We start from the raw sequence: 139,984 nt of genomic DNA, 5'->3' as shown, positions 1-139,984 counted from the left end.
AGCAATGTCTAACTGAAGCATGGGTAAGAGTGGCTTCCAGTGTAGCTTTTCAACTGTTTTTGAACTCTCTCAGCCACTGATACCTTATTTGTTACACTTCTTTTCCCTCTTTTTGTCAGGATGACATTGTTGATCCCACAATGCCAGGACCAGACTCATCCCTGGTGGCCATTCCTTTTTATTCTATGAATTTCAGTCCTTTAGCCATTTTTCTTTGGTTCTTTGTTTTGAGGGATTCTTGCATGTGCTATGCATGATGTCTGTCAGTGTTTGTATTAGGGTGGGCTGAATTGCTGGGAGATAAGCTAAAAGCATACCTGGACTTGAGCCCTTGTCAGGTCTGTCCTGGCCTGGTTGGCGGAAGTGTGCTGGGTGGGCACAGCCCCCACGCCTTTTCCTGAGGCCACCCAGCCCCACACAGCCCTGTGGGGCCATAGCCACTAGCCATAAGTATCCTCAAGAGAAAGTTCAAAATGTTTCTATGCACAAGCCTGTCTGTCTTTTCTTCTGTGGTGGTTTTATGTCATGCTTAGAAGCCCACTTACTGTAAAAATATTTTTCTTTGCTTCAAATTTTTTTTGTCTTTTTTATAGTTAGATATTTACTCCACCAGGGGGTCCCTGGTATGTGTGATTCAAGGTACAGACCTAACTTACTTTTTCCCAAATGGGGTCTGCAGTGCCAGCCCCTTCTCTGAGGGTCTGGCATGATTCTGAGCTCTTCTGACCTGTCATCCCTCTGTCCCTGTGTTACTGGTCACACATGCAGTTCTTACACCTTTGTGAGACATTTCGATGTCTGGCAGGGCAGGTTTCCTTCCTTTGTCTTTTTCAAAAATGGTTGGCTATTTACCTCTAAGCGTTCACCTTCAGCCTGTGGGCTTGGGTCAGGGGCCAAGCGAAGGCAGGTGGACCGGGGGGCGATGCTGAGATCATCCCCCCAGGGATGGACTTGCTTCCTCCCGTCTTCAGGTTCATCAGCAACGTTGTCAAAGGGAAAAACCTGGACACAATTTGCTTGTTATTCTATTGTAATGTCTCCTCCCACTATTTTTTTAATGCAATTTTGAAATATATTCACACCCCATGTAGTCATCCAAAGTGTACAGTGTTTCACAGTATCATCATATAGCTGTGCATTCATCACCACAATCAATTTTGGAATATTTTCATTACTCCAAAAAATAAAAATAGAAAAAAACACCGAAACATCCCATACCCCTTTTCACCCCCTATTATTTACTTATTTATTTGTCCTTATGTTTTTACTCATCTCTCCATACACTGGATGAAGGAAGTGTCAACCACAAGGTTTTCATAATCACACAGTCATACCTTGAAAGTTATGTAGTTATACACCATCTTCAAGAATCAAGGCTACTTAACAGTTTCAGATATTTCCTTCTAGCTATTCTAATACACTAAAAACTGAAAAGCGATGCCTATATACTGCATAAGATAACCCCTCAACTCTTTGAAATCTCTCAGCCACTGAAACTTAATTTTATCTCATTTCTTTCTTCCCTCTTTTGTTCAAGAAAGCTTTCTCAGTCCCATGATGCTGGGTCCTGGCTCATCCCAGGATTTCTGTCCCACATTGCCAGGGAGATTTACACCCCTGGTAGTCATGTCCATTGTAGGGGGATGAACAGTGAGTTCACCTGATGAGTTGGTTTAGAGAGAGAGGCCATTGCATCTGAGCCACAAAAGAGGTTCTCTGGGGGGTGACTCAATCTTTATTATAAGTAGGCTTAGTTTCTCCTTTGTAGGAATAAATTTCATAGGGGCAAGCCCCAAGATTGAGGGCTTGACTTGTTAAATAGGGAGTCCCCAATGCTTGTGACAATATCAGGAATTCCCTGAGGCAGGGTGGAATAAGGCACCAAGGCTGTGGTCTCTGGTCTTCTATTCAGCATCAGAAGAATTAATGCAGAGCTGTAAACTTCCTGAGACAAAAATTTCCTCTAAAGCCCTGAAAACTCCCTAAACCACTGAAACCTCCCCAAACCAGAAAAGCTCGTAAAATTCTGGGCCCAAAGCAAACTCTTAGCAAACTAGAACAGCTTCCTATATTAACTAGCTGCCAGAATGCAGTATACCAGAAACGGAATGGCTTTTAAAAAGGGGGAATTTAATAAGTTGCTAGTTTATAGTTCTAAGGCCGAGAAAATGTCCCAACTAAAACAAGTCTGTAGAAATGTCCAATCTAAGGCATCCAGGGAAAGAGATAAATGAATGAGAGAACAAAAAGACAATAGATAGAATTAATAAAACAAGAAGTTGGTTCTTTGAGAAAATAAAAAAATTGATGTGCCACTAGCAAGACTGACAAATAAAAAAAGAAAGGATGCAAATAAACAATTAGAAATGACAAGGGATGTGTTACCACATATCCTGAAGAAATAAAAGAAATCATAAGAGGATATTATGAACAACTATACACCAACAAATTAGACAACTTAGATGAAATCGACAAATACCTGGTGACATAATCAAGCTACACTGACTCAGGAAGAATAGAAGATCTCAACAAACCAATCACAAATAAAGAGATTCAATCAAAAATCTCCCTACAAAGAAAAGCCCAGGGCCAGATGGCTTCACTGGGGAATTTTATCAAACATTCCAGAAAGAATTAACACCAATCCTGCTCAAGCTTTTCAAAAAAAATTGAGGGAAAGGGAACTCTACCTAACTCATTTTATGAAGCTAATATCATTTTAATACCAAAACCAGTTAAAGATGCTATAAGAAAGGAAAATTACCAATCTCTGTAATGAACATAGATGCAGAAAGTCTCAATAAAATATTAGCAAATCAAATCCAACAACATATTATAAGAATTATACACCATGACCAAGTGGGGTTTATACCAGGAATGCAAGGATGGTTCAACACACGATTATCAATTAGTGTAATACAGTACACTAACAAATCGAAAGGGAAAAATCACATAATAATCTTGTTTGATGCTGAAAAAGCATTCAACAAAATTCAGCATCCTTTTCTGATAAAAACAGTTCACAAGATAGAAATCAAAAGTAACTACCTCAATATGATAAAGGGAGTATATGAAAAACTGATAGCCAGCATCTCACTCAATGAAGAGAGACTGAAAGCCAAGATCAGGTACAGGACAAGGATGCCCACTGCACCACTATTATTCAACATCATGCTAGAGGTTCTAGGTAGAGCAATCAGGCAGGACAAAGAAATAAAAGGCATCCAAATTGGAAAGGAAGAATTCTCATTATTTGAAGATGATATGATGCTATACTTGGAAGATCCTGGGAAACCTACAGCAAAGTTACTTGAGCTAATAAGCAAATTCAGCAAGGTGTCAGGATATAAAATCAATGTGCCCAAATCAGTAACATTTCTATGCACAAACAATGAGCTAGTTGAGTCAGTTAAGGAAATAAATCCATTCAAAATAGCAACTAAAAGAATCAAATACTTAGGAATGAACTTAACTAGGGATCTAAAGGACTTGTTCACAGAAAACTGCATAACATTGCTAAAAGAAATCAAAGGACATCTAAATAGGTGGAAAGATACTCCCTGCCCATAGGAAAGCTAAATATAGTTAAGATGTCAATTCTCCCCAAATTGATATACAGATTCAACACAGTACCAGTCAAAATTCCAACAACCTAATTTGAAGATTTGGAAAAGATAACTAACAAATTCATTTGGAAAGGAAAGAGACCCTGAATAGCTAAACTCATCCTGAAAAAGAAGAATGAAGTGGGAAGATTAGCACTCTCTGACTTTAAAACCTATTATAAAGCCACAGTGGTCAAAACAGCATGGTACTGGCACAAAGACAGAAGCATTGACCAAGGGAATCAAATTGAGAGTGCAGAAATAGACCACCAAATCTATGGTCAATTGATTTTTGACAAGGCCCCCAAATCCTCTGAACTGGGACAAAATAGTCTTTTCAGTTATTGGGCATGGAATAAGTGGGTATCAATAACCAAGAGAATGAAAGAGGGCCCCTCTCTTACACCCTCCACAAAAATTAACTCAAAGTGGATCAAACACCAAATATAAGAACTAGCACCATAAAGCTTCCAGAAGAAAATGTGGGGAAATATCTTCAAGACCTAGTAATAGGAGGCAGCTTCCTAAACTTTACACCCAAAGCACAAGCAACAAAAGAAAAAAATAGATAAATGGCAACACCTCAAAATCAAATGCCTCTACACCTCAAAAGACTTTGTCAAAAAGGTGAAAATGCAGCCAACTCAATGGGAGAAAATATTTGGAAATCACATACCAGACAAAGGTCTGATTTCCTGTATATACAAAAAAACATACAACTCAAAAACAAAAGAACAAGCCACCCAAAATGGGCTAAAGACATGAGTAGGCATTTTTCTGAAGATCAAATATAGATGGCTCAGAAGCACATGAAGAAATGCTCATTTTCATTGGCTATAAGGGAAATGCAGATCAAGAGTACAATGAGATACTACCTCACACCAGAAGAATGGCTGCTATTAAACAATCAGGAAACTATAAATGTTGGAGAGGATGTGAAGAAACTGGGACACTTATGCATTGCTGGTGGGAATGTACAATGGTGCAGCCACTATGGAAGACTGTTTGGTGGTTCCTTAGGAAACTAAATATTGAGTTGCCCTATGACCCAGCAATAGCACTACTTGATATATATCCAGAAGGGCTGAAAGCAACAATGCAAACAGACATTTGCACACCGATGTTCATAACAGCATTATTCACAATCGCCAAAAGATGGAAACAAACCAGATGCCCATCAACAGATGAGTGGATCAACAAAATATGGTGTGTATATATATGATGAAATATTATGCAGCAGTAAGAAAAAAATTACATCCTGAAGCACATAACAAGATGGATGAACTTTGTAGATATAATGTTGAACAAAATTAGCAAGACACAAAAGGACAGATACTGTATGATTTCACTTTTATGACCAGCATAAAGGTAGAATCAGAGACTTATAATACAGAATACAGGGGACTTAGAGATACATAGAAACTAGAGATGGGTGAACTGTTAGCTAATGAGGTTGAACTCCAATGTAAGGGAATAGATAGGAGAGAAGGTGATTCTCTAGTGGGTCTAAAAGTAATATTACCATATTGAAGATGAACAAGATTGAAAGGGGTTGTAGAGACCTTTGTGTTCCACTGACTCACATTAGAAATATGAAGAAGTTCTTGTAAGAATTACTTCAAAGATATGATTCTTGTATAAAGAGTGTTTTAGTCCAGGCTAACAGAGGAAAACTGCTATTGCATGCTATGAGCTATGTTAAAAAGGAAACCGTCAGCACTACCACAGCAACAGCAGAGGTAAATAATGGGATGAGGGACAAGAGTTAAGAGAAGGTTTAGATTTCCTATTTGATGAGGGTGTGTTTATTGGTCTTCTTTCTCTTGGAAACATCGAAATGATCTAAAATTGAAAATGTTTATGGACTGTGGACTTTGGACCCTCTACATGATGCCTGATGAATGCAGGTGGCTGAAAGATGCACTGATGGAAAACTAGAATGGTGAATCATGGTATATATTTATGGGTGAAAGCTGTGCTGCTACAAAAAGGAACAATGTCATGAGGCATACAACAATGTGAATGAACACGTGGGATGTTTTGTGAGACAAAATAAGCCAGAAATGAAAACAACAACAATGGTATGGTCACCTTTAGAAAATGCTTATAAGAAAACAGGGACCTAGATTGTAAGCTTTTAGAGCAGACACATTAAGTCTCAAGTGGTGATTATTATTTCTGGATTTTGAGAGGCTGTTTCATATATAGAACATGACATTTAGAGATAAGAACGAAGACAAACAGGTTGGGGTTAAAGTAATTAAGAACATAGGGATAAGGAAGACAGTGTTTATATTTTGGAACCACGCATATTCTTTGAGACCAATGGTGGAAAGGTTTATTTGATCTGGAACTGAAATTTTCTGTAGTGCGTAATCTAATTCAACCTATCTGTATAGCTCATTTGAACAATTGAAACACAGAGCACAGATGAGAAAGAGGTCCTTTAATCCTGTATAGATTATTGTAATGCCTGGAAACATCCTAGAGTATATTAACCAGATAATCAAAAAGTATTGGCAAAGTACCCTGAGGGAGGGGAGAAAAATTATGGAACTGTTAAACCTTACCATCAGGGAATCCCCTGATACTGTATCAAACTTTAGGGTCACCCGAATCAAGAGGCCAAGCCCTCGATCATGAGACTTACTCTTGTGAAGCTTATGTAGATAGCATAGAAGCTTAGACTGCCTGTAGGCATGCCTAAGAGTTACTTCTGGAGGACCACTGTTGTTACTCAGATGTGGCCTCAGTCTCTCTAAGCCCAACTCTGCAGGTGAAATTATTGCCCTCCCTCCTACGTGGGACATGACATCTAGGGTTGAAAGTCTCCCTGGTGACATGGGAGAGGTCTCACAGGGATGAATCCAGACCTGGCACCATGGGATCAACAATTATATCCTGACCAAATGGGGGGAAAGAAGTATAATTAATAAAGTATCAGTGACAGAGTTCAAACAGAGTTGAGGGGCTACTCTGGAGGTTGCTCTTATGCAAGCTTCAGGTAGACCTTGCTACCCATCATAACCTGCCAACTCCCAAACAGGACCATTCCAGCCAATCCTAAAGAACATCTAGGGCAATTTATAAGATTCCACAAGAGTTCCAGGCACTAGAATCACTTGTCAAAATCCTACAACCTCCCGATTGGTCCCTGGTCCAGATAAGTCCTGAAACCTAGCCCAGCCTCTCCAGAACATCATATAGTTTCATCTCCCTACCACATATTAGTGACATACCCTTCCAGTATCAAAAATTTAGAATTTCCATAACCCAAACAACTCCAATGAGAAGTATGGAAAGATAAAAGGTTATGGTGGAATTATACATGAAGATAGGACTTGACAAATAAATATAAACACTGAATCATTAAATTAATATCTCTTTTAGTCTCCAGTATATTAGAGGAGCTAGAAGTAAAAAGCTAAAATTGTGAAACTGTAACTAATGTCAAAGTCTGAAATATGTTCTATAACTAATTGTGGTGCTGTGCTTGGAAATTTATAGCTTTTTTGCATATATATATTATTGCTCACAAAAGAAAGAAGGAAAAAAGTCGATTGGATTAATAAAAAGTATTTAAGCCCTCTAGCCTCCTATATTCTGGAGTGTCTGGAAGGGGGAGTATGGGAGAATCATGTGGTAGCCTATGACAGGCTTTGAGATCTGTCCTGTGGCCACTTTTTGAAGAGTGCTTTGAAAACTGTTGCTTTTTTGTTTCTTCGCTTTATATATATGTTATACTATACAATAAAAAGTTCAAAAGAAAAAAAAAGAAACGATTTGGGAAAGTAAAAATAATAATAATATAGAAATAACAGTTACATCTCCAGAATAGATGTGACTGGTATAAGAGCTTACAATTTAGGATCCTTTACAATAAGCCCTCCCCAATGATCCATGCTTTCAGATGCAATTCTCAGAGTTTGTATATTATAGTTAGTTCATATTAGTGAAGTGTTATAATGTTTGTCTTTTCATTTCTGGTATATTTCATTTGACATACTGTCAACCAATTAGTTGGTATTTCCTTGAATCTATAAATCAATTTAGGTAGAATTGACATCTTAACTATATTTAGTCTTCCAATCCATGAATACGGTATGCCCTTCCATTTATTTAGGTCTTCTGTGATTTCTTTTTTTTTTTTCTGTGATTTCTTTTAACAATTTCTTGTAGTTTTCTTTATATTGGTCTTTTGTATCCTTAGTTAAATTTATTCCCAAGTGTTTTATTCTTTTGGTTGCAATTGTAAATGGAATTTTTTTCTTGATTTCCCCCTCAGATTGCTAATTACTAGTGTATTGAGACACTACACATTTTTGAGTATTGACCGTATAACCTGCCACTTTGCTGTGCTCATTTATCAGTTGTAGTAGTTTTGTTGTGTTATTTTTAGGGGTTTTCAACATATAGTATCATATCATCTGCAAACAGTGAGAGTTTTACTTCTTCCTTTCCAATTTTGATGCCTTGTATTTCTTTTTCTTGTCTAATTGCTCTGGCTAGAACTTCCAGCACAATGTTGAATAACAATGGTGATAGTGGAAATCCTTGTGTTGTTCCTGATCTTGGGAAAGATTTTCCCCATTGAAGATGATGTTAGTTGTGGGTTTTTCATATATTCCCTTTATTATGTTGAGGAAGTTCCCTTCTATTCCTATCCTTTGAAGTGTTTTCAACAGGAAAGAATGTTAAATTTTGTTGAATGCCTTTTCTGCATCAATTGAGATAATCATGTGGTTTTCCTGCTTTGATTTGTTGATATGGTGTATTACATTAATTGATTTTCTTATGTTGAGCCATCCTTGTATGCCTGGGATGAATCCTACTGGATCATGATCTATAATACTTTTAATGTGCTGCTGGATCCATTTTGCAAGAATTTTGTTGAGGATTTTTGCATCTATATTCATTAGAAAGCTTGGTCTGTAATTTTCTTTTCTTGTAGTGTCTTTATCTGGCTTTGGAATGAGGGTGATGTTGGTTTCATAAAATGAGTTAGGTAGCCTTCCTTCCTCTTCAATTTTTCTGAAGAGTTTGAGCAGGATTGGTACTAATTCTTTCTGTATTTTTGGTGGAATTCATATGTGAAACCATTTGGTCCTGGAATTTATTTTTTGGGAACTCTTAATGACTAATTCAATTGCTTTACTTGTGATTGGTTTGTTGAGGTCGTCAATTTCTTCTTGAGTCAATGTTGGTTATTCATGCCTGTATTAGTTAGGGTTCTCTAGAGAAACAGAATCAACAGACTATATTCATAAATATAAAATTTATAAGTGTGTCATGTAACCATGGGAATATAGAGTCCAAAATCTGTAGGGCAAGTTGTGAAGCTGATCATTTCGATGGAGGTTCTGGATGAACTCCACAGGAGAGACTCACTGGCCGAAGCAGGAAGAGAACCTGTCTCTTCTGAATCCTCCTTTAAAGGCTTCCATTGATTAGATTAAGCATCACTTATTAAAGAAGACACTCCCCTTGGCTGATTACAAATGGAATCAGTTGTGGAAGTAGCTGACGTGATCATGATTTAATTCTATGAACTGTCCTCATAGCAAAAGACAGGCCAGCACTTGCCCAACCAGACAAACAGGTACCACCACTTGGCCAAGTTGACACATGAACCTGACCATGACAGTCCATCCCTTGTCAACTTGTATACTCGTCACCTTGAACCCTACCTAATTTTGAAATAGAAAACAATAAGACACATATATTTTTTTCACCTAACAGTACTCAACTGTCCTGCATATAACTGGAAACACATTAAATCTGTCCAGAATAGAGTGCAAGCCCTTGGGTAATATTCATTCTTAAACTTGATATCCTACAACTTAAATAGTATAACACGAACAAAACAGCATTACTGTTCTTGTTTCTGTAACTGATCACGTGGTCGTAGTTCACATTTATCACTCCCTTCTTCCACTACCCATTCCGTGTTCCCTTTACCCTCAGCAAACACTTCAGCTGGCCGTGGTTCTCTGCCTGGTGGGGTGACCCAAACATTCATTCCTGAAGTTTCATAGGCATTGGCAGATCTGCCTGGATTGGGTTGTTGCAGTTTTCCATTGATTTTAGTCACAGGGCATGTTAGTACTAAAAGATGCCCTAGGGGATCTCCTATATTCCAGGAAAACTCTTCTTTACCTTCACTGTGTATTTGCAGTCCTATTTCCCCCTGATAGTCATTGTCAATCACCCCAGTCAGTAATGTAATCCCCTTCTTGGCTTGTTGATCCAGGGGCATGAGTAGCCCAAAGTGACCAGGTGGCAGTCTTAGATTCCAGTTCAATGGAGTCATTGTTGTTTCTCCTGGAGGAAGCACACCCCGTTTTGGAACTAAAACCTGTAGACAAGAAGAACTCAGGGTAGCAGGGACAAGAAGCAAAAATTTTCCTAGTGGATCACTAGGGGTAATAGTGAGTGGTGCCACACCCATTTCCACCCCTTGGTTCCTGGACCCATGGATCCTGGCTATGGGAGAGACAGTACCATACAGCGAAAGCTGATTCAGAGCATACACAGCTTCCTGGAGAACATTACCCCAGCCTTTCAAGTTTTTGCCACCTAGTTGGCACTGTAATTGAGTTTTCAAACAGCCATTCCACTGTTCTATCAATCCAGCTGCTTCTGGATGATGAGGCACATGGTAAGACCAGAGAATTCCATGAGCATGTGCCCATTTCCACACTTCACTTGCTGTGAAGTGTGTTCCTTGATCCGAAGCAACACTATGTGGAATACCATGACGATGAATAAGCCATTCTGTACAATCATGGATGGTAGCTTTACAGAAGTACTGTATGCAGGGAAAGTAAACCCATATCCAGAGTATGTGTCTATTCCAGCTAGAACAAATCGCTGCCCCTTCCATGAAGGGAGTGGTCCAATGTAATCAACCTGCCACCATGTAGCTGGCTGGTCACCTTGGAGAATGGTGCTATATCAGGGGCTGAGTGTGGGCCTCTGCTGCTGGCAGATTGGGCACTCAGCAGTGGCTGTAGCCAGGTCAGTCTTGGTGAGTGGAAGTTCATGTTGCTGAACCCATGCATAACCTCCATCCCTACCACCATGACCACTTTGTTCATGAGCCCATTGGGTAATAACAGGAGTTGCTGGGGAAAGAGGCTGACTGGTATCAACAGAACGGGTCATCTTATCCACTTGATTATTAAAATCTTCCTCTGCTGAAGTCACCCTCTGGTGTGCATTCACATGGGACACAAATATCTTCATGTTTTTAGCCCACTCAGAAAGGTCTATCCACAAACCTCTTCCTCAGACCTCTTTGTCATCAATTTTCCAATTATGGTCTTTCCAAGTCCCTGATCATCCAGCCAAACCATTAGCAACAGTCCATGAATCACTATACAAATGCACCTCTGGCCAGTTTTCCTTCCAAGCAAAATGAATAACCAGGTGCACTGCTCGAAGTTCTGCCCACTGGGAGGATTTCCCCTCACCACTGTCCTTTAAGAACACCCCAGAAAGGGGTTGTAATGCTGCAGCTGTCCACTTTCGGGTGGTACCTGCATATCGTGCTGAACCATCTGTAAACCAGGCCCGAGTTTTCTCTTCCTCAGTCAATTCACTGTAAGGAACTCCCCAAGAGGCCATAACTCTAGTCTGGTAAAGAGAAGGTAATGTGGCAGGAGTGGAAACCATAGGCATTTGGGCCACCTCTTCATGTAACTTACTTGTGCCTTCAGGACCTGCTCTGGCTCTATCTCATATATACCATTTCCATTTTATGATGGAGTACTGCTGCGCACGCCCAACTTTATGGCTTGGTGGGTCAGACAACACCCAGCTCATGACAGGCAACTCAGGTCTCATGGTAACTTGGTGGCCCATGGTTAAGCGTTCAGTCTCTACTAAGGCCCAGTAGCAGGCCAAAAGCTGTTTCTCAAAAGGAGAGTAGTTATCTGCAGCAGATGGTAAGGCTTTGCTCCAAAATCCTAAGGGTCTGCATTGTTATTCTCCTATAGGGGTCTGCCAAAGGCTCCAGACAGCATCTCTATTTGCCACTGACACTTTCAGCACCATTGGATCTGTTGGATCATACGGCCCAAGTGGCAGAGCAGCTTGTACAGCAGCCTGGACCTGTCACCGAGCCTCTTCTTGTTCAGGTCCCCACTCAAAATTAACAGCTTTTCTGGTCACCCGATAAATGGGCCGGAGTAGCACACCCAAATGAGGAATATGTTGTCGCCAAAATCCAAAAAGACCAACTAGGTGTTGTGCCTCTTTTTTGGTTGTAGGAGGAGCCAGATACAGCAACTTATCCTTCACCTTAGAAGGGATATCTCAACATGCCCCACGCCACTGGACACTTAGAAATTTTACTGAGATGGAAGGCCCCTGTATTTTTGTTGGATTTATCGCCCATCCTCTGACACACAAATGCCTTACCAGTAAATCTAGAGTAGTTTCTACTTCTTTCTCACTAGGTCCAATCAACATGATATCATCAATATAATGGACCAGCGTGATGTCTTGTGGGAGGCAGAAATGATCAAGTTCTCTGCAAACAAGATTATGTCATAGGGGTGGAGAGTTGATATACCCCTGAGGTAAGACCATGAAAGTATATTGCTGACCTTGCCAGCTGAAAGCAAACTGTTTCTGGTGGTCCTTACTAATGGCTATTGAGAAAAAAGCATTTGCCAGATCAATAGCTTCCTACCAAGTACCAGGAGATGTATTGATTTGCTCAAGCAATGATACCACATCCAGAACAGCAGCTGCAATTGGAGTTAACACCTGGTTGAGTTTATGATAATCCACTGTCATCCTCCAAGACCCATGTGTTTTATGCACAGTCAAATAAGAGAGTTGAATGGGGATATGGTGGGAATCACCACCCCTGCATCTTTCAAGTCGTGGGGACCCACCAAGCCCCTTGCTGCAGAGGGCTTTGGGGCTGCACCTGCCTTTGTCTCCTGGGCTGTCTGCTGAGACCCCGGGTCTGAGTGTGCAGCTGGGGGCTCACGGGGGCTCCTGTGCTGGGAGGCAGGACAGGGATGCCCAGAAGTCCCCTGTGGTCAGGCAGGGAACAGGAAGTCCCTGGAGCTACATGGCCAGTGCAGCGGGACCTTGGGACCAGAAGGTTCCACCGTTTGGGTGGTTGGGGATGTTGGGAGGCTGAGGAGGTCCTACCCCCCCCCGCCCCCACAGGAGATGACAGGGGACCATGGGAGGTGGGGCCCACAGGCCTGAGCATGGGTCTCCCTGGGAGCCGAGGCCCTGACCATGTATGCAGACGTTGCCCCTGATGTCCTGGCCAGACAAAGAATCACCTGTGCCTCAGTTTCCTCACCTATCACAGAAGCTAAGTGCCCACCACGTGAGGAGGACTGAGCCGGTCAGTGTGCAGGGGCCTGAGGGCAGGAGGGGATGGGAAACCAACAGGAAGGGGCAGCCACGTGGGTAGGCCGGTGGGCTGGGCGGTGCAGGCAGGTGGGACGTGTCCAGCACGGTGACCGCGGCCACTCCGCCTGTGGCTGTCTAGGGACGGGGAGGGGCTGGAGCATAGGAAATTGGTCAGGGACTGCGTATAGGGATGGAGTTGTGTTCCTCGGGCGACCCCATTTGTCAACAAGACCTTTGAAGATGGGATTCGTGGAGGTACAGCCAAACTGGGTTGGGGCGAGCCTAGTCCATAGTGGACACAGACAGACAGAGAGAAGGACAGAGGGAAATGGCCAGGTGACAGAGCAGAGGCCGAGGTAGGGGTCTGGCCACCCTGAGCCCCCAGGACCTCAGAGGAGTGCAGCCCTGCCCAGCCTCGGTTTGGGACTTCTGATCTCCCAGCGGAGAGCAAGGAGTTGACACCAACAGTGGGGGAGCGTGGGGGTGGGGGGTATGAGATGTGTGGGGGATGGGGTTGTGGTGGGTGTGGGGTTGGGGGATGTGGTGGTTGGGGATGGTGGAGGGGTGTGGGGTGGGGGATGTGGCAGATGGGGGACGTGGCAGATGGGGGATGTGTGTGGGGGTGGGTTACAAGGTGGGGGTGCTGGGTCCTGGGTGAGTAGGGGAGGCGAGCAGGAAACATGGGCCCTGCTGAGGACAGGGGTCCCATGGGATGTGGGTCCACGGGGCTGGCTGGACAGGGTGGAAGCATGATGACTCGTGTACCTTTGAAGTGTCCAGTTGGAGTTTTATTTTTCTTCCATCTCCCAAGTGGCATCTGGGTGGGGGTGGGGGTATCCGGGGATACAGTTCTGAGGCTTAGTTGTGCCCTCCTGGCCCCAGGCAGCCATAGAGGTGGCTGGCCTTTTCCTTCAGGGAGAGGAGTGACCAGCTCCTTGCTGCAACACGTGTTGGGGCCCTGAGGAGTCACCCTGAAGCCCCTGTAGTAGCACCCGCTGTGACTATGAGTCCCCATGTCAGCATGGCCAGGTGGTCACGCACGGGCCCCACTGCAGCTGGGAGGTGTTCTATAGGTGGGAGTGGTCTCTAGGCAGCTGACCTCAGTGTGTGGGTGCCTCACCCAATGGGCCCAAGGCCTTACCGGCAGAACCCTGGGTTTCCTGGAGAAGAAACTCTGCCTCAAGATGGCACCATCAGCTCCCACCTGTGTCTCCAGCCCCTTGTCTGCCCTGTGGGTCTCAGTCCTGCCAGCCCCACAACCACGTGAGCCCAGTCCTTCACCTCAGCTACCTGTCATCTGCCCTGCCTATCACCATCATCATCTATCACTATCACCTATCACCAGCCATCCATCTACCCACCTGTCCGTCCATCCATCCATCCATCCATCCATCCATCCATCTCATCATTTGTATGTATAGCCCACCTCTCTATCTCTCTATCTGTATCTTTATCTGTCTGTCATCCATCTACCTACTTATATATCTCCCAACCCACCCATCCATCCATCATCCCCACACCCTCCTCCTCCTCCTCCTCCTCCTCCTCATCTGTCTGTTAATCCAGTGGTTCTCCTTCTCTGGAGAACTCTGATACATTCAGCAGCTCCTGGCAGGGCGGAGGTCCCGCTGAAGGGTCCCCATGGCTGTTTGGTCCAGGACACACAGACGCAGAGCTTGGAGCCGGCTGCCTGGAGGAGGACCCTCTGTCGGACCTTGGGGGCTCTTCTGGGCAGGTATGAGTGGTGGTGGGGGGGGTCAGAGTCCACTTCAAAGGCAAGCCCTTGGGGAACCTGCCTCTCCTACATGCATGCAACCCCCAGGGTGGTCCCAGGCCCTGCTCACCGGCTGCCCTTTTGCCTGAAGTGCCACCAGCTGTTGAAGATTCTGGTTTCCTGGCAATGGGGCCTTCCCTTGGTTGGCGGACGTCCACCAGGCTGATGTGAGGCTGTGGGTGTCCCAAGCACACACCCAGAGACTGTGTTCTGTTAGCATCACAGCTTCCTTAGCGTAGTACAGTGTGCAGTAGGAAACAGAGACCCCAACACGTAGAAGTCCTGGGAATTCATCCTAGGGTTGCACACGTGGACAAGAGGGCAGCTCTGTGTTTGCCCAGCCAGCTCTGCTGACCTGGACACAGGAGCTGTGTGGAGGAGGCTGGGGGCAGGGCCAGTTTGTGGGGGGCCCGGGGATTGCTGCGTGCTCAGACTGTGAGCGGATAGAGGGTCCCTGGTAAGTCTTGGCCCAGGAAACTCGCAAGACACACTCACCAAGCCGCAGGGTTAGGGGAGGCGGGCGTGACACCAGGGCTGGCCTGGCAGTGAGTTTTGGGGGCCAGTGCATGGAGGGAAGGCCCCCTGTCTGCCCCCAGGGGCCTTTCCTTCCCATCTCCCGGCATGGCCGGGCCTCTGGCCAGTCTTATTATTATCTTTTTAACTTTTTAAATGTTATATATACAAAGCAAAGAAAAAAGAAAAAAGTTTTCAAAGCATTTTTCAACAAGCAGTTATAGGACAGATCCCAGAGTTTGTCATGGGCTGCCATACCATCCTCTCGGATTTTTCCTTCTAGCTGCTCCAGAATATAGGAGGCTAGAAGGAATATATATACATATTTTTTATCATCACTTATTTTTCTTTTTTTGTGAAAAATGACATATATACAAAAAAAGCAATAAATTTCAAAGCATAGCACAACAATTAGCTGTAGAACAGATTTCAGAGTTTGGATGGGTTACAATCCATAATTTTAGGTTTTTACTCCTAGGTGCTCTAAGATCCTAGAGACTAAAAGAAATATCAGTATAATGATTCAGCACTTATATTCGTTTGTTGAACCCTACCTTCTCTGTATAACTCCATCACCTTCGCTCTTTCTCCCACTCTTTAGCTGTATTTGGGCTACTATGGCCATTCTAACTTTTTTTGTGTTAAAAGGGTTGTCAATAATAGGGAGATAATAGTAGGGAGATGGTACTATGTGATGTTCTGGAAAGACTGGCCCCTCTAAGTTTCAGGATTTATCTAGTCCAAGGATCCATCTGGAGGTTGTAGTTTTCTGGAAAATTACCCTAGTGCATGGAACGTTTGTAGAATCTTATATAATGCCCTAGGTATTCTTTAGGATTGGCTGGAATGGTTTTGGTTGGGGTTTGGCAAGTTATGACAGTAGCAAATGTCTAACTGAAGCTTGCATAAGAGTGACCTCCATTGTAGCCTCTCAACTCTATTTGAACTCTTAGCCACTGATACTTCATTTGTTACACTTCTTTCCCCCCTTTTGGTCAGGATGCAATTGTTGATCCCATGGTGCCAGGGCCAGGCTCATCCCTGAGAGTCATCTCCCATGCCGGCAGGGAGACTTTCACCCCTGGATGTCATGTCCCACATAGGGGGAGGGCAATGATGTCACATGCAGAGCTGGGCTCAGAGAGACTGAGGCCACATCTGAGCAATAAGAGAGGTCCTCCAAAGGTGACTCTTAGGTGTATCTATAGGTAGGCTGAGCTTCTCTGCTACCTACATAAGCGTCACAAGAGCAAGCCTCAGGATCCAGGCCGTGGGAGTCAGTGCAGGTGCAGTGCCCCCAGCTGAGGGCTTCCCCGCGAGGCCCCAGGGCGCATGTGCTGGACACGGCCCAGCCCGGAAGCTGTCCAGGGCCCACTGCGCACGCGAACTCATCCAGATAACCGGTTCCGACGGCCCTTGTTTCAGGGAAAGGCAGAGGATGCTCTGGAGGTTACTTCTGGGTATGGCATGGGCAGGGAGGTTTTCTTGTTGTGCCTGACCTGGTTTTCCTGCCTGTTTCGTGTTTAGAAAGCCAGGTGGGAGCTGAGTCTGCAGGGTCACAGGGGAGGCTGCTCTGTCCTAAGCGCTGGCCACACTGGGGGTGGGAGGTGGGGGGTTGTGGTCATTGGTCTTGATTAGGAAAGAGGCACGTGGCCAAGAAGGACTGGGAAGCCATGGCTGCTTGGGGGGCTCTTGCTTCTGGGGATCTCCCCAGGAGCACAGCTTTCCCTGAAGTGGGGGTGGCAGGTGGTCCACCCTTCCCGGGGCTGCACGGGCCGCAGCCAGGCTCAGGGCTGGGGAAGTCCCAAGTTCAGGCCAGCAGAGTCACCCTCCCAGCTCCCTGTGGGGGGCGGGTACAGCTCCTAGGAGGCTGGCGCAGCTTGCACACACCGTGGCCGAGCTAGACGTCTCGGGCTGCCAGCTGTGGGTTTGTGGAGTCAGACAGCGACTCTTCCCTGGGGACCCCCTCCCTAGGGCTGTCTGGGAAGCGGCTGGTGACCCTCCCCTGCTGCCCAAGGCTCCCAGGCTACCCATGGGCACACAGCTGGTCCCTGAGCCCCTGTATTAGTTTGAAAGGTGTCAGAATGCGATATACCAGAAAGGGAATCGCTTTTTAAAGGGGGAATTTTATAAGTTACAAGTTTACATTTCTAAGCCTATGGAAATGTCCAAACTAAGGTATCCAAGGAACAATAACTTAATTCGAGGAAGGCAATGTGTCAGGAGCACCGCTGTCAGCTGGGAAGTCACATGGCTGGCATCTGTTGGTCCCTTGCCCCTGGACTCTTGTTTTCAGCCTCTGACCATGTGGGGGTCCCTCACTTTGCTTCTCCAGGGCTGGCTTTCATCTCTTGGCTTCCCTTGGCTCTCTCCAGGTTCTGGCTTGCTTAACATCTCATGGAGATGTCTGCTGGGCTCCACGCATCTCCAGACATGTGTGTCTCTGTTCTCCACGTGTCCGCAACTGTGTCAGCTTTCTCCAAAATTTTTCTTTTTTTAAAGGATTCCAGGAATCTAATCAAGCCCCACCTGGAAAGGGTGGAGTCACATCTCCCTCTAATCAAAAGGCCACCTCTACAATTGAGCATGTCACATGGCCATGGAGATAATCTAATCAGAAGTTCCAGCCTACAGTATTGAATCAGGATTAAAAGAAATGCTGCCTCTGCAAGATTGAATCAGCATTAAAGTATGTATTTTCTGGGGTCCATAATACTTCAAACTGTCATAGCCCTGAAGGCCACCTGGGCTCTGCCTGGCCCCGGATGCCGTGGACACAGCTCTGGCCCACATCCACTGACCTGACTGCTCCCCAGTCCCCAGGTACCTCGGAGGGTGCCTAATTCTCAGAACCCATCACACCACATGCATTCTAGCTCGGTGAGCAGTAGGAGCATGGAAGAAAGGGGGTTCCGGATGTTTAGGCTGGAAGTCAAGGCCTGAACCTGCTGGTCTGAGCCCTGAGCATGGGCAGTTGCCTCAGTTTCCCTCACCTGCCGCCTTGGGGTCCTTGGTGGGGAGGGGCACTTGAGGCCATGCTAAGGGCGCAGAGCAGGAGGGCTTCCTGTCCATAAAGGTGGCGGCCGCTTCTTAGGACCGTCCATGTGAGTCCGGGCCTGCTTGACCAGCTGGTACCCCCCCACCTCATGGATGCAGGCTGAGTCTCATGTCGGCTGCACTCTGTGCAGCCTAGAAGCACAGGTGGGTACCCCTGGGATGACAGCCCAGTGGCCGCAGGCTGCCCGTAGGGGGACACTCAGGAACCGCCATCCAGCACCCTGTCCAGCACCCCATGCAGGGGACGAAGCGGGGGACAAGGACAAAGGGAAGGCGGGAGGCTTGTCCCGCACAGTGGCTGCCAGCTCCCCCTGTGCCGAGTCCAGATGCTTGTTCCTGCTGTCCCCCGGCCTGGCAGCTCTTGGGCCTCTGGTCCCGGGGGTCAGATGGGTCTGGAGACCAAGTGCTGCTGTGTATCCCGCTGGCTGCTACCTCCAGGACAGGGCTGAAAGGACAGCTTGAAGCTCCCGGCACGGGTCACAGTCTGGGAAAACTGGGCGCCGAGCAGGGCAGCCGGGTGAGTCCAGCTGGGGCAGCGGCGGGGGCTGGGGGGAGGTTCAGAGGCATAAACCCTCCCACCATGTCCGATTTCAAACTACTCACACAATTCCTGAGAATTTCGCACTCACTCTCCTGAGCTCCCCATTTTGGTAGGAGAATCTGGCCTTACAGGGCTTGGGAGTGGCCACCCCAAACCATCCCTCTTGGGGGCCAGGGATGGAGACCCCACGGGCTGTCCCTCTGGCCCTCGTGCAGCCCTGCCCCAAGTGAGCATTGCGGGGGCAGCCTGCTTGGCGTGGAGTGGCAGGGACTGTGTGCAGCCTTTGAAGTCTGACCTGTACATCTGTCCAGTCTGCTTAGCGGGGCACCCCACTCCTCAGTGCTTCCATCTCCTTCAGGGATTGGATCTTTTGCTCTTTCTGGGGGCCAGTGGGGCTGCAGTGCACACAGGAGCTGGGAATGGGGTGCCTTCTCCTTCCTTGGTGACATGGGATGTGGTGGGCAGCTGGCGGGGTCTCCCCCCTCTGCTGTCCCCACACCCACCTGGCCAGCTGGCATACGGGGGATCCCTGCTAGCTTGGCCGGGGGGCCCTGACTGCCTTGGGGCCTCAGTCTGAGTGGGAGCAGTGGTTAAGTGGATGAAGCCATGGGCGTGCATGAGTCGAGGACATGCACTGTGTCCTCCACCCAGGGCTCTGAGGGGCCCTGCAGACCCTGTCCCAGCCACAGCCCACCATCTTCTCACCGCCTGCTCACTCTGCCCCCAGGGTCCTACCCTCCCTCCCAGTTCACACCATGCACACACAACATGATACAAAACTCAGGCAATGCAACACAGCACACACAGCACACTGCTATGCAGCGTACACACACTAAAACCCTTGTCATATGCACACAGCACATAGCTGCACCCCACACCCACATGCTCATACTCACACCCTCTCCTACTCCCTCAACACCAGGGTTGACCATTTGTGGGGTGTGGGGGTGTGGAGGGGTGCAGGGTTTGTGCAGAGCAGCCCCTCCAGCTGTGGTGGCGTCTCCTTATTGGCCCCGCATCCACCCCCGGCTTTCAGCTCCCTTTGAGGTTTGCCAGGCATTTGTGGATGAAGTGCCCACAGCAGGATCAGTGGGTCTCCCCAAAGGACGATCCTTCTCAGGGCTTCCATGTCTGCTGTGTCTTTTGGGGTGAGGCTGATCTCCACAGGGCTTCCTTGGGTAGAGGTCACCCAGCCATGGGCCGAGAGCAACAGAGGCTCCTGCCCCCTCCCCAGAGGGCCCCCCGGTTTGCCAGTGCCTCACCTGCCCCAAAGGGGCTAGGGTCCTCAGAGCCCCGACAGCTGTGGTGCCCACCACCTGGCCCTGCTCTGTAGACTGTGGCAGGTAGGCTGGTGCCCCACAGAGGCGAGGCCGGGGGGCTCACTGGGAGGGCATCTCCCCAAAAGAGCTAATGCCCCTATGCAGGTCTGTGCAGTTACAAGACCAGAGGCCTCCTAGAGCCTGCTGTGGTGGGTTGGGATTTGGGGGCTCACACAACCAAGACAGTGATGTGGCTGGGGCCAACACACCCCAGGGGCTGGACTGCATGGAGTGGGGCACTGTGCAAGCTGCACCCCAAAGGAAGGGGCTCCAAGGGCAGGGAGGGCCATGGCTACTGGCCCAAGGAGCGCTGGGCTCTGGGCCAGGCCTGGGACCCTCCATCCAGACCTGAAGACATCTTTCCCAGCACACGTCTTTGCAACCAGGTCTGAAAAATGAGCTTCAGGGCACAGGGAAGATGCCTGGGAGAGCCTTGGGCTGGGTCCTCTTAGGCTAACCCTATAACCCTCTAGGCTCAGGGTTCTCTGAGGCAGGGCTGCTGAGGCCATGGCTGGGAGCCTGGAATAGAGGGCACAGTGCAGCCTTTGCCTTTGCCTATGGGGGCCCTGGCTGAGCCCCTCCAACTCCTGGGAAGGTGGGGCTGCCTGTAGGTTCTTACAGCAAGTCCCCCACAGGCCAGGTGCGGTGGATCTCCTAGAGTGGGAGCAGCCCAGACCCAGGCCCTGAACCTCAGTGGGCTGTCCATCCTGCACTACAATCCCTGCCTAGGACCTTGGCAGCCCCTCTGCCCAAGGAGGGCAACCTGGAGGCAGCATGAAAGGAAAATGCTACAGCTCCATGTGCAACATGTGCCACTTCCAAGAATTCTGACTTGAACCCACCAGAAGAAAAAAGGCACCTCTGAGGCCATTAGGTATTGACCAGGGCTAGGGTTAAGATGATGTCAAAGTCAAAGCTTGGATGAGACTAAGACTGGCTATGAAATGAAGCCATGTGGGAGGCAATCAAGACACAGGAAGTGAGGAGGGGGTTGCAGGTGTGAAGCTGTGCAGGGCTGTGGCCAATATGTGGGACTGGTGACAAACATTCTTGTTGATTTTGGGTCTTGCCTATTTTATCCACTCTGAGAGTCTTTGTCTTTTAATTGGTGTATTTAGACCATTTACATTTAAAGTAATTATTGCTATAGTTGGATTATCTTCCATACTTTAAATTTTTAATTGCACTGGTTCTTTGTTTTAGTTTTCCATTTCTCTCCCTTTTCTGGCTTTAATTGAGCATTTTCTGATTCCATTTTCTCTTTTCCTTTTGCATATGAAATATACTGCTTTAAAAAAAATTTTTAGTGGTTGCCCGAGAGTTTTCAATGTGTGTTTATAACAAACCCACATCCACCTTGTGGTGCAGCTCCCCTAGAACCCTGCTGTCTGGTGTCTCTCTGATTATATGCTACCTTCATCCCACATGTTGTTGCTATTACCATTTTGAACAGTTAACTCTCAGATCAACTAAGAATAAGGCAAAAGACTTTTTTGCTAATTTTGTATATTTGAAAAACTCCACTCAAAACATTTTACAAAATTATTCTAGTTCATTCTAAGTTCTGGTACTCATTCTTAAGTTTTTGTTTGGATCTTTCTGGTCTTTACTCAACAGCGCATGTGAGTACCATGACAACATTTTTAGGTCTGCAGGACACAGGCCTGTCCATCTCCACCCTTAGGGCTTCTCTGGCAACACAACTGTACAGGCTGATGTGCAGGACAAATAGAAAGGGTACCTGTGCTGTGGCCAGGTGCTCCCTATGCTGGGAGAGGAAGGAAATGGAGGCCAAGGCCCAATGCGGAAAGTTCCAGATGCTCATGCAGCTTTTATTGGGTGGGTGCTAACATCCACGGTGCAGAGATCGGCTGGTTTTGAGCCCCCAGCTCCAGCCCCAGCCTTGCCCACTGGATTCTCTGTGGGCCAAACAGGGTGCAGGATGCAGGGGTGCCAGGTGCCAGCTGCTCCCAGGAACAGGAAGCCCTCAGGGCCCTGACTGCCCTCACCCTCTCCATGGATGTCCCCGCTGGACCTGAAGCTGCTGTCCCCTGGCCTGCAGTTCACTACCTCAAGGCCCTAGGAGCCACTGCCCCGACAGAGGTCTCAGAGCCTTTCGGGCGCCTTAACCAGCCCAGCCCCTCCTGAGCACCCACGTTGGGGTCTGCCCCGGTAACACTGTGGTGAAGGCTGGTTGGGCATTTCCTCTTGGGCAGAGGGAGCCCAGGCGGGCTGGTGGGGGTGCAGGAAGGGGAGCTGTTCCTTGGGGCACACCCACCCCTGGTCAGGCTCTTCTGGCAGCTGCCACTCGCCCACCAGTGCCTCTGTGCTGGGCACGGCGCAGGCTCTTGCCTGGGGGAGCAGACAAGATCAAGGTCACAGGTGGGCACGACTTCCCCCAGGCCACGCTTCCCTCAGCCGGGGCCCTGTGCTCAGCCTGTGTGGGCAGCTGGGCCAGTGGTGTGTCCCTGGGGCACCCCCATGTGGAGTCCCGTGGGGTTGGGAGAAGGCCGGGAGCCGTGGTGGGCATTCCTCAATCCCCTAGAACTAGGGGGCTGTGGGGGGTGGCGTGCCCTGGTGGTCCCCCAGCGCGGGCAGAGAGCCTCAATGCCAGGCGCGGGTGGCTCGCCGTTCGTCTAAAGTCTACGCATGCCTTGGTTTAAAGGAAGTTTCCAGCGCTGATTGTGTAAAACCAGTGATAAACCAGTAACAAAGAAACAAGGCAGGAGTCCCAGAGCTGTGCTAAGTGGGAAATTCTCCACGCCCAAGGGCAGCCCAGAGGAACGGCGGGCTCCACAGATGGTGTAAAGACACCTGCCCTGCTTTAAGGGTACAGGTCGGAACACAGAGACACCCTCTGCCTGTCCATAACCAAGCAATGCCGCTCGGAAATGCTCGGACAGCCCCGCTTAATCACGGCTCTGCTTTCTCTCCTCCCTCCACAGGCACCGCCATCCCACCCTCTACCAGGCCGCAGAGCCGGGCAGGGAAGATGGGACACTGGGGGTCTCTTCCCCGCCGGCCGCCTCCAGCCTCGGCAGGGACGGGGTCACGAGTTGCGGTGCATCGGTGGAAAGATACGTGGATCGTGTCGATTTGTAAAAACAGGTTAAAAAGTGTTTCCCGGGCAGCTCCGGGCACGGAGGGTCTCCTCCCTCAAGCCAAATCCGGGGGCGGTGGGAGCGGCGTGCGGCCCCACCCTGGCCAGGCCGTCCGGAAGGGCCGGCGGCAGTATCCCTGCGCCCGGTGGGACAGTCCGTGCGGCTCCGTGGCCCGCAGGCCGGGCTCAGAGCTGCGTCTCATCGCGCGTCTCGGGGTCACAGGACGCCAGCTTGCGGCTGCCGCTGCTCTTCTGGCTTTGGGAGCTGCCGGCCACGTGAGCCAGGGGGTCCGAGCGGATCAGGTACCTGCAGGGAGGACAGGGTGCTGCCACCGCCCAGAGGCCTGGCCGGGTGTCCCCAGGTGGGTGCTCCGGGTTGAGCCCGCGCTGGGCAAGGGGGGGAGGGCGGCACTTACACGATGTCATTGGGCTCCAGCCTGGTGTCGGGCGGGGGGTTGATGAGCACATAGGAAAGCGTGTTCTGGTGGTCGCTCATTTCATCTGAGAGGGAGACACAGCCCTGGGGGTCACCACCGGGTCCGGGATGAGCTATACAGCCCCTCGAGCCTTTTCTGGTCATTTGGCATGAGCCCTTCGCTCTGCTGCTGCCCCACTCCCACCCCAGCCAGGCCATCCCCCGCTGCCTTGCGCCACCTCCAGGAAGACGACACCTGTCTGGGTCCTGCCCTGCCCAGGGCAGCAGTCAGCCACGAGGGGCAGCGGGTACTGGCTCCACCCATACCCTTAGCAGCCTGGCCAGGCAGCCAGGATTGGCCCCCCAGGCAGGGGCACGGAGCACACCTGCACACACCTGCACACACCTGGACACGCCCCCATGCTTGTGAACAAGGCACCTCCCACATCTGTCCACACCTAGCCATACTCCCATGCCTGGGCACACCCCCACACACCTGACCCCAGCCCCCTGAGACCACACGGACTTGTCCTCACCACCCTTCAGTTCCTGGAGCCCCAGGCAGGTCACGCAACCCCTTGCTCAACCCCTGTTTTGGACACAGCCCCGCTACTTCCCCAAACCTGCTCCCTATGCACATCGGCCCAGACCAGGTGCTCGTGCCCTCTCAGGGTCGGAGTCCTCCCTGTGCAGGGCTCATGGCTCTCAGGGTGGGGGTGGGGGTCATGGGTGGCAGATGGAGGAGTGACACCCTGTCACTGCGCTCAGCCAGCAGGAGGCCCAGCAGGGAAGACAGCAGCCCCTGGCTCAGTTTACCCAAGTGACATTCCAGGATTCCAAGGACAGGGGGTGCTGGGGACCCCACCCAGGCAGGGTGACCTCAGGAGGCCTCTGCCCCTCAGCTCACCCATCACCTCTCCCCCGCCAAGGGCAGGGCGAGGAGCCTGCACAGGCAGCCCTGCTTCGGGCAGGTAGAGAGAGGGCTGGGGCTGGGGGCTGGCGCAGGGCCCAGCCCTGCCTGGGACATGCCACGCTCTTGGCCCAGCCACCTCTTGCCAGCCTCCGAGCCCACGCTTGTGGCACTGTCTTTGCTCTCCCCGAGTCCTCATGCCCTGTGGTCGAGGCTGCACCCCATCCAGGCTCGAGCTGGCCATGCAGGGAACCCCGAGGGCCCAGCAGGCGTTTCCCAGTGAGGGCGGCACAGGCAGGGCGGCAGCAGAGCACGGCAGCACTGGGCCTGCAGGGAGAGGTGGGGAGCAGGGACTCCATACCCTGACACAGCTGCCAACAGGGGACTGCCCCGTGTGACATGTGCCATCAGGGAACTGACCAGGAGCAGCTGGCCGCTCAGAACCACCCAGAGGACAGAGGTGGGGGGCTGGGACCCCCACATTCGCTCATGCCTGCCTCGCTCTGTCCTCCAAAGCTCCATCCCTGTTTCCCAGCCTGGAGCCTAGGGTCGGGCGTCCACTCCTGGGGCTCAGGGCATTCCTTTTCTGAGTCAGGCAGAGCCCACAGCGACCCAAGCCCAGCCGGGCTGGGCGCTTCTCGGGGCGTGGGGCTGCCTGGTGCCGCTGGGGCCCCAGGGGTGGATGGGTGTCGCTGTGAGACCCTGGCCCCAGGGACAGGCAGAGCAGGCTGCTGCCCCTGGCTAGCTCAGGAGGAGGCAGGGGTCTGTGGCTCGTCCACACTGTCACCTATGACCTCTGTGGCCCCAGCCCACAGGACCCTCCCTCCCAGCCCTGGGGCCCAGATGCTTCTGCCCCCCTCAAGGGGGAGGGAAAGAGAGAGGCTGTCACCGAGTGAGGGGTCCCGTTCCCACTGGCTGCCTACCCCGGCCCCGCCTGCCAAAGGGCTCGGTAAGTGCGTTGCCCAGCTGAGGGGCAGGGTCCTGAGACATGGCCCAGTTCCTCCTGCCACATGCCTCTCCTTGTGCTGGGCACACCACGCTGCTCGGAAATGCCCGCCGGGGGTCGTGGTGGTCCTGAGTGGGGGTGGGGGCATGGCTGGACTGGCGGGCACAGTGGGGGACACAGTGGAAGGTGCAGTGGGGGACACCGTGGGGGCTGCAGTAGGGGGCGCGGCCAGAGGCCAGTGCATGTGGACAAGGGCGACCTGCAGCCTCACTGGGAGTCTGGACCCCGCGTGCCTCAAGGCCGCCCCTGGCCGCATGCGGGGCCACGCTGTCCTGGCATTCCCTGGGGCTTGGCAGCACCCAGCAGAGGGCGAGGCTCCATGCACGTCAGTGCAGGGACTGCGAAGCAGAGAAGCACAGGAAGTAGTAGACGTTTCACCTCCTCAAGCCACCTCAGTCCCCAGACCTGTGGCCACTCAGCCCCGAAGCGGGGCTCTGCACCCCCAGACGCTCGCGGCCATCCTTGCGCTGGTCCCCCCTGCGCTGACACCCACCTGGGCCCAGAAGATTCCATCAGGGCCAGGGTCACCCTGAGGCCACCAGGAGCCTTGCAGAAAGGGGGTGGGTCCCGGCACCAAGTGGGAGTCAGGACCAGGGGCCTCATCCCAGCTGAGGACAGAGCACCCCGCTTTCAAGGGCCCTGAGCAGAGAAAATACCAAATCTCCACGCTCAGTGTGGGGCAGCATCACTGTCCATTTGGGTCTTTGCCTCGGCTGGGGGCACTCGGGGCCCCTCAAACAAGGGGGTCAGGCCGTGGGCCAGGCCTCCCCTTGCCTGGAGGGCATTTCCTTCAGCCACAGGCAGAAGGCAGTGGGGGGCGAGCCCCGGCCTCGGGGCCCTGTCTGGGGGCCAGACCCAGCTCTGAGCGGCACAAACCATGGGCCCTCTAGGGTCAGGGACGACAAAGCGCGGAGCTGGATGTCCCGAGCTGGATGGTTGTTGGCACAGGGTGGCCGCCGTGGCCTTGGCCCTTCCACCTGGGGGGGGCCTTGGCTGGAGCCTGGCCGGCTCTCACCCCCTGTCCCCTGCCTGGGTGGGCTTTGCTGACGCGGGAGATGCTGGGTGTGCCCCTGTCCAGTGGGCACCTGGCGACCCTGACTCCCCCGGGAGCAGAATTACCTTGTAAGTATCCAAGGTTTACTCGGTTCATGACATCACTGGCTGTTAAGTTTGCTACGTCCTCTACAGAACACACAGAAAGAGGCACAGACAGACAGACAGAGAGAGAGAGATCAGCAAGCGGTGGGGCGGGCAGGGGTGGGGGGCCAGCGGGGGGCCTGTGCTCTGGGTGTAGCAGGCTTGGGGTGCAGCATGGCAGCCAGCCTCAGCGGGGTCCAGGCCCTCGAAGCAAGTCAATCACAGAAAGAAGATGGCTTCCTTCTCTGCTAACCTTGGAGGGGGGCGTGTTGCAGAGCCAAGGGGGGCTGGGGGTGGGAGTGTGGCAGCCGGGCTGGAGTCCCGTCTGCCAGTTCCCTCCATGAGAGAGTAAGATACAAGTGGCGACTTTCCTCTCTGAGTGTTGGGGTCAGCTCCCCACCTTATTAAGAGGCCACCGGAAAATCGCAAGTCTGGCTATGGTGGGGACACACCACAGTGTCCACAGGGCTGGGGGCTGGGGATGCTCTTGTGGGCCACCCTGTCCCTAAATCCTGGCTACTGAGTCCCCTTCAGGCCCCTCCCTCAGCACCCCCAAGTCACACCCAGGCTGGCCCCAGTGCACACGGCCGGCCCCCAGCGGCCAGACCCCATGTAAGGGGTCCCAAGGATGGTCAACCCAGTGTCAGGTGGTGGGGATGCAGGGTGGGGACACAGGGCACCCGCGGAGAGCAGATGCAGGCCAAGACGGACAATCCCAGGTGGACCAGGCCAGAGACTGCTACAAGGACAAGGTGGGAACCTGGGCCCCCCTCAGGCCATGTCGTTCGAGGCAGAGCCTCCAGGGGCTGGGGTGGGGGGGGAGGCAGCCAGGCTGAGTCCTCCCTTCCGACCAAGCTCACAAGTACTTCTTCCCAGACAAACTACAAGGAGAATGGGGCAGCACAAGTCTGATAAAGAGGACAACTGGCAGAGGGCAACCCCCAAGCTGCGGAGATGGGGTGACTGTGCCCCCAAAGTGGCTGCCAGAGAAGTATCCTGGAACTGGACATGTGCCCAGGAACGCCCGAAAGACTCTCCCCTCGCTGGCTGCTGAGGGTCAGCAGGGCTGGGCCAAGGCTCTGGGGGTCCCACTGACCCACTCCTAGGCCCTGCAGGGTTGGGGTCCTCTCCACGAGAACGCAGTCACCCGGCTTTCCAGGACTGCGCCCTCGCCACCCTGAGCAGCACCTCTGGAGCCAGGAGGAGATGATCTTGTCTCCTGACCCAGCCACCTCACCCCAGGCCTCTCTCAGCCAGCCGCGTCCCTAGCTTTCCAGGCGGCGACCCCGAGGCCCCATGTCGCGTCGGGGCTGAGCCCTCATTCCGGGGCGCAGGGCGGGCGCACCGCTTACCGTAGCCTGTGGTAGGCAGCCCCAGGTGCTTCATGCGGTTCTTGACCAGCTCGGACAGCTCCTGCCGCTCTGAGCGCCGGAACAGGCTGAGCCGCTGCTGGCTGATCCACTCGGCCGCCGCCTTGCTGGAGGGCTTGGCGCCCCTGCGGCTCAACCTCCGCGCCCACTGCAGGCTCTTGCGCCTCAGCAGCGGGGGCTCCCCGGGTTCCACGGTCGTTGGTCGGCCCTGCACTCCGCCGGCCCCCGCGCGCGCGCCCCAGGACCCTCGGGCCTCCCGCGTGTCCTCGAGATCCTCCACGGTCACGGAAACCTGGGACTGTCGGGAGGCGGGGCGAGAAGGCGACATGGGCGGGGCCTGGGCGGAGTCTGGGTACGGAGCCGGGGCGTGAGGACGGCTGTGGACGGGGCCTGAACAACCCGGCAGGGCCCCCCCCCCCCCGCGTGGGCGGACTTTACAGGAAGGCCGAGGTCTTTTGGGGCAGGGCCCGGGGCACAGAGTCGGTTCCCCGTGAGAAGGTGGGGGTGATCCCCAGGCCCCGGATGGGCCACCCCAGAGCCCCCAGGGATGCCTGTACCTTCCTTCCCTGGCTAGGTGGTGGCAGCCCTGAGTTTTTCTCCTGGGCTCCTAGCTGCTTAGCCACCTGGCCCTGACCCGAGTGTGACCAAGGGTCGCAGTCCCAGCCCTGACCCGCAGGCAGCTAACCTCCCTGACCTCGGTAGACCCTCGTTTCTGCCTGCCGGCTGAGGTCCCATCTGGTCTGGGAAGAGCCACTCCCTCTCTGTACCTGTTTCCCCACGTGCATCACCCATACATTTTGGAGCTTTGGTAGGGGGAACCAGGATAGGCTGGGGAGCACCCGGTGGGTGGGTGTGGCATTCAGGGTTGTGTGGGCCTCCCCACCTGAGCAGTAACTTCTGGAATGTGCAGGGCCCTGACCTGGAGGCCTGAGGTGCTGGGGGCAGTAGCACCAGCAGGGAGAGGCAAGCAAGTCCCCCCTACCCGCCCCCCGGTGCTGGGCAGCAGCTGACATGCCGCATGGCTGGGGTGCCCAGGAGAGAGGTGGGTGGTAGCAGACGTACACTGAGTGTCTGGAATGTTCAAATATGTGGGTGACCCCTGCCCCTCTGGGACTCTCTTTTCCCATCTGCACAGAAAGGGAAGTGACTGTCCCTCCAACTTGCTCCCCGATCTTGCATGCACCCAAGCCTGAGACCCTGCTCTCCCTGCCTCCAAGCACCTGGCTGGGGTGGAGCTGGGGGCCTGCGGACCCTGGGCCGAGTGTGGGTGCTGGGGGAGGAGGGGCACTGGCTGGCCTTTCTATACCCATGTTCAGAGCCTATTGCAATTGGTCTCAAAAGGGCCTGAAGTTGCACTCACCTGGGCTCTGAGGCCGTGGGGCTGTAAAGGAGACCAGGGGCATTTGGGGTCCATGTGGTGCATTTCTACCCCTCCCACCAAAACACCCGCTGCCCCCTGAGCTGCTGTGGGCTCCAAGCCCATCTAGGCTGGCACAGAAAGGCCTTGGAACCAGCGGGTCTGCGTTCTTGCTGTAGAGTCCCCAGGGGACTCAGGGCCTCCCTCTCCCCCACAGGGCACGGCCTACAGCCACCCCTGAGCAGAAGCAGCCCTGGGGACACGTGGAAGCAGCCCAGCCACGTTGCCGCAGGAGCCATCACCCCCAGCCCAGACATGGGCATGCGAGTCCCACCGCGAGGAGGGAAGCTGGGCCTGAGCCCAGCCCTCCGCAGCCTCCTGCTACGGTCCCCTAACCCGCCCACCTCCGAGGTGGAGAAGACATGGCACTCTGTCCGGTAGATGCCAATGGGGATCTCGGCACTGGAGGAGCAGAGCTTCTGGAAGAGGCGGCCGTAGGTGCGGATCCACAGGTCATCCTCGGTGATCTTCATCTGGAACAGGGATGGGGGGTTGAGCTGGGCCTGGGGCAGTGGGCGGCACCCAGAGCCTCCGTGTCACCCCGCGTGGGCGGCAGCCACTGTCACTTACGGCGCAGAGGTAGCCAGAGCCGGGGGTGGTGTCGAGGCCCAGAAGCAGCCTGGTGATGGTGATCATGTAGTCCTTTACGAAGGACTGGCCGGACGGACAGATGGATGGACGGTGGCAGGGGTCACGGTGGGGAGTAGGGGCAAGCACCCCCCAGGATGGCCTTGGCCCCATTGTGCCTGCCCAGCACCCACAGCCCCGCCCCCAACACAAAGCCTCCTGCCTGCAGGGCCCCGGACCAGCAACCCCGGGGGGCTGGGAAAGCTCTTGTCATTTTGGTGGCCCACCTGCCAGAAGGGCTTGGACCTGTGCAGCTGGACCCGCGCTCTCAGGGGCACATGCAAGCCAGGACAGGGCCCTGACATTGGCTGGGGGACTCCCTGGGGGCCCCTCCCACCTCCAGTGCCCCGGCTGACCTGGTAGAGCAGCGTGTCCAACATGCTGATGCTGAACACGCGGCCGGCAGCAAAGGGCAGTCGGAACATGAAGGCCAGGTTGGAGCCGTTCTCTCGCTCCCTCTAAGGGAAAGAGGGACTCAGAATGGCCAGCACTGCAGCCCAGGCAGCAGTGGCCGGAGGCAGTGTGTCCACATGCTGGGCACGGCAAGTGTGCACACAGGAAATGTGCACACATGTACAAGGTAAAAGTCTGCACATGTATGCAAGGTGTGTACTTATGGTTAGAGTGCATGTGTGCATGCAGATGTGTGCCCACGCTGTGTACAATTTGTGCCTGCCTGTGTTGTGCGTGTGAGCCCCAGCTTTGACCATGGCACAGTGATTCTGGAGGAAAGCAGGTGCAGAGCCGGCTCCAAGGAGCAGGAGTCTGCAGAGTCTTGGTCACAGCCATCTTGTCTGGGAAGGTGTCCAGAGGGATGGTGGAGGCTGCTGTGGCAGAGGCCCCATGTGCACACCGTGCGTGGCCCTGCTCCACGCCGCCCGGGGAATATCTGGTGGCAGCTCCGACGAGGTGCGCAGCTCGGCAGCTCCCAGCCCCACACCTGCCCTTGCGGTGCCGGAGGTCTGTGCTCAGGCTCGTGGGAAGCCAGGGTATCTGGAGGCCCCAGAGGGAGGGTGTGTCCCGTCCTTGTCCGGCTCCTAGTGGCTCCTGGCTGAGCAGGCCACGGAGCATCTCTCTTTCCTGTCCTCAGGGCTTCCTTCTCTGGCTCTGATCCTCTGGTTCCCTTTTCCTGGGACCGCTGGTGGCACTGGGCCCACCCCGGGTGTCCGGGAGAAACCCTCCAGCTTCTGGTCCAGAACTTCCTCTACCTGCAGAGTCCCTTTGGGCATGTGACGTCACACGTTCGCAGGCTCCAGGGTTGAGGATGTGGACAATTTGGGGGTGTGTGGGGCGACTGCTGTCCCTGCAACACCCACGTGGGAGTCGGGGAGGCAATGCAGGAGAAAGTAAGCCTGAGACGTCTACACTGGCCCACACGGTGCCGCCAGCCCGAGCAGCCTTCCCAGGGAACCAAAGCCTGCTTCCCATGCCCAGGGACCACAGCGGAGTCCCCAGACACGCCAACAGCCGGGCAGGTCAGGCATGTCCTTCCCTGAGCAGCCAACTCCCCTTGCCAGGAGTGATGGTGGAGGGGAACAGAGACTGCCCGGGCCTTCCCCTTGGGGCCTCAGCCACCACCAGGCTGGGCAGCAGGGATGGGAAGTAAAGAGCTGAGCTAGCGCCGGGAGTGTTTCCTCCCGTGCCGCGAGCAACACCCATCTGTGTGCCCGGGCCCTGGGGGTTGGCTGTGCGGTTCCGGAGACTCCATGTGCAGATTCAAGCTCTTCCGTTGCATTTAAAATTGACATGGATCCCAGAGTATGTGGAGCAGATAATTAAAAAGTACTGGCAAGTCCCCTGAGGGACAAGAGAAAAAATATGGAACTACTAAGCTTTACCACTGAGGAAACCCCTGATACTGTTGCAAACACTAGGGACTCCCAACTTATAGGCCAAGCCCTCGATCTTGAAGCTTGTGGTTGTGGAGCATATTTCTGTAGTGGAGAAGCTTAGCCTACCTATAGGTGTGTCTGAGAGTCACCTCCTGAGGACTCTTCTGTTGCTCAGATGCGGCTTCTCTCTGAGTCTAACTCTGCAAGTGAAATTATTGCCCCCACCCTCTGTGTGGAATGACATCCAGGGGTGAAAATCTCCCTAGCAGCGTGGGAGATGACTCCCAGGGATGAGCTCAGTCCTGGCACCATGGGATCAATGCTTTCCTAACTGAAAGGGGGAAAAGAAATGGAACAAATAAGGTATCAGTGGCTGAGAGAGATCAAATAGAGTCGAGAGGCTACTCTGGAGGCTGCTCTTACACAAGCTTCAGCTAGATATTGCTATTTGCCATGGTTTTCCAAACCCCAACTGCGATAGTTAGATTCAGGTGTCAACTTGGCCAGGTGAAGGCACCTAGTTCTGTTGCTGTGGACATGAGCCAATGGTACGTGAACATCATCTGTTGCTCATGACATCTGCGGTTGGCTAGGAGGCGTGCCTGCTGCAATGAATGATGTTTGACTTAATTGGCTGGTGCGTAAATGAAAGAGCTCAACATAGCACAGCCTAAGCAGCTCGGCATTCCTCATTTCAGCACTCCCAGCTCAGCCCAGACCTTTGGAGATGCAGAAAGGAATCACCCTGGGGAAAGTTGCTGGAACCGAGGGGCCTGGAGAGAAGGCCAGCAGAGATTACCCTGTGCCTTCCCACGTAAGAAGGAATCTCAGGGGAAAGTTAGCTGCCTTTCCTCTGAAGAACTAACAAAATAAATCCTCTTTTATTAAAAGCCAATCCTTCTCTGGTGTATTGCATTCCGCCAGCTAACAAACTAGAACACCAATCAAACACCATTTCTGTTAACCCCAAAGAGCACCTAGGATTCTGAGACTCAATAAAAGTTTCATGCACTGACATCACTCTCTAGAAACTTACAACCTCCAAATGGGCTCCCAGGCCAGAGAAGTCCTGAAACCCAGAGGGCTCAGCCTCTCTGGAACATCAACTAGTTCCATTCTCATATCCCATATTATTGATAGTTCTTTCCAACATGAAAAAGTTAGAATAGGGCATAGCCCAAATACTCCTAAAGATCAGGAGAAGGTTCAAAGGAGACGGGAAGAGTTGTAACAGAGAAGACAGGATTTAACAATTGAGTATGGCTGCTGAATCATACTGATATTTCTGTTGGTCTCCAGTGTCTTGGAGCAGCTAGAAGGGAACACCTAAAGTTGTGAAACAGTAACTGATACCAAACTCTGAAATCTGTTCTATAACCACTTGTTACAATGTACTTGAAAGGCATTTTTTTTTTGCATATATATTTCACAATAAAAACTGTTTCTAAAAAAAACTGGCATTGAATGTCAGCAAGGGGAATGCTAAAATTCCAGTGGATAATATAAATTCTAGTTCCCTTTCTTTAGAACAGCTCTCAACAGAAAAGAAACAGCACTCTGCCAAGCACAGGGAGGAGTTTCACATCTTAGTACTGGTATCAGCACTTGTCTGCACGCTCTTAAACAAGACCCTGCAATGTGGCCTTGCTGGGGGGCCCTGAAGCCTCGGGTCCCAGCCAGGTGGTTCTGCTTAAAAGCAACAGAGGGGACTCAGGGCGCCCAACTGTGGGCTGGAGAGGAGGGACCTCACTCACAGGAGCTGGAGGAGAACCTGAGGACTGGGCCTGCGGGGTGGGGGGTGGAAGGAAGCCAGGTGGACAGGCATTCCCTGACCCCTGACCCCTAAGCCCAGAAGTTCCTGGGGACTTCCAGAGCAGGGCAGGGTCTCGAGAGGAGAAGCCACCTGGCCGCTCTTAGGCATCTTTTTAAACCGCTGGCACGTTCTTTGTCTGATTATTTTTTAAATGTTGGCATGTTCTTTTATGGTTCTTTTATGGTGTCTCTTGGCAAGACATGCTTATCCGAATTCCAGCAGCATCTTTAATTTGACTCCAATTTCCACTTATATTAAATTTAATTACAATAAATGACTTGTGTTTGATCTAGGATTGCCTGTATAGCACAATCCTGCCGTCTGTCCTGTGCCCTCCTGCATCCCCCTCCCAGATGCAGGCTGTCTATAAAACTTTCTTCTTTATCCTTTTCCGCATTCCTTAAGAGTGGAATAAACATGTATGCTTTTGTAAAAACAGGCCATCCTTAATTCTTTAAAAACCATGTGAAGTTGTGCCAGGCACCTCAATTTACAGTTCATGCTGTCGGCTGGTCCCCAGGCTGAGGCAGTGGGGACCCTGGCAGAGACCCGGGGAGACCCTAGGTTCCCGGCATACCTTCCACCAGGGCCTTGGGGAAACGAGGACTCAGATTGCCTCACTTGGGCCTGGTCCCCCCTCCAGGGAGTGGCTCGGGCCAGCTCTGGGGAGTGGGCAGCTTGGCTGGGGGCGCTCCCTCCTCAGCCCCAGGCCCCACCTGGGCACATGCCAGCCTGCTGGGCCCAGAGTTACTGCTACGGATTTCCTCGCCCCAAGGTGGGGAGGGACATTTGGGGGTGGTGGTGAGGCTGCATGTGGGGAAGGCAGCCTTGCTGGGTGGTGGTGGCTGCAGCGGATGCCAGGGGAGGGGCGCGTTTGCCAACCTGGTCTCCTCCGAGTCCACCTCCAAAGGAGGTGCCACAGTGGCGGCTTTGATGCTCAGACTCCATCTTCCACATTCCAGGATTCCTGGTGCTGGAGGCTGCTGAGGCTGCCATCTACCCCCATCCCAGGCTTCTGGGGAGAGGGGCTGTGCTGAGGGGGGCCCAGGCTGGTGGGCCGGGTGGGAGCCGGCCATGCAGATCAGGGTTCTCTCCTGGGGTGCGGGACAGAGCCCCTGTTTGCTGCTGAACACAAGGTCCCAAAGCCGCCGTATCCCAAGCAGAAGCTGCTCCCTGTCTGCTTGGAGGCTGGCCTTAGGGGGCTGCCTGCCGCGGGCTTCCATCCCCTCTCTGCCCAAGGCTGTGCTCTGAGGTCCCCTGGGGCTGCTGGCCGGTGCTGTTGGGATCCACTTTTCCTGTGAGTCCATCGCAGTGGCTATTGCTGGCCAGCACTCGTCCCTTTTGCCTGGCGTTGATGGCTGGACGGAGAGGCAGGTCCGAGAGCTTCCCCAGGGTTCCTCAGGGTCAGCTGCACGGGTCACCAGCTTACTAGTAAGGACTTTTGCCTGGGCTGGCGAGCTTGAGGCTGGCATGGAACAGCAAGCCTAGGCCTGTTCCTGGCCAAGGCAGGCACTGGCCACTGAGGGCTACGCTTGTCCTAACACGTGGGTACAGATGAGGCAGTGCTGCCATTTAGTACAGGCAGAGGACATGGGGGGAGGTGGAGTCACCGCTCACCAGGCTCTGAACCTGCATCAGCCAGTGTCCAAGTCCCTGGGGTCACACTCAACCGGGCTGAGCCCTCGCCCTAGGGTCAGGGAGCAGCAAAGCGTGTGATCCCTGCTCTGCCAGAGCTGTGCTTTGTACCCCAGGAGAAGCTCCCTGCCCTCTCTAATGCCAACTGTGTAAAAGGGGGTGATCAATAATGCAGAAGAAAAGCCCCAAACGACCAGCTGGGACCTACTGGAAAACCGGAATCTGGAGTGAACACTTTATAAAATGTTGCAGTTCATGAACGTGCTAACTGCACTGAGGGTGGTTTCATGGTGAACGTCCGTGTTCACAGGAAAGAAGCGCGGCCACGTCAGGTGTGTACACAACCCTTCCTGGAAGGCTTAGAAAGGAGATAGATAGTTGGGCAGGTGGGTGGACAGACAGATCGCTAGAGAGAAAAATATGGCAAATGTGACAAAATAGTAAAAGTTGGTAGCCCTGGGCATCTGGGGGAGTGGGGTATGCTGGGGCTCTCTGCATGGGATTCAAGTGATTTTTGCAACTGTCCTATAAGTCAAAATATTTTAAAGTAAAAAGTTACAAAAAAGGGGAAAGCCATTAGTAATGATTATGTAGTAATTGAAAGGCACTGGCAGAGAGGTCTCTGAGGAAACATCAGTGAGGGGTGGAGAAAGTAAATGCTGGGCAGGAGCCTCAGGTCTGAGAAGAGAAAGAATCAGGCTGAGCATGTGACTGTGCTGACAGTTTGGCCCTTCTGAAGGGTTTGTCTTCACATTTTAATTATTTTAACTACATCCAAATATATAACTCGGTGCTGTTAATTACATGCACAGTGTGGTACCACCATTGCAATTTGAATGTGGTTAAACGGAGAAATTTAGAAACAAAAACACTAAAACAAAAAAGAAACTAAAAAAACCAAAAACCTAAGACTGTACAACACACACACAGGGATCCCTCATGCCAACCACAGTTAACAGTACAATTATAATAATACTCTTTCATCAGTTGTAACAAATGCACCACAGTGATGCAAGGTGTTAATAATAGGGAGAGTATGTGAGAACTCTGTGTTTTCAGCATGATTTTTCTGTAAACTCACAACTTCTCCAATTAAAAAAAAAATCATCTGGGGGCTTTGAAAAATATCTCTGGCCAGCCTCCTTCCCAAGTTAGATCCCATTCTTTGGGGTGGGACCAGGATAGTTTCTCTAAGTTCTTAGGTGATTCTGCTGAGCCGCAGCCTTGGGGTAGCGGTAGTTTTTTTTCCAGGTGTGACTAATTAATGGGGACCTCTTTCAGCTGTGGGGACTAGGAAGGGTTCAGCCCTGCAGAGAAGTTTCCCCAGCAGGCTGGTGGAGGAGGTAAGGCTGCCACCCTTCCTGAAGCCGGTGGAAGCTTGAAGGAGCCTGCTTCCATGTAACTGAGGAATTCTGCTGGTTGCAACAAGCATGGCATTAACCTGTCCCCGCAGCTTCTATTCCCACCCTACTAACACACGCGTGCCTTACGTAAACGTGGTAAAAGTGTATCTCATTGTTACCCCATTTTTAATGATTAGAATATGATTGCATATTGAAAAAAATAGAGCTTATATTTTTGTTGTTGAAAATAAAACAGCCCCCTCACCCCCTCAGGCCCCGTTAAAGGGGGTGGGTTTAAGTTGGGGATGGGGTCTCACGTAGGAGCCATTATCATTACTGGCCGCATAGGGTCAGTGCCCCGTCCCAGCAGACAGAGCTTGGGGGAGGTCCCTGCAGGCCCCGAGTGCGGTGACCATCCATAGCAGCCTGCCTGGCTCTGCCTTCAGGGGAAATGCCAGGGAGGCAGCGCCCCCCGGCTGCCGGGTTTCCGAGTCACAGCCTTAAGGCGGGCTGAACCCCGTGTGCCTCTGAGGGACTCCCCCTGTGCCCGGGCCAAGAAGAGGCAGGAGCTGAGGCTGCGCCCCGCTGCCCCGGGCCGCTCTCCCTGCGGGTCCCTCGGCCCTTCCTCGGACCCCTCCTTGCTGCAGGGGCGGGGGTGGCAGACAGGGGTGCAGGGGCCACTCACCTTCTCCAGCTTGGAGAGGGCCAGAGAGTAGCTGTCCTTGGCGCGGAACTGCATGAAGCGCATGTTGGAGGGGTGGGTGAGCTCCGTGGTGATGCTGAGGCTGGGGAAGAGCCTGGGGGCGGCAGGGGCTCGCGGTGGGCTCCGCGGTCACGGCCGTGGGGGGGGGGAGGGCTCTGAGGTCACGGCCGTGGGGGGAGGGTCAGACCTCCGAGGTCACCGTGGGGGGCGGGGGAGGGCCAAGGCTCCGCGGTCACAGCCGTGGAGGGGGTTCGGGGCTCCGTGGTCACAGGCATGTGGGAGGGGGACGGAATGGGTTCCACGGTTACAGCCATGGGGAGTGTCAGGCAGACGGCCCCACGCGTGACAGAAGGGACCTGAACGCTGGGCACCCAGGGGCGGGCGGAAGTCCTGGAGCCTCGGCGACCCCTCACGCCTAGCACGCCGCCCCGCCCACCCGGGCCCTTGCCCCGCCCCGCCCCACCCGGCTCCGCCCCCCACACCGCCCGGGCCGCTCATGCCCGCCCCGCCCCCCTCACCGGAACATGGTCTGCACGTTGACTATGGTCTTAGCGTCGGCCATGTAGTCCTCCTTGGCGCTCATGGTGCTTTCCTTGTCGACCACCACGAGGTTGTCGGCATAGATGATGCCGCACTGCAGCAGGCTGTCCAGGCTGGCGGGCAGCGGGCGTGTGGGTGGGGGAGGCCAGCCCGTGCCCATTGCCAGCTGCCCGGGGTACGCGGGCATCATTCAGCAACGCCCTCCCTCCCTCCCACCCTACACCCGGCTGCCTGGGGTGGGGGGAGGGCGGGGTGTGGGAGCCCCCTCCTTCTGCTGAGAACGGGTGAGGGCTGGGATGCTCCCCCCTCCCCAGCCGGGCGAGGCCCCCCGGCGCGCTCACTTATCCACGGAGCCCTCCATGTAGTAGACCATGGGGAAGCAGCAGATGGCCTCCAGAAAGTGGTGGTCCGGCCTGTGCAGACAGCGGCTCCTGGGGGACCACCCTGGCATGCGGAGCCCATGGCCTAGGCTGCCAGGGAGCACCAGCCAGAGAGCCTAGGGATCCTCCCACCCGTCCTGGGGGGCACAGGCGGCCAGGGACCACAGGGTGGGGAGGCTGCAGGGGCTGGGTGAGAGGGACACCCACTGGTGAGCAGGGGGACCGAGCCCTCTGGGAACCCCTCCTTGGCTGGCAGACTCTGGGCCTCTGGAAATAGCCTGAGGGAGGCCCTGAGGGGTGATGACAAGAATGGGCCCTGGGCAGCCCCCAGCTGGGCAGCAGCCCCCGCGAGCCTCACTTGTTGTCCAGCAGCAGCACGATGGGGTTCAGCTCCTTCCGGGCACGGTAGTAGGCGCGCAGCGGCACGATGAAGTTGTACAGCCCGTTGCCAGCCGTCTCCGCCGACACGATGATGAGCTTGTTCTTGAACCCGTAGGCCTTGGCGTCCTCGTAGCTGTTGTGCTTGCAGCCCTGCGGGAAGACCCGGGGTCGGCGCTGTCCACGCGGCCCTCTCGGCAGACGGGGTTATGGAGAGACACGGGGCCCGCAGCTCTCCTGGGACGCTCCTGGAACACGACCTCACACCACACTCGGTCCACGACCCCGTCCCAGCACTGAAGGCAGAAACTTCCTGGGAGCCACACTGGCCGACAGGCCCCACGCTGCACCCACAGACTCCACGCTGCACCCATAGGCCCCACGCTGCACCCACAGACTCCATGCTTCACCCAGAGTCCCCATGCTGCACCCACAGACCCCATGCTGCACCCACAGACCCCATGCTGCACCCACAGACCCCATGCTTCACCCAGAGTCCCCATGCTGCACCCACAGACTCCATGCTGCACCCACAGACCCCATGCTGCACCCATAGGCCCCACGTTGCGTCCACAGGCCCCATGCTGCACCCACAGACTCCATGCTGCACCCACAGACCCCATGCTTCACCCAGAGTCCCCATGCTGCACCCACAGACTCCATGCTGAGCCCACCAGCCCCACACTGCACCCATAGGTCCCATGATTGTACCCAGAGTTTGCACGTTGCACCCATAGGCCCCATGCTGTGCCCACTGGCCCCACACTGTCCTCACAGGATGCACGCTGCACCCACAGGCCCCATGCTGTGCCCAACGGCCCCACGCAGCACCCAGAGACCCCACGCTGGCTGGCATATCCTTGTGCAGCTGTTTTGCAGGTCAGCCTGCCACATGGGGCAAGCTGTGAGCTTGGCCCAGGGCAGGGGAGTGACATCAGCACGGGAGCGGCGGTGTCTGCGTAAACCCGGGGTTTTAGCCTGTGTAGAATCCCACAGATGCGTGTGCACTCCAAGTGCCCAGGTCTGGGGCTCTAAGCACCATTCCCCACTAAGTGGGACAGGCATCCCTGGAGAAATGGCCAGGGCAGACCCCATGCTGTTTGCACAAGGTGAGGCCAGAACATCTTGGGGTAGAGTCCAGAAAGCCTCAAAGAAGAACGGGGACGTGTGGGCAGGACTCAGGGACCAGCCCAAGTTGGTTCATCAGCACAGCTGAGAAGATCTGAGCATCAGAATAAATAACATGAAGTTGCAACAAATAATGGAAGAAACGTGTGCTGTGGGAAGGATGGGGCAGAAGGCAGGCGTGGATGCTGGAATGAGCGAGTGGACGCTGAATGAAAGACTGTTCTGAGCCTCCATGCCCTCCTCCTTGCTGGGGGGTTAGCTGCAAGGGCGAGGCAGTGATTCTGCCGGGAGGACCTTGCCACGGGGCCAGCGTCACCGAGTGACCAAGGTGGGCGTCTCCTGAGAATGTACTTCATTCCCAGGGGTTCCAGCCCAAAGCGCAGAAGCTGAACCAAATCCCAGGACACGTTGGACAAACCCGAGGGAGGGGCCCCGCTGCCTGCACCTTTCAAAGCCGTCGCGGTCAAGAGACACAAGGAAAGGCTGAAGAATGTTCCAGATTAAAGGCCACAAAATATGGCGAGCAGCCCCGGCGGGGGATCTGGCCCGGGAGGAGTTCGCCCACGAGAGGGCCAGGTGCAGTCTGACCTGGGGGCCCCCTGTGCGTCCGGCCGTGGGGTCCTGTGTAGTCCCACAGCTTCCCTGCAAGTCTGAGGTGGGGTCACAAGCACAGGCCAGCAGGGGCGGGCGGGCCGAGGCCTGAGGGCTGCTCACCTTGTCCAACCGCAGGCAGCAGAAGGGTGCCTTCACGGGCAGCAGGTGGCACAGTGTGGGGGAGCTGCCGATGTAGGGCGAGTTGGGGGGGTAGCCCTTCACATACCTGCATGGGGGGCAGGAGCGGCTCAGCTCCACCCGCCCGCTGCCACCCGCTCCTGGGGCCCTGCCCTGCCCCAGACCACCCAGCCCGTGGGAGGGTCCCTGGGCTGGGCCTGCAGCTGTGGCCTCCCCCTCCAGCAGGGCCGGGGCGGGGGCAGGTGGGCTGCACCCTGGGACCCCCACTTGTCCTTGGGAGCCTGGGGTGAGAATCCACACAACACACACAACACATGCATGACACACACACAACACACACATACACACAAATACATGTACAAACACACATGGAAACAGACACATGGCTACACAAACAACACACAAGCATGGATATACATACACAGAACACACACAGAGACACACAGATACACACATGGACACAGACACAACAGACACAGATACACATAGATGCACACACAGGATGAACACACAACACACAGACACAGACACAAACATGGACACACAGAACACACACGTACAACAGACATGCATGTACACACATGGATACACACAGGCTCACACAGACACACAACACAGGCATGGGAACCACCCACCACAGATACACGAAGACACACACACAACCTCTCCCACTCATACACACAAGCCCCATTACCCCATATTTTCCTCCCCTCTTCCTCTGTCTGTCTGTCTCTCTCTCTCTCTCTCACACACACATAAGAGCTCATCCCCCAAGATCTCCAGGGAGGAGCTGAGGATGTGATCCAAGGGCCCTGATACCCTGTGGCCCCAGCACCCAGGCCCCTGCTCACTCCCCTGCCAGGCTGGCCCCCAGCGTGTAGCCCCACTCGCCACATCTCCCATCGGAGCCCCTCAATCCCAGAGCTGCTCTCAGGGTGCCACCGACCCTCAGCCCAGAGACAGATTGTGGCAGGTACAGAGGGGCCACCTGTCTGTCCTGACTGGCTCAGTGGCCATGCAGTGCCCTTGCAGGGCTGTCCCTCCTGTCTCTAACTCGCAGCAGAAATGCCCGGGCAGTGCCAGCAGGCCTGGTCCCACTGGCTTGGTGACCTGAGACTTAGCTGTCACCTTGTCCGAGGCTCGACCCACAGCCTTGCAGCGACCCTCCTGGACCCAGCTCAGAGCTTCCCAGGCGGAGGAGGTATGGCCCCTTCTGGTACAGAGTGACCCCTTGGTCCCCCTGACCCCCAACTTGCTCGCCAAGTGGCTGAGCCACAGCTTTGGGGGTTGTGAAAAGGCAGGGCCTGCACCCTCTCCTAGGCCTGCCGCCCTGGTATCCAGGCTCTGCAGTGCACCCTCGGGGCAGGGGTGGGCCGGGCAGGGGCAGCCCAGCTCCCATCGGCCCACATGTTGGGTCTTCCTCCAGAAAGGCCTCCCATGACGCTCTGGAAGCCGCAAACTCAGCCTGCTCTAGGACTCCAGCCCCAGGAGTGGCAGCACCAAGCCCAGCTCCCTGCCTCTTTTGGGTCTCCTGCACTCAGAGGTGCTTGACAGGAGCCTGTCCCCACCCCTGCCCCTGTAACCGAGTTCTGTGGACCCCCAGGGTGGGCAGACACTCACTCCACCGCAGAGAGCCCCTCATCATCCGATGGCGTCATCTCGTCCTCCAACTGGTCGGTCAGGAGGTCGCAGGGCAGCAGGGCCGAGCTGTCAGCCAGTTCCAGCACGGGCGCAATGCTGGGCCGCCGGCTGCCCGAGCCGTTCTCTGTGGGCAGTGCCAGCTTGCTGCCACCCGTCCCACTCTGCGAGGGCCGGCACTCAGTGCTCTGCAGGTCCATGGCCACCGTCCCTGCAATGGAGCGGGTGAGTCTGGGCTCTCCAGGGGCAGTGGAGGCCTAGCACAGAGATGCATACAGTGGGCTTTGGAGACCCGCAGTCATATCCTTCCTGCCATGGGGTCCTGGGCACTTCTCCAAGCCTTGGCTTCCCCTTGGCATAATGGGCACAGTGGCCTCCCTTGGCTGTGTGGATGCAGGCCCCTGGCACATGGTCACCATCCAATCACAGAGGCTCCAGTAGGTGGCCCCAGAAGCCAGGAGCCTGGGACTACCGCAGGGAGGAGCTGGGAGCTGCAGGAAAGGGCCTGCCCTGTGGAACCACGGAGGGTCCCGGGAAGCCAAGTTGGAGGGGATGAGCCTGTCACCAAGGCACAGCCGGGGAACAGTGGCCTCAGGAGACATGAGCTTGGCAAGCCAGCCAGGGCACAGGGAGGGGTCAGGGCAAAAGACTGCTCAGCAACTTATAGGGTCTACCCAGCCCCTCATCACCCCCAAACCCAACATACCCCCACCTTTTGGTGCCCCAACTATGGACCACATGTTACCAATGTCCCCACCCCAGGCTAGGCTTGTGGTCAGGTATGCAGTAGATGCTCAATAGTGGCCGTCTTGCACACGGTCAGAGCCCACGCCTGGCACTGGGGGGTACGTGGCTGGGCCTGGCCCAGTCCGTGGCCTGCAGTCCGGAGAACCGTCTGGCCCATCTCTGTTCCTAAATGCCCCCCAGTGGGGGCCCAGTGGGGAGGGTGCAACCCTGCCACAGGGTGGGGCAGGAGCAGGGCCACCAGGCTGCCCTTGGAGCCAAAGGCCCATCCCTGCTCAAGGGGGCAGCGAGACCTCACCGGGGCCCCCTCGAGCAGCTGGCAGAGCCCACCGGCCTGGGGCCCTAGAGGAGCAGCGGGGGATTCCCGTGGACGGCAAGGCCTTGGTTTATTCAGCCAGAGGCTCATGGGGCCTCGACCCAGGGGCAGGATGGGGAGCTGGGGCCCTCCCCCAGGCCGTTGCTTGGACATGTGGGGAGGTTCGGGAAAAAACTGAGCTATGCCTCCTAGGTGACAGAGGTGGAAACTGAGGCCCGCGGTGTTCCTGGCCAAGGCTGGGTCTCCCGGCAGTGTCCCCTGCCCCACCCGGCGAGAGGATTAGTCAGAAGCCCCCTCATCCCCCCCATTCCCAACCCCCCCCACCCGGCGTCCGCACCCATGGAGGCGATGACGCTGTGCACCGGCAGCCGAGAGGGCCCCCCGTAGAGCCCGCGTCCCGCCAGGCCCTCCCGCTTCTGCCTCTCCTCCTGCTTGAAGATGAAGGCCGAGTTCTCCTCCTTGGTGATGTTGATGTAGAAGCAGGTGTCGGAGGCCGCCAGGATGTGCCGGGGTCCGGGATTCAGCAGGATGCTCTTGCTGTCCTCGCGCTTCATCCCCATGAGGCACACGCCGTACCTGGAAACCGCGCGGTCACGGGCTGCGGGGCCGGCCCATCCCCACTGGCCCCCGGCCGCCCGGCCGCCCGCCGCCGCGTACTTTTTGTGGGCGTGGAAGGCGGCGTAGGTGAAGCTCTTGCCCTCGTACTCGCGAAAGAACTTGCTCTCGCCCATGCGGATGTGGTAGACCTCGTTGCCTGAGCAGCGACCGTACATGCGCTGCCACTGCTCGGGGGACTCCTGGCCTTCCCTGCGGCCGGGGTGGGCGGGGTCACCGCGGAGGCCCCGCCCCCTTTCCCCGCCCACCCGTCTCGGTAGGTCCCGCCCATCTCCCCTGCCCCTGGAGGCCCCGCCCCTTGCCCCGCCCCACCCCTGTCCCTGGTGGCCCCGCCCCTGAATTGATGTCCTTAACCTCTAACCCTTAGTGCCCCTGACCTGACTCCTCATTCCTCATGGCCCCACCTTGCACCCCAGGGCTGGCAGCCCCCAGGCCATCCCTCCCTCCTCTGGAATGCCACCATGGGGGCAGCCCGGGAACGAGGCTGGAGACCCTGCACTTCTTCCCCAAGTCCCCGCAGCCCTGTCCCTGTGTCTAATTCCCTACGTTCCTTGCTGGCTCTGCCCCTGCCCCTCGCTGCCCCCACTAGCGCAGGGATCCAGAGTGTCTACGACACCCTCCGCTGCAGGATGAGCCGGAGGTCCTCAGCCTGCGGACAAGAGCCCCCCAACCTGACCACTGCGGGCTCCCTCGTCAGCCTCGGTTTCCCCTGGGCGCACTCCTTCCCAGAGAGGGACCTTGCCTGCGGCACACTCCCCTCCCCATCTTTTCGCACTGACCTCTCCCCAGTGTCACCTCCTCCAGGAAGCCCCACCCCCACTGCCCTGAAGGGAGTGAGGCTCCTCCTCGGAGTCTCCCGGGGAGGGCTGCATTATGGGTAGGGGGCACTGTGGGCGGGCCCTGGACTCCCTGTGACTGGGATCAGGGCGGGGTCCTCGAGAGTGGGGCAGGGAGCTTGCGGATGCTCCCTGTGGTGGGGCGGGGCACCCACTGGCCGCGGGAGGTGTGCACCAGCAGCGTGATGAGGGTGGAGGTGGCGGGGCAGATGCAGTTGAGGGCCAGCAGGGCATACTTGCATTCCTCCTCGCACACCACGTGGTCTGCAAGGACAGAGCGTCAGGCAGGTCTGCCCCTCCTCAGCCCACTCTTCTCCCTCCCCCACCACTCCTCTCCCCACCACCACCTGCACGCCCTCCTGCAGCGACTGCACAGGCTCGCAGGGGCAGGGCGGCTATGCCCCCTTCCCAGTTGCCTGGAACCTGCCCTGCCCCTCCTGGTCAGTGTCTCCACCCCCAGAAACCCCTCAACTGGGGGACATCAGCTGCCAGTGTCTCCAGGGCCGGGAGGGCCCTGCTCACCTGTCCCCCAGGTGCCCAATGCTGGGTCCTGCTCACCTCTCCCCCACCCCGACCTCACTGATCCCAGGGCCCCCAGGTACGGGACTGTCCATCTCAGAAGGCTGGACTCCACACGGGCTTCCCCTGGGTGCAGTGAGGATGAGCCACTGTCCCCCAAGCACACCACAGGGACCTCGAGATGCTGAGTGGGCCCCGCCCCCTCCACCCCCCAGGTGCGTGCTCACCTGTGCGCGCACGCTCCCCCGCCCACACGCACCGGCAAACTTGACGTGGAACTTGTTCTCGGGCTTGAGGATCTGCACGTACAGGGGGCAGTTGGGGGCGAAGTCCTTCACAGCCCAGGCACGCAGGATGGTCTGGTGGTCCTGGCGGGAGGGGGCCGTGCTCCAGGCTGGTGCCGTGGGCCGCCCCCTCCGGTGCGCCTGGTTGGGGGCTCCACCCAGGGGCACTCACCTAGCAGGCCTCCAACTGGGGACCCCCCGTGGGCACGCCCCCCACAGGCCCCCCCCCCCCCGGGTCCCCCCCCCCGAGGCACTCACTGCCGCTGTGCGGTCCACCTCGTTCCGGCTACTGAGGATGAAGCAAGCCTCCCCATTGTCCATCCTGCAAAGCACCAGGCCCAGAGCTGCCCTCCTGGGGGTTCCCCAGAGGCCTGGCATCGGGGAGGCTGGCTGGGGAGGGGAGAGGCCGACAGGGAAGGTTTCTCGGAGGAAGGGCTCTGAGCCACAGCTCGGCCTTGAAGGGGGCATGGAGCAGGGGGAACCCTGGGAGCCAAGGCGAGGAGTGGCGAGGGTCCGGGGTGAGGACAGCTGCAGGGCAGTATGTGGGGGGCTCTCCCATCTGGCCATGCCCCCAATGCTCCCCCTCCTTGCCCTAGCTTGGCCTTCCCAAGCAGAGCTGTCTCTGTCCCTAAAGCGACCCCATGCCTCCACCCGCTCAGCTTTTTCTCTACTTCTAGGAGGTCGTGGAGGGCAGGGGGGGGGCTCCCAGCTGGTTCTGCTGGAGGAGGGTTGTCAGACTCATCCATGCTCCTTGCTGGTCTCGTGAGTAAAGACTAGATGGGGGTGGGCTGATTGAGACCCCCCGTCCCCAACTCTGTGCTAATGTCAGGGGGATCTGGGGAGCTGGCCAAATGAGGGTGTCAGCCCCAGCCAGGGGGCCCCCAAGCTCTGTGCCCCATTAATGCGGCACAGAGACCTGGGGTGCACACCCTGCCTCTCCCTCCCGGGCCTCCCAGCCCTGCTGCAGGCCGTCTGCAAATTGGGGTGGCCTGGCCTGGCTCTGCTCCCTGAACCCCAAGAGCCCAATGGCTGCTGCTGGGAGAGGCTGAGGTCCAGCCACCCCTCACTCCACACCTCAGGGCACGCGGCCAACACCCAGTACTCCCGTCACCCACCCCCAAGGCCGTGCTCCGAATCCCTTCCTCCCCTGCATAGCCTGCATACCCCCCACTCCTTTCCCCACAGCTGTCCTCATGGCCTGTGCGCCCCCTGCCCCCGCCCATCCCCCTCATGGCCTGTGCTACCCCCACACCCCCACCTTGCAACAAGAAACAGCCCACGACGTTGCCACTCACCCTGCACCATCATGAGCCTCTCCCAGCACTTGACCTGGTCAAGCTCCCCCACGTCGGCCGGGGAGGGTGGTGGACCCGAAGGGCAAGTCCTGGATTCACCACTGGCCGATGGGAGATGGAGGCTCCCCTGTGTGGGCTGCCCTGGGGGCCCCTTTGCCCAGGCATGGAGCTGGGGTCTCCGGCCTCGCCGCAGCTGGTCCATCCCAGGGCCAACCCCGGGGGGTGGGGTCGGGCACTCACTTGGCCCGCAGCAGGTCCTGGTCCTTGAGTGCCGAGCCCTGGAGGTAGATGACCCGCTGCGCCCACAGCGGGATCTGCAGCACGCGGCGCACCTGGACGTCCATCTCCGAGGGGCAGAGGATCACCACGTAGTAGTCCTGCAAGGACGCAGCGTCCGCCCTCCCTGCTGCTGCCCCGGGCCCTCCCCTCCCCCCTATCCCCGGGGCCCAGCCACCTTGGAGAGGGCAGCCTCCCACCGCACAGGGGGGAAACCGAGGCCTGGAGCCCGGAGGGGCTTGTCCTGGGGCAGGGCAGGGGCGGCCGACCTGCAGCCGGGGGTGGGCGTAGAACTCATTCAGGAAGTCCATGAGGAGGTCGAGCTTGAGGGAGCTGACGCACAGGATCACGTGCTTCTCTGTCTTGGCCCGGTGGCGGCTGTAGTTGCCCCCCGACTTCTGCCGCTCCATCCACAGGAAGACCAACTCCTCGAACTGCGGGGTGGGGAGAGCGGGCGCGGGCTGGTGGCCTGGAGTGGGGACCGCGGGGGCCACCATGGGGGGTCTTTCGCACGTGGAGCAAGGACAGAGCAGAGACAGGGGCCCGAGACAGCAGGGATGCGGCGCGAGCTGGTGGACAGCACCAGGGACAAAGGGAGGGGCCGCGGCTGCCAGGCGCCCTGGAGGGTCACCCCAGGGGCAGAGTGGGTGCCTGGCAGGCGGGGGTATGTTGAGCAGGGCAGATGAGCCCCTCGCACCTTCCTGCTTTCCCTACCCAGCTGCAGGTTGTGCTGTGCATGTACTGGGGACAGGCAGCCCCAGGCCCAGGACCCCCCCATTATCCCCGGCCCCACTGTCCCAGCTCCTCTCCCCACCTTCAAGACAGCACCACATGGCTCCTTCCCCCTGCCTTATTCTCAGGAGGGGGGCCCCGCAAAGCCCCCTGATACATCCCACCTTTCAGTCACCCCCGTGGGGAGGGCGGGGACATGGGTAAGCCAAAGCCACACGTGGCAGTTTTTAAGCCCATTTGGTTGGGACAGGTCGCCAGGCGTGAGGCATCTCTAAGGGGCCTGTCCCCGAGAGGACAGAGGTCATTTCCAAAACCTGGGGCCAGGCAGGGCGGGTGGCTGAAGGTCCCCGACCCCCAGGACCCCCCACTCCGCTGAGGGATCCCGTGGATGCAGCGGCTCGGTGTGTCCTGGAAGGGGGATGGGGTCTGCGTCCCTGACCCCAAGGTCACCGGCTGAGACGGCCTTGCCTGCAGGTGGAGCCTGTCCCTGGCGAAGGAGCTGGGCGACCGGGCGGCACAGGGCAGGGCCTGCGGCAACCTGGGCAACGCCCCCCACCTTCAAGCCTGGTGAGGCCACAAGATGGCCCACCTTCAAGCCTGGTGAGGCCACAAGTTCAGAAACTCGGGAGATCTGAACAGAGAGGCCGAGCCATGCAGGGTGGGTGCTCTGAGGCCAGACCCTGTGTTCGAATCCCACCTCTCAGGAGCCAACTCAGAGAGCCTCTTTGAACCTCAGTTTCCTCACCTGGAAAGTGGGAAGATGTTGCCTGACTGCCAGACTGGAGACGCAGCCCTGGCCTATCGCTATCTCGTCCTGGACACTTAGGAGACAGAGTTCCAGCCATCTCTCTCCCCTAAGGACACCCACCGATGACTTTGCCAGAAGGCAGGAACAAAGGAACATAATTAGAGCCATTCCTTCCTCATGGTGGAGGGTCCATCTTTCCAAGTTCAGTGGGAAGAGGCAGGAAGATGCTCAAATGAGAGCTTACCCTTGGCCCCGCCCAAGGCTACCTCAACCCTGCGAGAGGCGCTGGATGTGAGGCCGAGGGGACATGAGCAGAAGGGACAGCGCCCCTGCCCCTGCCAGCCGGCAGGTCCCGACCTGGGCCCACGACTCCCACCCAGATCATGTAAGGGGACCCAGGAGCAGGCCCAGGTGGCCTGCTGACTCACTCACGGGGGGTCTGGGTGACAACCACACAGTGGTGAGGCTGCCACGGGGCCGGTGCTCACTTGTCGCCACGTGAAGCTGACGGGGACAGCAGGGCCTTGTGGGGACAGCGCATTTGCTCGGGGAACCTCCCCTGCAGAGCCTGGGCGCGATGATGAAGGGGGCGGGGGGCCTCTAACACGCCAGGGAGCGGAATGGGGGAGCCCCGGGTCAGAGGCTGAGGTGCAGAACAGAAAGACCCTGGCTGGGCTTTTAATGACATGGGGACAAAGACATGCTGGAGGTTTAGGTTCTCCCACGCCACGGTTTGGGGGTGCACCTGGACTATGGCCCTTATGGGGTCTGGTGATGCAGACTGGTGTCCTCGGAGGCTGGCCAGAGCGGGAGGGGTCACCCAGCACTGCCACCTGGGGTGCCCAGGAATACTGGGCTTCCAGCCTTGGCCCTCTCCAAGAAAGCTTTTCGTTCCCACTTTCTAAAAGCGAGTCTGGGGGTTGCTGAGGGGCTTCACCTTCACTCCGGACTGTGCACTGGGGTGGGGGAGGGGGAGGGAACCCCCAGCTGTGAGGGTGCCGAGGACCGTGTCTCCGGAAGAGGGGTGCGCCCTGGAGCCTTTGGCCGTGTGCTTGGCCCTCTGCTGGGTGGGGGTCTCCCCAGATCCAGTGGGGGCGCTGGAGGTGAGGGTCAGGAGATCCCCTCCGTGGAGGGGCCCGAGATGCAGCAGCTAAGCCGGAGAAGGGACGCTGCATGGTGGGAGGGGCCGAGGGGAGCCTGGGGTAGGAGGTGGGGGTGCCCAAGACCTGCAGGATCCCTTAGACATGGAGCTGGGAGCAGGCCAGGGTGCAGAGGCCAGAGCTGGAGGGGGGCAGAGGAGCCCAGGTGCCTCATGCGCGGGGCGGGGGTGGGGAGGGGTCTGAGGGTTCAGTTGGCAGACTCTGGACCCTATTTAGTTGGGTTCTGAGGGGCATAGCCTCAGAAGAGAGAGTCCCACGGCCCAGGGCAATGCTGACGGTGGCACTGCCCCACTCCCACCCCCAGTGGTCAGCGCTTGGGGACCCCAAATGTATGGAGACCCCCTCTTGCCTTCCTGCACCTGCACCCAGGGCCCTAACATGGGTGGGGCTGCCCCTCCCCTCCCCTGCCCCCCATAACCTTTGACCCCCAAGACACCTCCTTCGGCAGGTGGAGCTCAGCCATGCCAGGCCAGCTCGCGAGGCCCCAACACCCCACGGTCCCTTCTTGTCCTCGGGCCTCTGCTCTCGTGGCCTCTCCTCAAAGGGCCGCCTTGCTCTCATGCCTGGTCCTTACCAAGAATCTCATGGTCTGTGCCCCCACTGGAACCCTGCCTGGGCCGTGAGAGCCAGTAGACGTTTCCTAAGTAGAAGAATTAGTGAATGGGACCTGAGCGATGCTCAAGGAAGAGCCGACGCTGACGTTGTACAAATATTTCTAAAAAGTCGGGGGAGGGAGGCACCCCAGCTCGGTGTATAAGGCCACTGCAAGCAGCATGCTGGAGCCAGGGAAGGACAGGGGAAAGGGAAGTCGTGGCCCATGCCCACTTACCAAGAGAAAAGCAAAAGCCCCGCATAAGAGATGAGCAAACCAAATGCAGCAGCTTATTAAAAAATAATAACCGGGACGATGCACCTTTGCCTCAGTGGCAGAACTCTCGGCTGCCATGCCGGAGACCTGGGTTCGATTCCCGGAGCCTGCCCATGCCCCCCCTCTCAATAATGAAAGAGATAACAATAATAATAATAACCATGAGCTGGGTTTACCCTGGGAAGGTCGGGATGGCTTCCCCTAGAGAAGCCTCATCAATACTGCCCTAAGGAGCATGTGATTTTAAATAAATGGCAAATTAGGGTGAGACGCACATGTCCGAAGCTGACGAAGGGTGTCTACCCCTAACTTAGGGCACAGTCGTGGGCCACTGCGGGACTTGAGAAAATGTCTCCGGAGTCTGGAAGGGCCTGGGCTGTCCCGGGACACTGCTACTGTCCTCGTGGTCCCGGAGGTCCTGGCCAGCTCGGGATGACCAGTGACAAAGAACTGAGATGTGGGAGGACTGGGAAGGAAGACCCAGCAGCTGTCGGGACTCACAGTCACCCGTGCGGTCACCTAGAGGCTGGAGGAGGACAAAGCAGCGGCAGGTAGACCAGTAGGCCAGCTGGCGACGTGCGCCCGTCAGGAGGTGAAAGGAAGAAGGTGTCGCTCGTCGGGAGGTGAGAAAGGTGAGCAGTGAGGGCACCACATTCCCGGGGAAGAGGGAGCAAAACTGGGGCAGACTCACGGAGAAATGTCAGTTTTTGCATGAGGCATTAGAGAAGAGTTGGGAAGCCCCAAAGTGGTAGGTGCAGCTCTCCCCTCTTCATCCAGGCAGACTGAGCACAATCCTGACAAGTACCCCAGTGTGGGGAGGACCTGAGGAGGGAGTTCACAGTCCCACTCGGGAGAGTGAAGAGTGGAGGGACTGAGGCTTGGAGGAGAGCAGGTGGAAGGCCCGCCTCTACAACACCGGGGGATTTTCTAGGACCATTGCAGCTGAGATGAGAGGAGTCAGGGGGGACAAGAGAAGCAGGGAGAGAGCCGGATCCAGAAACAAAGCCAGGGCTCCTGGAGACCAGCTGTGAGGCCAGAGGGGCTCTGTGAACAGGGGAGAGGGTGAGGTGCCCGGGTGTGACACAGAGGTGTTGGACTGGATGCCCCCTTCGATGCCACGTGCTGGATGCCTCGCCTGCCTCACCCTAGCCGACCCTGATTAGGAAGCCGGCAGGGGAAGGAGGGTCCTGGGCAGGGGGGACCACGTGGCAAGGAGACTGACCTTGCCCTCCCACCATATGTTCAAATCAGTACCAGGCGACTAGATGCCTGTAGTGAAAAGCAAAACTGGAAACGTTTAGGGAGAATAGGAGGCCCGGGTTAAGGCGGAGGCCGGGGGCAAGTTTACAGGTGAGAGAGAAGAGCAGAAGCCAGGAAGAAAAGGGTCTACCCTACGGTCCTCAAAGCAAGGCTGTCCATGTAACGGGAGGATCCACCCGAGATCTGAGACGTACCACAGACCCGACGGGCAACACGTGTGAGAAAGGGCCGGGCCTGGGACAGATAGAACACGAGCCCATCAGCAGGGGGATGGCGGCCTCGCAGGGGCAGCGTGCACGGCTGCTCACCGGGGAGAACCACATTCTCGCCACAGACCCCAGACCTGGGACCCGCTCAGGGAGCTGCCAACGCCGGCTGCAGAGGGCAGGGACTGGGAGCCCTTCCCTGAGCAGGACGGGGGACCCTGCCACAAACCTCCCCAGACCACCAGGTGTGGCAACGCCAGCATACTCTGGAGACCAGACACCTAGGACGGACGGACACACGGCTCCAGGCGCTGCGACCCACCCTCTGCACACACCGAGCGTGTTTCCCTGCAGGGACACGCGGGACTGGCAGATCCCAGCCCGGGCAGTATGTACAGGGACTGGCTGCCAGGACCCCTGGGAGAGGGCCAGGCCTTCTGGCCTGCTTGAAAGATGAGAAACAATAACTTTGAAGAGCCACAGGCGAGGATGGGAAACCAGGAATGCCTATGTGAAGGCGGGGTGGGGGTGGGGCGCTCGGGAGGGGCCTGGTTGCTGTGTGGGCAGGGGCTTTGCCCAGGGCACGGGGGTGGGGGCAGAAGGAGTAAATCCGCTGGAGAGCGGTAGTCCACTGGCGTGGGCGGGAAGGGCCCCTCAGGGCAGGCTGGGGGGCAGGTGGCTCCCGGCACAGGCCAAAGGGTGGCCCTTCAGTGAAACAGCCTGCGGGTAGAGAGGAGGGGACCGGGTAGAGGGAGGACGAAGGGAAGGGGGAAAGAGGCCAGAAGGAGGGAGGGGGAGGGAAGAGAAGTGGGGAGGGGGATAGAAGGAGGGAGAGGAGGGTAGGGAGGAGGACAGAGGGAAGGGGAGGGGAGGAAGAGGAGGACAGGGGCAAGGGGGAGGAGGCAAGCCCAGAGAGGGTGGGGTGGAGGCCCCTGAAGGGGACCTCAGAGGCCCCCCAGAACAGCTTGCTTGGGCCCTTGGGGTGGGGGCTTCTCTTTCCCACAGGTGACAGGCGTCCACGGGGAAGCAGAGGGGGGTGGGAGGTGGGGGGCGACCCTGTGAGCCCTGCGAGGTTGACAACAGATCCTTTACCCTGCAAGTGCTCAGCACTGCGCGGGTCCCACGCCCGGGTGGGAATGGTGCCAGGCTGCCATGCAGGGCTCCGACCCCCGACCGAGTCCCCAGCCCTGCTCCCGACACCCATGGCTCGCTGCCCTGACACATGAGACCCCACCCAAGGCCCACTGGCAACTGCAAAGGCCCCACCATCATGCCCCAGGCCCCCGCCCCGCCCCAGGGTCTGCGGCTGTCTGGGCCCCTGTGCACAGCCACCTGGCAGCTGGTGGGGAGATAGCCACGGACCTAGACCCTCACGTTGGCCCTGCGCTCCCGGGGTGGGGGTGGGGGTGGCTCTGCTGTGGGAGGGACCAGGGCTGGGCCAGAACCTGGGGGCGGGGCCAGAACCTGAGGGTGGGGCCGGGGCGGGGCTGGGACCTCGGGGCAGGGCCCGGACCTGGGGGTTCGCCTCCGCCTGGTGGCCGCCGCGCACCTGCAGCGGGAGCACCACGAGGGCCACGCAGATCATGACGACCACCAGCAACTGGGATGGCCAGATCTTGGGCGTGACGTCGCCATAGCCCACCGTGGAGAAGGTGACGATGCAGAAGTAGAAGGAGGTGAGGAGGGACAGGTTCTCCCCAGCGCGCTCCAGGTGCTGGATGCCGCAGGTCCTGGGGGCCCCAGGGCAGGTGAGGGGCTGCGCGGGCCCAGGAGGCGCTGGGCCTCAGCCACGTCTGAGAAGCTGACCCTGGCTGCCCTCAGTGCCCAGGTCGCGCAGGCTTAAGGGCAGGGTGTGGGGGGCCAGGGGCACGGGGCATGGTGCAGGGGCCTGGCGCGGACTGGGTGTGGGGGGAAGGGGGCACGGGGCTCTGGCCACCCATAGGTGCCCTCCCACCCTCCTGTGACTGAGTGGGAGCCCAGGGGTGGGTGGGTGGTTGCTGGGCAGGGCTCTCAGCAGTCCCGCTCCACCCCCCCAATCTGTCCCAGGCCTGCAGACTGCGTCCCGGGCCACAGCTCCTTGGCTTATACTGGTGGGGACCCCTTGGGGGCTCCCTGGAGCCCGGGCCCAGCCCATCTCTCAGGCCTCCACCACTTGATTTCCCCGTGAGCCTGTTGTCTCACCCAGCTAGGTGGGCTGAGGGTGGCCTTGGGGTTAGTCGGGCAGGGTTCACGCCCCCCTCACAGGCACTAAGCTGCCCATAAGGGTCACCCCACTTCTCAGGGCTTCAGCCCTGCCCAGGGAAGGAGGGTGTCCCCAGTGCCAGGAGCAGCGGGAAGTGAGGGGACAGGCTAGGATGGAGGACCCTGCAATGCTGGGCACTTCCTGTCCCCTCCTGTGACTCCATGTCCCCTTCTCCCAGCTGGAGGGAGCAAGGGGCAGGGCCTGAGGGCCATCACCCGGTCACAGCTGGTGCCCCGCAGCATGGGGGAGGTGGGCAGACAGGTGCTGGAGGGAGTGGGGCTGAGCTACCCGGTGGGTTGGCACCCCCAGAAGGATGCCTTGTTCTGCCTCTGCTGGGGCTGGTGGGAGCAGTGGGGAAGGGGACGGGGGAGCGGGAGTGTCCCCCACAACCTTAGTGGCCCATTCCCTGCATCATTGGCTGGGGGACAGGAAGGGCCAGCGGCTCAGAGAACACGGGGTGCGGGGGGGCAGGTGTTCGCTGCCCCCCGACTCTGCTCTCAGCCAGACCACGAGCCAGGGCCCTCACCCAGGCCAGGGGCCAACCCCCAGCCCACCTCGGAGCCCACCCCAGACCCGGTCTCCCTGGGCTGCCCGGGGACGTGAGCTCAGGGCCACCTCCGGGTCCTCAGGTCGCGCGAGACCCCGGGCACCCCGCGGCGCCCCTCACCCAGTGAAGACGAGGCAGAGTAAGGTACAGAAGAGGATGAGAACCTGGTTGAACATGGCTGACTGGCTCCGCAGGATGGCGCGGTGGAAGTCGTTCTGTGGGCGGACGCGGCCCCGTGGGCACAGGGCCCGGGCCCCCTGCACCTCCCCTTCCCTCCCTGGCCAGCGCGGCCTCTCCACCCACTGCCAAAACCCCAAAGCAGGCGTGTGCACTCGGGGCTGCGTGCGAGAAGGACTGGGGAGCCCGTGGCTGGCCCCCCATGCTCCCACGTGAGTCCTCGGGGTACCCCCATCAGCTCTCCTGCCCCGGGACGAATTCTGCCCTGGGGGGCTGTGAGCCGGGATGGGAAGGTACAGGAAGGAGGGCCGGGGGTCAGTCAGTGCCGGGCCGGGCGTCAGTGAGGGGATCTGCATCTGCAACTAGGACAGGGGAAGGGTCCGAGCCCAAGGGGCTGGGCTGGGAGGGGGAGGGGCAGGCCCTCATGCTTGCGGGGCCCTGCCTTGTGTGTGAGCCCTCGTTTGCGTGGCCTCTGGTTTGAGTGTCCCAGGTTTGTGTGTGGCTGTGGCTTGTGTATGACTCCAGTTTGTTTGGCTCATGTTGTGTGGCTCGGGTTTGTGTGGCCCCAGTTTGTGGCCACAGTTTGCATGGCACTGGTTTGTGTGACCTCTGGGTTTTTGTGTGGCCCCAATTTGTGTGACCCGGGTTTGTGTGGCTCAGGTTTATGTGAACCCCCAGGATTGTATGGCCATGGTTTGCATGGCACTGGTTTGTCTGGCCCCGGGCTTGTGTGACCTAGGTTTGTGTGGTTCCGGTTTGTGGCACCACCAGTTTGTGTGACCCCCAGGTTTGTGTGGCCCGGGTTTGTGTGGCCAAGGTTTGTGTGACCCGTGGGCTTTGCGTGGCCCCAGTTTTGCATGGCCCGAGTTTGCATGGCTCGGGTTTGTGTTACCCCTGGGTTTGTGTGACTCGTGGGTTTGTGTGAGCCGTGGGTTTGTGTGGCCCCAGTTTTGCATGGCCCGGGTTTGCACAGCTTGGGGTTGTGTTACCCCTGGGTTTGTGTGACTCGTGGGTTTGTGTGAGCCGTGGGTTTGTGTGGCCCCAGTTTTGCATGGCCCGGGTTTGCACAGCTTGGGGTTGTGTTACCCCTGGGTTTGTGTGACTCGTGGGTTTGTGTTAGCCATGGGTTTGTGTGGCCCTGGTTTGTGTGAACCCCCAGGATTGTGAGGCCCTGGTTTGCATTTGCGGGGCCCTTGCACAGGCCCCTCCTGCCTCCCCCTAGCCATTTATTCCAGGCTGGTGACGAGCTGTGGGCTCAGGGATCTGTCCTGTCCTGGCTCTAGAGCCGAGGACCCCCGCTGGTGTGAGAGAAAGTGGACTTGGGCCTGTCACCGTGATGCAGAGGGCACGCGCGTGGGGGCCGGTCGCCCTGGCCTCGGGGCAGCAGGGAAGGGGCTCGGCCGCGCTCCCCCCACCCTGCCCCCCGGCGCCGCGCCCGCTTACGATCATGTTCTCCAGGGCATGCTTGGCCAGCCAGCAGTTCAGGAACACGGGGATGAAGAGGTTCCGCAGCGGCGGCCAGAATATCTGCGGGGGGGGCGGGGTCAGGGGCGGCGGGGGCGGCGCGCGGGGCGGGGGGGGGGCTCACCCACCGTGATGATGAAGGGCACCGTGGTGACCATCTCCAGGAGGAAGGACACGCGGAAGACCTGCTCGCAGATGTTGCCCTGGGCACCGAGCGGGGTGTCAGCGCAGGTGGGGGCGGGGGCGGGGTCCCCAGGGCGGGGGCAGGGAGGGAGACCCACCCCCGGCCAGGAGATGGGACCGGAGGGGGAGGGGAAGGGAGGGTGGGGGGAGGTGCGGCGGGCCGTGGAGTTGGGGGTGCGGAGGGGCTCACCTTGTAGCTGAGGTAAATGAGCAGCATCGTCTCCAGGAAGCTTATTATGGCCACGATGACCTGGGGCCGGGGAGGGGGGAGCCTGGAGCCAGATGGGGGGGCGCTCCACAGGTGGCCGGAGCCCAGGGTCTTAGGACATGTCATGGTGGGGGGGGTGTGTGTGTGCCTGGGCCCAACTTTGAGACGCGGCCTCAGCTGGCAAAGCCCTGTGGGCCAACGTGTCCCAGGGTCCCAGACCTGATGCGGACCCCAAAGGCCCCTGTTCTACATGCTCTAGGGGCAGGGAGCCCACAGTGGGCAGATGACAAGGAGCATAGACGGGGAGGGGACAGTGAGACCGAGAGAGAGACAGAGAGGGGGAAGTGGGACAGAGATGGGACAGTGAAACCAGGGACAGAGAGACAGGGACCAACAAGAGACATAGAAAGACAGAGAGACAGAGAGAGAGGGAGCAACAAGACAGAGATGGGACATTGAGATCAGAGACAGAGAGACAAGAGGGGACAGCAAAAGACACAGAAAGACAGAGAACCAGAAAAGGGATAGTGAGACAGAGACAGTAACAGAGAGACAGAAGGGACAGCAAGATAGGAGATAAAAGGGACAGCGAGACAGAGAAGAGATAGCAAGATGAGATAGAGACAGAGAGAACAGTGAGAGACAGAGACAGAGAGGGACAGAAGGGACAGCGAGCTCTTGTGGCCCCTGGAGATTGCAGGAAGAGCCCTGAGCCTTGTCCCGTACAGCCGTTCTGATGCTCCCTGCCCATGGGAAGGGCTGCACCCCAACGGGGATGGGGGCACGTGGCACGGCCAGGTCACCCACCTGGACTGCCCACAGAGCCATCTTCCTCTCCACCCACAGGATGGGGGCCCTGGGAAGAGAAGGAAGGTGAGCCTCCAGCTGGAGGGCAGGGCGGGCGACACGTCATCACCGGACTGCAACTGCCAGCCCCCCACCACCCTCTAGTCCCCCACCACCCTCCAGTCCGCCCCCGCTCCAGTCGCCCCCCTACCCTCCAGTCCACCCCCCACCCTCCCGTCCACCCCACCCTCCAGTCCCCCCCCACCCTCTAGTTCCCCACCACCCTCCAGTCCGCCCCCGCTCCAGTCGCCCCCCTACCCTCCAGTCCACCCCCCACCCTCCGGTCCACCCCCCACCCTCCAGTCCCCCCCCACCCTCTAGTCCCCCACCACCCTCCAGTCCGCCCCCGCTCCAGTCGCCCCCCTACCCTCCAGTCCACCCCCCACCCTCCAGTCCCCCCCACCCTCTAGTCCCCCCCACCCTCCAGTTCGCCCCCTACCCTCCAGTCCACCCCCCACCCTCCCGTCCACCCCCCACCCTCCCGTCCACCCCCCACCCTCCAGTCCCCCCACCACCCTCCAGTCGCCCCCCTACCCTCCAGTCCCCCCCCACCCTCCAGTCCCCCCACCACCCTCCAGTCGGCCCCCTACCCTCCAGTCCCCCCACCACCATCTAGTCCCCCACCACCCTCCAGTTCGCCCCCCACCCTCCAGTCCCCCCCCACCCTCCAGTCCCCCCCCACCCTCTAGTCCCCCACCACCCTCCAGTCCGCCCCCACTCCAGTCGCCCCCCTACCCTCCAGTCCACCCCCCACCCTCCCATCCACCCCCACCCTCCAGTCCCCCCACCACCCTCCAGTCGCCCCCCTACCCTCCAGTCCCCCCCACCCTCCAGTCCCCCCACCACCCTCTAGTCCCCCCTCCACCCTCCAGTCTGCCCCCCCTCCGGTCCCCCCACTGCCCTCCAGTTCCCCCACCACCCTCCACTGAGTTGGAGCAGGGCTAACGGGTGGTCCTCTCAGATGCCCAGAGTCTCCACTTCCTCACCCACAATGGGGTACAGGGAGATGAAACTGGGGGCAGGAGCATTCTTGGCTAGGGGGAGCCTCTATACAAATGCTAGCATGTGGTTTTTCAGTGTTTGCCACATAATTGAAACTTGAATCAACACATGTAAATAGAGCTTTTGGTCTGTAATGCTTTTATATATAAGTATTTATTTTATTAATAATAAAATGTTTTGGTCTTAAAAAAATGCTGGTGTGTGGAAGAATAGAAAAGGATGGGGTGCGGAGCAGGTGGTCAAACTCAGCTCTGACCCCTCCTCTCCTCTCAGGTGGTTGAAACCCTGGTCCCCTGCAGGCCCCCTATGTTGTAGGATGAATCTCAGCTACAGTGAGAATGGCCAGTGATTTCCCAGGGTATGGGAGGCCTCCGAGCCCAGCCCCAGGGAATCAAGTCAGAAATCCCCAGACCTTGCAGGGATTGCAGGGCAGGAAGTAGACCTGGGCTCAGAAGCTACATGAGCCCTGGTCCAAGCAGCAGACCCAGAAAGAAGGGGATGCTGGCGCTGGTGGTGTGAAGAGAGGGGTTAGCATGTCCCTTTTGCCTCTGTGCCTCCTGGGGACAGGAGCAATGGGTGACAGGAGTGAGGGCAGCTGAAGAGCTGTGAACCATGCTCAAGGCTCTGGCAAATGCAGACCTGCTGCTGCAAAGCTGGGTGGCTGAGGGGCAGGGGTGCAGAGAGCAGGCGAAAGAGAAGCGGTCCTGGCCCACTTTTCTGATGCAAACTGGAGCAAGAATGTGGGGAGGAAACGACATGAGGAAAGTGGTGTCTACACAGGGGAGGTGGCTAAGCTCTGGGGTACATGGCCAATACTCTACACCAAGACTCTACCCCAACTAGTCATCCCATTGCTTGATTTTGAGGCACATTCCTTCCTTTGTTAGAAGTATTATAAATTGGAAAAGAAATGACTGACTTCACCGGATGGATACTGGTATGGATGGAAGGATGAGCAGGGAGATGGGCGGATGGTGGCTGGTTGGATGGATGGGTGGGGGTGGGTGGACAGGAGATGGATGAGTGGGTGGGAGGATAGATGGGAGGGTGGGGATGGGTGGAGGATGAGGTAGATGGACAGGAGATGGATGGATGGATGGATGGGTGCATGGAAGGATGGGTAGATGGATGGGTGGGGGTGGGGTGGGGGTGGTTGGCTGTATGGATCTCATTCATGACCCACCCTGTGCAAGAGCCCTGAGCCCAGTGAGGCTCAGGAAGAACAAGCCAGAAGCAGGAGCTGGGTCAAACCAGCTTAGGACAGAGAGTTGGCATTTGCTATAATTCCCAAATTGCTCCCTCTGAGCCCGCAGAGGATGTACTCTGAAGCGGACATTTCAGTTCTGACCACCACATAGCCATGGTCCTGGGCTACAGCTGAACAGGTCCGCAGGAAAAGTGGGGGTGCAGGCATGACACCTTCAGCTGAGATTTCTTTAGGGAACTCTTCACAGGCTGAGGCTGAGCGTCCACCCCGGAGAGTCTGGGGCATGTGAACCATTGTCCTCCCCATCCTACTCTGGCCCTGGGTCTCCAAGCAGGAATCAGGCCAGGGGCACATTTGGCAAATGCAAACAGGACAGGAAACTCACCAATTGATCTCAGAGGACGACTCGTTGAAGGTGTAATTCTGCTTGGGGCAGCCCCAGCTGTGGAGAGAAATGAAGACTGGCCCAGCTGCAGGTCCTCCACCAACACCCATACCCCACCACCCAAGGGTCCTTCCTAGTGCTGGGCTCCATGGCCTCAGAGGCAGCCCACTCCCCACTCTGCACAGACTCCCCAAAGGGTGGGTCTCTGACAGAGCAGTGGGGATAGGGGCGCTTCCCTACTTGGCAGGGAGTAGAAAGAGAAGACATTCTATGCCTGAGGGATCAGGAACCCAACAGTGGGAGACAGTGCTCAGGCAAGAGCTGGGGAACCCTACTTCTGCTGGCATCCAGACTTCTGAGGAGAGGCCATAACAGCAAGAGGCAGAGTGTAGAGACACACAAGGCTGGAGGCCACCAAGAACAAGCTGGATGGGAGTGCTGGGCAAGGAGAGAAAGCTGAGCTCCTGCTCCCATGGGGCTGACTTGTAGAGCACATCCCAATATCCCTACATCATTCCTAAGGACAAGCCTCTCCAAGCAGGGGCACAAAAATGACAAAAATGCCGGTTCTGACTCAGACCATAACTGAGGCCAGGCCACTGGCCAAAGAGACAGTACTCACTGCTCAAAGAGCTTCATGTGAGAGGCAGCTTCCTCCTTCCTCTTCTCTCAGCTGACCTAGTTTCCCCAAGCTTAATGGGAAACCTGGTTCCCTCAAGGCATGGCTGACCATCCTCCTGTCCATCCTACCATCCACCCATGTATCCATCTTCATAGTCATCCATCCATTCATCCCTCTACCCAACCATCCATCCATCCGTCCATCGGTCTGTCCGTTCATCCTCCCCTCCACCCATCCATCCATCCATTCATCCATCCTTCTAGCCATTCATCCACTAATCCCCATCCATTCATTCATCTATCCATCTGTCCATCCTTCCATCTATCCACCCATCCATCCATCCATTCATCCATCCTTCCAGCCATTCATCCACTAATCCCATCCATTCATTCATTCATCTATCCATCTGTCCATCCTTCCATTTGTCCATCCTTCCATCTATCCAACATCCACCCATCCTACCACCCATCCATCTTTCCATCTTCGTAGTCATCCATCCACTCATCCATCTACCCAACCACCCACCCATCCATTATTACATCCATCCTTCCATCCATCTGTCCATCCATCCATCCTCCCTTCCACCCATCCATCCATCCATTCATCCATCCTTCCACCCATTCACCCACTAATCCCCATCCATTCATTCATCCATCTATCCAACCATCCACCCATCCATTATTACATCCATCCATCCATCTGTCCGTCCATCCATCCATCCTCCCCTCCACCCATCCATCCACCCATTCATCCACTAATCCCCATCCATTCATTCATCTATCCATCTGTCCGTCCTTCCATCTATCCAACCATCCATCCATCCATCCATCCAACCATCCATCCATCCGTCCATCCATCCATCCATCCATCCATCCATCCATCTATCCATCCTCACGCCCACCCATCTAATCAAGCAAGCTCTTAGCACCTTCTCTCTGTCAGGAGCCAGGCTAGGAGCTGGGTAACAAGCAAAACAGATTTGATTCCTGTGGGGATATGTGGTATGCTAGTTTGAAAGGATGCATGTCCCCTAGAAAAGCCATGTTTTAATCAAGATTCCATTTCATAAAGGCAGAATAATCCCTATTCAATACTGTATGTCATTAGATCATCTCCCTGGAGATGGAACCCAATTAAGAGTGGTTGTTAAACTGGATTAGCTGGAGGTGTGTCTCCACCCATTTGGGTGGGTCGTGATTAGTTTCTGAAGTCCTATAAAAGGGGAAACATTTTGGAGAAAAAGCAATTCAAAGAGAGCAGAGGGAAACAACATAGCCACGAGAAGCAGAGAGCCCACCAGCCAGCGACCTTTGGAGATGAAGAAGGAACATGCCTCCCAGGGAGCTTCCTGAAACAGGAAGCCAGGAGAAGAAGCTAGCAGAGGATGCCGTGCTCACCATGTGCCCTTCCAGATGAGAGAGGCACCCTGACCATGTTCACCATGTGCCTTTGCAGATGAGAGAGAAATTTTGTGTTTGCCATGTGCCCTTCCACTTGAGAGAGAAACCCTGAACTTCATCAGCCTTCTTGAACCAAGGTATCTCTTTCCTGGATGCCTTAGACTGGACATTTCTATAGACTCATTTTAATTGGGACATTTTCTTGGCCTTAGAACTGTAAACGAGCAACTTACTAAATTCCCCCTTTTAAAAGCCATTCCGTGTCTGGTGCATTGCATTCCTGCAGCTAGCAAACCAGAACATGTGGACAACAGTAACAGAAAGAATCGAGTAAATAGACAATTATGAAGTGAGAGGAAAGCTATGAAAGAGATGAACCGGAAGTTGAGGTGGGTGGTGCCAGGAGATGGCTTTCAGCTCGGCTGCTGGAGGTCAGCCCCCAGAGAAGGTGGAATGTAGACCGTGCAAAGCTTGAAGGGGAAAGTGGGGGGAGGGGGGCAGGAAAGGTCCAGGCAGAGGGAACAGTGTGTGTAAAGACACCGAGGCAGGAAACGTGCAGAGACCTGAGGAACTGAGTAGAGGCCGGGACATTGGAGAGAGGTGGGGAGGAGAGGGGCCTGAGAGTGGTGGGGGAGGAGCAGGTTGGGGCCACCGGGGTCTCAGGAACCCCTACACGGTCCTGAGCAGGAGCCCACCTTTGGGTGATGTGTGGAACGGCCCCTGGGCCTCTGTGCAGAGGTGCATGATGGTGCCTGAAACACGCATTTAATTCTGCTCCTTCCAGAAATCCACGTAAAATAACAGTACAGGGAGGTTTTGCTTGTTTTGAAACAACACAGAGAAAGAGAACAGCAAAAATTTGAAAGCTGGACTGACCAGCGGGAATTGGCTTTTTCAACCTTCAAATATCAAACCGAAGCTGGCAGTGGGGAACGCCAAGCGGCTTCCAGAGCCTCTGGGACGGGGAGGGGGGATGCACCCAGAACTCCGTGTGAGTCGGTCAGGTCTGGTCCCCCTACTGCAGCCACGGGTTCCATCCTCGACTGCCTGGACAAAGGCGGGGAGGGGTGATGTCACCTGCAGAGGGTGAAGGACTGTCCGGCTGCGCCAGGCCCAGCAGCACATGGGCTGACAGACGAAACCAGGGCAGTGAAGTGAAAGTTAGCCCACTCAGGCTCAGGCCCAGCCGCCTCTGCACAGTCCCCAGGCCTGGCCCCCTGGAGAAAGCCTGGGAAGTCCCCCTCGGGAAGCCAGGCCAGGGGAGAGTCCGGGGGTGCAGACAGCTGCTCCACTCAGCCTGGCTGTAGGGCTCCACCAGCATCCAGGTGCCCACTCAAAACGTAAATGGCAGCCAAACGTCACCAGACATTGGAGAAAATTTACTCGTACAACAAACAGGGACCAAGGTGAACTCACTGGAAGAAAACAGTGGCTCAGCAGGCAGTAGAAAACTTTAAATAAAGAAAATCTATCACAGACATCTCAGACAGCTGCTGGAAAATGGTGACTATCTGTAGCAAAAATGATGGCATTCAGAGGTGAGAATGCTTGAGAATTAGAGAATGGGATCACAGGAATGAAAACCTCAACCAAAAAGCTGAAAACGAAGCCAGGGAAACGTTCCAGGAAGAGCAAAGCAGGGAAAGAGGAGAGGAGAGGAATTCCAGAATTTGGCATCCAAAGAACAGGAATTCCAGAGAGTTCTGTGAAAACGAGGGAGACAATCTTCACAGACATAACTGAAGAAAATCCTGGCACAAAAGGATGCTGGGCCCTGAGCTGGGGTCCCCTAGCCCCAGCTGAGGCATGTTCTTCATTACAGTCTGTGCTCCTTTGGCGCGAACACTGTGAGAAGGGCCTTTAGGAGATGTAGTGAAGGTGTGGCCGACAGTGGCTGGTGGGTTTTGTCCCAAGTTCCTAGAGGCCTCATGGAGAAACGCCAGCCGGGAGGAGTGGGAGGGAAGGAGACAGCATTGCCATGTGACGGGAAAGCAGAGCCTTTTGGGAAAAAGCAGCGCCTTCCTGACACCTTGATTTTGGCATATCTTCTAACCCCAAAACGATGAACCCATAAATTCCTATGGTTTAAACCAACTGTTCTAGTTTGCTAGCTGCCGGAATGCAATATACCAGAAACGGAATGGCTTTTAAAAAGGGGAATTTAATAAGTTGCTAGTTTACAGTTCTAAGGCTGAGAAAATGTCCCAATTAAAACAAGTCTATAGAAATGTCCAATCTAAGGCATCCAGGGAAAGATACCTTGGATCAAGGAGGCCGATGAAGTTCGGGGTTTCTCTCTGAAGTGAGAAAGCACATGACAAACACAGTCAGGGTTTCTTGCTCATCTGGAAGCGCACATGGCAAACACGGCATCATCTGCTAGCTTCTTCTCCTGGCTTCCTGTTTCATGAAGCTCCCCAGGAGGCGTTTTCCTTCTTCATCCCCAAATGTCGCTGGCTCGTGGATTCTCTGCTTCATGGTGCTGCAGCATTCTCTGCTCTCTCTGAATCTCCTATTCTCCAAAACGTTTCTTCTTTTATAGGACTCCAATAAACCAATCAAGACCCGCCCAAATGGGTAGAGACATGTCGTCGTCACGTAATCCAGTTTAACAACCACTCTTGACTAAATCACATCATCCAGGGAGACGATCCAATCACAGTTTTAAACATACAGAATTGAATAGGGATTATTCTACTTTTATGAAACAGGATTTTGATTAAAACATGGCTTTTCTAGGGTCCATGCATCCTTTCAAACCAGCACCCTGACCCACTGCGCGGGACCTGTGAGAGCAGCCGGGCAGACCAGGATGCACCACAGCTGTGTGTCAGATGCTGGGCCCAGCGTCACACAGTGACCGAGACTCAGAGATGGCACGGAGGCATCGAAGGCAACGCCAGAGGCAAAAAGACCACAGAACAGATCTGGCCTCAGCGGCGGGGTCCTGGGAAGACGTCCTGTGCACCTTTCCCTGCAGTTGCACCCATGCACAAAACCCTGCAGTTGCACCCATGCTCCTTTCCCTGCAGATTGCTGCAGGGTGTGCTCTGCACAAGTGAAGGGGCAAACCCAGAAAGAGGCATGCCAGACCCAGGAGGGGTCCAGGGAAATGAGCGTTCTGGGCGCCTGCGGCCCCAAAGGGAACCAGAGCATGTGGTGCCAGTCAGTTCTCGCCGTCCGGGAACGTCCACCTGAACCCTGGGCATAGGGCTGTCCCCCCCACGCCCCCCACTGACCCCACCGGCCACTGTTATAACGCGCGGTCCGGCCTTCACGCCACGCACCATCCGATCCCCAGGGCGGGGTCCTCGAGCAGGACGCGCACGATGTACAGGAGGCAGGTGAGCAGCTTCAGGGAAAAGTTGAACAGTCGGATCCGCAGGCCTGAGGGGCGGGGCGGGGGTGTCAGGGTCCCCCTCCCACCAGGCTGGGAAGGCGGTGCCCACAGGTGCCTGCTGTGCAGCCCCTCTGGGGAGGCACCACCCTGACCCCACCCGACAGACGTGGGGCTCAGAGGGGCTGCCCTGCTTGTCCTCCCGCCCCCACGCTGATCCCAGGAGGGGTCCGCGCTGCCCAGGCTCACAGCTGGGGAGCCCAAGGGCAGGCAGGTGGGGGCTGCTGGGGGGCGGGGAGGGCTGGGGGGCAGCTGGAGACGTCTGCGCCGAGCCCTGTTGCCTGCCCAACCCCAGCATTAGACCCCGCTGGGACCAAAGTGTGAGGCCGCCAGGAGGGGCCCAACCCCCGCACCCCTCACTCACCAACTCAAGACCCCCATCCTCTGCCCGGTCCCCCAAGTTCCTCTGAGTCCACTTGGGGCTCCCTTCTCCCTCAGGAAGTCTTCTCTGGGCCTGCCCTTCCCCCTTCCTGGGGGTAGCTCATTCCTGCTCCACCCCCGCCTCTGAGCCCCACCCCTGCACCTGAGCCCCCCACCCCCGCAGGGTCTCTGCTCACTGGATCTTTGATTTTTGATGAAGAATAGTTTGAGCCGCTCCTTGAAGGTGTTCTCGTTGACGTAGAACTCCACCTGGACCCTGGAGGGGCAGGAGATGGGGCATGGGGGCTCCAGCCAGGGAGAGGCCAAAGACCGAGCCAGGGTGCTTCCCCCAAAATGCAGCACCCTGCGCAGAGTGGAGCCCTGGCAGGCCAACCCCCCCCAGGTGCCCCCACTGGACCCTCAGAACCGGGAGCCCCTGTGCCATGTGCCTGGCACACGGCGCTGGCCTGGCAAGGCGGTAGGGGGTGGGGGGGGCGCCATGAGGGGCCCCCTCACTCCACACCTGCACGTGGGACGGCTGCACACACCCAGGCCTCGGGGCCCAGCGCCTCCAGGCCCCATGGAGACTTAGGGCTGCCCCCCCCAGCCCTTGCCTCTGCATTCTCGCCCTGAGCAGGCCCAACAGTGCCAGCCTGGCAGGGTGCAGACAGGATGCAGACAGGCCCCATGTGGCCGTGCCTGAGGCCTCGTCATATCTCTGGAACGTTCCAGGAGCAGACACTGGTCCTTTATCTGGCGGCTATCAGGGCAGATGGGCCCTCTCCACCAGCCGCTCCCCTACCCTCGGGCCTCTGGCGGCTCCTGACAACACACTCCAATGGACCAGGCAGAAATCGCAGGAAGCACACTGGATGGGCAGGCAGAGGGGGGCGAGCATGTGCAACCCCCCACGGGCCACCTTCATTGTGGCAACCCCCGAGAAGGGCCACCTGGCCGCCACGCCACTATCCCTACCACCCTGTCCCCTGCCCAGCTGTGCCCATGAGTGCTGCCCACGTGGGGGCTCCAGGAGTCGCCAAAATGAAGCCAGCCCTGACTCAAAGGACACACGGAGGTGATGCATGCCGGGGCTCCCGCAGCAGGCACAGCTGCTCGTGTGTTTCCCTCTGAGAAGTCTCCATGATAGGGACAGGTGGCTGTGCCAGGCAGAGGCCTCATGGTCCCCCCAGCCATCCCCTGGGGCCATTAAGAGCCGGTACACTGGCCCAAGGGGCGCTCTGGGTCTGCACCGGTCACCCTGTGCCTCTGAGCCCCCGCCCCCCTGTTGCAGGCTGCCTCGATGAGGCCCAGGTGCAGGCATGGGGGAGATGGCACCCCGTCCTCACAGAGGGATGGGGCTTGGACAAGGTATCCCACGTGAACCCCGATATGGGGCAAGATGTGGCCCCCCAAAACACATGCTCTAGGCCTCAGCCCAGCCTTGTCAACGTGATCTCTAAAGACGTGATTAGTTAGGCTGAGGCCACACTGGACTGGGGGGGTGGGGGGTGCTGAATCCAATCCGACTGGAGTCCAAACAAGAGCAGACAGACAGACAGGAGGGCAGATGGCTGGGGAACAATAGGGCAGAGGCGAGCAAGGAGGCCAAAACCAAGGCGTGCCAAGGATGGCTGGCACCACCAGAAGCCAGAAGAGGCAGGAGGGGCCTCCAGCACCTTGTGTCAGACTTCTGGCTTGCAGGTCCAGGGGGCAGTGTCTGTGGTTTGAATCCCCTGGGTGGCAGGACTCAGTTACAGAGCCCCAGACTCTTAGCAGGGCACCTGCCCTCACGCGACTCCTAGCAGTGCATCACGACCCATGAGGTCAGGAGGGCAAAGCACCTTTAGGGAGACTGGGGCAATCCTGGAGGGCTGCACAGAAGAGGTGGCGTTCCAGCAGCTCAGTTAGTCTTGGTCTTGGGCCAAGGCTAAACTTAACACTAACCCCCTTTCCCACTACCCTCCCTCCCCGTAGCTGCCCATGGGGTGGGGTCCATGCAAGCCTCTCCCTTGGAGCTGGCCCTGGGTGTCCAAAGACACGAGAATTCAGAACACCGTCACCTTGAGAGTTTGGTGGCTTTGCCTGGCCTGGGCTCACTGCTGCCTCAGCTTCCTCTGCAAAACCTGAACACAAGTTCTGTGCAGACTGAGGGACAGGGTGGGGCTCACGGCCGCAGCAGGGGCCACACCTTAGGGCAGGGGACCGTGTCTTGGGGCTAGAGGGGGTCCTCGGTGGCGCCCCTGCCCCAGGCTGGGAGCCCCCTGGCCTGGGAAGGGGGAGGCTGTGGCTCTGGGGACGTGTCCCCTGCTGCCGGCTCGGCTGAAGCCATGCCCTGTCTGAGGGGCCGTCTCAGGCACACCCCAAAATCAGAGCACCAAGCTGTCGCAATGTGACAAGGACCATCGAGGACCATGCTCCCTGCCCAGGAGGCTGTGGAACCTTCTGGGTGGCCCCTGCGGTGCCTGGTGGGCAGCACCCACCCAGAGGGGCACAACTGGAGGAAGCCTTTGTCGGAGGCGGGAGTCCTGCATGACCGGAAATTAATGACACCCGCTCGCCTTTAATCTTTAATGAACTGTGGCCACCCACTTCTTCCAGCACTGCCACAGAAAGTAGATAGAGAAGGCTGCACTTTACCCTAAAGTGTATTTAATGCATCCTGAGTGGTTTAGCCCAGAGGGTGCTGGGCGCAGAAGTCTGGGCGTTGGGGAGCCTCTGGGGCAGGAGAGCAGTGTGGAGCCAGCTTGGGCAGAGAATCCCCCAAGCCCCGGGGCTGGGCTGCCGCTGGGAGGCCCCCAGGTTCAAGACGCACAGGGCAAATGGCGCCGAGGGGAGGCTGCTGCTCAAGGGGATGAACGAGTGGGCCCTGGGGGCACTGCAGCTGGGAAGCCGGCCTCACCCACCTGGGCCTTGGCGAGCCCCTTGGTGTCCTTGTCTGAGAAGTAGGGACAGTCCTGGACCCCTACCCCCACCCCGGGGGGGCATGCAGGCCAGAGCCGCCAAGGGCTCAGGGTATGCCTGGCAGCTAGGGTGCTGTCTACATCGCCAAACAAACACCGTCCTCTCTGCGCCTCCCCTGGGAAGCTGGGCTGAGGGCTGCCAGGTGCCCCACGCAGGGTCTCCACCCGGCACCCGCCACGCCTGTGACTGCCTGCTCTTGTCTGCTGATCTGACCTAGCTATGGTTGTGCACAGCTCTGCGTGGCGGATGCCCCCAACTGCGGCCCGAGGTGGGGAGAGGAGGGTCGGCAGGGGTCCGTGGGTGGGAGATTCAGGTGCCTGAGAACTCGCCCAGGCTGGGGGACCCAGAGCTGGGCGTCAAGGTGCTGCCCCGTGGGCTCGCGCTGACCCAGGCCCCTCAGCCCCCACGCCTGTCCCTGTCAGCAGAGTCCTGAAAGCAACAGCCGAGTGCAGACGTGGGGGTCTGGGCACACCCTAGGGGCCGCTGCTGCCCCTGCCCAGGGCCCCGGACCAAGCTTGGGGCATGAGTCCTAGGGGGTGAGGATGGCAGGAGTGAGCCCCAATCACACTAGGGGCAGGCCTGACATGAGCCCGGGGGCTGGGGGAGGGAGCCTCAGACCCAGGGAGTCCCAAGGACATGGGGACTGCCTGTCCCTGTCCCTGGGGTGGTCCTAGAAGAGCGAGGCGTGGGCCTGGCACTATGAGCACGCCCTCACCCGGCCTCCTTCTCAGGGGGCGCCTCCCAGGCAGGGCCCCGACAGGGCTTGAGGCCAGGGGGCAGGAGAGCGCCCTCCCTCCCCGAAAGGGCCCCTTAGAGTGCACTGGCCAGCCTGTCCAATGTGGATGGACAGACAGAGGTACCGGGCCTTCAAGGGATGGGAGCAGAGGTGGCCACCTCTCGGCCATGGCTTTGCCCCTTATCCGGCTTGGCCGGCAGCCAGTCCACAGCCTGTGCCCACTGCCCACCTGAGCCCAGGGCTCACCTGCACCAAGACAGACCCACGGAGGCACCCTTGCAGGGAAGGGGCATGGGGAGGCAAGGGGCTGGTCGCCCAGGTGGCGTGGGAAGGCAGGAGGGCCGAGTGGTCTCCTGGGGGTTCCTGGCGGGTGGCCAAGGGGGGCAGGTGGGCATACAGCAGCAAGTGCCCTCCCCCTGGCCCACACAGCCAGGAGCTCGCCTGGGGCCGAGCTCCGGGTGCTGCCCCCTGGTCTGTCGGGAGGGGGCCTTGGGAGCTCCACGCAGGCTCATCTCAGTCCGTGCAGGTGTGTGTGGGGGGGGCCAGGAGGAAGGGCTTGTCGTCAGCGGATTCTGTGAGTGGCCCGAGGGCAGGGTGGGGGTGCGGGTGGGGGCTGGGCAGCCTGCAGGCTTGCCCAGGCTGGGAGGCTGCACCTCACCCACACAACCCAAGGATTGGTGACCTACTGGGAGGCTGGGGTCCCAGGGAGGGTGGGGCAGGGGGAACGAGGCCATCCCCCATACAATCCCAAGCCCACTGCCCCAGGAGAGCCCGCTGCCCCCATCAACCAGGTCCCCCCACCCCCCACCAGCTCGGGCCTGCCCCGAGAGCAGCAGGCGGGCAGAGACCTTCCTGCTGCGCCAACGCCCCCCTCCTTTGCACCTTGGAGCTAGGCAGAGCAGGCCCCGGCCCCTTCCACCACTGGGGAAACTGAGGAATAGGGTGGGATCAAGGAGACAACATGACCAGGGAGGGTGGACGCCAACTTGTCACACAGAAGGAGGACACTGGCTGGGCGTCCCCGACTAGGCAGCCCGGGCTGGGCCCCACGGCACTCATGCCCCAGGGGGGCCAGGGACCCCAGAGGCCGGGCCAGCTGCACACCCTCCGTGGCCCCCACGGCTGGGACGGAGATGCAATGGGCAGCAGCAGCCTCGACCCCTCTGGCTGACCGTCAGGGAAAATGGGGGGCCGGGGGGAGCCTGCGGGTCGTGGGTGCCGCCTCCACTTCACTTCCATCCCCTAGCCGTCGCCCGAGACCAAACGCTCCAATGGCAGTGGCCATGGCCCTGGGGCCATTGCAGAAGGCACAACAGAGCGAGCACCAGTGAGTAGGACCAGGCTGCCCCCGCTGACCACTGGGATGGCGACGTGCCCCATGGTGGGGTCCGGAGAGCTCTCCCAGGAATGTCCTGGGGATCCGGCTGCTCTGAGAGGCCTCTGGCCAACCCCGCACCCTACCTGGCTGTGTTGGGGCCTGGCGTCAGCCTTGCTGCCTCCTGAGGTCCCCTGGACACTGTCGCCACACAGGCAGCTCTGAAGAGGGCTGAGCCCTGGGGACCCACTTTCTGCCGTCGGGTCACTGCGGCAGGCCAGGCCCCTCGGCCCCACTTTCCATTCCCACGCCCCCGTCGGCCACCCATGTGCCCTCACCCCCGAGCAGCACGCGGGGACCTGGGCAGAGGCTCCCCTGCCGTCTCCCTCGGCAGCCCCCTCGTCTGCACAGCACTTACTGAGACAGGGAGGAGTCCAGGCTGAAATCTTCCACACGGAGCCTGGGGACAGAGCGGGCACATCAACATGGAAGGTGGACAGGCAGATGGATGCACAGGCAGGCGGACGGACAAAGGAGCAGGCAGAGGGACAGATGGACAGTGGACACAGACAGGCAAGGAGGCTCCAGCAGGGCCTGAGGGAGGCGGGGGCAGCCAGGTGCCCACCCATGATCCGTGGCACCCCAGGCATGCTTGGTGGAGTGGGGGTGGGAGCACAGACGGGGCCCCCCGAGCCCTGGAAAGCTGGGGAGCCTGGTGGGGTGTCCTCACACGCCCAGTGATGACTCCCACAAGGAGGGTACAGCCTGGAGGGAACCCGGACCCCTTGGCCTTCAGTGGCCTTTGCCACGTGTTTGCTCGGTCCCTACTGGGCCCGGACACCTGGGCATGAGCACGTGTGACATCCAGGGTCCGGGCCACAGACAGGCTCAGCCCACGACCTGAAGGGACGCAGCTCTGCCTCTCAGCCACCCATGGCCAGCCCATGCACCCCCCACTCCCCTGCCTGACATGCCCACGATGTACCCCACTCCTGGGCCAGCAGCTACAGCCCATGGCCCCTGCAGGCCAGCACCCAAGGCAGCAAGAATTCAGGCCCCCCCAGGCTGGTTGGCAGGCTGTAGGTCACCCAGGGGAGTCAGCATATCCGTGCGGGGGGAGGGGTGCGGAAAGGGGAGGCTGGCCGGCTTGGGGACTGGGGTAGGGGCAGAGCTGCTAAGGGGTGGGGTGTGTCTGCAACTCCACCACTCACACCCCCAATCATGCTCCTGTCCTGGGCCACTCTTTCAGATGTCTCCTTCTCAATCCTCAAAGCAACCATTTTCCAGAGGAGGAACCAGAGGTTCAGAGACGCTTCCTGCCTTTGAAAGCCACAAAGGACATGAGTCGGCACTACAGTACTGTAGAGTTTCAGACACAAGCTCACATGCCAGAGCAGGCCCTGGTGGGTCTTTAGGAGCCCCCCTACCCTTCTGGGGGTGGGTGAGGACGGAGCCTGGCTCTGGGCTGGGCTGTGACTACCGGGCTGGCGGCTCCCGGCAGAGCAGGGAGGAACTACAGGGTTCCCATGAGCCCCTGGCTGGTCCTGTGAGTGAGTCTGGCTTAGGGTCCCCCTTGCTGGAGTAGGAGCAGCAGTGGGGTCAGGAATAGATGCCCCCAACCCACGAGCCGTGACTGCGGGAAAGGGGGTGCCAGGCAAAGCAGCGAAGAGCTGGGGGCCCAGGGATCCCCGAAACGAGACTCCCAGGAAGGACAGATAGGTGGGCTACAGCACGAGAAGTGGGAGAGGGGGAGCTGGCTCTGCACAGGCCATCCACCCCCAACTCTAGGCAGCTCGAGGTGCCACTGTCCTGTCCCTGACCTTGCGGCCTGGTCCTCCAATGCTGTCCCTGCCAGCTGCCCCGGGACCATGCCCCAACCTGGAGGCCTTACTTCTCCACATCACGTCTGCTGTCCACACCTGAGTGTAACCGTGAGACGGACTCCAGGGAAGGGGGCTTCATGGCCCATCGGGGCGACTGGGAGCCTGGGCATTGAGGATGCGCCTCGCGGGCTGGAGTGGCTCCTGCCGGGCCACTCTGGGGTGGGTGGAGAGGCGCCATGGGCAGGAGGGCTGGGCGCTTGGCTGCAGAGCCCCCTGAGGCAGCCCCTGCTGGGCGGTGTCTGCTGGGGGTCCCTGCTCCTTTCTCTGCACCCAGCAAAACTGAAATCCCACAAGAAGAACAGTGGGGAGAGGGGACACTCAAGGGAAGGGACATTCCAGCTGAGCTACAAAGGAGGCAGGGAGCTGCCAGGGAGATGCAAACACAAGCTGGCAAGGGGGATGCTGGGGAGGGGGGCGCAGGGGAGGGACTGTGTGGGCAGGGAGGGTTCCCGAGGTGGGTGGAAGGCCCGAGAAGGCCTGGATCTGTAGGGCCTTACCCTGAACCCAGGAAGGCGAGGGGAACAGGCCGGGCAGGGGGCTCTGTCGGCCTCAATTTAATGTCAACAGGCCTGGGGGTCCCTAAAACCACCCACTTAAACAGCTGAGGCCTGGGATGGAACACCATGGGGAGGGAGCAGAGCTGCTGTGAGGGCTGGGAGCTGGGCAAGGGGGACCCGGAGTGCGGGGGAGAGGCACTGTGGGTCCCAGGATTGGAGGAAGGGGGGACCCTAGTTGGGGGGCCATGGATGCCAGATATCCCGCTGGGTGGCTGCAGACAGCAGGACAGGCCTGTGGGCTGGGATGCTGGGGTGGGGGTTGGGCGGGAGGTGAGTGGGCTCGTGCTTGGCAGTGGGGAGTGGGGGGGTGTATCTTGGTGGTTTTTTTTTTTTTTTATCTTGGTGGTTTTGAGGAAAGCGGTGGCTTAGGCCCAGCGGGCAGGAGTGCCCGATGGGGACACAGGAAGCGGCCAGTGAGCAGCCTCCCAAGCTGTGTGGGGAACGTGGGGTCAGAGAGGGTTCTCTGGGATGGAGGCCTGGAGCGGCAGGGCCAATGGGGAGTGGGGCCCTGGCGTCCTCAGGGCGGGCAGGGTGCGGGCCGGCTCCGCATGGGCAGCAGGGACGGTTCCCCCCGGGTGGCCGAGGTGTGGCGGTGCATGGGGACCCGCCCCAGGTCACGGCCAGTGGGACCACCATGCCTGCCCACCCCTCCACCTTCTGCTAGGGCTGATCCCAGCTGCAACCCTGGGGGAGCCCCAGCCCCACCCCTCCCGTTTAGGCCCCGCCCCTTGCCCAGGGCCTTTGTGCCAGGACCCCTCAGCTGGGGTTCCCTTCTTGCTCCCCTCCAAACTGCCTCTGTCGACCCAGTCCTGAGGGAGCCCCCATCCCCTGAATGCTCCCCACCTCCCACAAGGGTCCTGGGTTGCACGAGCCCCACCCCTGAAGCTACCCCTAGGAGGCAGCGCTGACAATCCCACAGGAAACGCTGCCAGCCTCAGCTTCCCCGTTCGGGGGTCTCTGCAGCACCTGTCTGCCACCCGCCCCCTCCCCCATGAACATCCCTCACTGCCTTGGACGGCCATGGCCTCCCACTGTGCCCCCAGCAGCCCATCCAGCTGAGTGCCTACTAAACGGGCTTCCCTCCCTCCCTACTGAGCCTCATGGAGGGAGACACAGGGGAGGAGGGCACAGAGCCCAGGGCCCTGACCCAGGGCTGGGGCAGGGAGGAGGGCCCAACGGCCGACCAACGTGCCCACAAGGTGAGCTGCAGGGAGCCAGCGGTGGTTTGGGGAGGGGACTCTCACTCTGGACTCGCGCCAGGAACTGGGGCCTCCTTCCTGCCTGGTACTCGGCCTCTGGGAGGCAGTGCAGATGCCCCCGTGTGCCAGCAGTGGCGGGCATCCAGGAGAGCCAGCCCAGGCACTCCTGGGAGGGGCGGGGCCGGCTCGCTCTGACAGAGCACTCCCCGGTCCTGCTCTTTTCCCACCAGACCCTTGTTCCTAAAAGCAACTCCTCCAAGTCCTCCCCTGCTCAAGAACCTTCCTGGGCTCCCTACTGCTTATCACTCTCCACCACACTCAGGGTTCACATCTAATGCCTGGGGAGAGGAGTGTGCCTCTGGTGGGGCTGCAGGGCTTCAGGCCCCGGTGTGGCCCGTGCCCTGCTGTACAGCTGCACACAGCACCTTTATTTCTGCTCTGCCTCAGTTTCTCCATCTGCAAGATGCGTCTGAGCACAACCCTGTCCTTGGGGGCTGCAAGGGAGTTGAGAGAGGCTGGTGAATGTAGGGGGAGGACGGGGGAGGACTTCCTGGAGGAGGTGGTCTGGTCGCCCAGCTCCCATGCTGCACTGCGGGCCTGGGGTGCAGCTGGGGCAGGGCCTGCCATCTCTGCCATCCCTTCATGACTGGGGACACAGCCAATCCCATTGCAGGGGCCAGACTGGCTGTAACTGGAGCCTCAGGGATCAGGATCACTACCCCCCACAGCATCCAGGAAGAGGGTGGAGAGGAGAAGAATTCGGTCCCCAGGGGCTCAGGCGGGCAATCGCCCTCGACCGCTGCAGGCTGCCTATAAGCACCAGCCTGGACCCGGCACTTAACCTCTGAGTCTCAGGAGTCCCCACTGGCAAATGGGAGTGACACTAGCAGCAATCTCCCTCCAGTTGGGTCTGGAGAAGGAGCGGGTGCTGGGCCTGCAGGCAGGAGCAGGAAATGGGGTGTGTGGAGGGGGAAGGGTAGGGCTAGCTGGTGGCCAGGAGGGAGGGGCCGGGGAGAGGCTCCCCTAGGTGTGCCATCTGCCAGGCCACGTCCGCCAACCTCCGCCCCCAACCTTGACACCCCTACCCCAGGCTTTGGCCCTTACTGTTCCCTCTGCCTGGAAGGCCCTTTCCCTAGGCCCCCACTCCACCTGCTGCCCTTTGTACCCAGCCTGCACTGCCCCCCACCCCAGGCCCACAGAATTCCTGCCGGCACACCAGGCCAGGGTCTGATTCATCCTGCTTTCTCCAGCAGCAGTGAAGACGCTGGCTAAGGATCTACTGCAGCATCTGGTGCCTCAGTGTCCTCAACCGTGAAATGGGGGTACTGCTGTCTGTTCTGCACTCCCGGGCGGCCAGGACCAAGCACAGCTGGAGGTGCCATGCCAACCCACCCGCCTGCTCGGTTCCCTTCCAGGAGCCACCTCCCTGTTGCAGGGCTCTGCCCTCTGTACCACAAGTGCCACTCGGGCCAGGCACTGGTTTGGAGGCATGCCCCCCCCCCCCCCGCCCCACACACACTGGTTGTGCTAGGCTGGGGCACAGGGAGCTAGCTGCCCACAGGAGCCTGAGCCCTGTCAGTGTCCTGGCCCATGCACCTGGCCCCAATCTGCTGTGCAGCCTTGGGTTTGTCCCCTGACCTCTCTGGGCCTCGCCTGTGAAGTGGGGACACAAATGCCTGCCCTGACTCCAGGAAGTACCCATGGATCCAGCACAAGTGGTGCCGTGGTGGGACGGCAGTTATGGCCAGGCCCCCCACCCCCCCCACCCCGCCCACCTGGCACAGCACATAGCTTACGCCCCCAGCCTTACCTGTGGGCCTGCTCTAAGCACAGGTCTCTAAGAACAGCGGGGGCTGTGCACACCCCAGGCTCCCTCAGTGCTGGCTGGAAACACGGTGGGTGCTTGGAGAGTTTGGTGGGGTTCAGAGGGAGACCCCAGCCATTCCTCAACTGCCCTCCCCTCCAAACACACACACCTGGCTGCCGGAAGCTCAGCAGGTGCAGGGAGCAGAGCCATGCAGATGCGAAGCGGGGAAGATGCAAAACCTCTTCTGGGGGCACGGCAGCTGTCGCTTTGCATGCCCCCAAGGCGCCGGGGTCCCGGCCCGGCCCGCCCGCCGCGCCCCTACCTCTGGCCAACGTCACTGCCCATGGAGCCCCCGCCGCGGGCAGGCAGCAGCGGGCTGAGCCCGTGCGGCTCCTCGGGGGCCGAGGCTTCGGCCGGGGTGCCCCCCGGGCCCGCCTTGCCCTCGGACGGCGAGCGCGGCAGCTTGGCCCGCGCCATCCTGCGGGAGCGCTCGGCGCGGCTTGGCGCGGCGGCGGGGGCGGCGCCGGGCGGAACCATCTGGGTCGCGCCGTCGCCCGCGCCCTCCCGCGCCGCAACGCAGTGGAACGGCCCGGTGGGGTGGGGGGGCCGGGCGGCGGGAGGGGGCCTAAGGGCGAGGTGTACGCGGCCCTGGCTGGCTGGGAGCAGCCTCGCTGACGCTGACGGAATTAGCGATAATAATAACAACAACAATAACAACAGCCAGGTGCTCGCCAGGGGTAGGAGGGGCACTGGGCCGCAGCCTGGAGCGTGGCCTCATCGCCTCCACCAGGTAGGGAGGCCCCCTGGGGACCGGCGCGAGTGCTCACTTGGCCTGCCCAGGTTGCCCCACCTGCCAGCCCCTTCCCCAGGCCCCTGGCCAGGTGGGAACTTGCTGTTTGTGTCTGTCACCTTCCCCAGGTACACAGGGTCCCCCCCACATGCCCTGCCCTGGCTTAGGACCCCGCCCCCACCAAAGTGCTCAGGGTGCAGCCCAGGGTGGGGGGGCTTGTGTATGGGGCCTGTAGCAGGTCTAGCCCACAGGGAGGAAGTGGCTTCCCCAGGAGACTGGGGCAGGGAGCGGGAGAGTGAGATTCGGACCCAGGACATGCGGACTCAGCTCAGCTCTTAACTGCTGCTGCAGGAGCTCTTCCTGCCGGGCTGCCCTGCTTGACAGGCCGGAGGTGCAGGAACTGCTGGCCCAGTATCCCCCAGGCCGTGCTGCCCTGCGCCAGCTCTGCCCCCGCAGGCTCTAAGAATCCCCCAACCCCAGGCCACCCCTCACCCCCGCAGTGGCCGCTGAGGGCCATGGGCCCTCCTGATCTCCAAACACTCCAGCCAGGCTGGCCCACATCTGTTGCTTGCTATGGGCCCGCTATGTCCCCAGCTCAGGGGAGGGGGGAACGCCAAACTTACACAAGAGGGCCCTTGGGGAGCCAGGCTGAAGCTCCTGAGTCCCAGGGGCCTCCTGTCCTTGGCTGACCATCCCTGATCCCACGGGGCCTCCATGGACTCTCTGCAAAATGGGACAAGGCCCCAGGCCCCAGGTCACGGGGTACAAGGGGTCCTAAGGGGTCCAGGACACAGTAGAGCTTTGGTATTGGTATTCTAAGCCGCCCCTCCATTTCCTTCACAGGGGCTGCGGGTCTGGGTGGGTGGGCCTTCGAGGGAAACTGAGGCATGTGGCCTCTGCGGATACTGTTAAATTGTACCTGAGCCCTGCCATCCTGGGAACCAGCCAAGGCTAAGAAACCCCCACCCTTTGTGTTCCAGAAGATGTGGTTCTGCAAAGACCCTGTCCCATGTGACTAAGGCTCAGGGGGGCCCCTTTCCACCTTGGGCCAGGCACGGCCCCTCCAGTTTCCATCGGGGCTCATCAACCATCAGTGAACTTGGGGGACAAAAGGTTCCCCAGCAAGCCCGGTGGCGCCTCTCTCCTTCCCCCAGGCCCCCGAGCCCTGACGCCTCCCGGAGAAACGGGGATACGTGCTCTGACCTTTACCCCATGCGTACACCGTCTTCTCTGGGGGCCTCGTGTCAGGGTGTGCTCCCCAGTGTGCCGCCCCTCCCTCTGCTGCACCCCCACCCCACAATCCCTTCCCCTAGAACCTCTTCCCCAAGTCCGGGTTTGTTTTTAGTCTGACAGTACCCTGGGTTGATAAATGCCCGGCTCCCTGGTGCTCCCCATTCGTGCCCCAAGCTCCTCCCCAGACAAGTGGGGAGAATTCCCTCGAGGTCTGAGCAAACAGGAGGGCATGCCTTCTGGCCCCACTGCCCTCTTGGTGCCTGCCCAGAGGAAAGCAGGGAGCCCCTGGGCATGAATATTGCCCAGGAGGCGGACAGTTCAGCCCTGGCTCGCCTGGAACGCACACCACAAGTTAAACAACGATAACCTGCATGGCTTCTCTGCACAACGCCAGGGGGAGCTGCCACATCTCTGTTGGGTCTGGAGAAGGGGCGAGTGCTGGGCTTGCAGGCAGGGCCCACACAGGTGCCAGCACAGGAGCCCACAGCTGCCCCTTCCCGAAGGGCGAAGCGGGTGCAGCCCACCGTGAGCACCCGGGCGGCTGTGGGAAGGGCCCGAGGGCCTGCCCAGGCAGGTCAGCTCGGACAGCCTCGACATCCCTGTGCTGGGCGAGGAGACCAGACCGAAGCGCAAGGCATCCGAGCCCACTTGCATGATGTAGTCGGGATGAGCCTGTTCCCAGGGGACTCAGAGCAGGGTGGTGGGTGCCAGGGACTGGGGGAAGGGGTGGGAGCTGTTGCTTTAGGGGCATAGGGTTTCTGTTCCGAGAAATGGAGAGGTTTTGGTGGGGACAGTGGTGATGGCAGCAGAACACTGCAATGTGATTACTGCCCAGCACAGCCCCGTTAAAAGCAGCTGAAACAGGATGCTTTGGGTAAATACATGACACCACGATAAAATAAATATCACACAGAGCCGGCCCTTGGGGTGCAGTCAGAGTGACAGTGTTACTCTCGGGAGGGGTGGGGTGTACCGGGAAGGGGGTGACGGCATGGTCAAGGTAATCCGAAGCCCGTAGGGGCAGTGGGTGGACATTCAGGGGGCCTCCCTGACTGCCTGGGGCTTTTCCCGCCCCTAGTCACTGGGTGTGCTCTGTCTCCACTCCCAGGTGGCCAGTGGAGGCCAGGATGGGCAATGGCCGAGAGGGCAGGGGCCGAGTGTTTCCAAGAAGCCCCGGCAGACCTACACATCAGGACGCGTGGCCAGCTACCACGTGGTCGGGTCTGGGGGCCGGGATGGGGATGCGGGGAGCTGTTCCCTTCTGGTGTGCCTTTTCTGTAAGGTGTGATTTATTTTAAAAATGGTCGCCCACTTTAGGCACAGAAGGCAAAGCAGCTCTGCTTCCCATGTGGGAGAGGGCAGATGCGCCCCTGGGGCCCTGGTCCCCACCCCGTGGGCAGTGTCGGGCGGTCAGGCCTGCAGCCATCAGGAGAGGGCCGCCTCCCCAGGCACCCACAGATCTGGGTAAACCCCTCGGGTACAAGGGGGCAGACCCAGCTCTGTGAAGTCCTGGGCACCCAGGAAAACAAACAGTTGTGGCTTTTTTACTGAGCATCAGGAGTGTCCTGCAGCGGCTGTCACAGAGCCCCACAAACCGGGTGCTCAAAAAAAACAGAACTTTTCTCCCTCCAATTTCTGGAGGCTAGAGCAGGGCACCGCGGTGTGGGCACAGCCACTCCCTGCAGAGGTTCTAGGGGAGGCTTTTTCCTGCCTCTTCCAGCTTCCCCAGGCACCCCTTGGCTTGTGGCCACCTCCCTCCATTCCCTGCCTCTGACCACACTAGCCTCCTTATCTCCTCCCCTTGGGTAGGGCCCTGAGAAGGCCACCCTAATCCAGAGTGACCCCATCTTAAGATCATTCATGACACCTGCAAAGGTCCTATTTCCAAAGATGGTCACAAGCCCAGGTTCCAGGTACACAGGATTTGGGGGGACACTGCCTCACCCACCCTGGACACTGCAGAACACGGTGGGTGGACAGATGACAGCAAGCAGAATGATGGGGGATCCCCATTGTGGCACCGGGGGGCGCTGGCCAGGACACTTCCCAGGTGGGAGGGTGGGGTGCCCCAGCCCCACTGCGTCCCCACACTGCGGAGGGCCGGGGACCATCCGGCTCCAGCCACATCGCTGCTCTTGGGCCTGGCCGAGCACTCTGAGCTCAGGCCCCCTAAGGAAGGGCCGGCCAGGCCCCGGCACGCCTCGTCCTCTGCCTGCCCAGCTCCCAGACACGTTCCCCCTTCCCAATCTCAGCCATGGGGTCTCATGCTCAGGGGACCTGCTGAGGTGGCCGTTTGCCTTCTTCCCGTCCCTGCAGCAGTGGTCATTCTTTGCCCTTTCTTCCTTCCTGCATTCACACATTTTGACAGGGATTCGACCATGTGTCAGGCTCCATGACAGCTGCTGGTGGGTCAGCTTTATTATTATTACTATGCAATATAACATATATATGAAAAAGTGATAAATTTCAAAGTACATTGAAACAAGCAGTTATAGAACAGATTTCAAAGTTTGGTATGGTTTACTGTTCCACAATTTTAGGTTTTTCCTTCTGGCTGCTCCAAGATGCTGGAGACTGAAAGAAATATCAATATAATGATTCAGCAGTCATACCAGTTTGTTAAATCCTATCTTCTCTGTTATAACGCCTCCTTCTTCTTTAATCTTTCTCCCAATCTGCAGGGGTATTTGGGCTCTGGCTATTCTAACCTTTTCTTGTTGGAAGGGGCTGTTGATAATATGGGGTAGAGGGATGGAACTATCTGATGTTCTGTAGAGGCTGGACCCTCTGCGTTTCAGGACGTATCTGGCCTAGGAACCCATCTGGAGGTTGTAGGTTTCTGGAAAGTAAACTGAGTGCCCGGAACCTTTGTAGAATCTCAGATAGAGCCCGAGGTGTTCTTTAGGGTTGGCAGGAATGGTTTTGTTTGGGGTTTGGCAAACCATGATAAGTAGCAGTATCTAGCTGAAGCTTGTGTAAGAGTAGCCTTGAATCTATTTGAACTCTCTGTCACCAATACCCTCTTTGTGACACTTCTTTTCCCCATTTTGGTCAGGAAGGCATTGTCGGTCCCATGGTACCACGGTCAGGCTCATCCCTGGGAGTCACGCCCCACAATGCCAGGGAGACGTTCGCCCCTGGATGTCACATCCCACGTAGAAGGAGAGTAAGGATTTCACTTGCAGAGTTGGGTTTGGAGCAACCCTGGGTCTTAGGTGTCACTCAGGTAGCCCAAGTTCCAGGGAGATACTAGACGTATCTGTATATCTACTTCTAGAGCACAGCATCTAAACATCTAGAGTTACAATCACAGCTCCAGACTAAATGTGACTACTCTAAGAGCTTACAATCTAGGCACCTATCTTCTTATAAGTTTTCCCTAAAAGAGACCATACACGATGTGGCCTCTTGTTTCTGGTTTATTTTGTATCACATAATGTCCACAAGGTTCATTCACCTTATCGCCTGCCTTGTGATTTCATTTCTTTCTGGAGCCACACAATAGTCCATCATATGAATACACTACCACTCACCCTCCTTCTTCTCAGTCGTTCTACCCTTTCAGCCACCTCCATCCATTGGGCATCATGTATAATGTCCCAAATAAACCGTCCCTGTCTTATGGGATCCTCACTTAGTTGTACAATCATCACTCTCAATTTTAGACAATGGTCATCGCTCCAAAGAGAGAAATAACAGATAAACATACCCTCACCAAAGAGAAAATCCAAAACTCCCCTTACGTCTTGTCCCTGCCCCCCAGTGATTTACCCCTGGTGTTGGTGTGGTACTGGTGATGTCTTCCTGTTAAACAGAGCCTGTAGCATGCAATTGTAGCTTCCCCCTAGATCCCTCTATTATAGTCTTTTTGTACAAGAGTCATACGTTTGAAGTAGTTCATGCAAAAACTTATTTATATTTTCAGTGGGACACATAGCTCCATACAACCCCTTTCAGTCACATTCACCTGCATGGTGCATCTGCTTTTGTTTCCCTAGGCTTGAAAGGTTGGTGGGGAGGAGAGATGGAGGAATAAATAGGCAAACAGACAAGTAAACATGCATCTGTTACGTGAAAGGGGAAGAAGCAGGGGGCCGTGGGAGAGGAACGTGGGGCTGTGACGAGGGGCCCCTGGGATCTTCAGAGCTGGGCAGACCCCGGCGGGCGCAGGCAGGGGCTGCAGCAAGCGCTCAAAGGGAAGTAGGAAGGGGCAAGAAGTAAAGGAAGGGAGGGAGGAGGGGAGGAGGGGAGGAAGACAAGGAGAATAGCTGAGGCAAACAGCACCCAGGCGGAAGGGAACTGGCCAGAGGGGCGCCCAGGGATGAGAAAGCCCATCTGCCCCCAGGCTGAGGCAGGGGGGCCCCACAGGCCCCGGGCAGCTGACAGCAGCTCATTACACTAAACAGATCCAAAAAATCAAGTTACAGACCCAGAGGGACAGCACTGAGGTGAGGGGCGCTGAGGAGCTGTCAAGGGGAGACGCTGCCCCGTGCAGGAGGAAGATTCAAAGGGAAGAAAGGAATGAGGTCCTGAGCTCCAGGGAAGCCAGCCGCTCACTGCAGCACCCCAGATCCCAGCCCCGCCTGATGCAATGGGCTTAAAGGGTGAAGAAAGAGTCCGCCAGGCAGGCGCGACAGGGCACACTCGCTGAGAACCCTGTGCGGCTTGAGGGGTGAGGGTGGCACCCCCACGCAGGAAGAACTGGGGCATGCGGCCCGAATCCCGACAACCTTGTCGGGAGGCGTCTTAACAGGTGGAGCTCAGGGACCCCCGGGAAGTTCAGGGAGAAGGGCTGGGGTCAGCAGGAAAGCCCCTTAAGCGTGGGCGATCTTTAGACCACGATGCAAAGTTAGCCACGTGCGGTGGGGGGTGGCCCTCTCCCGGGGGAGGGGACGGGGGGAGTCAGCAGTGCCGCCCCCAACCGAGATCCCCACCCGAGGGACACTGGGGCCTGTGGAAAACAGCTGGTCCTGGGCGGGGAGGGAGGCTGAGCGTGAGAAATCAGGCTTTGCCAGAGAGCAGGGACGTGGCCAGAGGAGGGGGCTGGGGCTGGGGCGCATGCATCGGTGTGTCCTCGGCTGTTGCTTGGGGCTGAGCATCCCCCAAGCTGCATCTCGGGCAGCTCCGGAGGCCAGGTCTCCTCGTGGAGGGAGGTCAGGAGGGAGGAGGGGAGAAGGGAAGACGAGGAGAACAGCCCAGGCAGACAGCACTCAGACGGAAGGGAACTGGCCAGAGGGGCTCAAGTGTAGGGTGCCTGGGGATGAGAAAGCCCATCTGCCCCCAGAAGTCGGCCCCTTTCTGTCCCCGCCCCCAGAGGCCACCCACCTTCCTCGCTCACTCCAGCTCTGCTTCCCTGGGCCCTGGGCCCTGAGCCCTCTGATAAGGAGCCTGTGATAACCTGGGCCAGCCGGACAAGCAGGAGAAGCCCCTGCCTCGAGATTCCTGGCAGCCGACTCCTGTCCACCACGGAAGTTCCACAGCCGCAGGGTCAGGGGCTTAGGGTGCAGGCCCCCGGGGCTGGGGGTGTGCGTGATTCTGTGCGCACACCGGGAGCCTGTGACACTCCAGGAGGCCACGTGTGATGCTCAGAAAGCGGGGAAACCTAACTTGTCGCCGCTTGAGGCTGCTATTAAATGATGCCTTATTTGGGAAACTGGTAATTAAAGAGAAAGGATGGGGCACGTTTTCCTGCCTTTTCGGCAGGAATTACATGGTGGGGTAGACAATGAGCTCCATTGACGAGGGAAAGCCTGCCTTACTGGGGAGGGCAGCGAGGATGGGAGGGGGCGAGAGAATGAGGCAGCTGGCAGACTGCAGCCCCAGGAATGGGACCAGGATGGTAGATGGGGGGTGGGGAGCTGGGTGTCCCTCAAGGGGTCAGATGAGCTGTCACCAACCAGAACACCCATCCTGTCAGCTCTAATGAACCAACGTGGGAGGTGACACCAAGGCTGCAGTGAAGCCCAGAATGTTCTCTCACCAAAACCACTCAACTCAACTTTAGGCCTTCAGACCCACAAGAAAAAGCAGATTCAAGGTGCGAGCTGTACAAACCACCAAGGTGCACCCGTTGCAGATGGGGGGATGCTCTGCAGGACGAGATGCAGTGCATGAGCTAGTTACGCTGTGTAACAAAACTGCCAGTCCAGCAGTTTAAAGCCACGCACAGCTATGATGGCCGGTCCTGGGGGTCAGAAGTTTATTCACGCTTTGCAGATTTCAGTTCTTTGAGGCGGGAGGACTGAGCTCGTGTTTCCTTGCTGGCTGCCAGCTAGGCACGCTCAGCCCGGGCACGGCACTCAGCATGAAGGACTGCACTCTTGCAAAGCGCCCCAGACCCCATCTTCAAAGCTGACTGTGGGACACAGATTTCCTCTCGTGCCTCCACTCTCTCTGACGTCCCCTTCAACTGCCAGCCAAGGAAAAGGGCTTGTGAGATTAGGCTGGGCTTGCTCAGATAATCTCCCTTCTGTCAAAGTAAACTGACCAGTCACCTTAATTCTATTTGCAAAATGCCTTTTGGCGCCCGTGTAACATGGGTGTGATAATTCATCATGTCCATGGTCAAGGCATGAGGGGGTGCATTTTAGGGCCCTGCTTTCCACACCTGGTAGGAGCTGTTCCGGACTCAAAGGGACTTAAGAGTCACGATCACCACACTTAACACTTGTTCCTGGATTGGATGAACGGCTGCGAAGGAGTCTGTTTAGGCTACTCCCCGGTTCCCTCCCCCCAACCCCTGGCGCAGACCCCAAGGCCCCAGAAACCCTCAGAATCCCCTTCCCTGCAGCCCCCCACTCACCTCCGTGCTCCCTAACCGTTTCATGGGCATGACCTTGGCCTCCCCGAGGGTCAGGATGGAGTCCCCACTGAAGGCACCTCGGGGCACTGGTCCTGGGGGTTAAGGACCTTTGAGGTTAGGGTATGTGCAAGCCGCAGGACGGCGGCCCTAACCCATTATGGTTGAAATTCCTGTGAAATTAGACACAGAGGAGGCCCTGGAGAGACAGGAGAAGGTGCCTCCATGTGACGGGAAAGCCAAGACTCCCCGAAGCCTGCTGGTCAGCCAGAAGAGGCCAACTAGGGGCACAGGTCACGTCTCCAAGACCAAGAGCCAGTAAATTCCTGGCCATTGTGCATTTTTGTTTTAGTAGCTGGGGAAGGAGCACCCCGAGAGTGGGGAGGGGGTGGCTCCTCTCTTCTTCCCCCCAGGGCTTGCCTGCAGAGGCGGTGACACCCATAGAGGCTGCAGAGCCCCTTCTCGGGTGGAGGCCATTCAGGCTGGGGTGGTGAGTGGGGCAGCTGTCCCCTAAGGCAGTTAGGGGCCTGCTGGTGTACTTGGAACAGATTCCTACAGCTGGGAGCTTAAAACACCTGCATTTACTCTCCTAAAGCCCTGAAATCCAGGGAGGCAGGGCTATGTCCCCTCCTCCCCTGGGGACCCCAAGGAGGATCCTCCCACCCCTTACAGCTCCAGGTGACTCCTGGTGTCCCCGGGCTGGTGGCTGCACCCCTGCTGTGGGGCTCCGTGTTCATCTCACCTTTTTCCCCACTCTCTGTCGCCCACAGAGGCCCAGCCCAGCCAGCCCGGGTGTCCCCCCTTTCCAAGGCCCTTAGCTCCACCACTTCGCAAAGACCCTGTCTTCAAATGAGGTCACAGGGCCAGGCTGGGCTGGCTGCCTCCTGGGGGAGCACTGCACCCAGCAAGGCGGGGGTAGCCGGGCTGGTCTCCCCTCCCGGGGCCCGCCGTGGGGACGGGTCCATTCCTATGGATGGGCCACTGGAGGGCAGCAGGCAGCTCTGCTGGGAGGAGCACAAGGGGAGAGGATTAGTTAACTAATTAGGAATTAATTAGCTTTGCGGGGTGGGGGAGCTGGGAGGGGTCTCCGTGCAGCTGCACGAGGGAGGGCCAGGGGTCTCGTCCCCCTGGGTTAGGGCCCTTCACTCTCCCAGCAGCACTAGGTGGGCAGGTGGGCTGAAACCTCATCGGCCTGGGGTGCAGGGGGGTGCGGGGAGAGCCGGCCTCTAGCCCAGGTTCTGTCCCTGGAGCCTAGGAGATGGGAAGGGCTGAGGACATCCGAGAGATGCAGGGTCCCTCCCCACAGGCTGGGCGCCCCCACCTGCTCCCGCCCTAGGTGGCCCTAGCATCCGAGGAGGGGGTCACTGTCCCTGCCGGGGAAGGAGGCCCCCTCTGCACAACCTCTCCTCCGCCAAGAGGATGGGACCCCCGCGGGCGGGAGGGGTGGGCGACTTTCCCCGCATTTCTGCCTCCGAGGGTATTTTAATGCCTTAGGACCGGCCCAGGTGCGTGGTCCTGCAAGAAGCTAAGGCTGGCCTAACTGACTCGTCTACCAGAGCCTGGCCCCAGGCGCCAAACCCCACAGACCCAGATGGAAGGCTGACCTTGTGTGCGGGGCCTCACAGCCCCGGGCCAGAGCCTTTGTTAGTGCCCAGCAAAGGGGAGCAGGTAGCCGGCCCCAGCTGCTGCCTGGGGGTCTGGGGTGCTTTCCTAGAGACCCCTCCCTGAGAAGTGGGCCTGCAAGGGTCCCTTTCTCTCGGTGCACCTCAGTCTCCCTGTCTGCACAGGAAGGGGGCTAGGCCGTCGGGGAGCTCGGTGGCTCCTGGAAGGGGTGCAAAGGCAGAGAGTGCAGGGCCAAGTGAGGTGGCAACCTCGTGCGCAAGGCGGCAGGTGGGACAAACCGCCAGACGGGTCCGCAGCCAGCAGGGTTACGGCGGAAGAGGCCGCCTTGTGAGCCTCCCCCTGACCCACTGTACTCCCGCCTCCACCGGCAGCCCCTGGTCAAGTGCATCTGGACGCTTCTCCCTGCTCTGCGGTAGCCCCTGGCTCCCTCCATCCCTGCTAGGACAGTCCGTTCTCCACGGGGCTGTCTGAGCGAGCATCTCCCAGGCCACCAGGGGTCTCCCGTAAATGCCCCATTTACAGGCATCACAGGAAGATCCCCTATCTTAAGGAAGTGGCCCCCAATGGGTGACCGCCACAGGGCAGGGGGCTCAGGCCCTGGCCATCCTGAGGCAGAACTTCTGTTCACAGGAAACCTCGGGTTTTGCCCCAAGCCGTCCAGATGGCTGGGTGAGGGTGCCCACATGGCTGGGTCCCCTCCCTAACCTCAGGCGGGCAGGGAGAGAGGCTGGTCCCTCCTGCATCATGCCCCCACCGCAGAGCAGGCCAGGGCTGAGCCATCGAACAGCCATCACAGCTTCTCTCCTGCCTCCCCCAGGACTTGACTCGAGCTTCTGGAACATGCTCTGCCCCCCCACCTCGGGGATCTCTCTCCAGAACCTCCTGGTTCACCTGCCTGCCCATGAGGGCCGCCTTCCCTGCTCCCCAAGCCCCTTAGCACCCAGCCCCCCCCCGTCCAGGCAGCCTGAAATTCCATCTTTCTTTGTGTTGCAGCCCCAGGTGCCTGCCCAGCACCCCAAAACCTGGGAGGGGAGGGAAGCTGCAAGGTGGAGGACTCCCTTTGGGGCCCCTGCGGGCACCCCTGAAGCTTGAGGGTTTGGAGTCAAAGCACACATAGCTTTCTTGTTCTCTCTGCAGCGGTGCCTCCCGCCCCTTGAAGCCCTAATGTTTTCTCCTTGAGATTCTATCTGACAGATGAGGCACGAATCAGCAAATGGTCCCCTCCAGGAAGCACGAGGGCGCGAGTGGGACTCAGGATTTGGAAGAAGAAGCTGAACTTGGCATTGTGACAACAGTGGGTCGGAGACCTCCTCTCCTTGGGTAATTCAAGAGGAATTTCATTTTGAGAAATGAACACAGGGCCCCGGTGTGCAGGCTTCAAGGGAGGGGGCCGGAACGTAGGCCCCCAGGAGTCCAGGTTTGCAGCAACACCTCTCCCAGCCACCAGCTAGTCCTATTTTGCATGGACACATGGGTAGTAGGACTCCAGGTCTTGCCTGGGCCCAGGCTTGTGTCAGTTCCCTGGCCGGGTGTCCCCCTGGTCCTGGGGCTCAGACCTCATAGCCAGCCTGCAACCCTGCAGGGCGAGGAGAAGGGCCTGAGGGCTGGGCTGGGGGAAAGGCACCCAGAGTGGAACGGAACGCCTCAGGGTGGGGTGGGGGAGTTTTAATTATAAATCCCCGGTGGCTCAGCAGCCTTGGCGGGACGTGGCCAGGGACTAGAGTGGCAGGACTGGGCTGCCCCTGCAGCCCCCTGTTCCCCTGGGACCCACCCAGGCCACGTAAGGCTAAGGCAGCCCTAGCCGCTCCCCCCGCCTACCCAGGGGATGCCCCCAGAAATCCCGCTTCTCTCCCCGCCAGCACAGCCTCATGGCCCCTGCTGCCCCTCGCCTCCCTGCCCCCACTTCCTCTGTTCTTCAAGCCCCCTCCTGCCTGCTCCTCCCAGAGCACCCTGCTCTGTCCCCGGGACCTGGTGGGCTCACGGCAGAGGGTCTGGGACACGCAGATGGCACCACCCACGCCCCAGCAGCGGCCCCGAGCTCACAACCTTGGGAGTGTTGTTCGGCCGGGACCCTCGGCAAGCAGCTGTGCCATCAGAACTGCTGCTGAGCCAACCCATCCGGGCGCTGTGATCCAGGCGGAGAGGAGCGGCGGGGTCACACTGAGGCCCGGCTGCTGGGGGCCGCACTGCAGGCTGGCCTCCCCCGGGGGGGTTCAGGCGGCACCGCTGCTCAGCAGAGGGTGGCGGCCGGGGCAGGCGGGCTGGGGACGCGTGTGGAGGCCAGGAGGGGGTGGGGCTGGGGCTCTGGATTCCAGCTATTCCTCGCCCTCGTGACCTCTTGGTTCCAACAGGAAGGCGGCCCCCCTGTCACGGGAAGGGGACCCTGGAAGCTGTGTCCAGGCCAGGCAGGAGTCAGAGGGCAGCTGCTGCGGCCGCGGGCTTGTCCCGCTCAGGGCTGGCCATGTGGGAGGGGCAAAAGGCGGAAGCCTGGCCGGGCCTTGGGGTGGGGGTGGGCGGGGTCCCCAGTGCTCTGGAGGGATGGACGGGAGGGTGAGGGTCCCCCGTGGAGGAGACACACAGGCTGTGCCTGGGGTGGGAGGAAGGGGATGCTCTTGACAGAGAGAAGCCTGTGCGGGTGGAGGGGGGACCCACCTGGGGGCGGGGGCCGCACTGTCACTCCATTTTCATTTCCACTACCCCACCTGCCCTTCCTGCCCGCCACCTGCCTTTGAGTGGGCATCCCCCAAACAGGGAGAGGCCTACTCAGGAGGGCTGTGGGGGTCCCCCAGGCCCAGGCCTCCCAGGAACCCCCAGAGTGCCCTCGTGGGACCTGTGTCCCAGCAAGTATGCAGGGGGGGCCCACAGCCTCTGGTAGACTCGTGCCGAAGCCATGGCCAAGCCTGGCACCTGCACCTTTTGCCCAGGAAGTGAAGCCCACCAGCGACCTACCCAGGGCCCCCCAAGGGAGGAACAGCCTGAGAAGCATTCCGTGCCCTCAGCCTGGCCTACCCCAGCCCTCCCAGCACCCCCCCCAAGAAGAGATGGTGACCCCCAGGAGGTGCCCCCACACCCCCAATGCAGAATCTCAGCCCAGGCACCCATTGGGTGTCCTGGGCTAACTGCCCCAGAGGCGAGAGCCCCACAGGAGTAGGGGTGAGGGGGGCAGGGTAATGGAAGATGGGGGATCAGGCTAACGGAGGGGCCAGGTGGACGGCAGAGAGGAAGAAGCCATTGTGGGGTGGTGGTGCCTCGGACAGGATCAGGATGGGTCCTCAGAGTGCCTGCTGGCCCACCCGCGCCCAGGGGGGCTCTAACCTCAAACCTCTAACAGCACCCTTGTGCCTGCCCTGGGCAGTGCTTTGCAGCCCTGCAGGGAGGCCACGAGTCCTGAGAGGGGCTGTTGGCAGAGACCCCGTGCTCGGCTCCGGGACCCCGCCCCCCCCTCCCCAGGGCAGCCTGATCACAGGCCGGGTGGCAAAGGAGGGGCCAGGCAGGAACCCAGCCTGACAGGGGAATGGAGGCCCCTCCCCCTCCCCTGTGACCCCTCCCCTTCCCTGTGGCCCCGCCCCTGCCCCTCCTCCACCCGGCCAGGGGAGCCAGCCCACCCCAGGAGGGGACGAGTCCCGGCGCCAGACCCATGCTTGGCAGTTCCTCCTCAGGGCATCCTGGCTGCGGCCCCTGGCCCCTGCTTCCCACCTCTCGGCTTGTTTGTGGAAAAACATTTGGCATTGCTCAAGTCCCAGACCTGAGTCAAGCTACTCTCTGTTGTCAGAGGAACCTTGGGGGGAGGCCCCCTGCCAGGGCCTTTGGGCATGTCCTGACCTCGGAGGCGTCCTGTGGCGTCCCGGTCCCTCCTGCAGCCCCGGACGCTGGGGAGAGGGCAGTGGGCCAGCCTCGGCTCAAGGCCTGGAACCGGGGCCGCGGGCACAAAGTCCTGGCTTCACCCCCACTCTGGGGGCCACAGCCACCTGCCCATGGGGGTGCCTCGGGGGTCCTTCCTGAGCCGGGCGCCGGGGACAGTGCAGCTCCTGACCTGTGGGGCTGGGTGTGCCCTGCCGGGCGGGAGGAAGCTCTCAGACCCTCCGTCCTGCACCCTCAGGACCGTGAGGCCCCTTAGGATTCCAGGGGACGTGGAGGGCCAGCAATGGGAGGGGAGAGCCGGGGGCCCCTGGGGCCTCCTCAAGCAGTCCCTGGGGCTCCCCCAGGGCATGAAGGCAGAGGGAAGGGGCCCAGGTGGGCGCTGCCTAGATTCCGGCTCCCAAGGCCTCCTCTGCCCATAGGGAGCCACCGACACGGCTGAGCCACCCCGTCTGCCTGGCCACGCGCTGGCACAGGTCTCCCCCGCAGATGCCAGCCCCGGCAGGCAGTGCCGCCCCCTCACCCGCTCAGGCGGCTGAGCCCCTCCTCCCCCCAGGCCACAGGCCGAGTGAGGCGATGACTCATGGCAAGTGGCTTGATTTCCCTGGAGGAAAAACCCACAGCTCTGCCTGCCCGCTCACAGCCTGCCAGGAGGCCTATCCTGCAAACCCATGGCAGGGCGTGTGAGCAAAGGCCCGGCCGGGGAGATGGAGGAAAACAGGAACAGGACTCCAGGCAGGGAATATGGCATGGGGCGGAGGGCAGGGGGCAGGAGCCAGCCCTCCGCTGAGTCCCCACTCTACCCACTCTGTGGTGGGGGTCGGAGGCACTGGAGTCCCCTTAGCCTGATGCCTTGGGCCGTCCTGGCCATTTCAGGCAGCTTCCCTGCTGGCATCACTGATGGGGCCTCGCGCTGTGCATGGAGAGGGTCCCAAGAGGCCAGGTGATATGGCTACCCCATCCCCTCTGCCTGCTTAGGGAACAAGTGTTTGGGCAGGGGGTACTGGCTGTGGGGATGGGAAGGGGTGTGGCTGGGTGGGGTTGCCAGGCCTACATCACAAGCCTCCAGGAGGGGCCTCTAAGCAGCTGCTCCCCATCTCCCCATCTCCAGGTCCTGCCCATGGCCCCAGGTTCCTGTACTGCCTGCTCTCAGCAACACCTGGGAGGACATCTTGAGAACCAGAGGGGAACCTCATTGAACCTGGGGGTGCAGAAGAAGGGCAAGACAGACTCCCCTGCCCCACTAGAATGGACTGGCAGCCCTCTTTGGGCAAAGAAGATTGGAAAAGGAGAGAAAGCATCTGGAAGTGAGTGGACCCCATCCCTCAGGCTGTTCATCCCCACAAAAGCCTGGTTCCCCTTTCCTACTCCAAGGCTAGAAGCCATTTCCCAGGAAGGTCTATGAAGTCCTCACGAGCAAGGGACCTGGATGCATGGCTGGAGGGAGAAGGGGGCTGAGCTGGAGTCACCAGGTACCCTGGAACCGGTGCCCACGGGTCCTTCCCTGCCCTGCCACACACCCAGGACCCTGAGCAGTCAGTACGGCACCTTGAAAGCCCAAGGCAGTTCTTCATGCCAGGTCTCTAGTGCCCTACACTGAGCAGGGGAACCCCCCAGGGCCTGGCTGCAGCCACCCAGACCAGCAGCCCTCCCTACCTGTGAGCTGGCTGGATGTGCCTATGGCCAGGGGCCTCCACCAGGCCCCAGGCCTGCTGGCTGGGGGGAGCAGTGGGGGCCCTGCCCAGATAGCCTGGCGACGACCATGGTACCCTTGTTTCCATGCCCCACAAGCATATCTGAGGCAGGGGTCTCGTCTTGAGACTGAGCCATGCCACAGGGCTGGGGACCACCCAGTCCCGAAGCGCTGTCTCTTCCCTGCCATCTAAGGAATGTCTCTGCATATGTCACTTCCAACGTGAGAAGGGCATTTGTGGAGGGCAGCCTCGTGCCCCAGCCCCACAAATGCCCTTGAGCCACGGGGGATCTGTCTTCTAGAGGAGTCACAGCCTCTTACACACACAGGTGCTCATACGCTCCTGCACTGCACACATAGATGCGTGTATGCAATGCTCATGGAATGCACACACACGCCTGCAGCACACCCTGAGTACTACCAGCCCCTAATCCATGAGCCCATAACAAAATGGAGCAGAATGCATGTTGGTGGCCGCCTGGGGCTAGGGGTGGGGGCACAGAGGTGCTGCTTAAGGCACTGGGGGTTTTCCTCTTGGGCTGATGGAAATCCCTGGAGCTAATGGTGGTGAGGGTTGCACAGCACTGTGCAATGTACCAAATGTCACCAACGGTCAATTTCATGTTTTACAACAAAAGAAATCAACACCAACCAAGGTCTGGGACCTGGCAGAGGACTCTGTCCCAGTTGCCCTCATCCAGGAGGCAGGGGTCATTCTTTCCAGGGCAGACATACACCACTCACCACCGATAGCAAAAACCTCTCCCACCCACTCCCTGCAAACTGGCAGATGCATCACTGTAATGACAGGGACCTCCAGCACTGACATCACTCAGGGGAGACGGACGCCGTTTCCTGCCCAGCATCCAAAGAATCTGCCGTCGCTGCTGTTTTGAGAATCACAACCCAGCAGAGCACTCACCAAGGGGCTGACTGGGGCTCACTAAGAACGACACCACATCTCCCAGTTCGGGTCAGGGAAGCCCCCAGCCCTGCCCCATTGGGTGAGCCTGGAAGCTGTGTAGGCCTGGCCAGCCACAAGCCCCCTCCTCCTTTGCTCAAGCAGGGGCAAAGCCAAACTCTTGACCTGGGACATTTGTTCATGGATGAGGACAACAACAAAAGTCAAGTTTTAAAAGCCTCTTTACAAGTCTCCAATTCTTTGATTCTAAGTGGATGAAGATTTGGGGTTCACTCTTTCCTCCTGCCTCTACTTAGTTAATGCAACTGAATGCATTAACTGGTAGAACATTTCATTTCCAGCAAGCAGAGAGATCTTTAAAATCATTTTTCATGCACTTTTAGCAGCTCCTTATATACACATGCCAAAAGTACTGACCCTATTCACAAGCATATTTTTCTAGCTGCAGTTTCAGCAAGGGATTATTCTGAAAGCTCAATTTGTGTCCTGACAATTTTCAACCTCCTGCACTTTATGTGCTAACTTGAATAATTGCGCTGTTGGAAAAAAATGCAAATTCAGTCATCCAGCCCAGGGATGGGTGGGGAGCAGGACCTGCTGACAGTGCCATCAGCGGCTCTCTCCAGCTCACTGGAAGGACGGCACCTCTCATCCCCGAGGCCCCCAGAGGCTTCAGCATGTGTCCTGGGAATGCTCGCCTTCACAGGCCAGTGAAAGCACCTCCCCACGGGGCTGACAGAGCTAAAGTGATGCATATTTACCCAAGACAGCTATTTGGGGAAAAGGCAAAGAAAAAGCAACATTTCTTCCAGCTTCCTGCCAACTCGGCATGATAATTATCCCCCGGGCTCATTCTCCAGTCCTTTACAGAGGGACTCAAATTCATTTTGCTTTTTTACACCCAAGAGAATTTGAGGTGAGGGAAGATCTTCACTTGAGTAAGTGACCACAGCGTGAGCTCAAAGGACACCATTAATTACACCATTAGAATTAATAGGTAGCCACAGTCTGAGCTCTCAGCGACCGCAAGACGCCGGCTGGCCCCCCAAATAGGCAGCAGTGCGGGGTTAGGGAGCTGGGAGCAGAGAATGGGGAGGCCAGAGCCTGGGTAGACGCCGCAGCACAGAGCATCCTCTTCCCCGGCTCCAGGACCCCTTCCTGGGAGATTGATTATCCTTAAACCCCACGTCCCGTCCCAACTTCAGCTGTCCCTCGCCCCTCCCCGCCCCCCAGCCCGGAAAAGTTGAAGGGCGCAGGGCGTCTGCGGGAGCGCGCGCTGCCGGGCCGGCGCGGGACTGCCTTCAGCACCAAGGACAGCTCCCGGCGCGCGCGGGGGCCGAGTTGGGGGGCGAGCACCCGGCCCCTCGCGCCCGCGGCCCCTACCTGTCGTCGTTCTGGAAGGCCTGATCGCCCAACAGCAGGTCCCGGAAGCGATAGCGCGGCGGCAGCGGCAGCACCTCCGAGTCCAGGTCGTTCATGACGAGGCTGGCGGTGGCGGGGAGCGAGCCGACGGCGTCGCGGGGCAGCCTGTGGGTACACGCCAGCGCCCCCTCAGCCAGCGCCGGCTCCCCTGCCGGACGCGCTCGGCACCCCCCGGGACCCCGCGTAGCTTTACAACAGCGCCCCGTGAGCGCGGCGGGGGCGGACGGGGCCCGAGCGCGTCTGGCCGCACCTGGAGGCGGGGGCTGCGCGGGGCGGGGGTGGGGGACACCGCGCAGGGGCGGGGACTGACGGGCGAGAGCCGCGCGGGGGCTGCGCGGGCATGGAGGCTGTGGGGTACGGGGCCCTCCCCTTTCCCTCCACCTCTCCGGGGTCAACGCAAGTCCTCCTGCCCCCCCCCCCCCCACACACACACAGCCTGTGCCAAGACACTGCTCAGCCTTCCTGACAGGGTCCAGGATCCCCACCTGGGCTACAGACCCTCCTCTTCTCACAGCCCCGGTTGCTGGGGGGGAGGGGGGCGGGGGGTGTTAAGTGACCAGCAGGCCTGAGAATAGGCATTTCTGGCTGCCTCCCCAGCCCATCAGCTCAGTTCAAATCAGCACCTGGGGGTGGGGGGTCCCATCACTTGAGTCATCAAGCTCTTGCAGTGAGGGGCTGGGCTAGGGGGTGGGGGTGGGGCCATCAGGCACCTGAGCCCCTGCTGGCTCGTGGCCACATGCCAGGTCCTGGCAGGGAGGTCCCAAAGGTGGGGCCAGCAGAGCCAGCCTCCAGGCCAGCAGCCCCCCAAAACCCTGTAAGCAAGAGCCTCACAGTGGAGGCCCTGGGCCGTCTAGCTCCTCCCACCAAGATGGCACTTCACACCCCACTAAAACAGCACAGAGCGGCCCCCACAGAACCCATGGGCACACTGGGGTGTCGGGGGTGGATGACTCAGGTAAGAGCCCAGTCCTCTGACTCCAACCAGCACTCAGGTCTCCTGCACATGCCATCACCTGGCCTTCCGGAGTGTCTCAGCCGCAGGTCCCCTCTGGGTGCCGCCCCTCACACAGACTGTGGGGGAAGGTGGGAGGTATGGAAGAATAGGGAGTTTTCCCTGGTGGCTCAGCAGCCTGGACTGAGCACCTGGCTGCTGTCTTAGAGCAAATGCACCCGGGACCTGGCAGACTGCTGGGAGGCTGCGAATCTTTAGTAGGCACTCACAAATGGGCTCCGGGGCTCCTTCTGAGCTGTTCCAGGGAGGGTAGAAGGAGTGGAGGGGGGCAAGGGTGCTCTCCTTCCTGTTTAGGCCTGTCTGAAGGACAGGAGTGATTCTGGGACAGGTGCAGGAGCTGCTGACCACCCTCAGCTCCCTGTCCTGAGAGAGTGAGGGCAGCTGTCCGAGAGGGAGCCACTCACCTGGGGCATGAGGTCCCAGGCAGGAGAGAGGGTGCTACGAAACCCTCCTCTCCTCCTTGAGTCAGGCAGGGAACTTGGGTTTCTTGAGTCCGTCCCCACCCCCCAGAGCTCCTCCTGCATGCCACACCCCCTGTATGAGCAGCAGGCAGGCAGAAGCCACACCCCCATCCTGCAGCGTCCGGGAGAAGCTGGTGACCTGGCCAGGTCATAGCCGCAAGTGGCAGGACGGCCCACAGGCTTGTTGTTTTCCCGGGGTCACGGGTTCACCTCGAGAATCAAGCAGCATTTGAACAATAACATTTTCCTAATTGCATCAGCGTGGCTGCATGTTTGCTTCTTGGTCACAAGGTGTCTCGGGCACGGGGTGGGGGTGGGGGGGCGCCCCCAGGGGAGCCTGAGGCCATGGTTGGGGGCTGGATTTCCTTGGCTTTCCCTGTTCTCACGAAGAAGTCCCTCACGGCCACGCTATTCCCTTCCACAAATGGGACAGCTTTGGCATCTTTCCCAAATTTGAGGCCCGGACTCCACAGCTCCCACAGGAGAGCCTGGAGGGGGTGACTGCTGTTTGGTTCAGGGGTGTGGGGGTGGGGGAGAGCACCAGGAGTCAGGGGACCTGGCACCCCCACCCCCTCCCCAGCCTCCACTGCCCCTCCCCTTTACGGAGCTCCTTGGACAGTCCAGTGAGCTCAGAGTCACAGAGAGACACCCCATAGGCCTCCTGGCCCTCTGCCTCTTCCCCTAGCTCAGCTGCAAGTCCACATGTCCTGGGCTGATGTGCTGGCCAGGAGCCAGAGGCCGCAGTCCCCTGGAAATGTGCCCATGGTGGGAGCACCGCAGTAGATACTGCTCCAGTGTCCTCAGGAGTGAGAGCTTTCAGATGTGCATATTTGGGGCTAGTGCAGACCGTGTCCCCCAGGGAGCTGAACTGGTGCAGGCAGGTGCAGACTGTGCCCCTGGCTTGGCTACCCAGACCCCAGCGGTCTGCCTCGCAGCCTGTGCCTCCTGGCCTCCTCTTCCCTCCCCCACCACCCGCGCGGGACCCAGGGGCCCCCCAACATGATATCCTGTGCACACAGCCTGAAGCCTCGCCCTTCCTTTGGTGATGGCCTCAACAACGCGTCCCCATTCATAAAAGATGGTGGTTTAAGGGAAGCCCCTTCCTCCCTGGCCCTCACCCATCCTTCCAGGGAGAATTTCAGCAGACCAGGTATCAGCTCTCTTACGGAGTAAGAGTTAACAGGGAGTAAATCCAGGCCTGGGCGGGGCCAGACAGCCCAGTGGCTCAGCAATGGAGATCCCTGCTCCAACTGTGGACTCTCCAGGGCCTTGCAGTCTGACAGCGAGAGTTGGTCAGGGCCCAGCAGGACGGCCCTGGGCAGGCCACTTCACCTCTCTGGGCTTTGGTTTCCTTGTCTGTGAATGAACGTGGTGATGCTATCTGTCCTTACGGGGTAAGATTGCCAAGAGGTAAGGAGATCATGAGCGGGAGGTGATTGGTACAGCACTTGGCACAGAATTGCCAGTTTTCAAGGCTTTTGCCCTGAAGGCTCAGATTCCAGGGGATGGCTGACTCTCTCCTGTGCCCTGTGCAGGTCAGATTCCAGGGGATGGCTGACTCTCTACTGTGCCCTGGGCAAGTCAGCTGCACACTCAGTTTTGGAATGCTGATCCATGGCATTCAGCTGGAGAAGGCACAGATGAGAAAGGGGGTCCACATCCCGGCATGTGCCGTGGGAAGCCCGGTCAGCAGGTTGTGACCGTAACTACATCCCCTGACCCTCCAACCCCACGGGAAGGAAACTCAGGGCACTGTCATCCACTGCCATTTGCCAGGTGCCAGCTGTGTGCCCAGCACAGCAATGCACCAGGGGTCCCTCTGAGTCCTCACAGAACAGAGACCGTCATTGACATCCCCAGTGAAGATGGAGAGAAGTGGGCTCAGGGCACCTTCACGGGGTCCCTTCGTGAGTGCCCACCATTGAGGTCTCACAGGGGCAATGGGGAGGAACAGCGGGTCAGTCCAACTATGAGGCTCCTGCCTTGGCAGCCAGGGTGGACTCTTTGAGGGCCAGAGTGGTCAAGCAATCAGTCAGAAGAACCAAGCGAAGGGTAAGGTGGTCAAAGATATGCTTCTCCTGCCAATGGCATTAGGCCCTGATGGTTTTATAGGCAAGTTCTGCCACCCCAGACAAGTCTTCCAAAGCACAGAAAAAACATGGAAGCTACCCTGCCCATTTTGCCAGGCTGGCCCAATCCTGTCACCAAAATCAGACAGGGATGGCACAAAAGCAGGTATCGGGCAATCTCCTGTAGGACCATAAATGCAAAAATCCAAAATCAGCTCTTAGCAAATGGGCTCCAGTCGCACATTAGAACACCACCAATGTGCTTTGAGAAGATGTGAGGAGACAGCAGAGCAGGAAGCTCCAGGAACCGGTCCTTCCACCAGAACACCTACAGAACCTGCAGGGACTCTCTGAATCCAGTCTTTCGGAACCTGGGGTCCGGTGGAACACTGTAGCATCCAGGGATGCAGGGAAAAGAGGCTGGTAATTGCAGTAAACATGGGTGAATTCTTCCCTCCATGCAGCGGCTGCCACCCCCATCCTCCAACTATAAGGCAGGCAGCAGGGGGGGTTGCAGCCCAGGCTCCTGGTGAGCTCACCAGGGCCAGGGTGGGCTGGAAGGACCTAGGCCTCCAGATCGGGGGTGCTGAAGTCTGGCTACTGACCACTGCCTCTGACCCGCTGTGTCAGTTTCCTGGGGGGACCAGCGCTGAGGGCAGCAAAAGCAGCACAGGAGGCTTAAAGAGGCAGTACATGTCTTAAAGAGGGCTTAAAGAGGCAGTACCTCGCAGAGCCAGAACTCGAAAGAACAGCTACAGCAACATGATACTCAGGATGTCCAACAAAAAATTATAAAACACATGAAGATAAAGGAAAATGTGGCCTATTCACAGGAAAGAAAGAATTTGCCAGAAAACATCCCTGAGGAAGTGCCTACCTTAGAAGTATCAGTAAAAAGGTTAAATCAGATGCCCCTACCTTCATTCCTGTTTTTATTGATTTGTATTCGCTTTCTCTTTTCCTTGACAGTCTGGCTGAAAGGTTTGTCTATTTTATTTACCTTTTTTTTTATTTAAAAAAAAAAAACAGCTTTTGGTTTTGTGGATGCTCTCTACTGCTTCCCTACTCTCTATTTCATTTTTCTCTGCTCTGATCTTTATTCTTTCCTTCCTTCTACTATTTTTGGGTTTAGTTTGCTCCTCTTCTTCTAGTTTCTTCAGGTGTGAAGAACAAAGAGGACTTCCACTTCCTGATCTCAAAGCTTAGTACAAAGCTGCAGGAATTAAAAAGGTGTGGTGCTGGCATATGGAGAGACATACATACTGATGGCAAAGAACTGAGAGTTGGGGCGCAAACCCACACAACTGCGAGTAGTCTGTTGTCAACAAGGGTGTCATGCCCATTCAATGGGAGAAAAAGAGTCTCAACAAACGGGGCTGGGACAACTACAAACCCATGTTCAGAAAAAATGAATGTGGACCTCCCACCCCTCACTATACACAAAAATTAACCCCACATGGATGAAATACCTACATTGAAGAGCTAATACCAAAAATCTCTTCCAAGAAAACATAGGGAAGTATCTTCATGGCCATGTCATATACAAAGAGCAGGAACAAAAAAGAAAACATGTGCCTTCATCAAAATTTAAAACTTTTGTGCATCAAAGGGTTTTATAAAGAAAGTGAAAAGAGAACCCACAGAAAGGGAAAAGTATTTGGAAACCATATTATCTGAAGTGGGTTTTATGTCCGGAATATATAAAGAACTCCCAACAACTCAATAACAAAAATGGCAAACAACTCAGTTTAAAAATAGGCCAAAGATTTGTTTAGACATTTCTCCAGAGATGATATTTAAATAACCAATAAGTTTATGAATAGATACTCAACAACATCAGCCATTAGAGAAATGCAAATTAAAACCACAATGAGACACCAATCCACGCCCACCAGGATGGCTGCTATGAAAAAACACCTGAAAATAAGTGTTGATGAGGATGCAGAGATATAGGAACCTTCGTACCCTTGTTGGTGGGAATGTAAGATGGTGCAGCTGCCGTGAAGAACAGGGTGGCAGCACCTCAGAAAGTTAAACATAGAATTACCCTATGACTCAGAGATCCCACACCCAGGTATGCACCCCAAAGCACTGAATGCAGGACTCAGACAGATATCTACAAGCCAGTGTTCACTGCAACATCATGCGCAATAAGCAAAAGGTGGATACAGCCCAAGTGTCCATCTACAGATGTTGGAGAAACAAGCGCAGTCCATCAATTCAATGGAATACTACTCCTCAGCCGTAAAAAGAACTGATATTGTAGAACATACAACAACGCGGATAAACCTTGAAGACATCATGTTGAGTGAAATAAGCCAAAGAAGGGAAAATATTATATGACTTCTCTTATATGAAGTACTTAGAATAAGCAAATCCATGGAGAAAGAAGCAGAACAGTGGTGGCCAGGGGTGTGCTGGTCGGAAACAGTTATGTAGCCCAGAAAAGCCATGTTCTTATCATCCAGTCATGTGGGCAGAACTATTTATTGTACAGTGTGGGAACATTTGATTAGGTGTTTCCATGAAGACATGACCCTGCCCATTCGAGATGGGTTTTGATCCTTTCCTGGCGCACACAGAGCAGAAAGATGAAACCAGGACACGTATATTTCGAGATGCAGACAGAAATACCCCAGGTGTTATCAAGGACTCACAGAAATAGCCAGACCCTGGAGAGAGCCAAAGGAAACTAAGAGATGGAATCCAGAGTTTGCCCCAGAGAAGCTAAGGGAGGGGCCCAGAGATGCTTGGAGAGAAAGCCACTGGAATCGGAAGCTGGAAGCAACGAACCGGGAGCAGGGACCTCAGAGGCTAGCCACATGCCTTCCCAGCCATGGAGGTGTCCCAGATGCCGACTTCCTTTCCTCCTCTTGGTACCGTAATTTGGACATTTTATGGCCTTAGAATTGTAATTTAATAAATCACCTCTGTAAAAGTCAATCCATTTCTGATACATTGCATTCCAGTAGCTTTAGCAAACAGAAACAGGTGGGCAGAGGGTAAATGGAGAGTTATTGCTAAATGAGCATGAGTTTTGGCTGAGGATGATGGAAATATTCTGGAAATCCATAATGGTAAAAGTTACACAGTATTTCAACATACTTAATGTCAAATAATTGTCTACTTCAAAGGATTAAAATTATTTTTGTTATGCATATTTTACTACGATTAAAAAAATAAATGAATTCTACAAGGGTTCCATGCACTAGGGTAAGTCTCCAGAAACCTACAACCTCCAGATGGGTCCCTGGACCAGATAAGTCCTGAAATGCAGAGGGGCCAGCCTTTCCAGATCATCAGATAGTTCCATCTCCCTACCCCATATTATCGACAGCCCCTTCTAACATGAAAAAGTTAGAATGGGTGTAGCCCAAATACCCCTAAAGAGTGAGAGAAAGATCAAAGGTAATGGTGGAGTTATGCAGAGAAGGTCATGTTTAACAAATGAGTGTGAGTGCTGAATTATATTGATATTTCTTTTAGTCTCCAGTACCTTAGAGCAGTTAGAAGTAAAAACCTAAATTGTAGAAGTGCAATCCATACCAAACTTTGAAATCAGTTCTACAACTAATTGTTGTGATGTATTTTGAAGTTTGCTTTTTAGTATATGTGTTATTTTTCACAACAAAAAGAAAAAAAAGAGAAGGAAGAGTATAATAGAGAAGATAGGATTTAGCAAGTGAATATCACTGCTGAATCAATATACTGATATTTCTTTTGGTGTCCAGTATCTTGTAGCAGTTAGAAGAGAAAATGAAAAATCATGGAACTGTAAACCATACCAAACTTTAAAATCTGTTGTATAACTACCTGTAAACGTGTACTTGGAAATGTATTGCTTTTTTGTACATATGTTATTTTTCACAATAACAAAAATGTTTTTAAAAAATGAGATGTGCTACATAGATTAAAGGATAAAACAGCACGATCATGTCAGTAGATCGAAAGGCTTTTTTAAGATTAAAAAGCCACTAACAAATTAGGTAGAGGGGGCGACATCCTTAATTCTATTGACACCAACAAGGAAGGCAGGTCCCCGGAGCCTGAGCCGATGTTGGGGGCTGGGGGCTGGGGAAAGCTGTGCCACTCACCCAGGGGGTCCCGGCCGTGATAATGGAAGTGCTGGCCTAGGCAGTGAGACAAAAACACAGAGAAGAGGAATAAACACTTCTCAGTGTTCCTTCTCAGGAAGAAATGCGGCTCTAAGTACTAGCACTTGGCATAATAATCCCTTACCCAGAAAACCCAAGAGAGGCAACTGAGAAGCAATTAGACCAAATAAGCGCATCTAATGAAGTGGCTCGACCAAGAGCATTACACAGACCAAAAGCAAACAGGAGCCAGGAAACATCAGAGGGAGAAAGGATCCTGCTCACAACAGCTGCAAAAACGGAAGAACTGAGGGCTAGAACTTGGCGAAAATGCATCAGGCCTGCAGCCAGCACCATACGGCTTTCCGGAAAGACAAACGTGGCACCCCGGTTTGCGCGCAAGAGGCCGGTTTGGGGGACAGGGGCCGGTTCACAGGCACCTCTCCAAATAAATGGCCGACGCCAATCAACTCCAATCAAGAGCACATTGTTGGTGTCTTAGAATTTGACACACTGTTTCAGAAAAGTCCACACTGAAGAATAAGAGGGAAGAGCCCTGGGGAGCCAAGAAGCCTGCCAGCTGCCAGGACTAATTTGGAATCACCCTGATTGAAACTCTGGGGCTTGGCTCAGGAAAAGACAAACCACTGAACAGGGTGCTGTTGACGGGCCCGTCTATGTTAGAATTTAGGAGGTGCTGAGGGCCTACCTGTAGACACTGTGAGGGGATGGCAGCTACAGAGTTTTGGCCACGTGCCCAGGGGACATCACCTTGTTACCCCACCCCCTAACCCCCACGACTGGTGCTGGAACTCAGGGCTCCAGGGCCCGTACTGTTAGCTGTTGCACTCCAAGACTGGGTAAATGAACAAAATAAAATTAGACCCTATCTCAACAGCCCCAGACCAAGCAAAATATTGAAAGAAAGTGCAAGGGAAATATATTTTGAATAGTGAAGGCCCCTTACTTAGCACACAAAAATCGGAAGGCATAGAGAAATAGATTACAAATGTTTAAATATCGAATGGCACCATCAACGAGAGAGAAGGACAGGTGATACATGGGGAGAACAGCTTTGCAGCCAGCAAGTACCCATGACAAAGCAAAACTACCCAGGGAAAAGGACCGAGGACCGCTGGGCAGGTGGTTCAAAGGTGGCATTGCACCAGTGGGACAAGCACGCATGATCTGAGATGGCGGAGGTGGAAACCCACTGTCTGTCCATCGAGTGGGGACAGCCGTCCAGCTGGCTGGGGGGGCGGGGGTGCCTGGGGAGCACACCACGGACGACGATGCAGGAGTGGACCCCTCGGCCCCCAGCATCTCCCTGGGGTTGACCCTCCATCACAGCCATGTGGGCAGGGTGAGCAGCTGCTGGTCGATCCCTGGATGGGTCTTGGGGTGAAGGGGAGTGGTCCCCAGGCTCAGAAGCAGAAGTTTTGGAAGAATGCTCCTTTCCCCTCAGAGGCTCCTTTTCCGAGTCAAACTTGCACGTAAAGGCTCCCATAGGCCTCCGTGGAATTCAACGTGGCAACTTTGGTGGGGGCTTGATGCCTCTCCCAAGGTAAATTCTACAGTTGTTCAAACTCAGTAATTTTCAAGGAATGCTCAGAGAGTTTTGTCAGAGTGATTGGAGAGAGGGGTGTGTGCGTGGACTTGTGTGTGTATACATATATAAGTGGTTGTGTGCACACAGAGATGCATGCATGTGCACGTGCGTGCAAGAGGGCATATTTGTTACCTGTGTGAGCACGTGTGGGGAGAGCATGGATGTGGGTATGCACATGTGTGCAGGTGTGTGCATATGTGGACGAGTGGGTGTGCGCATGTGTACAGATGTATATGTGTCTGTGATATGTGCATGTGTATATGTGAGCATGGGTGTGCGTGCACAAGTGGTTGTGTTCATGTGTATGGGTGCATGCGTGTGAGTAAGGGTGTACAGTAGTTGGGTTCCAGTGTCAGCTTGGCCAGATGATGGTGCCCAGTTGTTCTGTTGCTGTGGATTTAAATCATCAGCATGTGACTGTCATTTATGGCTGATGCCATCTGCACTGGCTAGGGGAGTGCCTTCTGCAATGAGTGAGGCTTAAAGGGAGGAGTCAGAAGAAAGAGAAATAGCTCAGCCCAGCTCTGAGGAGATCAGGAGCCCAGCACACCTCAGCTTAGTTTAGAGCTCAGAGGGAGCTCAGACCTAGATGTTTGGAGATGCAGAGAGAAGACTCCCCAGGGAAAGCCGTTTGAACCCAGAAGCTGGGAGAGAGGGCCAGCAGATATCTCTGTGTCCCTTCCCATGTGACAGAGAAGCCCACATGAAAGCAAGCTGCCTTTCCTCTGAGGAACGGTAAATTTGTAACTAAATACATCCTCTTTATAAATGCTATCCATCTCTGGGGCAATGCTTTCCCACAGCAGTAGCAAACTAAAACAGGGTGTGTGTGTGCATGTGCAGGACGTGCAGGACTGTGTGTATGTGTATGCATATGGGTGTGTGCACGCATGTGTGAATGCATGTGGGTGTGTCCGTGCATGTGTGTGTGCATGTGTGCGCATATGGGTATGTGCACACATGTGTGAATGCATGTGGGTGTGTCAGTGCATGTGTGTGTGCAGTGTGTGCCTGCATGTGTGCAAGATATGTATGTGTGCGCATTTGGGTATGTGCATGCATGTGTGAGGGCATAAGATGTGTCAGTGTGTATGTATGTGTGCCCATGTGGTGTGTGCATGCACATGTGTGTGTGTGCTTTTGAGTGTAAGCCTGGATGTGTGAGTTCTTGTGCCATAGAGGCTGCAAGGATAACTGGGGTGGGGGTAGCTGTGTGCAGGGCCTAGTGCCTTCCTGATCGGAGAGCCACTGAACAGCCTGCAACCACAATAAAAAGTTAAAAGCTTTCTTTGCACAATAATAAAAAAGCCAAAGCTGCTGAAGCTGCCAGGCAGCTGGGCAGGCGGGCATCCTTGGATGATGACCATCTCTCTCCTCCATCAAGGTCTTTGCATCAGCCACTTAGCACCATCTCCTGAGATGGGTCAGGCTCCAAAGCGGAAGCTCAAAACTCATGGTTGAGCTGCACTCAAACTGGGCTTCCTCCAAGCTGACACGTGGCAGAAGCTTTCTCTAATCAGCAGCGCTGGCTGGGAGCCCTGTTACAGATCAGAAGAGCAGCTGCGGGTCACAGCACTGATGCCCCCAGGTGACAGTGCTGCATAGGGAGGGACAGCAGCAGCCTGTCCACCATGGAGTCCAGCCTTGGGCTACCACCTCACTCTGGGCAGGCCCCTCTCTGCTGCCACCCCAGTTCCACAGCCTCTTCCTCTCCAGGTGTTGGGGACCCGGCTCCCGGCCGGTTCTCCAAGACTCCTAGCCTGGACTTCGGCCCCAGCTGGTCTGGTCAGCCCTGCCCCAGGGCCTTGGGCCTGTGCCAATGACCGGTGGGCACCTGGTGCTTGGGACGCCCCCTCCCTGCACGGGGCCTCTGCCTTGCCCCCTCCCCAGGTGACTCCTGGCTTTGGGGACCCTCTCCCTCATCCCTGCCTGGACCTCTTGGCCCTATGGCTACAGGAGAAGCCAGTTCAGCTGGTGGCCCTCACTTGTGGCCTGGCTTTAACCAGGACGTGGACCACGGGCTGATGCGACATACTGTCCCCAGGCAGCAGGGGGCTCGCGCCACTTCAGCTAGAGTTCTGGCTCAGAAACTCATGCCATGCAGGGGAAACTAAGGCCACTCCTCCACAAGCCCATACAGTTCTCATGGGCCCCAGACGAGCACCGAGCTCCCATGCCATGCCTCAATATGTCCATCCTTTCCTGACCAGACCCCTCCTCTCTGTCCCTGCTGCCTCCCACCCATCCCCAGCCTTGCAGCCTTCCTGGATGACACCCCCACAGCCTCTCCCTCCCGTGATGACCTGCGCATGCACAGATGTGGTGTGACCTTCCAGACTCAGCAGCTGGCAGGCCCCTTGACAGCGAGAACCTCCATGGCCTCCAGTATTGGGTGGACCGTGCCATCCCCCTGACCAGCTTCCCGTCCCTCCTTCACTGGCACCTGCCAACACCTCCAGGCTCACGTCCACCTTCTCCCTGTCATTTGGTGCGTGGCACACCCTGGACACTCCAACACTGCAAGGCGGGTGGAGTTCTGTTGTCGCCCAGCACCAAGGCCCCTGCCATGTGCTGCAGCCCTAAGCTGCTGGCTGCACCTCTGTCCCAAGACCAGATACTTGTGAAGTGGTGTCCAGCCATGGCCTCTCGCCTCCTCCAGCATCTAGCTCTACTTACGGATCTCAGAAAGCTCAAACAGGGTTGCTGTCCTGGGGGCAAGTGGTGCCCCTGATGAAGGAGGGGAGCTCAGCTGCTTCTAGAAAATTGTGAGGGCCCCCATCTCATGGTGTGGCATCCCTACAGCTGCCGCCTCTGGCAGTGGGAAGTCTTCTTCCCTCCAGGCCCACAGGCTGCTCCCTGGGCTCATGGCCCTGAAGGCCTAGCCAACAAAGGTGGACATGGCACCGTATCCCTGGCATCCAGGCCATGGCCATAGTGCCCTGATGGCCTCTGTGCATTCCTGGAGCTGCCATGTGGCAGACCACCCCCAGATGCCACCTTGAATGTGGGCAGGGTCTCACAAGGGCAGTCAGGAGGCTAGGCCATCACCTGGCAGGGAGACTGTGCTGGTTTGAAAGGAAGTATGCCCTCTAGAAAAGCCATGTTTTAATCAAAATCCCATTTCATAAAGGTATAATAATCCCTACTCAATACTGTATGTTTGAAACTCTAATCACATCATCTCCCTGGATGATGTGATTTAGTCAAGAGTGGTTGTTAAGCTGGATTAGGTGATGACATGTCTCCACCCATTTGGGTGGGTCTCGATTAGTTTATTGGAGTCCTATAAAAGAGGAAACGTTTTGGAGAATGGGAGATTCAGAGAGCAGAGAATGCTACAGCACCACAAAGCAGAGAGTCCACGAGCCAGTGATGTTTGGAGATGAAGAAGGAAAATGCCTCCCTGGGAGCTTCATGAAACCAGAAGCCAGGAGAGAAAGCTAGCAGATGACACTGTGTTCACCATGTGCCCTTCCAGCTGAGAGAGAAACCCTGACTGTGTTCGCCATGTGCCCTTCCACTTGAGAAAGAAACCCTGAACTTCATTGGCCTTCTTGAACAAAGGTATCTTTCCCTGGATTCCTTTGATTGGACATTTCTATAGACTTGTTTTAATTGGGACATTTTCCTAGCCTTAGAACTGTGAACTAGCAACTTATTAAATTCTCCTTTTTAAAAACCATTCTGTTTCTGATCTATTGCATTCCGGCAGCTAGCAAACTAGAACAGATTTTGGTACTGGAGAGTGGGGTGCTGCTGCTGCGGTTTGCAAATACCAAACATGTTGGAATGGCTTTTTAAATGGATAAGGGGAAGATTTTGGAAGAGTTGTGAGAAGCTTGATAGAGAAGGCCTAGAAGGCTTTGAAGAGACTGTTGGTAGAAATGTGGACTCTAAAGACACTTCTGATAAAGCCTTAGACAGAAATGAGGCATGTGTTATTATAGACTGGAAGGAAGATGAGCCTTGTTTTGAAATGGCAGATAATCTGGCATAATTGACTAGAGGCTTTGGCTGGAAGGCAGATTTTAAGAGCCATTCCATTTCTGGTATATTGCACTCCAGCAGCTAGCAAACTAGAACAGAGACCAAGGAAGTTGTCTGTTGTCTGAGCCTTGCTACTTCAGCCACCGATATACCAATATACATAGTCAGGGTGGGGAGGGGCACCTGGGCCAGCCCAGGGCTGTCTGGGCCCCTGCTGCAGTCCCCTGAGGTCACCTGGCTCCCTTTGGGTCCTCAGGAGCAGACACAGGACAGACCCCTCTGGGAGCCTGAAGACTGTGGCAGCAAAATCAGGAAGAAACAATCAAACTGCAATGGCCTGAGGCAAAGGATTACAGGCCTTACGACATACACTAGAGCACCTGAGGTGGGATGAAAACTATTTCCTAGGGTGAGGAGGTGCACTGGTATCCCTGTCGATGGGGATGTGCTAAGGCCATGCACACACGGTCAGGACAAGGTGCATGCTCAGAAAAGACTGGAGAAGACCCTGTGCTTTCACCACAGGCTGATCGTCAGGTTCATCGTTAGGAGGGCTAACCTTAAGGAAAGCCCTAGCCAAACACAGAGCCAAACTGCAAAGACTAAGGAAAGTGCTGTGTGTTTCTTTTTTGTTGTTAGCTCTTGGCATTCAAGGAAATCTCTGCTATATCTGAATACATATTTAATAAACAAACACCTAGGGGACTAAATTCTAAAATTAACACGTTAAATTATCGAAATATGCAGTGTACAAGGAAAGATGACAAGCCATACAAAGAAAGAAGTCGATGGCCCATCCACAGGGGTAAGATAAGACATCAGAGATGATTGTTCTAGTTTGCTAGCTGTTGGAATGCAATATACCAGAATCAGAATGGCTTTTAAAAAGAGGAATTTAATGAGTTTCTAGTTTGCAGTTCTAAGGCCATGAAAATGATCCAATTAAAGCAAGTCTATAGAAATGTCCAATCTAAGGCATCCAGGGAAAGTTACCTTGGTTCAAGAAGGCCAACGAAGTTCAGGGTTTCTCTCTCAAGTGGAAGGGCACATGGCGAACACAGTCAGAGTTTCTCTCTCATCTGGAAAGGCACATGGTGAACACGGTCAGGGTTCCTCTCTCATCTGGAAGGGCACATGGCAACACGGCATCATCTGGCAGCTTCTTCTCCTAGCTTCCTGTTTCATGAAGCTACCCGGGAGGCATTTTCCTTCTTCATCTCCAAAGGTGGCTGGCTGGTGGACTCTGCTTCGTGGTGCTACAGCATTCTCTGCTCTCTACAAATCTCCATTCTCCAAAATGTTTTCTCTTTTATAGGACTCCAGAAACTTATCAAGACCCACCTAAATGGGTGGAGACATGTCATCACCTAATCCAGTTTAACAACCACTCTTGACTAAATCACATCATCCAGGGAGATGATCTGATTACAGTTTCAAATATACAGTATTGAATAGGGATTGTTCTACCTTTATGAAATGGGATTTTGATTAAAACATGGCTTTTCTAGGGTCCATACATCCTTTCAAACCAGCACAATGATCAATAAAGAAGAATAGACTTTGGACATGCCAGGCCAAGACTTTTACAAAATGGTCTTATATATGCTCAAAGAACTAAAGGAAAACACAAAGACCTGAAGGATATCAGGAAAGTGATCCATCAACAAAATGAAAATTTCAACAAAGATATAAAAATCATAATAATGAACCAAGCAGAAATATTGCAGCTGAAGACCACGATAAGAGAAATAAAAGTTCCTTATAGGATTTCAACAGCAGATTGGATGTGGTAGAAGAGAAAATTAGTGAACTTGAAGTAAAGAATTGAAATTATTCAGAAGGAACAGAAAGAAGACAGAATGAAGAAAAGTGGATGGAGCCCAAGAGACCTGTGGATACCATCAGGTGTACCGTGATGGTTTGAAAGGATTTTTGTACTCTAGAAGAGTCATGTTCTAATCCTAATCAATCTCGTAGAGGAATGGTTACTTCTAATCCTTGTTCAGTACTATAGGCTGGAAATTGATTAAGTTATCCCCATGGAGACATGACTCAATCAGTTGTGGGTATTAAACTTGATTAGATGGAGACGTGTCTCCACCCATTCTACTTGAGTCTTGATTAATTTATTGGAATCCTATAAAAGAGGAAACATTTTTTGGAGAGAATGCCCTTTGAGAATGATGAGAAAGCCACAGCAGAGCCGAGCAGAGCCACGAGGCTGAGAGAACCACACAGTCCACCACCCAGTGACCTCTGGAGATTCTGAGAGAGCAGAGAAGGATGACAGAATGATGAGAGTCATGAATCAGAGTCCACCAGCCAGTGACCTTTGGAGATGAAGGAGAATGCCCCTGGGGGAGGTTCAGGAAGCAAGTGCCTGGGAGAGGAAACTAGTAGATGACGCCGTGTTCGCCATGTGCCCTTCCACTTGAGAGAGAAACCCTGAACTTCATCAGCCTTCTTGAACCAAGGTATCTTTCCCTGGATACCGTTGATTGGACATTTCTATAGACTTGCTTTAATTAGGACATTTTCATGGCCTTGGAACTGTAAACTTGTAACTTATTAAATTCCCCCTTTTAAAAAGCCATTCCATTTCTGGTGTGTTGCATTCTGGCAGCTAGCAAACTAGGACATATACCAAGATACACGTTATGGGAGTCCTAGAAGGAGAATAAAGAGAGAGAGGGGAAGAAAGAATATATGAAGAGACAATAGGTGAAAACTTCCCAAATTTAATGAGACTTGAATCTACATGTTCAATATGCTCAACAAAGTCCAAACAGGATGAACTCGAATAGATCCACAACCAGACACTTTATATTCAAACTGTAGAATGCCAAAGCCAAAGAGAAAATCATGAAATCTGCAAGAGAAAACCAGTGTGTCACATACAAAGGAGCCTCAATTAGATTAAGTACCAATTTATCATCAGAAACTGGGAAGGCAAGAAGGCAATGGCTCTACATATTTAAACTGTGAAAAGAAAATAATTGCCAACAAAGAATTTTCTATCTGGTGAAACTGTGTTGGTTTGCGAGCTGCTGGAATGTGACATACCAGAACTGGGATGGCTTTTGAAAAAAAGGGGAATTTAATAAATTATAAATTTACAGTTCTAAGGAAGTGGAAGTGTCCAAATTAAGGCACCAATAAGAGGTTACCTCCACTCAAGAAAGGCTGATGGGTCTGGAATACCTCTGAGCTGGGTAGTCACATGGCTGGCATCTGCTGGTCCCTTGCTCCTGAGCTCTGCTGCTCTCAGCCTCTGTCCCTGTAGGGGTTCCTCACTTTGCTTCTCCAGGGCTGGCTTTCATCTCTTGGCTTCCCTTGGCTCTCTCCAGGTTCTGGCTTACTTAACATCTCATGGCGATGTCTGCTGGGCTCCACGCATCTCCAAACATCCATATCTCTGCCCTCTCTGTTGGCTCTGTTGTTTCAGAGGTTTCTCCAAAATGCTTCCTCTTTTAAAGGATTCCACTAAACGAATCAAGACCCACCTGGGATGGGTGGAGTCACATCTTCCTCTAATCAAGGGCCACACCCATAATTGGGCAAGTCTCATCTCCATTTTGATACAATCTAATCAAAAGCTTCTACATATAATATTGAATCAGGATTAAAAGAAATGGTTGTGCCCACAAAACTGGATCAAGATTAAAACATGGCTTTTCTGGGGTACATAATACTCTCAATCCAGCACACTGTCCTTCACAAACAGGGAGAGATTAAGACATTGCCAGACAAACAAAACCTGAAGGAATTCTTCATCCCAGACCTGCTTTCCAAGCAATGCTGAAGGGAGTTCCTCAGATGACCAGAAAGGACGCCAGACAACAGATCAAAGCAGCATGAAGAAATAAAGACTTCTGATAAAGGTAACAATATGGGTCGTTATAAATGCCAGCACCATTGTATTGCATTTTTGGTTTATAACTCCAAGTCTTGCCTCTTATAGGGTATAAAATGCAAATGTGCAAAAAAGAAGTGATAAATCTATGGTTTTGGACACACAATGTATAAACATGTAATGTGTGACAAGAACAACATAAAGTTGGAGACCAGAGTGTTTACAAACATGATTCGTGTATACTACTGACGTTCAGTTGGGACAAATCAAATGAGATTGTTATAAATTCAAGATGTTACATTTAAGCCCCAAGGTAACCACAAAGAAAATATCTGAGAAATAAAAATAGAGTAAATGAGAAGGGATTCTAAATGGTTCACTACAAAAGATGAACTAAACACAAAAGTTAGACAGTAATGGAAGAATTGAGGGACTAAAAAAGTAAAAGACTTCTAAACACCAAAAAGAGAAATGGCAGAAGTCCTGCATTAACAGTAGTTACTTTAAATGTAAATGGATTATACTCTCCTGTCAAACACAGACATGGACAGAATGGAAAAAAAAGCACGACTCAACTGTAAGCGGTTTACAAGAGACCCACTTTAAGTTCAAAGACACAAGTTGGTTGAAAGTGAAAAAAATGAAAAAATATATACCAGGCAAATAGTAAACCAAAAGAGTAGGTAATAACAGATAAAACAGACTGAGCAAAAATGGTTTCAAGGGACAAAGAAAGATACTACATATTGATAAAGGGGTTGATTCATCAAAAAGATGAAACAATTATATACGCATCAAACAGCAGAGCCCCCCAATCTGTGAAGCAAATGCTGGCAGATTTGAAGGGAAAAATTGACCAATAAGGAAATAGGAGATTTGAACAATACCATAAACAAACAGATCTAACAGACATACAGGTCCCTTCATGCAACAGCAGCAGAAACATTCTTCTCTACTCAACACAGATCACTCTCTGGGACAGACCACGTTAGGGCACAAGAGAAGTCTTAGTACATTTTAAAATGCTGCATACAAAGTAACTTCTCTGATCACAATGGATGAAGCTAGAGAGAAGTAACAGAGGGAGAACTGGAAAATTCACAAATATGTGGGAATTAGACAATTCACTGCATGGGTCTGTGGTGATTTGGAGTTACGTGCCCCAGGAAAACAAGCTCTTCATCTTAACCCCTCCTTGTGGGGGTGAGTCCATTGTGAGTTGGGCCTCAGGGAGAGGCTGCTTTAGTTAAGGTGTGGCCCGCCTACATCAGGACGGGTCTTAAGTCTATTACCGGAGCCCTCCGGGGGAAGGTGAGAGAAGGAGAGAAAGCCAGAGGGTGCAGCCAGAAGCCGAAGAGAAAGGAGAAGCTGCCACCAAGTGCATTGCCAGATGAAAGAAAAGCCAAGGAATCCCCCCAAGACTGCCCACCAGCCAGAAGACCCTGGCTCTGGAATGAAGAAACCTCTAGTTTCTGAAACACGAGAAATACTTTCTCAATACTTAAGCCAATCTATGGTGTGGTATTTGTTTTAGCAGCTGGGAAACTAAAACAGCTTTTGGCACCAGAAAGTGGGGCGACGCTACAACAAATATCTAGACGTAGAAATGGCTTTGGTCTTGGGTCATGGACAGAGGATGGGAGAGTTGTGAGATGCTCTGAAGAGACTGCTGATAGGAATATGGACACTGAAGGTATTTCCAATGAGGCCTTAGAGGGAAATGATGCATGCGCCCCTGGAAATGGAAAGAAAGGTGGTCCTTGTTATCAAGTGGCACAGAACCTGGCCATACTGTTTTCTGCTGTCGGATTGAGAGTGGAACTTGAGAGGGATGAACTCGGACATTTAGCCGAGGAGATTTCCAAGGTGTGTGTGGATGGTTCAGTCTGGCTTCTTGGAGTTCACAGTAAATTGTGAGAGGAGAGGGGTAGGAGACTTGTAGTGAGATGGTGGAGCAGGAGAGGCTGAGGAAGCCCCAGCTCAGTGCAACGAGAAATGGAGCATAAAAATGACCAGGACAGCAGTTCCAGGGTGCGAGGGAGACCCTGGACGAAAAAACAAAACAAAGCAAAACCCAGAGAAACTGGGACCTGAGAACAGGGTGGATGTGCTCGGTCCCGACTCCACCTACCGCCACAGCTGCCCTGGGAAGATTTTCCCTTTGGCTGTGGAGCTGGGAGCGCCCGCGGAGAACCTGGAAGATAACAGACGAGCTTTTCCCATGCACAGACTCCACTTGGTCAGTGTCAAGTGCCTGCTCCCCCAGTGTGACGCGCTGCCGTGGACGCCTGGTTTACTTCAGCGAGGGCTGGGGGTCCCTTCCCTGGGAAGGAGGGGAAGACGTGCAGTGCGCCGGGGCAACGCCCACCAGCCGTGGGGGGTGCTGTTTGGGTCCTGGGGTTGCTCCCCACCCCCTCCCCACCTCACCCCCACGGAGGCCTGGAGACAGCAGTGTGTGCGGAGAGGTGAAGCCAAGGGCACCGAGGAGCTGAGCCTGCGACTCGCCTCCAGACATTTTCGGACTGGCTGTGGGCGGGTCAAGCTGAAATGCCCCGTCCTGTGTCATCCCTGGGGGTGGGGGTCAGGGGTCTGAGGGCCACTAAATCCATCAGCCGCACAAGGGAAGTTTCCATGGGGTGCCTGCCGCTCGGCCTCCAGCCCAGGATTGGAGGAGTCCATCCATTGGGTTTTCACTTGATTCACAGACAGCTGTGGTCAGGGTGGAGGGGTAGAGGGAGGAGAGGGCTCACGGGCGCCATCTGCGGCGGAAAGAGGAAACTCCAGTCCGACCAGCTGCCTGTCTGCCTGGCTCTCAAAGCCCCAGTGAGAATCCCAGCTCCCCTGGGGATTAGGGTCTTGGTCTCCCGGGAAAGATGGACACACCAATCCAAAAGGGAACCTTCGAAGCTGATACAAGCAGATACAAAATCTTAGACATGGGAGGGAAATAAATTTGCAGAATAACCATATTAAGGCGTTAAAATGCCCGGTCCACAACAGATCATAAAAAGCTTGTGAAGAACCAGGCAGGTACAGCTCAGCCAAATGACCAGATTAAATCACACCGAGGGGACTCGGAATGTGGAACAACTAATTAAATGTGTCCATAACGATATAAAGGATATCAAGAAGCTAATAGAGGAGCATAAAGAAGAATTTGAAAAAATAAATAAAAATACATAAGACACACAGAGGTGAAAGATACTGTAGACCAAATTAAAAACATATTAGACACAACAGCAGACCTCAAGAGACAGAGGAAAGAAGAAGAAAATTAGAAGACACAACAAGTGAACTTGAATGCTCAAAAGAACAAACAGCAAGAAAGATGGGAAAAAATGCATCTTGATTTCAGGGAAATGATAGACAACATGAAGCATACAAATGTAAGAATGATTGGTGTCCCAGAGTGCAGAGAGTAAAGGGATAGGAAGGCCAGTTGAAGATGTAATGGGGGAAACCTTCCAGCCCTTAGAGAAGACATAAACATCGAAACTAAACAAGCCCAACGAATCCCAAATAGAATAGATCCAACTAGGCTTACTCCACGACATATACGTATCGGAAAGTCAGGAAAGCAGCAAGAGAAAAGAGATTTACGGCATTCAAGGGGAATGGTAGAGGACTGAGCTCAGACTACTCAACAGGCAGCACGGAGGTGAGACGGCAGTGGTAGGACACATGTAAGACTCTGAATGAGAAAGGCTTCAGCCACCAATTCTTTGTCCTGCCAAGTTGTCCTGCAAAATTGAGGGAGAGATGAAAATCTTCAGAGTTACAACGATGGTGAGAATTTGCAACAAGTGAACTGCCCTACAAGAAATATTAAAAGGAGCTCTGTGGATTGAAGAAAGACTAGAGAGGGGGGTCTGGAGGAGGGCGCAGAATTGAAGAGTATTAGCAAGGGTGACTTAAAGGGTGAAAGGTGAGAGAGGGAGAAGAAAGCATAGCTCTGCCAAATAAAACTACTAGAGATGATGATGTATTTAAAATTTAAGGAATAAATTCTTAAATATTTAGAAGTTAAGAAACTCTGTAGCTGTATTTATAGATATAGGATAAGATGCTAGATCCAAGATGCTTTCACAGTAATAATTTTAAATGTTAATGGACTAGACTCACTAATTAAAACACACAGATTGACTGAACGGATTAAATAATATGGTCTATTTATATACAGCTCACAAGAGACTTTCTTAGACCCAAGGCTACAAACAGATCGAAAGTGAAAGGACAGAAGTAGAGGTTCCATGTAAGCTATAACCAAAAGAAAGCACCAAGGAGCTATAACAGATTTTAAATATTGTGACATCATAAGAGAGATTTTTATATGGTAATTGTAAAACATTTGTATCTGTACATCTTCTTGAAATAAAAATCTTGAAAAAGTTCAGTAACATAGGTCATTCCTCTAGCAAGGCTGATGTTTCTAAAAACTTTCTTCTCGGTATTTTTAGAATGTACACAGTTTTGACAGCTAACGAAATGGTATTTAAGTTGGGTTTAACATTTAGAATTCAAGAAATTCTGATATCTGTGTGCTGGTTTCAATCTCTTATGTACCCCAGAAAAGCCATGTCCTTTAATCCTCATTCAATATTACTGGGTGGGAGCTTTTTCATTGTTTCCATGGCGATGTGACTCATCCAATTGTGGGTGGTAACTTTTGATTAGATGGTTTCCATGGAGATGTGTCTCCACCCATTCAAGGTGGGGTTGCTTATTGAAGCCCACACCACTCCAGAGACCTTTGGAGGTGAAGAAGAAAAACATCACCAGGGGAGCTTCATGAAACAAGAAGCCCAAAAGCTAGGAGACATTGCCACGTGTCTTTCCAGTTGAGAGAGAAACCACGAACATCACTGGCCTTCTTGAACCAAGGTATCTTTCCCTGGATGCCTTAGATTGGATACTTTCACAGCCTTACTTTAATTTGGACATTTTCATGGCCTTAGAACTGTATACTTACAACTTAATGAATTCCCCTTTTTCAAAGCCATTCTGTTTCTAGTATATTACATTCCGGCAGCTTGCAAACTAGAACAATCTGTATTTGCAGATTTTTACCTTGTTTGCCCTAAATTTAAATCAGTTTATGAAATTTCCAGTACAAACACAGGCTTTAAAATGATTATATTTTATTTAAAAAGCCAAAATGAAAAAAAAAAACAAATAAGAGGAAAAGGATACGCTGAGAACTGAACTCATAAGCGTAAAGAAACCAGAAATTGATGGTTTGGAAAACTCCGAGCCTACCCAGGGGCGTGCTCTGAGACTAGGGCCAGAAGTGGCTCTATCAGGGACCTCCAGCATTTGGAGAGGGTACCCTACTGTTTAGGGATTGAGCTTGGAGAGGCTGGGACCTGCACCCCAGGGTCCGAGGAGATCATGACTGCTGTGTAACTGCTCAGAAGGGGTAGGGGGGTAGTTCCATCAGACCCAAAGGAGAAAGAGTCAAGAAACAAATGGCTCTCAGACCTTGAGATCTAACAGAGTTTGTCCTGCTGGGTTATGGAATGACTGGGACCTGTGTCTCCTGTTTGCACCAGTCTCTCCCTTCTGGAATGGGAATGCCGAGCCTATGCCTGTCCCACCATTGTATATTGAAAGAGATCATTTGTTTTCTGGGTTCAAGGGTCCATCACTCAGAGAGGGCTTTTACCCCAGGATGGACCACACCCAGAAATGATTTTGATGAGATTTTGGATTTACCATTGTTCTAAGATGACTTAAGGCTTTTGGGATGTTGGGATGGAATGAATGCATTTTGCATATGGAAAGAACATGTTTTTGGGGGGACCGGAAAGTGGAGCATGGTGGCTTAGAAAAACGTTTCCTTAATCTTAACCCCTGCCTGGGGGTGTGAACCCATTGCAAACAGGGACCCTTTGATGAGATTACTTCAATTAAGTAAATCAGGGTGGGTCTTAATCCCATTATTGGAAGCCCTACAGAGAAGGCGATGGATAGAGAAGCCTGGGGAGCAGTTAGAGGTGAAGGTCAGTGGAACCCATAAAGGAAAGAAGACACTGCCAAGTGCATTCCCCAGGGATGGAAAAGCCAAGGAATCACAAAGACAGATGGCCAGCCAGAAGAAAGACCTTGGGGCTTGCACCATCCCCTCTGAAACTGTGAGCCATGCTGTTAAGCCAACCCATTGTAAGGCATTACAATGCCTATTTCTAGCAAATAGGAGACTAAAACACGTCAAAGGAGAAGCCGAGAGGGAAATGAGGAAATAAATCCAGGTTAATCAAAGTGAAAACATAGATCAAAATTTATGGGATACAACACATACAGTGCTCAGAGGGATTTTAGTTTGCTTTTGTTGTTTTTTACATTATGTGTAAAAAACATATTATTTCTAACATTATTATCTCTAACATTATTAGAGATGTAGGCTTACAGGAAAAAATGATGTATAAAATGCAAAGTTCTCACATACCACCCTATAATTAACACCTTGCAATTAGGGTGGTATATTGTTATAGTTTGTATTAGCTAGGGTTCTCTAGAGAAACAGAATCAGCAGGAGATATCTGTAAATATAAGATTTATAAAAGTGTCTCATGTAACTGTGGGGGTGCAAGAGTCCACGGTCTGTAGGGCAGGCTGCGAGCTGGCAGCTCCAGTGAAGGTCCTCAATGAACTCTCAGGAGAGGCTGGCTGGTTGAAGCAGGAAGAGTGATTGTCTCTTCTGAATCCTCCTTAAAAGCCTTTCAGTGATTAGATTAAGCTCACTCATTGCAGAAGACACTCCCCTTAGCTGATTGCAAATGCAGCCAACATAATCATGATTTAATTCTATGAAACGTCCTCATTGCAACAGACAGGCCAGCGCTTGCCCAACCCAGACAACCAGGCACCACCACCTGGCCAAGTTGTCACATGAACCTGACCATGACACAGTTCATGAAAGAAATGTCTATAATTGTACTATTAACTCTATCCCATTTTTTTTACAATAGGGTCCACCATTTGTGCTGTACAGGCCTTTGTTTTTTTTTTTAAATATTTTCATTCTAGTAACATATATACAACCTAACATGTCCCCCTTTTGACCAGATTCAAACATGTAATTCAATGCTAAGTAAATTCTTACATTAAAAAAAAAGAGCTCAAATTAGTAGCCCAGCCTTACACCTGGAAAACCAGAAAAAAGATGCACAAACTGAACTCAAGGGGGGCAGCTGGAAGGTACAGGAGATGGACTCGGGTGCCCTGATTTAGACATCATCTTCTTGCGCATTCCTGTGGCTATGCACCCACTGTAAAGAGGATCCCCTGCAGACATTTTTAGTTAAACTGTGGCACAACTGAAGGCAGTTAGGCCTTAATCCAGATCCCTGGAGACCTCATAAAGGGAAAAACCCGGCACCAGAGAGGGAGAAGGCCAAAGGAGAAGCTGGAAGTCAACGAAACCTAGAGAGGATTTTGGGTTTGGATCTCCACGTGACGTTAGGCAAGGCCTCAAAATGCCAGTGAGCGTCAAGGGTAGCCGGTGCCAGGCGTGGAATGTTCCAGACTCTGGGAAAGCATTGCCTTGATGATGCTGGGAGTTTGGACTCCTCCTAGCCTTAAAACGGCGAGCCAATAAATTCTCACCGTTGAAATGTGCCCATTGTTGGAAATTCATCATAGAAGCCTGACAAACTAAAACAGGGGCAATAATAAATACCGAAATGGAGAAGGACACAATAGCAGGCAGAGAAACAACAGGGAGAATTGATGAAACCAAAAGTTGATTCTTTGAAAAGGTCAAAAACCTTGACAGATCCTCAGTGAGACTGACAAAAAAAAAAGAGAGAGAATGCAAATAACTACAGTCGGAAATGAAAGGGGACCTCAGAGAGATAAACCGAGTTGTAAGAGGCGCTGGCATGCCAACAAACCAGATAACCAAGGTATAATGGATAAAGCACTAGGTACATACAAGCCACCTGAACTGACCCTAGGAGAGAGAGATCTCAACAGGCCAATAACAAGCAAAGAATCAGCAACCCAAACCTCCCAACAAAGAAAAGTCCAGCACCAGGGGCTGCACTGGTGAGTTTTACCAAACTTTCAAAGAATTCATACCAATCCTGCTCAAACTTACCCAAAAAAGGTAAGGGGACAAGGCTCAGATATGCTTTCCTGTTCCTGGGGAACCCCAAATGGCCTGGGGGCATGCCCAGCAGGGCTGTCCCCCTAAGAGTGGTGGAGCCTGGGCCAAGCTTGACTGTTACTGGAAACTGAAACTGAAGGAAAACCCTCCGAGGAGGCTGAGCTCTGACAATCAAACACAGCTCCTGCCACGCCTGCACCATCCTGACGGATTATTTTGATTGAGATGGAGGCAGCTGCAGAGAACAGGTGGCACATGCAGGCAGGCACACGGACAGACATATGGACAGAAGCGGAGGCCAGAGCAGGCATTGCCACTCCAGGTCCCCCTCTCACTCACCTCTATCCCCCAGAGCTGGTGCTGCAGCCACCCCTGGGCTCACAAAGACCCCTGAGTCCTCTCCAGCCAGCCGGGCAGGGAAGCCGTCTGCCTTCCCTTCCACTGGCTGGGCCGGACTGCACTGGACATGACCTTGCAAACCTTTCCCATGGGGCCTGGTTGCCTCCCACTGCCAGGAGGCACTGCTTCCTAATATGGGTGGCCCGGGAGGAGTCCGGCGGAAGGCCAGCTGAGACCTCTGACCCGGCACGGATCCTGACGCAACGTGCCCTCTGCACACAGGGTCCAGGGGGTCCCACGCCCTGGGGCGTGAGGCTGCTGGGAACCTGTAGTTCCAGGAAAGGCTGGGCTGGGGGCTCTGGCAGGGAGTCCCCCAGCAGGAGATGGCACTGCTTGGCTCAGAGCTGCCCCCCCCGCCCTCCCCTTCCCACGGCAACTGCCACCTGCTGGGCATCAGAACCCGGAGAGTAGTGTTGCGGGATGGTGAGCAGGTGGCTGGGGCTGGGCGGGACAAGGGGGGCTTTAAGGAGAGCCAGGTCCCCAGGAGAGAATGCCTCCAGCTGGGCACAAAGGCTCACTCCCAGAGTGGCTGGCCCTGCTGTGGGGACAGGACTTGGGGAGGGGATACCCCAGCCCCTCTGCCCCCAAACGGCACCGCAGCCAACATCGGCCAGCACCTGTACCGGACAGAGGCCTGGCTGCAGCCAGGCAGTGACCTGTTCCCCCAGCAGAAAGCCTGGATGTAAGAATCTGCTCCCCACCCTCGGCTCTGCCAGAGAAGAGTCTTCCTCCCCTGAGCTGCCAGCGTGGATCCTTGCACAGGGCTCAGCTCCCCACTCCCAGCCGAGCCATGTCCTCCGTCCCCATGCAGCCCATACTGCCTCTTTAGGGGAAAGCTCCTGGGACAGGGCTGGTTACACCCAGCTGAGCTCGACAGGAACATGGGGCGGGGAGCAGTACCATGTGCTATGCTGAGGAAGTGGCTCATATCCAGCCACGGTGCCCAGCCCTGGGGCCCCAAGCAGGGGAGGTGCGCAGGGACCCTCATGGCCAGCCTGGGAGCTGGACGTCCAGGCCCAGGGGCATTTGGACAGTGCACGACTGAGGCCAAGCTGGACCAGGTAGGGGCAGGGGTACGGCCTGCAGCCTCCACTGGGTGACTAGCCCTTCTGGGAACCTAGGAGCGCCATGCCCCTTCCCCAGGGGCACAGCCACCCACCACCACCCCAGAGGCAACACAGAAACCCGGAGTTCGCCCCTACCCCCTCCCCTCCAGGCAGACACTGCCCTTTCCTCTCCTGACCTCTGGGAGTCCAGACTCTGCCCCCCATCTCAGCAAGGGGGGGCCTCACCCTCATGACCTCGTTGGAGGGTTCTCAACATTTCTGACCTTGATGGGGTATCCTTATTCAGCATGCACTTCCTGGGGGGGTCCTCACCCTGCTTAACCTTGTCAGGGGTCCTCATCTAGCCTGACCTTCCCTGGGGACACTTATTCCACCTGACCTTGATGGGGGGGGGCTTACCCCACCTGACCTTGGTGGAGGGTCCTCGCTCAGCCTGATCTTCCCTGGGGGCACTTATCTCACCTAACCTTGGTGGGGGGTGGCCCCACCCAATCTGCCCGATGGTTCCTCTGACCTTGGCAGCCTCCAGGTATGGAAAAGAAAATGAGTACCCCGATGTGACAGCCGTGGCCCAGGACCAAGGCCACCTTGGCCCCGTGGGAGGTGGGTGCAGCTAGGAGAGCCTGGGGCCGTCGCGGGATGGACGTGTTGGGGGGACCCTGCACACATAGCCCTCCCTAGAGTGGAGGGAGGGGAGGCGGGCAAGGGGCTACCGGAGCCCAAGGATGGCGGGAGCCATGAGGGCCCATCTGAGGCAGCCCTGGCCGGAGGGCCCAGGCTGTGACCACTTCAGGGGTTAACTGGGTTTCCCAAGGATGTTGCCAGGACAGGTCACACTCAGAGCCCGTACTCCTCCCCAACATGGCTGCCATCCCAGTCCTACCAGGATGCCACTCTAACGGTGGGGAAACTGAGTCACCCAGAAGAAAAGGTCAGCAGCTGCACTGACCTTCAATCCAGGCCTCCTGCCTCCCACTACCCACAGCCCACCCCTTTCTCTGACCTCAGGACAGCCCTGGCCCTAGATAGAGAGGCCCAGAAAGGGGGAGGGCAGCAGGGTGACATGCAGGTGAGAGGACACAGAGGACCAGGAGAGTGGAACAGAAAAGACTGTGCCCTACTCTGGCATTGTGGGGGCCCCCAACACGTCCCTGCAGGTACCTCACTCCCTCTGTGCCCCAGGGTGTGAGGAGACGCGTGCAATCCCCACCACTGCACAAGAGATGGGCAGTCCACGACGGGATTCCAGGGCCACCTGGAAGCCCCTCTCAGTTGATCTTCTTGCCTGGGTGGGCTAATGTAGACCCCCAAAAGAGAAGTGAGGTGCCCCCAACTCATCAAGGCACTTGTACCCAGAACTCCCACCTCAGGCTCCCTACCTAAGCTTCAGCTCTTCCAGGGACAGGATGCTCGGGGACACCCCCTTCTGGGTGGGGTGCTTTTGCCCTGTGGCTCACCACCCTCAGCCCAGCGATACCACCCTCATGCAGGGCACCGCAGGTGGCCCCCGGCCCCGCTGAGCGCGCAGATGCTGGGAACCCGACACCCACAAATGGACGTTTGCTGCCCCACCTCAGGGCGCAGCCTGACCGCGGCTACCTGGAGCGGGCCTGGGCACCTGCTGGTCACTTGAGAGACCCCTGCTGCCCCGGCTCGGGGGCCCTGAGAGGCTCCCCTGTTTCCCTATCGCGGACAGAGTGGGTGCTCGCGGGTCCTGGGCGCAGGGGTCCCGGGGAACTGGGGATGCTCCGGGACCGCGCTGCGGAGAGTCGGGAGCCTGGGGGTCTCCCGCGGAGATATGGGGTGCAGGGCGCAGTAGGCTGTACCTGGGGGCGCATCGGCCGTCGTCGAACACGAAGGTCCGGTTGGAGTAGCCCCCGCCACAGGTCGCCGACTGGTGGACGCCCTCTGGGCTGCGCGCCCCGTCGGAGAGCGGCATGTGAGCTCCGGGGACCCGGGTCGCTACACCCGGCTTCCGACCCCGAGTCAAGGGCGAAGAGTCGGGAGCGAGAGGCGACTTCCTTTCTCGCTTCCCCCGAGAGCACTTAACACTTTTCTCTCTGGAAAAAAGAACATTCCGAGGTCGGAGTTCAGGTGCCTGTCACGGTGCGCCCCCCGCGGCCGCGCCGGGAAGCGCAGGTGCGGGCCGGGGCTGGCGGCTGAGCCCCGCCGGCTGCTCGCATCCCCCTTTCCAGCCAACTTCCCCCGCCCCCGCCCCCATCGCGGCGCTTCGAGCTGCTCATAACCCCGAAAACCAGGAAGGGGGCTCATGGAGGGTCAGAAAACCCCAAGCTCAGCTACGCGGAGGGCTGAGTCCATAGGGGACTGGGTGGGGGTGGGTGGGGGGGGGGGAGTGTAGGGCAGGCATGGCTGCCCCCTCACCCCCACCACGGGCAGTGCAGCTGATTTGGGGATGCCACCAGCTCCCTCCCCACCCAGGACACTGTTGGCTCTGGTAGAAAATGGCAGGAGACCCACTGGGTGACCCAACCCAGGTGCAGGGTGGGGGTGGGGGGTGGAGGGTGGGGGAGCCCGGCGGCCGGGTCTGGGTGTCCCATGCTCTGTTGGCTGGCTGCTGGGTCCCCTCTGCCTCAGGAGAGCCAACAGCTCTGGGACCCCAGGGCCACTGGGGGCTGCATCTGCCAGCTGGTGCCTGTGCTTTATACCCTGTGGTTTCTGTGCTCTCTCACCCACACAGACATACGGACACAAGGGTACACAAGGGGGTGCTACAAACAGGTGGTGGAGGAGAGGGGGCTGTGCAGAGCCCCCACGCCCTCTCCAGCCAGGTCTTCCTGCAGCAGGAGGAGACCCACCCCCCACCATTCCTCAGGGTGCACACACATTTCCCCTCCTGGGCTGTCACAGCGCCCCGGGAAGTCCTCCCCCTGTCCACGGTTTTCAGGAGGCTTTGCTGGTTTGAACTGCAAGAAGAAAGAGACAGAGGGAGAGACAAAAAAGGAAGAGAGATGGGGGTGGGGTGGGGCTGAGGACAGAGAAGGGAAGAGAGATGGGAGAGAGGCAGACAGAGAGATGGAGAATTCTAGACAGACAAAGGAGGAGGAGAGATGGGGGTAGGGAGGAAGAGAGAGAAGAGAGTTAAGAAGAGAGAGATAGGTGGGGGAAGAGAGAGGAAAGGGAGAGTGATAGAGAGATGGGAAGAGGGGAGAGACAGAGCAGGGTTGGAAAGAGATGGAGAGTATAAGAGTGAGAGAGTAGAGAAGAGAGGTGAGGGAGAGAGAAAGAGGGCGAGAGAGGGGGGAGGGTGAGGAGAGAGACAGAGCTGGGAAGAGAGATGGGAAGAAATGACTGGGAGGAGGGCAGAGAGAGGGAGGAGAAAGGGGGGAGGTGGAGAGGGAGGAGGGATTGAATACCAGCAGGGCTGCGGAATCCCAAGGGGTGAGGAGTGCAGAGCCACCTGGCCACATCAGAGCTTGAGACCCAGGGCACCAACCCTGTCTGCCCAGGGGGCGCAGCTGGACCAATTCGGCAGGTGCAGTGTGTACTCCATGGTCCCCGACACCCCGTGTCCCTCCTTCGTGGGTGGCCTCCAGGGGGCAGCCCAGATACTTTCCGGGAGAGCTGCCGGCAGGGGTCAGGATAGGGGCGCAGCCTGTGCCCCACCAGCTCATGGGCAGGCCTGCAACTCGGGGCTCCCGGGGAGTGTCATGAGAGGCAGACGCTGCCCTGAGGCCTCAGCCCCCTGGACAGGCAGTGTCGCCAGCAGACCTGGCCCTCAGAGGCTTCCAGGAGCCTCCCCGACCTGGACACGTGCGTCCACCCTGCAGGCGCCTCCTAGGACACAGACAGGCCAAGGTGGAGGCCTCCTATGGGGCACCCTGCCTACACCTGTCACTCCACAGGAGCCCGGGGGTGGGGGTGGGGTGCAGGCACATCAATTAAAGATAATTACACAGACTGTCAGCAGTGCAGGAATCTGAGGAGCCCGGGACACGTTCACCGGTTTCATGAAAAGCAGACCTTGCTTCTGGGCTGCCGCCCGTTGACAGGCCCCACGCTAGCCTCTTCCCCCTCCCCAGCCAGTGGCCAGATGAGATGGGAAGCTGGGGACTGCTGTAGGCCCCTCCCACCGTGCCCTCTGGCACCCATTCAATGGGGTTTGCACCCACTGCCTGCCCCAGGGTCCCTATGGCTGACACATTCTCAGGCATTCCTGGCCTCAAGCCTCAAGCCAGGCTGGCAGCCATGGCCCTGGGGCGGGAAGGAGGGACTGGCCTTGCTCCCACCTGGCTCTCCCAAACAGCCTCCCCGCCCCCTCCCTGCCAGCTGCAGCTGTCCCTTGACCGGCGCTTCCTGTCCCCCTACCAACCCCTCCTTAATCCCAAGTATCCTTGGGCCTCGCCTGCTTCCCGACAGTGTGACCCACAGACGGTCCACCCATGGTTGCTCCCCGCAGCTCCCCACCACGTCTAACTCACAGCCTGGCTTGGGTGGGTGGGCTGCTGGGCAAAGCGGCAGGGAGAGACGCCCTCCCACCCCAGGGAGTGCCCGCCCCGCCTCTCTGCACCCATCTCCAGGGCCTGGCGCTTAGCACGCACCAAGGGTGGGCTGGTGTGCGGAGAGGAAAAGGAAGCCAGTCGAGACTGGGGAGACTCCTGGAAAGGGGAGAGAAGCGGAGCCATGGGTTGGGGTCATGGGTCAGGCGCTGACCAGGAAGCTTCCTGATAGAGGAAGCAGGCCTCCCTCCGGGGCTGGGGACTGGGGGCTGGTGGGCTCCCCAGGTGTGGAGAGGGCCAGGTGTCAGCTCGTGGCGGGGGGCAGGGCGAGCGCACGTGGCGGAACCCAGGCGCACTGTGCGTGGGGCGGGGCACAGAGCACGTGTTGGGCGGGGCAGGGGGCACGTGTCAGAACGGTCGTGGGGGCGGGGCCGAGGCTACGTAACAGGCGGAGCCCGGGAGCGCGTGGGAGCGGAGCGAGCGTGGGGTTCCGTCTGCTTCTCCCCGCCCTTTGCTTGCGCAGACTCTGGGGACCACTTGTGTCCTCATGGCGTCCCGGGACCCCGAGCCCGGTCATGGGGTTTCCAGAGTCCCAGCCTCCAGCGGGTGCAGGTTGAAAAAGTGGGTGGGGGGGAGGGGGCGGAGCGCGGCCCGTCCCAATCCCTCCGCCCAGCACTGCGTCCGGCTGGCCCGGTCCCGGTCGCTTCCTCTCGGTCCAACTGGACGGCGTGATCTGGCCCTACCTGGCGTGGCCCTCCTTGGTCAGAGGTCCGAGACCCCCTCGGCCCTCGGGCAGGAAGGAGGGGGTGCGGGGAGGCCAGCCCAGGCCTTGCTTCCACCCTCACCCCGGAACCCCAGCAAGAAGGCCCTCGTATGTTTGGGGGGGCCCAGCGGCCAGCTCGGGCGGAGCTCTGTCTCTCCTTGTAGGGGCCCTTCCCTGCCTGGTCCCCTGGCCAGCGGCGAGGACCTGCTTCTTGCAGCCTCGGAGAACCAGAGCTCCTGCCGCCGCCGGAACGTGCTGACTGAGAGGGAGCGCAGGTGAGCAGCCTTGTCTGCTGGGGCTGGTGAACAAGGGAGGGGGCTCTGCCTGGGGTCCTGGCCGGCTCCCAGGCAGGTAGGGCGGGGGGAAAGCGTCCAGGGGCTCGTGTCCGCCATGAAGGAGGAAGCCCGTGTGGGATCAGGTGCCCAGCAGCTGTTGCATTTGTGACCCTTGTGTCTTGGACTGCTCCTCCATCCCTGACGCTCCAGAAGTGATGGCGCCCGTGTGGGTCAGGGTGAGGGCCGGTCTGTGCCCCAGGGTTGGCCTGAGAAGCCGTTGGGGAACTCTGATGGGGCTGGGTCCCCCTAGCCACTGCTGTCCTCTGGGCGGACGTGGCTGCTTCTTGGAGGCAGAAAGCGGATCTCGGTAAGCTGTGAGCGGCTGCGCGCCCTGCTCCCCAATTTCGATGGCCGACGGGAGGACATGGCCTCGATCCTCGAGATGACTGTGCAGTTCCTGCGACTGGCCCACGCCCTGGTGCCCAGTGAGGAGCTGCACGAGGTGAGTTGCAGCCACTGGGCAGCCAGCTCATCGTCCTTTCCGGAGCAGCCCTTGGCAGCACAGCTAGCTGCCCTCTGAGGCCACCTGCCCCTCCGGGTGTCCAGCCTGGCTGCACTGTCCCCACCCGAGCGTTTCTGGTTGTGCCCTCCTGCACCTGCTCTCTCTGTGGCTGTCTCCTTTTCCCAAGAGTGCTGTGGGAGCCCCAGATGGGGGAGCTTGCACTCTTCCCTTCCCTCCTCTCCCCCGTCCTTCGTGGTGTAACCCCTGTGGGTAACTTCCTGGGGAATGAGCAGTTACCCTGATAAACATCGCTCACCTTGGAGAAAGTTGCAGTCCTGCCTGTCCCAGCACGCTAGTTCCAATGCCGCTTATATCCCCACACGTGGGGATCCCACTGGGTAGAGGCTTCTAGACCTATTCCCGGACCCTGCATTGCTCGGGGCCTGGGCAATTGTGAGCCAGGACTTCCTGCCCCTTCCCCAAGGGGTGGGTGTGAGGAGGGAGCCCCGGGTTCCCCCCCCCTCCCCCCATGCCTGCTAGCTGCCTCCCACATCCCTGGGGCTGAAGGACTCCATCTGGGGCTACCCGAGACCCTGGCTGTGGCGACCTGTTGGACACGGCCACTTTCCCAGCGAGGTTTCCTCACTGACGGCTCCCGCGGGTGCTTCACATGTTCACGTTGCAGGTTCTGGGTCCCGCTGAGGATGTGGGTCAGAAGCGGCCCAAGAAGGTCCAGCAGTCAGTCCTGGGGGGTCCAAGGCCAGTGGGTGCACCAGACCCTGCGGTCGGAGTGTTGGCTCTGACGGCGTGAGTGTCCCTGCGTGCCGGCTCTGCGGGGCAGGGACCCACGGGTGGTAGGCCCCCAGAGGCCTGGCAGTCTTGGCCGCGGATGACCTGTGGAGTGTTGGAGGCCAGACAGGCTCCGTGGTGGGGACGATGCTGCCTCGGCTCCCTTTTGGCTTTCAAGGCCGGTGGCTTGGTTGGGTCCAGGTGGGAGGTGGCCGGCGCCCCCTTCTGTACCCCCCAGTGTCTCACTGTGGACTTGGTCAGCAGGAGGGCACTGTCGCCTGCCCCTCACCCCTATCGCCCTCTGGCTGGCAGGCATCCCGGGCTCTGGGAATGGGTTTTTCTGAATATTGAGCTATTTGATTTGTTTTCTGAACCCCATGTCACTGGATTCCAAAGCATCCTTTACCCCAACAGAGTGCTGAAACTGGGGTTTGGTGCCTCACGTGCAGTGGAAAGATGAAGGATCTGGGGGGTCTCGGGATGCAGTGGGCAGAGGAGCCCATCTGAGCAGTGAAACAGCTGGGGTCCAGGGGCCTGGGGGAGGAGGTGGAAGAAGCACTGCTGTTCTCCAGTCATCAGGGGGCATGGCTGGTGTGGGGTCTTGGCTCTGGGGCTGGGAGGGGGGACACTGGCTGAAGCAGCTTCTAAGTCTCTCACTTTTAGAAACTACTGGGCCCAGTCCATGGGGGTCACTGGTCACTGGCTGGGGCATCTTTTAGCCACCGTTCTTTTTGCCCAGATCCCTTGTTCTTCTGGTTTTCTGCATCTTTCAGGCGGCAGGACCCCCCCAGCTGTGTGTCCCCGGGTGAGGACAAGGGCGAGGTCCCGTCGGGGCTGGTGGAGGTGCTGGCCAGTCGGCCGGCCCTGCCTGGTGAGTGTGAGCGAGGCTGTGGCCTGTGGAAAGTGTTGTGGTGTGGCCTGAGGACGAGGAGCCCGCTCCCAGCAGGATCCCCTTTTTTGTGCCTGGCTTTCTACAGAAGGGAGAACGTGAGCTCCCAGGAGGGCATGTGGCACAAAGAGGGCACTCCGGGTCTGTCTCCGAGGGGTGCTGTCATTTTGTGCCAGCCTTCCCTCTTACTCTCCAGGGACCAGAGGGTCCCTGCTGCCTTGGCTACCTGCAGTCCAGGTACCCCTGCCACCTCTACCTTGTTATCCCCTGCCCCTTGGGCCACCCACTGCTGTGTCTGGCTGCTCTCAGCAGGGCCCCTGTGGCCAGGACTCTCCTGTGGCTTGAGACAGTGGGGCCTCCTCGCTCCAGGCCTCGTTCTCCCACCTCCCCGCGCAGGACCTGTGTTCCTTCACTTCCGGGCAACGTGGTGATGCTTCAGTCCAATCCCTTGGTCCGATCCCTCCGTTCCTCTCTGATCTGTGAAGCTGACAGTAGCACGACTTAGCTGCCTGTACTTTTCTGTCATACTCTGGGGAGGGCCGCGATGGTGGGACTGTGTTTCAGGCTCCCTGCAAGTGCCCCCATCCCCATGAGAGGGCCAGCTGCAGAGGTGGGGTCACTCGGGAATTCTAGAACTTGGAAGGAGCCTGGTGTGAGGTCTGGGGTCTCTCAGGCAGACAGAGTAGGGAGGTGGTACCCCAAAGATGTCTCCTCTAAGAAGTCTTTCTGGGTTAGTACTTCGCTTCTGGTGTGTTTGTCTGTCTGTCTCAAGGTCCCTGTGTGCTGCTGCAGCACAGGGTCTGGACTAGCCAGACTGATGCTTGGTGAGCATGTGGGCAGCTCATCCAGGTGTGGGCATCACGGAGCTGTGGGTGAGGGACCAACCTGTCTGCTTTCCCTTGTAGAAGTGTCCAGCCTGCCTTTCACACCCTCAGACCCGAGTGTCTCCGAGGCCCTGATGCCTCTTGCCCGCTGGCCTGCTCTCCTGCAGTGGCCAGCCTCCCCCCCGGTGAGCCTGGAGGCCCACAGCTGGCCAGGCCACGCAGGGGCTTCGGGCAGGGGCCACTCATCTCGCTGGTGCCCAACCGAGGAGGCAGACGGGGGAGCAGCATTTGTGCCAGATGGCAGGTGTGTGTCTTGGAGGACATGTCTGTGCCCGCATGTGCCTCCTTCCCACCTACCCGAGCTCAGCGGAGCCTGACTGGTGACATGCCTGCTCTCATCACCTCAGTCCCTGTGCAGCGAGGGCTGGAGCCAGGCCATGGGAGGCCAGTGGTGGCTGTCCATTGTGGCTCACAAAGTCCCCTGTCTCCCTGCCTGTTGGCAGTAAAGTGGGTTTGAGTTTTCTTTGTACCCGCCTGCGAGAATGGGGCTATGTGGGCCCCACCAGCGGGGTCTGCGAGTCTCTGAGCTCGCTCCGCCATGAGGTTTGGGGTCTGGATGACAGGGGGCCTTCCTGCCCTGCCCAGGTCCGCGTCGGGGTCCCCCATGGACGATGGCACGCCCTTCCTGCTGACCGCTGGGCCTGACTGGTGGCTAGGTGAGCACGCGGGGCTCCTGGGTGGGGGCAGCTGACGGCGGGCGGCCCTGGGGTGGGGGTGAGGGGGGCTGTGCTGAGTCCCAGCTTGCTGTGTGGCAGGGAGAGGGGAGCCGCGTGTCTGTCTCAGCTCCCATTCTGTTAGTTGTTGTCAGTGTCGCTGGTGGGGGTGAGGGGGGACGTGTATGTGAGTGTGAAAGCATTTGTGTGTGTGTGAGTGTGGGAAAGTTTGTGTGTCTAAAGTGTGTTTGTTGTATATGTGTGATAGTGTGTCTAGAAGTATGTATTTGAGTGTTACGTGAATGCGTGTGACTATTTGTGTGGGGGAGACTGGAATGTATGTGTGTGTGAATGTTTGCATAAGTGTATGGGAAAGCATGTGTGCCTGTGTGTGCAAGTGTGCAAGTCTGTCTTTTGTGAGAGTATGGGTGTGCACACATGAGTGTGGGGATAGCGCGAGTGTGGGTGTGTGGCCCATGGGCACCGGGGGCAGGGGGGCCACGGAGAGCCCCTGGCTGGGGACCTGGCCAGGGTCAGGGGCATGGAGACAAGTCTTCCTGGCCTTGGGTGGGGACGGCTGTGTGCCAGGCCCCCCTGCCTTGCTGACAGCCCTGCTTGCTTCCAGGGTCCCTGGAGGGCAGGGGCGGTGGCGTCCCCAGCCCAGCCCTGGGCAGGAGCAGCCCCCTGGACAGGCCTGAGCCAGCCTTCCTGGCGGAGCCCGAGCCCGGCTTCCAGGAGCTGCAGGACAGTTTCCTGGTGCAGTGGGGCCCGGACCTGGGGTGCGCAGGGCTGGCACTGCGTGAGGAGGCAGACGGCCGCGGCCCCGACTTCCTCGCCTGCAGCCTGTGAGCACTGGGTACGGGCGCGGCACGGGCTGGCTGCCAGCGCACACTTATTTGGGGTTTTGGTTGCAGCTGTGCTCTAATTTGAGCAAGGCTGGATGCTAGAAAAGGGGGCAGCGATTTTCCCAGAGGAAGACGTTTTTGTAGTGTTTGAGTAATTAAAGTGACTCAGAGCAGATGGCTTGGGTTTCGCTCAGTGCCGCCGTGGGCACCTGACTGGTAAGTCTCTGTGTCCTTTGGGACCCCTGTACCATCTGGCCCTGCCCCAGGGGGCAGGGTTCTCTGTCCTGGGAGCCTGCTCCCGGCACAGGGGCTTAAACGCACAGTGGCTGTGGGAGTGCTGTGAGCAGCTTGTTGTGTGAGGGGCCCCAGGACCGGCCTTGGGCCGTGTGGGATCACGGGTCGCTGTCAGGCACAACCCTGGGCCCGAACTGGTGCCCTCCCCAATCCTCCCCCCCCCCCCTTACATGTACCCCAAGGGAAGGGAGGGCCTCAGGTCTTGGCCGCGCCCATCTCTGCACTCCTGTTCAGTGATCGGGCCCAGCTCCCGCCCCTGGGACCTGGGAAGGGGACTGGATTCTATACGAGGGGTGACCTGACCTGGCCCCCAGGCCCTTGAGGCCACCTGCCCCACAGGCACAGTGGAGCCCGGGCTGGTCCCGCCAGAGCCTGGGGCTCAGTCTGCTGTGCTCTCTGATCATCTCCTGCACGTTAGACTCAGGGTCTCCCTGACTCCCCAGGCCGGCTGTGCCCTGTGGACCTGAGTGGACCTGTCCCCCCAAGAGGAGGACACCCCCCCCACCTGTGCCTGCTGCCTCCCCCTCCCTGCAGCTGGGACTCAGGCTCCCTTCATGTTCCCCAGAGACCCTGGATAGGAGGCCCGAACAGCAGCTGGAGGGGATGGGAGTGCGTAGGGGGAGGTGGTGGGGGAATCGCTGAGGAGCTGGAGGAGCGCTGCCCCCACTGCCTGCTCTTGGGGGCTCCCTAGCATTGGGGCCTCTGGGAGGGGGCCTGGGCATTGACTTCAGTCTCAGGGAGGGGGCCAGGTCCTGGTGGATGCTCGGAGGGGCTGTTGTCCCTGGACCGGTGCCCAGGACCTCTTGTCCCTACCCGGCACAACCGCTTTCTGCTCCCTGAGACCCTACAGCAGAGGCGGGGACAGGTTTTGAGGGGGCCAAAGCTGTGGTGGGTGGTGACAGACCCCCAGTGTACAGGGCATCCACTGGCCAGCTGACCTGCAGCTCTCCGGTGCTCTGAACTCTGGACCCCAGAGAGACAAGGCTACCCCTGCCTTGATGTAGCCCCATTCTAAGTGGGGCTTTAGACATTGCTCCTCCAGTTAGGGTGCAGCCCCTCGTCCCCCTCTGCGTTAGTCCTGTTGTGGATGCCTCTGCAAACGGAAGGAAATTCACGCAGATGAGAGAGAGAGAAAGACACAAGAAGCTGGAAGTCACAGGAGCCCACGCCCGTCCATCTGGGCACTGCTGTGCAACGGGAATGCCCAGGACCCAGGGTGGCCGACAGCTGACTCCAGAGTACCACAGACCTCTGGGGAAAGCGCTGTCCAAGGACACTGCAGTTTTGGACTTCTCCCTGCCTCAAAACCAAGAGCCAGTAAATTCCTGCCGTGTGACAGACTGTGTAGGGTACTTGCATGTGCAGCTGAGGAAACGAAAACAGATTTTCGTAAGAAGTGAACCTGGACAGCCCTGGGATTATACTATCTCCCAAAGAGCCACACACATGAGCACGTGTAAGTGTGTCCTTGTGTGTGCTGCTACACACATCTGTGCGTGTGAATCTCAAGTGTAGGCCAGTGGTACAACTCAGCGGGGGGCCACTGCCACCTCGGGGTCTGGCTGCCTGTCCTGGCCCCTGCGTTGTCCTCTGTGCCCTGTGCCCCTGCCCCAGAACCACGCCTCTGGCGGGAGACCCTCGGTTTGTTCTCCTGCTCTGTGCTGTGAGCCCAGCAGGGAAGTGGCCAAGCTGAGCCCTGCAGGTCCCCGGCTACCTGCCACGATTGGGATCTGTTTCAGCAGCTGCCTTGTAGAGCCACCTGAGTCCCCACCCTGTCGCCGAGCAAACTGCCCCGAGGCTTGGCCAGGCCCGCTTCTGTCTCCAGCTCCCAGACTGAATGTTTCCAGGGTGGTCAGGCCCGGCGGCTGCCAGAAGCTGCTAGTGGGGCCACGTGGACCTGGGCACTCGCTATCCACGTGCTGGCCTCGCCCATGGGTCCTGGAGAGGGGCGGGGGCAGTGTTGAGAGGGATTCTGAGGCCCTGCCGGAGCGGCCTAGACCTGTGTGCCCTACCTCCTCCCCAGAGCTGCCCATGGTGCCACGGCTTCTTCCCTTCTTGCTTGCCATCCATGCAGTTGGGGTGCTTAGAGGGTCAGGGGGCTCTCGGCACCCACTCTGGGCAGACAGAAAGGTGAGGGCAAGTGAATGGTTGTCGGGGTTGGGGGGGGCGGGGACTGGAAGGAGCCGCAGGGAGCAGCAGCCATCCCTGCCCCACCACCCCTTGGGCCGCTCTCCTGAGTTTGTTCAGAGCTGGCAGGGGCTGACGCTGCCAAGGCTGCCATTGAGTAGCCAGCGCCGCTGTCCTGGGAGCTCACGCTGGTGACACCAGCCCATTTGAGGAGTGGGTGGCGGCCGGAGGGGAGGGCTTCTGCACAGCTTTCCCCTCTCAGGAGGTCTGCTTCCCTTTCCCCCCGCCTACTCGGGGCTGGAGAGGCAGGGGGCCCAGGACCCCACCTGCGACGCCGTCCGCTCTGCCCATTCCTTGCACTTAAGCATCACAAAGGTGGGAGAAGAGGCCTTCTTGGTGTTTGGGGTGCACGCTTGTACCCCCATTCTCTTGGTCTGCCCCTGGAGGGTGCAGCCCAAGGCCTCCCTGACCCAGTGGCCCCCAGGATCCGTCCCCTGCTGAGGAGGTGCTGACCCCACAAGCCCCTGGTCCCATGGATGCAGGCCAGGGTGCAAGTTCTGATGCGTGGACGCCTGTACCCCATGCTGCAAGCTGCAGCAGGAGGCAGGTGCCCAGGTCACCTGCGAACCAGGTCTGTCTTTGGAAAGCCCCACAGCCTGTGAAGTGGGGGTGGGGGTGGGGGTGGGGGCTCACATGCATACCGGGCTGGGCCTGGGTCTCTGTCAGCCTGCTGGGCAGCGTCTCAGGGGTCCCAGGGGGCAGGAAGGTGAACAGGTCACGTGGTGGGGAGGGGGTGGTTCAGGCCCTGTGTGTGTCGGGAAGCCGCTGGGTGGGCTGGGCTGCAGCAAGCTCCCTACCAACAAGAAGGGGGGAGGGAGGTGGCTGGAGGCAGCGGCCCTAGTTGAGCCCCAGCCCGTCTGTGAAGTGGGGGCGCTGGGAGTGTCCCCCAGGAGCTGTGGGGAGCAAACGGGCTGAAGCATGAGACGCTGCTGAGTACCAGGCTTCAAAAGTCATCTTTCACTTCTGCTGCAACCGGGCCGGACAGCGTGGGCTCAGCCAAACCGCATGGTGGGGATCCCCAGACGCAGCCTCTGGTGTAGCCGGGCTGGACACTGTGGGTACAGCCAAACCGCACAGTGGGGACGCCCCAGACGCAGTCTCCGGAATTGGGGTTCTGAAACCATCTCCGTTAGGGCCGGCCTGCTCTGTTGATAAAAGGGACCTGTTCCCCCTGCCCCACACTTCCCTCCCCCGAGAGTGCTGGGGCAGAGTACAACAGCCACGCGCTTGGCCTGTCCACTGTGGCCTGCCCCCTCTGAGAGGACATTTGTGATTGAACACCCAGGGTCATGGTCGTGTCCTGAGGTGGGCAGAGGCACTTTCCTCACTGGCAGGTGGGTGAGAGCAGGTGGGGCAGGGCCGGGGGCCTCTTCCGGGGAAGGGCAAGCCTGCCAGGGGTTCCATGGACACCACAGATCAACCAACCACGCAGGGCATGTGCCACGGGTTTCAAAGCCTCTTGCTCTTTCTTTCAGCCAAAAGTGCCTGGGGCAGAGGACACTCTGGGGCCTGGGACTGGACCCGAAACACCCGCCCCCAAAGCAGGTGCCCCTCCCCAGCAGGGGCCAGGCCCTGCCCCACAAATTGCCCTGGCAGGGGAAGGACCCCCGAGGCTCCTGGATGAAGGTCCTCCCTGGAGAAGAGAGGAGGGGGTGCATGTGTTGGGCAGGGCTCCATGGGTGCAGCCTGCGTGTGCTGTCGTGAAGATGAGCGAGGGGGCAGCAGGAAGACCCCAAACCACGGCTCAGGGGCAGGACCTTTGAGGACAACGGGGCCTGGGGGGGTGCAGGAGGCCAGGGGCGAGGAGGCACCCCCCAGACCGGCTCCTCTTTTCAGAGGAGAGCAAGGCAGGAGGGCAGAGAAGACCACACCCTGGGGGCGCCTCCTCTCTGTCCTGCAGGCTGGGGGTCCCACACACGGTGCCACAGGGCCACGCCCCCCAGGGGCTCTCGGGAAGTCCCCTTCCTGCCTCTTCCAGCTTCTGGAAGTCCAGTGATCCTCAGCCTGCCCCATCCCTTCTGCCCCTGCCCCGTCTTCGCGTGGCCGTCTCCCCGTCCCTGCCTCTTCTAGCCACCGGTCACTGGCCTCGGGGTGTACCCTAGTCTTGTGTGACCTTAACTCATTTCACCTGCCGACCCAGCGTCCAGGTAAGGCTGGGCGTGGATCTCGGGGGTCACCACTGAACCCAGTGCATGGGGGAGGGGCTCTTGGGGCTGTGAGGAGCACAGAGTGGTGAGCCAGGTGCAGTGGGCTGGAGCCAGAGCCCCTCTGGGTGTCGGGGTAAGACCTAGGGGGTGGGCGTGTCCCGGTTGTGGGGGATCCTGGCTGTACCCCAGGAACACAGCAGCCAGCTCTTCCTCAACCAGGGCTGGAGCAGGTCTCAGCTGTCCAGGCCCTCGGAGCTGTGGGGACTACTTGGCCGCTGGGGAAGGCCCCAGCCGGGGACAGCAGCGGGAGTGACACAGTTGGGCAGATACAGGGAAGGACCGGCCAGCGGCTGCTTGGGCCACGTCCCCAGGGCCTCGGGGAACTTAGGAGGGCTGCCCAGCGTCATCACTCGCCGGCCTCTCCTGTGAGCATCCCTGACCCACCTTGTGCTGGGCCGTGACCCTTCTCTGGGAGCCGGGGCTCCCACACTGGCCACTGGCTTCTGAAACTCGGGGGTGAAGGAGCAGAGGGTCCTGGCCACTCAGAGCCCCTGGGCTGGGTGGAAGATAGGTCAGATAAGGGACCCCCATCGGTGTCAGGGCCTAAATCTGGTGGATAGGAGCAGGGCCATGGTGGGGGGCGGGCCAGGCAAGGGGTGGGCAGTGGGAGCCTAGTGGGGACACCCAGGGAGGGCCTGACACGGGTGGTTCATGTCTTAGAACACCCAGCCTGGCTCCTGTGCTGTGCGGGCTGGAGGGGTGGGGCTATGGGTAGGTCGGGGGAGCTCCTGCTGCCAAGTGTTTCCTCGAGGGGCTCAGGCATGGTCCCCCTTCCTTTTTCCTGGTGGCTATGCCCCTACTTTCTGTACTGTGTCATGGGGGCTCCCCAGCCTCTGCTCTCTCCTGATTACCCACCTTGGATAGCCGGAGGGTGCATAAGCAGCCCCACCCCCAGAGAATACCCCCACCCCATCTGTCGAGGCCTTTTATGGCCTGGCTACAAAAGAGGCTCTGAAAACCTCCTCCTCCAGGCAGCCTCCTCTGATTTCTTCCTTCCTCCGGCTATAGTCAGTGGGTCTGAAATGGTCCAGAATCTTCCACAAAGCCTTCCTGTGCGGTGTGGTAAAGGGACTAAAGGGTTCCGGCAGGGTCTGTTCTTTGCTTGTCCTCACCATCCGCTTCTCCTAGGGCCACCGTGGTTGTCATCTCAACCTGGTCTTAGACTTGGGGTCCCCTGTGGGCAGGGCCTTTGTGGCCCAGGAGGGCAGGGTGCCAGGATGGAGCAGTGGTCCTTGAGCCCAGCCCACAGTGCTCCACCCTGAAGAGAATGGAGGTGGTAGAGAGGGAGGGAGGGAAAAGGATGGGTGCACCCTCTCCGCCAGCGTAGCCTCCTGCCTCCCCGAGAGCTGTACCCACCCAACAGGTGCCCCGGGTGAGGGAAGGAAGAGGATGGCCAGGAAGAGGCCATCCATGGCAGTGGGAGTGGGGGCCTTCTCCCCACTGCCAGGCTGCAGGGGTGGGGGGCTCGCCCTTCCCCAGTGAACCCCAGGGTGTGCTTTCCCAGGAACAAGTCCAGGCCGACAGGGATGTAGCAACCACCTGACCCGACCCATTATCTAGGAAGGGAAACAGGCACAGAATGGGGCAGCAACTGGTCCTGTGTTCTGAGCCACAGAGTCTTCCCCGTGGCCCCAGCATGGGTCTGGGGGCTCTGACTTGGCACTTGGTGCGTGGCTGGGGGAGGTGGGAATACCAGCTGATTCTCCGGCGTCTTTTCTCCATCTGGCTCTGCTCGGCCTCTCCACGCTCCTGCTCGTCTCCCTGTGTCAGACGTGCCCGGTGCAGGCCGGTATGGGAGGCCAGCAGTGCCAGGGTGTTCACTCATTGGCTCATACGCTAGCAGAGCCACACTACCCTGAGGGCCTGCCCCGTGCCTGCCCGGGGACACAGGGCTCCCGCAGCCCAGGGGCACACTTTCTTGGTCAGCACAGGGGCTGAGGGAGCTCCTTACGTAGCTGTGTGAAGGAGGAGGGGCTGGGCTGCGTCAGGGCACATGCAAAGGCCCTGTGGTGGGACCCAGCCGCGTGTACAGTGAGGCCAAGCAGCAGAGGAGAGGGAGAGAGGTCCCGGGCCGTCAGGGCCGGTGGGGATACGGAGGGAGACCCACAGGCTCCAGGACATCTGGCGCTGGCCTCTGTGCACTCAGTTGCAGGAAGGAGGCTAGGTCCCAGGACCCTGCTGGCCTGTGGGCAAGGACACTGAGACTGCGGGCAGTGACCTTCCCAGACTGACCCAGGCGGAGTCAGAGGGAAAGTGGGTGGGCCCAGGGGAGGGGTGTAGGGGGTGAGGTGCATGCGGGGCTTTAGGGCCAGAGCCCGGGGCTGCCCCCCTCTGCTGGGAGTCCCCTTCCCTACCAGTCCTGGCTGTCTGTGGCTGGGGGCGTGGACAGAGGCACGAGCTGAAGCCCAGGGCCTCCTGAGGAGATGGGGCAGCCTGGAATGGCAGCCTGGCAGGTGGGGGAGAGGCGAGAACAGCCCCCTGCCCACACCAGGGTGCCCCAATGTGCTCACGTCACAGAGAAAAAGGCTTGGTCGGGGGCTGTCCCTCCACCCCCGGACGGTCAGCACGTCTGGGCAGGGTCCATACCCCCAGCCCACCTCTGTGCCCACCCACATCCCCTCTCATGGAACAACAGTGTTTTCCTCAGAATGTTGCTGGAGGCTGGGTATTTTCAATACCAAAGAGGGTACCGAGGTCTAGGGGATGGGTTTGGGCTGTGGGCCACCCCCCCCAACGCCGTTTGTATCTCCCCAATTCCCTCTGGGCGGGTGTGGTAGTTAGATTCAGTTGTCAGCTTGGCCAGGTGAAGGCACCTAATTCTGTTGCTGTGGACATGAGCCAATGGTATGTGAACCTCATCTGTTGCTCATTACATCTGCAGGCGGCTAGGAGACGTGCCTGCTGCAATGAATGACATTTGATTTAATTGGCTGATGCTTAAATGAGAGACTCAATGTAGTGCAGCCCAAGCAGCTCAGCATACCTCATCTCAGCACTCGCAGCTGCATCGCAGCCTTTGGAGATGCAGAAAGGAATCACCCTGGGGGAAAGTTGTTGGAACCCAGAGGCCTGGAGAGAAGGCCAGCAGAGACCATCCTGTGCCTTCCACGTAAGAAAGAACCTCAGTTGAAAGTTAGCTGCCTTTCCTCTGAAGAACTAATGAAATAAATCCCCTTTTATTAAAAGCCAGTCCGTCTCTGGTGTGTGGCATCCCGGCAGCTAGCAAACTAGAACAGCAGGGAACCCACCCTGTCCTCCCTGGGGACCCACAGTGAGCCAGGGGCCAGCAAGGGCAGGCGGGGGCGGCTGTCCGGGGGGCTTTGCCACTGGCAGCCCACACCCCAGGGTGCGGGCTGCAGCCACCAGGCAATCTGCGGCTGCGGCACCGTGGTCCTGCTGTGTGCGATCGCTGTGGGTGCAGAACGTGTGCTCAGGGTCTGCCCTTTCCGGGTGGCACCTGCAGACTCCGAGGGCTCGACCAGGTCCGAGCATCCCTTCCCAGTGGTGGGCCAGGAGTGATTCCCACCCTCTGCAGGGAGGGCACATGGGCCAGCTGTCCATCCTGGGGACACGCGGTTGCACGTGGGCTC

At 57.0% G+C, this 139,984-nt stretch overlaps 2 protein-coding genes across 5 annotated transcripts; one reads left to right on the top strand and one right to left on the bottom strand.

Annotated features, from left to right (window-relative positions):
* Window positions 1–21,996: 21,996 nt before the first annotated feature.
* Window positions 21,997–126,438, bottom strand: KCNT1 (potassium sodium-activated channel subfamily T member 1). 4 transcript variants are annotated; one of them, XM_077148773.1, is made up of 32 exons: window positions 126,209–126,438; window positions 123,476–123,709; window positions 94,953–95,096; window positions 66,391–66,470; window positions 65,724–65,823; window positions 60,415–60,471; window positions 57,782–57,830; window positions 56,957–57,016; window positions 56,712–56,786; window positions 56,563–56,646; window positions 55,063–55,157; window positions 53,703–53,883; window positions 47,449–47,613; window positions 47,144–47,280; window positions 45,867–45,930; window positions 45,584–45,692; window positions 44,961–45,069; window positions 44,012–44,161; window positions 43,692–43,930; window positions 42,277–42,505; window positions 40,639–40,744; window positions 38,777–38,949; window positions 38,380–38,451; window positions 38,017–38,151; window positions 37,481–37,592; window positions 30,529–30,630; window positions 30,116–30,199; window positions 29,890–30,018; window positions 29,489–29,509; window positions 28,111–28,426; window positions 23,707–23,791; window positions 21,997–23,597 (listed from the first exon to the last, which is right to left on the bottom strand). In XM_077148773.1, the coding sequence occupies exons 2-32, from the start codon at window positions 123,586–123,588 to the stop codon at window positions 23,477–23,479; spliced, it is 3,696 nt and encodes a 1,231-aa protein (XP_077004888.1). In that variant the 5' UTR covers window positions 123,589–123,709; window positions 126,209–126,438; the 3' UTR covers window positions 21,997–23,476. The 4 variants fall into 4 exon arrangements, with proteins under 4 accessions (XP_077004888.1, XP_077004889.1, XP_077004890.1 ...); XM_077148774.1 differs by lacking the exons at window positions 29,489–29,509; window positions 60,415–60,471; window positions 123,476–123,709; window positions 126,209–126,438 and having other exon boundaries at window positions 94,953–95,047; XM_077148775.1 differs by lacking the exons at window positions 29,489–29,509; window positions 38,380–38,451; window positions 60,415–60,471; window positions 123,476–123,709; window positions 126,209–126,438 and having other exon boundaries at window positions 94,953–95,047.
* A 119-nt stretch (window positions 126,439–126,557) lies between these two features.
* On the top strand, window positions 126,558–131,879 carry SOHLH1 (spermatogenesis and oogenesis specific basic helix-loop-helix 1). Its single transcript, XM_077148772.1, has 8 exons — window positions 126,558–126,718; window positions 127,034–127,144; window positions 127,499–127,646; window positions 128,332–128,453; window positions 129,209–129,306; window positions 130,230–130,452; window positions 130,794–130,864; window positions 131,487–131,879. Exons 1-8 carry the CDS (start codon window positions 126,654–126,656, stop codon window positions 131,708–131,710), a joined length of 1,062 nt encoding a protein of 353 aa, XP_077004887.1. The 5' UTR covers window positions 126,558–126,653; the 3' UTR covers window positions 131,711–131,879.
* The last annotated feature ends 8,105 nt before the right edge of the window (window positions 131,880–139,984 follow it).

This window comes from Tamandua tetradactyla, chromosome 2 (assembly GCF_023851605.1).
Source record: "Tamandua tetradactyla isolate mTamTet1 chromosome 2, mTamTet1.pri, whole genome shotgun sequence".
Classification (NCBI taxonomy): Eukaryota; Metazoa; Chordata; class Mammalia; order Pilosa; family Myrmecophagidae; genus Tamandua; species Tamandua tetradactyla.
The sequence above is the reverse complement of the archived record's forward strand: the minus strand, read 5'-3'. Positions and strand labels throughout refer to the sequence as shown.

Coding starts and splice junctions, on each gene's coding strand:
- SOHLH1 (XM_077148772.1), top strand. CDS start 126,654: ATGGCGTCCCGGGACCCCGAGCCCGGTCATGGGGTTTCCAGAGTCCCA. Junction 130,453..130,793: donor GCATTTGTGCCAGATGGCAG/GTGTGTGTCTTG, acceptor TGCCCTGCCCAG/GTCCGCGTCGGGGTCCCCCA. Junction 130,865..131,486: donor TGGGCCTGACTGGTGGCTAG/GTGAGCACGCGG, acceptor GCTTGCTTCCAG/GGTCCCTGGAGGGCAGGGGC.
- KCNT1 (XM_077148773.1), bottom strand. CDS start 123,588: ATGCCGCTCTCCGACGGGGCGCGCAGCCCAGAGGGCGTCCACCAGTCG. Junction 57,017..57,781: donor TGGCTCTGTGGGCAGTCCAG/GTGGGTGACCTG, acceptor CCCCGGCCCCAG/GTCATCGTGGCCATAATAAG. Junction 55,158..56,562: donor ATGCCCTGGAGAACATGATC/GTAAGCGGGCGC, acceptor GTCCGCCCACAG/AACGACTTCCACCGCGCCAT.